Raw genomic sequence first — 144,179 nt, 5'->3', positions numbered from 1 at the left:
CATGTTGCCTTAAAGTGGTGGTGAAGATCTGCTTGAGTTGGTTCTGTTGTTTTTGATGTTGTGATCCTCACTGAATAGGACTGCAGTGGCAGACGTTTCACAGTGCCCTCTGAGGGATCATGGAGGTTATTTTTTGCTATGTCATGCTTCTTAAATATTAGAGAAAGTGACATTACAAAAGCTATGCTGCATGTGTATGCAGCTGTACTTTTTTTAACCCTTGTGTGATGTTGTTTTTTTATTTTTTTTTTTTTTGAAAAATCAATATTGTTTTTCACATCAGTGAGTCCTCCTTTAGCAGCTATAGCCAGTCAGCAGCCTGTCTACACACACACAGAGAGAGAGAGAGAGAGAGAGAGAGAGAGAGAGAGAGAACCTCCTACAAGTTGAAGTCACTCAAAATGTATTTTCTTCACAGAAAATGAGTAAAGGCCAAGGAATCTGAGGTTAAATTATTAATAAATCACAGTTTTTCTTTTGGTAATAATTGAAAATGGGTCCCACAGACCCCAACACCACACAAGGGTTAAACTTGGCTATTCAAGTATTCAAATGTTCTGATTCATCCCAACTTTTAAACCATCTTGTATCAAGATCAACAATATCACAAAATGCCTTCTGCATTACCCTCAAAAAGCTGTTTTTCTCAGTGTGGAAAGTGCAGAAATGGTGAAGGAGCAATGTATAAGGACATCTTACTTGGTAGTCTAGGTACTGTTATGGAGGGAGTTTAGTTCCTCACTTCTTAGAAACTTTGTAGTTAGTAGTTTCTAACTACTTCTCCTCTAATGAAATGTAACTTGATGTTAGGGAGCACACAGAAGCAGCCTGGTTATCTCACATGTAGAGCCAGAAAGCATGTTTACCATCATCAAACATGCATATGTTGTCAGCGAAAAACGTCTGTCTACATTGAAACACAGAAAACTAACTTTGTTAAACCCTGAATAGCATTTTCAAAAAGCTCAGCTTTCACACAGAGAAAGAAAATATGCTTTCAAAAAATATCCATGTCCTTGTGGACGAGCAGGTCTGTAGCAGCTGTAACAACTAGGAGCTAATAAGTATCATTTAGCTGTGCAGTTTAGATAAAAAGGCAGTTAATTGCAGAGATGTTTATTCTGCTAAACTAAAGCAGTGTTCGCTGAAAATCAGAAAATAACATTTCTGTTTTTAAATTTTACTGCACCTTTATGCTGGTTAACACTGTGCTGAGCTTTTTCCATTTTTTGCTGCAAATGTGTTTCTCTAGATCCTCATGCATGGCAGTTCCATTATAGTCAAAGCTCAGTTGTTGCACATCTTAAAGGAAATTGTCTTTTTTGGATGTTGAAGTGAAACGTTGCTATGTTTTTTTTTTTTTTTGTTGTTTTTTTTTTCTTGACATTTTTTTAGCCATGTATAACCCTGTTCTGTGGTCTCTGCCGTTCGTATTTCCCCTGTTTTATTCAAGTGATGTAAATTGGGGCACAGGCATCATCATGACAACAAATCTATGACAACATTACTTAAGATTTTTTTAAATATCTGTGTTATCGATAATGTTGATTCATTGTTGTAACCATACAGTTTTCATGCTTTTATGGTAAAGTACATTAAAGATAAGTCAGAAAATGCCAGTGTACATATTTTGTAAACAGTGAAAAATCCAGTGTGTTTTTAGGTCACTTGCTAATTTATGATGAGTGCCCCCTGGTGTATTTAGGAGGTGTAACATTTGAATTGAAGCTGGTGTTAACTGCAGTTCTGTATTTTATTACTCGTTTTCTTTGCAAAATAACATGCTGTTTTGGCAAAATAAGAAACAAAGAGAAAGCTAAAATTTCTGATCCCATCTCAGAATCAGAATCTTTACTGCTCAAGTATGAGATTTAAAAGGAATTTCTATTGGTGCATAAGTCAATATAAAATTAAATTAAATAACACAAATATAGAAAAAGATGTGCTACATATTCATATAAAACAGATAGTACAGAAACAATCTGCAAGTAATATAAAGGGTGAGCAATGAGAGAAGTACAGATACCATCAGTTACTGAAGAACTGAACAGCGGATATAAATGTATTCTCACAGCTTTAATGACAGTAATGACACATTGCTTTCGCTACATAGATGGTTATGGTTAACAAAATTCAGTTAAATGTTTGTACATATTTTCTATTTGTGAGCAGCCGATCACATTCCATGGAACTTTTTATGCCAGTGCATGAAAAGACTAGCCACTCCCATCTCTGTAAATCAAACTGAGATTTTCATGCCATGCAAATGTCATAAACATCACAGATGTCCTATGGTTAAATTGCATTACCTTTCATTTAAGACTAATCCATTCAGACATAAAAGTTTGGAATGTGACCACATGTGGGAATTGAGGCTGGTCGTCTGCTGTGTTTTCTGCTCCTCTTGCTGCTCCCTTCGTGACTTCACACTGTTGAAGTCAGAAGTTTAGTCATTTCTTCCGGGATAGCTCCATCATATTTTGATGTGCCTCGCTTCAATTATAGGGTGCAAGACGGCCCAAACTACAAGCACAGCCCATTTCAGAATAATTCTGTTTCATCTACCAAACATGATTTGCCTTGATGTTGTCAGCTGCATTAAATCATACCAGATGGCATTGGTTTACTTGTATTTGGTGACACCTGGCCCAGCACTGTGTGGTGCTATGGCTTTATGGCATAATATCACTGGAATTCTTTACCCTCCTTCTTGAGGCGAGCGAGTTCTTTTTGGGAATAGAGCCATCTTGTCATGTGACGTTCCAGGAAGTTTTTGGAATGGTAGGGTGGAGTGCTCGGAAAGCTGCTCTCCTTCTCAGAACATTTAAGTGGGTATGAGAACAAACTCTGCTACAAGACTGCTTGCGGATTTTGCTCCTACTTTCAGATCTCTCTTGTTTTATGATTTCGTTCATCAGGCTGAAACGTCAGTTTTTCCTTTGTGGAGCTACAATCAAAGATGTGATGTGGATTAAATAAGATTACAGTGAATTCTGGGACTGGCTAAAGTAGATTTCAGAGTTTGCAATCAGTGAAGCTGCATTTGCGCACCACCACTGGTAAAGCAACGATTTCATTAAATCTGTGCCGACGCTTGTGAAAGTGTGAGTGTGCCTCTGAGGATGTGACTGTGTGACACAGAAGTATAGCATTAAGTAGTAGTGTATAGAGATTTTCTAAGTGAAAATAAGTTAACATGTTCTATACAGAGAACACACCCCCAACCCATATGTGTAAAGTTCAGTAAATAAACGTTAATTGTGCAAACGTGTAGAAGAGTGTTCTCTGTCTTAACTCATTTTCACTTCGAAAATCATCAAAACACATTATTTGACCAAGGGTACCCAAACTTCTGCATAGGACTGTATATCTGAGCACAGAAAGATTCAGTTTGATTATGGTTCCCAGATTTCACCACATCCATCCATCCATCCAGTTTCTAAGCCGCTTCTCCCTCAGGGTCACGGGGGGGGGGGGGGCGGGGGGGTTTGCTGGAGCCTATCCCAGCGGTCATCGGGCAGAAGGCAGGATTTCACCACAGTTTACTTTTATTATAATTATTTTTGTCCAATTTTTATTTATTTCTAAAAATAATTGAGTGTATTGAGCAGAGAGAGTTTTTTATACAAAAGTAGGACTGCAAATGGTTTAGTTTTCTTTTAAATATTATCTTCAGTAAACACTCGAGACATTTCACTTTCTATAACTGATTTCTTTTTTTTGTTGTTGCTAGTAGTAGTAGTAGTAGTAGTAGTAGTAGTAGTAGTAGTAGTAGTAGTAGTGGGTGCCTAAGACTTTTGCACAGTACTGTATGTATGTGTATATATGACATGCACACTGACAATACTCACCATACAGCGCCTGTGCATCTAATATAAGGCATTAAGGGAGGGACAAAGATGAGTGAATATGTGGAGAGTCTTTCAGTGAGAGCTGAAAGGGAGGATTGAATAGGTTAGAATTGGGCCTTCAGTCATCTTCCAGTGGGCAGCAAGAGTACCTTTGGAAGATGAAGGGATGGAAGGCAGCCAAAGGGCTTTGATCAGCAGAGAGGGTGGACATTATGGGGTGTGTGTTTATATGTGTGTTTTCATCCCTTCTCTGTTCTCTTTCCCTTTTGCAATATATTGACTGATCCATCTCTCTCTCTCTCTCTCTCTCTCTCTCTCTCTCTGTCTCTGTCTCTGTCTCTCTGTCTCTGTGTGTGTGTAGGCAGGCGTGCGTGCATGTCACGGTATGGAGTGGTGCTGGCTACAGACCGGATGACATTGCTGACCAGCCTTAATCCCTCATACTGACTATCCTGTTATCGTTACGACCCCAAACGTTGCTGCGGACACCAGTGGGATTCCGTCCTTTTGATGTTTTTGCCTCTCCTTCTCTCCAGCACACCTGTAGACTCTATCTCTTTGGTTCTTTACTTCTGTCATTCGTTTTCCTTCCCCTCTTTCCCCTCTCTTCTCCTCCTCCTCCTCCTCCTCCTCCTCCTCCTCCTCCTCCTCCTCCTTCTCCCCCTTCTCCTCCTTTCTTTCCCTTCTTTCCTTTCTCTCATCCTCCCTCTTTCCTTAGGTAGCTCCACGTTGTGACCTTTGGCCCCAGCTAAGCTAAAGATGAGTTGGTTAAGTCGTATTACACCCAGGGGTGCTGGCCAAAGGACCGATCGTAACGCAGCCCCTTCCAGCCTTTGTACTGCTGACCCTGAGACCTGCTTGATGGTTTTTGAGAATCATTGGAGACAGGTGAGAACATACACGTGCACACGCACACAGTCACATGCACTGGCTGCTGTGCTGACTGCTAAATAGCTTGCAAAGGATCGGCCAGTAGAAAGCAAAATCAATACTTGCTCACGCAAGATTTGAACAGCTACAGATAAATGTGTGTATGTTTGTAGGGGGGGCAGGCTGGAGATCGAATTGCAGCCGGTTTCTGTACAGTATATTAGTAAATTGATCAGAATTGGATTGTCCCAGAGTGAATAAGGAGTATCTTTAGCATAAAAAAATGCACAGATCTCTCATTAGTTAGAGCTAGCAGCTTAAATACCAGGTTGCTAGACTTAATGTAACATTGTACAGGGCAGACTTTTTTTTCACTGGCAGCTTTTAATATTTACAGTATTACATGTGAGAAGTTGACACTCTGAGATTCTTATATCAGCTTTTAACTATTTTCATTACATCGGTGTTAGCATGATAATTGTAGTGCCATTTCAATCAGCATAACAGTAATCTAATAACAAAACCTTTTTTTTTTCGTAAGCCGCATTTTGGCTGATGGTTGAATCAGAAGGAAAATTGCCCCAATATCATTTCTGTCTTGTTGAACAGTGTTATAGTTCCAAAGCAGGGCTTCTGTCACATAATACTACTTGGACTCATGCAGGATAAAGTATCTGAGTAATTTCCCAAATAGTCCATCAGCTACATTAGTGACCCTCCTATGGTGAAACCTAACCTAGCTTGATTAGGGATTAAGTGTACTTTGTAAGTGTACCTTACATTTTTTTTTCGACTGTAACGGAACATAAATGTTGTAAATAATTGCATTGTCAGTTTGGGCTTCAGTTTTAGACGTGTCATATAGCTCTTAGTTTGCTAACTAGTTACTTTAGCATTACAACCTTTTAGTTAATGGTTCTTTAAAAAATGTCAAAAAGTGACATTGAAAAAAGCCACATGATAAAGGTTCTTTACCAATTAAAGATCTTTAATGTTATGTCCCTGTCCATTTAGGAAGCTTTATTTTTCATAATCTTAAGACAAATCGAATTACACATGCACATTTGATTAGTATGGACGGAGATGCCCCAAAATCACATTGTGCACAAGTAAGACTTTTGTGCAGTAACTTGAGTATTATTATTATTATTATTATTATTATTATTATTATTCTCTTAGAAGCACTAAACATAAGGTTTAACCCATTTTGTTTTTTTTTTTCTTTCTTTCAATTTCAGCATGATGAATGTCACATTGTTTTCATTCATCTCTCTTCAGAGCATGCTGAATTAATTCATGCTAAAAAATATTTAGCCATTTATTTGATTAATAAAATAATTCGAAAAGGTTTATATTGATTAAAAAAAGTTCTAAAATGTCTAGGCTGTAAGGACTTGCCCAATCAAGTAAACATTGTGTTCATCCAGAATGTCCATTTCAGCTGAGCTTGAGCCCAGAGAAGGCTGCGTGTGGCTTCTGCTATGCATAGTAGTCCTAACTTGCATTTGTGGCTGCAGCAACAAATAGTGTTTGGCAACTGTTTGTCAAAGTATTCCTGAGCTCATGTGGTGACATTCATTGCAGAAACATGCCAAATGCAGTACAATCTGTGAAATCTCAGGTGATGGGCATGGAGGTGTGACTCCAGATTTCTTTAGATTCCCTAAATCATTTGATGATACTTTAAATACACACTATATTGTCCAAAGGTATTCGCTTGTCTGCCCTCACGCGCATATGAACTTGATTGACATCCCATTTGATGCCTGCCCACGCTTTGCAGCTTTAACAGCTTCAACTCTTCTAGGAAGGCTTTCCACAAGGGTTAGGAGTGTGTTTATGGGAATTTTTGACCGTTCTTCCAGAAGCACATTTGTGAGGTCAGACACTGATGTTGGACGAGAAGGCCTGGCTCACAGTCTCCACTCTAATTCATCCCAAAGATGTTCTATCAGGTTGAGGTCAGGACACTTTATGGACCTTACTTTGTGCACTGGTGTGCAGTCATGTTGGAACAGGAAGGGTTCTGTTCCCACAAAGCATGAAATTGTCTAAAATATCTTGGTCTGCTGAAGCGTTAAGAGTTCCTTTCACTAGAACTAAGGGGCTGAGCCCAACTCTTGAAAAACAACCCCACACCATAATCCCCCCTCCACCAAACTTTACACTTGGGACAATGCAGTCAGACAAGTACCGTTCTCCTGGCAACCGCCATACCCAGACTCGTCCATTGGATTGCCAGAAGCAGTATGTAGAACTGTAGAAGCAGTCTGCATACCTAGGTGCTAGGCCTTTCTTGGATGCTCCTTGTATACACAAACATGACTACATTACATGTTTAATATGTTTTCTGAACATTTTGCAGTGTTTCCAGCCTTAAATTGCTACTGTTCCAACTTTTAATGTTGGAGTTAAAACAGTGTCTTGTGTTTCTGCTGCTTTTGTTTAAATATAGGTCAGAGTGGATTTACAGATCACTGCCTTCTCTTTTTACTTGCATTTCCCATGATGTTGCAGGTGTTTTTTTTTTTTTTTTTTTTTTTTTTTTGAGAATTGAGGTTTGTAAACTTGATGTTGATCAGTTTAAATGGATTTTATATAAGGAACAATTACAATTAAAGCAAAGATTTTGAGATTTTCTACATAGAAGTATTTTGGTATTTATGGTTTACACTGTTAAATAGTTTTGTCTGTCCGGTTTTTTTGAGTATTGTTGAATTGCACTCATTTCTGCTGCTGAAGTCTATATTTAGATGGGCTCGAACCCTCTCCATATTGTTTATATAACAATAACCTCACTTGAACTAAGACAATAATATAATGAGGAAATGACTAGAGTGAGTTGGTAAGGGCAATTGCCCTTGGTTGGTAAAAACATTACTGAAACAGAACATACCACTTGACCCTTCATCCATGTGTGCACAGACCCCAAGCTTTTCTGTGTGTGTGCGTAAATGAGTTTCCTACTGGTATACTGGCATCAACATGTGCAATGTTCATATGCACTTATATGCATATTGTTTTTCTCTCTTTTAATCTCTCTTTCGCACTCACTCACAAATAGGTGTCATGGGTGTTGGAGCAGAGAGACTCTGGGTCCGGAGGAGCAGATGATCTGACTGCAGTGAGGAATCACACTGATCAGATGCTGTGTCTCCTGGCAGAGGAGAGACCAGCAGGGGGCGACAGTGATCCACCAGGTTCTCTCATGCCACTAGCACTCTCTTTCAGCAAGTTGCCTAATGCAGGCTTCTCCTTACAGTGACATACTGAGCCCACTGGATCCTCTTAATCCATATTAGTGGCGCTTTCACCAGTAATCCCTTTCGGCATGTTTAAATGGTAACATTATGATAAACTAGTAACTTTTGATTTTGCTGTGGTTTGGTAGTTTTTACCATAGGTTTAACAAATCACCTTTTCTGCCTATAAATCACTTCTTGTTAACATAATAAACAGCTATAGCTTAACCATGTGAAGGCTGCTGCCATTGTAGCATTTACTTGGTTTTTAAGAACTGATGTGGTCATAATGTAAATCTTTTAAGCCCCTGTTCATGTTTTATTAGCCTTGCATATGTGTAAGGTTGCTGCATGGCTGTATCAGTTCAACCAGCATGAAAACTGGTAGGAAAATAAAGATGGGCTTTGCACTGCCACCAGACAACATATCAGGGCTGATTCAGATGGTGGACTAACATTATATATTAAAAGAAAATTGATCGTGAAATGAATATAATTTCTTTGTGGATCCTAAAGCAACAGACTGAATGTTTTCTGACATTAGTCATCCATTATTGACAGAAACTGTCAGCATAAGCCTAATTGAAAGCAGATTTTTTTTTTTTTTTCTTTTCGCTGTAAAACTTTGTAGGAAGTCTGCTAATTTCTAAAATGTTGAATATTTTTCCTTTAGCAATGGGCCCCATTCTGATGTTAGTGGCATCTGAAAACATCCTGGAGCGGCTGGTGCAGTGGCATGTGCGGCGAGGTCTGGACCCCGAGAGTCAGATGGCGCTGCTGAAGCTGTTTGAGATGCTGATCGGCCAATCCCCTCAGCCTTTGCTCCAGCACAGCGCCGTGCTTCAGCCGCTGCTCAGCCTGCTGGGAGCCTGTGTGGACCCCCAGCTCGGCTGCCCCCCAAGCCTGGAGGCAAGCCTTGTACTGCTGCTTAACCAGGTGTGTGTGTGTGTGTGTGCGTGTATGTGTGTCTGTGTCTGCAGTTTAAGGTTAGTAAAATGCCAAAAGAACAAAACATTCTAGGCGTTTGTTCAGTAAAGTGCAGTTGTTGGGGTTTTTTTCCCTAAGCTTAATCAAATTGTGTGGGGTTGTTTTAGATGGCTTATATAAATCAAAAACACATTTAAATTGAAAAAAAGTATTTAAAAAAAAAAAGGCTTGATGTTCTTGTAATGCACTTTTCAGCCCAGACTGCTCTGCTGAATGAAGCACTATACAGGGCAGCCAATCAGAACAGTTACTTTTACATGTATTATAAAAAGCAGATTTTTAAAAAATCGATGTTATAAAATGGTGTTTTAAACAAAACAGTTGTGTGTGTTTTAGGTACAAGTTCACATATATCTTTGTGTATGTATGTGTCTTTAGGTGTGTGTGTCCATGGCAAGGCAACCTGCAGTGCTGGAGCTCTTGTTCAGGTGTGGGGCAGTGCAGCAGGGTCCCACTAACCTGCTGATCTTCTCTCTGCTGGTGCCGTTTATCCATCGAGACGGAGCTCTGGGTCAGCAGGCCCGTGATGCCCTGCTGCTCGTCATGGCTACCTCTGCCAGCAATCATGCCGTGGCCCGCTACATCGCTGAGAACTCTTACTTCTGCCCGGTAAGAATGTGTCCGAGTGGAGAGTACGGCTGGTCTTCAGTAGGATTTTGTTAATACTACTATTCTTGTCAATACTGCTTATTGATTCCATTTTTTTGCCAAAAACCCACAAGTAGGCAGCTATCTTGATAGTCATTTAAGCTGTTATTATTGCATACAGTCTAACTTTGTGTTCTGAATATGGTTTAAATAGCAGTACTGTGCTGGTGGTTATGCATGTACAATAGGATTGGATTGAGCTTGAGAACCCCTGCCATAGAGAGTAGTGTGATGTTTATGAAGAGCTTTACTGACGTTTTCTTCTTTTTAGTGCTTTATAGATATTTGGATACATTCTTAGCTATGTCAGTAGGATAACATTATTTTTCACTGATTTCCTCTGATGGCATTTCTGTATTGTTTAGGGCTAAACTAAAAGCATTGTACATTCATTAATAGAAATGTATATTTAAAGGTTGTAACACATTCAGGTATCGTTTATTTGTTGCAGTTTTTTATATATATGTATCAGTCTCCTATCTTTGTTGTTAACTAAAGCAAGATTCTTGTTTAGGATGATGTTTAGTATGCTTCAGGTAGTTTTACTTCATATAAACGCAATTTGTGACTGTAACAGTGCATGTGTTCTACATTTATTCCTCCTCAAAGCTGGGTTGGCTGAGAATTTTCACCTCTTTGACAGTGAAAAAATGACAGTGAAACCACCTTTAGCAAAGAGTGTGATTGGTTGTACTCCAGCGTTAAAAGAACTAAAGTAAATTAGGCGGGGTGGTTAGAGGGGCATATTGGCTAGACTTCTCTCCAATCTAGTAACAAAATGTTGTCTTCATGCGTGTACTCCTATTTACAAGAGCACATCTGGCTTGTGAGACTATTTAGAACCAAAGCAGTTCTCTAGGAGGAGAGTTGATGGCCTCTGAATTGATGGGCTGAAACACTGAAAGTGTTTCACATGTACTGCCTACTTCTCGCTCCATACAATCCATACAAGCTGCAGAAACAACCCGTGTTGAATGTAATCTTTCTGTGATGTAATGAAAACCATAACCTTAAATGCACATTCAGTCTATTCATTCTGCAGCATGCTAAAGTCATAAGGAGTGTTTCAGCTCAAACTGCTTTGAGGCATAAATGAGGGCAGCCAATCAGGTCAGATGTCATTTACAAATAATCTTATAGTCTTAATGGCACAATAACACAAGTAGCCTGTTCTAGGGAATAAGTAGAGTTTGGAAAATAGTCATGTTTAAAAAAATATATTGTAACTACACAAAACCATAACGACCTTAAGAGTAAATAAATAAATAAATAAATCCAAGAAAAACTTAGGATATTGGCCTTTTAACATGTTAGAGTCATTACTTATATATGGATTATAGTGTGTACTTGTTTTGAAATGTATGGTGCACGTCTGTTTCTCAGTGAATATCGTCTGTTCGTATTGTGCTGTGCTGTGATGTAATGCTGTGCTGTCTGTGCAGCAGGGGGCTCCAAAGCTGCAGCCGTTTCTCTTTGAGTTGTGTAAATACTGTTGTTTGCTGTTTTTATGTGGTGATGCACAAAAAGTATGTGGTTTTGTACACTGGAGGTTAAAATTATGGAATATCCAAGAGGAGTCAGTTTTGTTTTAATCCTCAAGAATAATTTTAATTATAATGAATAATTTTAATAATTTTTATCTAGTAGAATAGAATTAGCTTTCATCTGACCTGCTTAACAGCAACACATGTTGCCGTTTCCATCCCTCTACTTTGTGTCTCTCTGTTTAAGCTGAAGATATTTGTGCATTTACTTGTTCAGATATTTGTATTAATTTTTTTATTTACTAATTTCTAGCTACTTAGGGCTAGGTTAGTTTAAGGATGGCCATTATGGCAAAAAATGCTGAAATACTTAAAGCCATCTTCATGATGCAAAATTAAAATTTAGAGAAATTGTATTTTTTACGAATCACACACTAGGTGTTCTAGCCAAACTGACGATGCTAGCGTGCTTTGGAAAGCATGTCATAGAGTGATACATCGCAATAACAGTGTATTACTTATGCCCCCTCAGTAACTACTGGAAAATTTTGTCATTTTACATTTTGGCCAATAAAAAATGCAGACCCTCTGATCCGAGTAGTCACATGACCCCTCCCCTTTTAACAAACCACCAGACCACCAAATATCCACTATACAAGTAGATGGGTCAGAGAGATCAAATGATAAAGTCTTCAATCTGGCTGACTGTGTTGCGAAAAAACAAGGATCCCCTCACATCATTTCCTGGTTTGACTGGTGTAATGGAAAATAATGGATGCAAAAAAAGCGTGTTTCAGCCCTGAAAAATGCTTGTTAAATGCAAATATAACATATATGCACCATTCTACAGAATCCCACAGTAAAAAATAAATAAATAAATTCAGTAAAATGTCCCCAGTTGAGCTATTAATAAACTAAATACATCAAAATCATCACTTATAGGATTTCTTTTGGGAGGTGATTGTTTCAAAGCCTAACCCCTAAATTATAACTTGTGAAAATAATACTTAAATATTGTCATTTGTGAGTAATGAGTTTTGTTCATAGGCAGAGTCTTATTATAGCCACACCCCTGCATGTTAGAGCAGGAAGTGAGATTGCATCAGATCATATTGTTTTGAAGGAAATTTGTCCCAATATCTGAAAATTAATTATTAAATTGTTTACAAGACTACAGTATTTAGATGTGTTTTTTTCACTTCTATCGTCACTCTACGTCCCCATATTTGCTAAGTCGGCAGCAGTGCTGAGTTAGATGCACCGCAACACTGTAACTAGAACTTATTTCCAAATGGCAAAGCTCAGTGGTTCTGCTGCTACCCTCAGCATACCAGTATCATGTTACTCTGTGATGTGATTGTCGATGATATCACGTGACATACTTTGCTGCGTTTGCGGCACTACTAGCATCTCTGTGCTATTTTTAGGTTAGATTGGTGAAAGCATTGGATCAGATTCATTTTTATTTCTGCCACTGGTACAACCCCAATTCTAATGAAGTTGGGACATTGTATAAAACATGAATAAAAACCGAATACAATGATTTGCAAATCCTTTTCAACCTATATTCAATTAAATACACTACAAAGACAAGATATTTAATGTTCAAACAGATAAACTTTATTGTTTTTTGCCAATATTCACTCATTTTGAATTTGATGCTTGCAACACGTTCCAAAGAAGTTGTTGATATATGGCTTTCACTTTGCGTGGCAGAGTTTTAACTTGGACTTGTAGATGGAGCGACGAACTGTGTTCACTGACAAAGGTTTTCTGAAGTGTTCCTGAGCCCATGTGGTAATATCCATTACAGAATGATGTCGGTTTTTAATGCAGTGCCGCCTGAGGGATTGAAGGTCACGGGCTTTCAATGTTGGTTTTCTGCCTTGCCGCTTACTTGCAGAGATTTCTCCTGATTCTCTGAATCATTTGATGATATTATGGACTGTAGATGATGAAATCCCCAAATTCCTTGCTATTGCACGTTGAGAAACGTTGTTCTTAAACTGTTGGGCTATTTGCTCACACAGTTGTTCACAAAGTGGTGAACCTCACCCCATCCTTGCTTGTGAACGACTGAGCCTTTCAGGGATGCTGCCTTTATACCCAATCATGACACTCACCATTTCCAATGAATCTGTTCACCTGTGGAATGTTCCAAACAGGTGTTTTTTGAGCATTCCTCAACTTTCCCAGTCTTTTGTTGCCCCTGTCCCAACTTCTTTGGAACGTGTTGCAGGCATCAAACTGAAAATGAGTGAATATTTGCAAAAAACAATAAAGTTTATCTGTTTGAACATTAAATATCTTGTTTTTGTAGTGTATTCAATTGAATATAGGTTGAAAAGGATTTGCAAGTCATCGTATTCTGTTTTTATTTATGTTTTACACAATGTCCCAACTTCATTGGAATAGGGGTTGTATTTAATCCAGCATATTCTGCATACCAGATATAGGATCAGTGAAGTCTCTACATGTAAAGTAAATATGCAATTCTAGCTACAACTGTTTTTAAACCCTTCTACTCCTCGATATGATCCACAGTTTCCAAGGGGCTTTTTTCTTTGCTCCACAGGATTTTAGACATGGTTGTAATGCAGATGGAGGTTTATATTCCAAAAAGGACTGTATTTCAGACCTTGATGTGTGAAGCAAGCATTTTAATATCTTTACCCTCAGGTACTGGCGACAGGGCTGAGTGCACTCTACTCATCTCTGCCACGGAAAATCGAGGTGCGGGGTGATGATTGGCACGCTCTGCGCAGGGAAGATTGGATGGGGGTGCCGTCCCTGGTGCTCTTCATGAACAGTCTGGAGTTTTGTAATGCTGTGGTGCAGGTGGCCCACCCGCTGGTCCGCTGCCAGCTTCTCGACTACCTCCACAATGGCTTCCTGGTGCCTGTAATGGGGCCCGCCTTGCACAAGGTGAGACCGTCGGAAGATGCCTCAAGCCCCAATTCTGCATCTGGCTGAGTCTGTGCTGGTTGGTTCTAATCTACAGATTTTTGAGTCAGTCGTAGTTGACAGTTGGAGAGAGATTAGTGTGCGTGGGGTGCAGACCAACTTTTTTGGCCTCTCAATCACATTTCAGACCAGTCGGAGTCTATCAGATGTTTGATTTTATTCGACTGGACTCTGTGTGTAATTTAGTAGTGTATATTGATCAGCGACTCCTGCAACAGCCAGTGAAAACTCAGAGTGCGAAAGAAGAAAATACATCAAGTAAATAAAGAGAAATGGCGAAAGGTCACTCACTTGTTGAGTAAAGCTTTTTAATGAGTTTAAGGCATGAGCACAATTTAAAACTCACAACACACTTCTTCACAACATTTCTTTATTTAGGTCTCCTAGTGACAAGAGAATGTGTGAGTTAGTTTGAGTTTAGTGAGTTCCATTCAGTTCATCAACAGCTCAAAAGTTGAGTAGTGTGATCCCAAATATTTCAGTCATCCAAAAAAAATCAGCAAAAACCAGTCAGATAGTGTGAGATACCCAGTCTTTTTATAAAAGACTTGTGGTGTACACAAAGCATTTTAGGCATTTAAAGGCTGTCGCACACTGAGACAGAAATAAAATTGCCACACATATAAAATATTTGGACACAAAGCAAAAAAAAAAAAAAAAAGACTTAAGAGTTAATCAATTCATGGAGGTTTCAGATGTCTGTAACCTAGTTTGACGTGTATACATTGTGTCTGAAAGTATATGTGTGCTTGTGTGCAAGGTATGAATTCTCAAAAATCTATAATATAGTAGTACACAATTTCAGATTTCAGGAGGGAATGTAATGTAAACAAAGCAGTTTTAATATTTTTTAAGGTCAGTTTTTGTCTTGAAATGGCTGATAATTTTTCAGGATGATTCTGGAGCCTTGTTTGTGTCGCAAAATAGAAGTGGACCATTGGTGAATATGCTTCTGCTAGTTTTCTAATTTAATGCAAGGTTTTTCATTACAAATTAAATAATCAGCTAAACAATTAAATGAAAAGTAGATTGTTTTTAAGTTTAAGCATGAAATTTACAATTCCTTAGTGTTTTTCCCGCTTTTGCTTTAATGGCAGTGTGCACACCAGCTGGCACAGCTCTGATCAGTAGCAGTGACAAAAGCCTCTGATGAGCAGACCATAAGTGCCTGAGAGTCCTCTGAATTTGGGCTTCAGTGGAAGAAATAAGACTGACCCTTTTGTACAAAGTGCTTAAATTTGAATTATGGCCTAGAAATAGTGCAGAATCTGTGCAGAATGTCTTTGTTCTTTTGCTTGTCATAACTTTTCTTTGTTCTAAATTTTTCATAATTCAAAAACTTTCCATTGTTTATTTGCAGGATTTAAATGCAAACAATCCTAGACTCACTGTAGCTTACAGAAAGCAGCAAAAGATAGATTGATAGATTCAAAAAATTGAGAACATCATGTGCTCATGACTGAGCTTGCTGCACAGGGCTGATATAAAAGGCTGCAATAATAACACAGAAGATATTTGTGGGCAACAACAGTGCAGAAGTAGTGGTTACCTCTTGTGATCTTAAATGCACTTTGTTAAGCTGTGCTCTCCTGGAAAAACAAACAAAAAAATGCACTTATCCGGCTTTCCCGGGACCCACTCATCCACACACTTTTAAAAACCACTGCTGTAGAGTGTGTAATATTAACTCTCTTTGAATTCTGTGCTCTTTCAATCACTCCCTTCCCTGCATGCCTTCTACCCTCTACTTAAACCCTGTTTTGCTCTCTGTCTGGCTTCACTGCACTTTCCTCCTTCTTTCCAGTCGTCTGTGGATGAGATGATTGCGAGCACAGCCTATCTGGACTTGTTTCTGCGCAGTGTCACAGAGACGTCCCTCTTGAAGACCTTCCTCCGTTTCATCCTGCTGCATCGGCACGACAACGACACAATCCTTGACACACTGCTCACACGCATCAGCAGCAACTCACGGGTCAGTCTAAAAAACACCACTGTGCAGTTTACTTTTCTTATAGAGAGGGATTCTGTAGTGATTAGATGCCTTAGTATCTTTTGCTTGTATAGCCATTTATTTAGTTGTAGAAACTACAGTGCTGTCATGTAGGGCTGTCACAATCACTTGATTAAACTTAATTACTCAGTTTATGTTGAATCAGTGGTGTTTAGTTGAGAGTTTAGCTGGTGATAATGCATGTTTTAGATAATTATACTGGTCTCTTACAGTAAGAAACCGACAGAGGCTCACGCATTCATATGGAATGTTTACGATTTCTTTTACTATTTACTATTATTTCTTTAGTGTGTCCACCCTTTGCCTTTATTACAGCTTCCATTCTCTTCAGGAAGCTTGCTTTCAGTTTTTCAAAGAAACCTGCAGGGAAATTTTTCCACACCTCCAACGTTCAGTCTTAAAATTTGGTTACATTTTGTGTTTCTCACAATTCAAGTAATCCAAACACATTCAGTGATGCTGAGGTCTGGACTCTTTGATTTGCAGATGATTTTTTTGTCTTTGTTTCTTTTTCTCTGTAACATCCTGACAGCTACACGTCTTTTTAGATTCATAGTGTTTAGTTGTCTTCTGACATTGGAAGGTTGGTCAGAAACAGATCCAAAGCAATATTGAATCTCAGTTTTCTCTCAAAGATGAAATCTTTAAGCGCTGTTTATCTGATGGTGACAGTTTTGGTGGTCTACTAGCTCTTGCACATTTTTTAACTCAAGTTTTGTAAACTTGAGTTTTTTTGCACAGTGTATAGGCAGTGCAGTTCCTTTTAAAGGCTCCCCTGCTGTCTTTTTCCAATAAAGTATCTATTTATGGTTTATTATTGTTCATTTTGGTTGGTCTTTAAAAAAAAAAAAAATCACTGGTTATTTAATAGTCATAATAGCAAAGTGATTGCTCAAGTACTGATTAAATCGTTAGTGACAGCTCTACTGTTATGTAGTTTTGAGACAGGGTGAGTGAGTATGTGTAGTAACTTTCTTCGCTTGTATCGCTCTGTAGCTGTGCATGGTCTCTCTCAGTCTCTTCAAGACTTTGCTCTCCCTCAACTGTGAAGACCTCATGCTCCAGCTCGTTCTCAGGTGTGTGTTTGCGTGAGATAAACGTAATTATCCACGTTCCTCTTGGACTCTGAATGTGCTTCGTTATGCAGTCTGTGCTTTAAGTTGCTTTTTAATGTGCAGGTATCTGCTGCCCTGTACACACGTGATGCTGAGTCAGCGGCGTGCAGTCAGAGAGACTGACCTCTACGGCAAATCAGCCGATAAGTTTCTGTCTCTTATCCCAGAGTGCTGCCGAATCACCACAGCGTCCTCTAGTGAGAGGGAGGAGGAACCTGCCTTCTGGGGCAAGGGTGAGTGCCATCAGTCATGAGCTTATTTGTTTGTTTGTTTGTTTGTTTCCTGCCAATGTACATTCAGGCAAGGTGATGCAGCGGTTTACCTGCACAAATCCCAGGATGCGCTACTGGGATATTTGGGTTATTCTACAAACATGATTAATACTGGGGCCCAACTTGAAATATTTAAATTGACTTCTTTTTAGCAACAATTTCCAATTTATGTGAAGAGGTTTTCAATACTGGAACAGTAAGATTTGAAGATATATCTGTAAATGAGACATTTTTTTGTGTATACTGTTGGCAAACTATTTAAAAGTTAACAAGAATATAAAACAAAATTAAAATACAGGTTTTGCATAATGTAGTGTTTTACAATTTTTTCTCATTACTACAAAACATTGGCAGGTTTTACTTGCCACCAAACTTATTGCTGTTCCGTTTACCATCGTCACATTTTGAAAGGAAAGCATTTAAGGGGTATGTAAAAAAAATAAAAAGTAAAGGTAAAAAGTAATCCAAAAATATTGTCAATAGAAGTTCATATGCCTGTATGCCCACATATGCTTTATGCTTTTGCCGTACCACTTTTATACTTCAATATTTCGTTTAGATTCATGAGTGAATTTTGTTCATGAGTCCAGAGATAAGCAGGAAAGTTTCTACCCTGCATCCATGTATAGCTGCTAGGGTGAAAAAAAACGTCACAACAGAAAATCTTTTTTAGAAATGAATGAGATTTCGTCCTTTAGATATTGCAATCTGTGGTGAGAGTAGAGAGCAGGTAGAAGAGAATCTGGAGAGGTGGAGGTTTGCACTGGAGAGGAGAGGAATGAAGGTCAGTAGAGACAAGACGGAATACATGTGTGTGAATGAGAGGGAGGCAGGTCGAAAGGTGAAGATGCAAGGAGTAGAGGTCGTAAAAGTGGATGACTTCAAATATCTTGGGTCAACCATCCAGAGCAATGGACAGTGTAGAAAAGAGGTGAAGAAGAGGGTGCAGGCAGGATGGAGTGGGTGGAGACGGGTGTCAGGGCTGATGTGTGACAGAAGGATAGCAGCAAGAGTGAAAGGGAAGGTTTACAAGACAGTAGTGCATCCTGCTATGATGTATGGTTTGGAGACTGTGGCTCTGTCTAAAAGACAGGAGGCTGAGCTGGAGGTGGCGGACATGAAGATGCTGAGATTTTCGTTGGGAGTGACAAGGCTGGACAAGATTAGAAATGAGCAGATCAGATGGACAGTGAAGGTGGAGCAGTTTGGAGATAAAGCCAGGGAGGCCAAGTTGAGATGGTTTGGACATGTGTTGAGGAGGGACAGTGGATATATTGGGCAAAGAATGTTGGAGATGGAGCTGTCAGGGTAGAAGGAGAAGAGGTAGACCTCAGAGAAGGTTTATGGATGTAGTGAAGGTGGACATGGAGATGGTTAGTGTGAAAGTAGAGGAGGCAATGGATAGGGCAAGATGGAGGCAGATGATCCGCTGTGGCGACCCCTAAAGGGAACAGCCAAAAAAAGAAGAAGAAGAAGAATGAGATTTTGTCCTTTAATGCTGACAGCATGAAATCTTCTTTTCTGGGACTTTGAGGGTAAAATACCATTTAAGACAATGGTGTCGATCTCCGTTTAGGTAAGAGGACACAAAAATCAGTTCAGTAGGCAGATAACACATCAGTAAGCCACAATGTGTTTTATCGTTTATTTGTAATATACATTCTGAAAAAATTGACTGAATAAATATCACCTACAAAACATTGACGTTAAAATATTTCTTAAAAGTCAAATTGAAATTAAAATATTTATTTGGCTGTTAGCAGTCTGTGCAGCTAATCATAAAAAAATTTGCTTATCATTGAGCTTTCATTGTCTCGGGTTTAATCCAAAGCCTTTTCAGCTTCAGGAATAAAATAAAAATAGCACAGCCCTGAGGACTGAGTACATTTGCTGGAATTTTTCATTCAAATTAATGAAGTAGTAGTTCTTAGAGATGGTTGCTAAGCAGTGACTGGTTAAGCAGTGTGTCAGTCGTTTTGTAAACGGTCACTTGTGGTCTACAAGATTATTTTAATCTAGAACATAGATTCTAACTTCATTTGATGAGAACCATGATTTAGCCTGACTTGGTGAGGGCTGTATGTTTGTCTCTCTTGGTTTAGGGGCTGCATGTGTGAATGATGAGATGCCTGTAAAAGTACTTTTACCATCAAAGTATCCTGGTAATGTCCAAGGTTTTGAATGTGAAAGAGTCTTTGTGATTAGCATCATTGGTGACTCTTTGACCTCCTTTACACCTGGCCAGTTTATGTGACTAGTATCTGGATTTTGTCCTGATAAGATTTTAGCCACATGTATTTATGTTTGGTAGATAAATGTCTCAACTGAAATCCAGCCATCTGGGACAGAATATGGAAATCTGTTCATTACGTAGAAGCTGATCTCTGAGAGCTGTTTAGATATGTGTTTGAATATTACACAGTTCCTGTAAGTCATCTGCAGAAAGTTGCTATTGCAGATTATTGCAGACTGCATTTACTTTTGTCTGGTCTTCAACCATGTGCGTTCTCCATCTTTCTCACAGACACAGATCAGGTGCCCAGTGATGTACTGCATGTTGTTGTACTGGGAGGAGTTTTAGTTGTTAAATGTGCTTTGGAGAGATGTGTTTACACTGCTGTAACATGGCTTAAATGTGTCTCAGATCACCTTCTGATGTGGTTTGAGCATTCATATTTGTATGTTTTAAATGCGTTTTGGGTGTGTTTACACTTGCATTTTTATATGGCTTAGCTTTGTTGAGATACTCGGGACACATGAAGTGACCAGGAGTAAATGGGGTCTTTCTTGCAGCCTGATTTAAAGCATATAAAGTTCACAGTGCCAGCATGACATTGCAGTCATTTTAAGAATGTCTGCAGCCACTAGTTTTATATTATTGTGAATTTGGAGTCTGCAGCATTTGAACGGTAGTATATTATTTCAAGGCATGACATGCTTCATGGCCTCTGATATGATCTTTTTGTTTTTACTTTAGTTTTGGGTAGCCCCACTTCAGAGTCTCCAGTCCACCCCAAACCCAGCACTCCATCTCGCCTGGCTCTTTTCATCCGCCAGCAAAGCTCTGGCGGTTCAAGCAACCCATCCTCCACCTCCAGTCTAGACAACACTCCCTCCTCGCCCCATGGAAGTGTTCCCTCTCCCAACAGCCCAATGCACCAGCCGCTTGATGCTTCAGAAGCTGAGTCTGGCTACCTGGAGTACCTGCGAGATGCTCGCCATGGCATTGAGCTGTGCTCCTGGGCCTGTCGGAACTGGTCAGCTCCCTACGATGGAGAGAACCCGTCCCCAAACACAGCACCGCCTCCACCCCCCCCTCCCACGTCCAATCCATCTCTCAGTATGGTGCCTGAGCACTTTTCCATGCAGCGTGGTGGACATACAGATGCCGCCCAGCAGAGGGCAGCGGTGGTGGCAGCAGCGCGAGCGGAGTGGAGCAGCTCAGACCGAAACAGTGGAGAGTGGGATGTCACTATCACCAAAAACTGCATCAGCCTCACCCCCCGCAGCAAGAAACGCAGCCTCCTGCCCAGCGCCATCCCTCTGCAGCCTTCATCATCATCAGCCACAGCTTCACTTTCAGGGCCGGCAGAACCTGTAGGTCCGCACCCACACGTGGTTCCTCATCGAGCACTTTATAACGGCACTGGACAGGTAGATGAGTGTGTGGACAGTTCGGATAGTGGAATGGAGGTGAAGAAGGTAAAGAGAGATGCAGATGTTACAGATGGAGAATCAGGCTTGAATGGAAGAGTTGGTCCGGCCTCTATTGAATCCAGTCTTGCCTTACAGGGAGGCTACAGTGATTTCAACACTGGTACCACAGTGAAAAAACCAGCTTCATCTCAGGTGCAATCCAGTGCGCTTCCACAACTCCAACCAAATCCACCTACCCTACAGCCCTCATCCCAGGAATGTAACTCCAGTGAAGGCCAAAGATCTGCTCCAGCACCAAGCTTGGTCGAAACTTCCCTCACAACCTGCACCACCCACAGCCTGGAGTCCGTTGAGAGCCTTATTGAGGAGCTGCTGGAGCAGGCACCATCTGAACCACTAGCTGGAGACTCCAATGGTCAGGGAATCAGTATTGAAGCTTTCCACCAGGAGTTGAGGGAACTAGAGGAGCGAGTGAAAGCAAGGAAAGTTCACACACGAAGCTTTGAAGAGTACAGCCAGGAGCCCCAGTCTGCGTCTCCTGGTCTAAACCGGACAGATGAGGAGTGTCCTCCGCTGTATTCCGAGCAGGGAGCTGTTGGTGACTCGAAGCCTGATGGTTCCGGTACAGGAATGTTTAGCCCAGCAAGACCCCTTGGGCAACCTCTTGTACAACCATACATAGGTAATGATCAGTCAAAAAAATTAAATAAAATAAATAAAAATGTAGCTGGCCAGAGATTCAGTGGAACTATGTTTACATTTATCCCATTCCTTTATCTAACAGGGATAGTACACAATCTAATCACAGTTGTGTTATGATGTTAATGCGTCATATTTAGGCAAATAGCAAAATCTTCATCTACTGTCCCTATGCAGGTAGATGAACAATACTTCCACACTTTTCCACACTAGATGAAACAGACATTTTAAACTTCTTAAAGACAGTCCATGTCTTACTTAAAACTTGTGACAGACATATTAGCCTACATTTTCCCTTGTAGCAGGCTGCCACTCTTCTTCACAATCAGTGATGTATCTGTATCTTTGTCTTCCAGAAGACCAAAAGTGATCTTATTTTTTTCCTCATGAAATTGCAGTACAGGCTGGATATATAGACTAGCAGATAATACGAACATGGTACAGTACAGGTTGAATATATAGAATATCAGATGATGGGGAAAAGCAGGCAGTAGAAGCATAGAAACTGTAAAGAAGAGAAGTAAAAGCCTGAAAAAATCAAACTGATAATTCTGCTGCATTCGCTCTGTCTGCAGGTCCTTTCATGACGGTGCTGTTTTCAAAGCTGGAGAACATGATGCAGAATTCTTTGTATGTGAACATTCTGCTGACGGGCATTGTCTTTCAGCTGGCCTGCTACCCTCAGCCTCTCCTCCGCTCCTTTCTGCTCAACACAAACATGGTGTTCCAGCCCAGCGTCAAGTCCCTGATACAGGTAAGATTTCACACCACATTAGAGCCGCTGTAAGGAAAAGAGTTGATCCAGTCAAGAGTTGACGCATTAAGCTTAAACTCGCATGTCCAGACATTTGAGCATTGTGCAGTGTACATACGTCTAAACTTGCATAAAAGTTGACACTCGTCTGTATAGTTCTGTTGCTGTTTTTAGGGTGGTGAGGAAGACGTTATTCTGTTGAGAGTTGAGGCAGCTGACATGCAACCAAAAAGACTTGAAAATGAGAAAAAATGTAAAATAGAAAATTCAAGATATTAAATTAAGAAAGTAAGTTCTTTAAGCACTGATTATTTATATCAGTTCTTCGTGGTGTGGATTCCAAAAGATCTTGAAAACATTTCTTTGAGATTCTTTTTCATGATCATATCATGCAGTTCCTTCAGAATTTTCAAGTGTACCTTCATGTTATGAATCTCTTTTTCTATCACATCTCAAGTGTTCCATTTGATTTAGATCTGGTGACTGGGAAATAACTGAAGAACACTTATTGTCATGTTCATGAAACCAGTTTAAGGTGAATTTTGCTTTGTTTTTTGTCTGATGATCCACACAAACTGTGAAATAGCTCCACATATCCTACTTTTTTTCCATTGTTAATCTGATGAAAACAAACTGCGTCCTGTTTTAATTATTATTATTGTGCTCTTAGATTTCTTTTTGTCTTTCAGGTTTTTTTTTTAGTTTTTTTTTTTTTCGTTCAAAATGAAGTTTCATGAATTACCAGGTTCAGCCTCTTTCTGCAACACAAATGAGACCCATGACAGAAAGATGGCTTTAGAATAACCAGCAGGTTGCTCGTGCTGTATCTAGAAATATTGGTAATAACAGTTTGGGGAATATGGTGAAATTCAAAGAGCCTGTATAAACAAAAAATAATATACATCTTACAGTGTTTTTCTAACAGGATATTAAAAAACAGGTTTTGTTTAGTTTATACTGTGTATTTTGTCAGGGACCATGCAGAAGATTTTTGTACATTAATAATAAAATCTCAAATGAAAAAGCATGCTGTACACCAGAGTTAGTTAATGAGTTCGTTTCCATCTATGAAATGTTTTTGTGAGAGTTAAGTTCAAATTGTACAGCACAATAAAAGTGTTTAGTGTTTCTGATTAAAGACAGCCCCCAATAATACTGATTGTGTTTGAGTCAGAGGTGCCATTTCTCGAATTAACAGCGATAGTGACATTTATTATTGTGATTTTTGAAGAGAGGTCTTTAATGGTAGTTTCTCTGCAGTTGTACGATGGACCTCTGTGCTTTTTGGTTTTGGTGTTGATAGTGGACTGTCATTGTTACTGTATTTGTTGCCATCTTGTGGATTCTGCATTAGATTTGTGGATACCTCATAACTTCTTCACTTCCCTCACTCATGTTTAGCTTGGGTTAGTTGATAGATGAGAAATATATACTGCTCTAAGAAAGTTATTAAAATATTGTGGAAACACATCAATATTATAACCTTCATTTGTAAGCGAATAAAATACTTCTCGTCTTCCCACATACACATCCAAAACATCTGCGTCTGATTTCTTTTTCTTTTTAAGTGTTTCTGATGTGACAGCTTGCTTGTTTTTGGTAGGTAAAATCCCATGTTTTGACAAACATTTTGTGTTCCTTGTTTCTTTTGTCTGAATTCCTCTGCCGTTCTGTCTTTCTGTTCTTTCATCACTGCATTTTGACAGAAGGCCTTTTGAACATTTTGTGTTCATTAGAAAGCAAGAGGCTTTGTCTTATTCTGCTTGAATCTCCCCAGGGACTTTTTTTTATCTTTTTTTTTTATTTAAAACCTCAGATCTGAATGACATTTCAGCCTTTATTGTGCAGTGAACTGAACGCTGTGTTTTGACTGATTTAGTTTGATTTGTCACCTTCCCCTCTCTTACTCATTCTCAGGTGCTTGGATCTGTAAAGAATCGTATTGAATCATTTGCTGCAGTGCACGAGGATTTTCCAGCCATGCTGAGGAAGGCTCGGCGCTTCCTTCTGGCGCGAGGCAAACTGGACTGGACAGACTCGCCCACAGCAGTGCCTCCTCTGCGCCGATCGGACTCGCTGGGTTAGTGACCGAGAAGATGAAAGGGTTTTGTCGTGTGTGTGTGTGTGTGTGTGTGTGTGTGTGTGTGTCTCTTTATCTGTATCTGTGTAAAGGTCAATTGAGGGGAATGTGTGCTTCATAATCATTTTTACATCATTTATTGATTTATTTCTTGCAAACCATAGGAAGACACTAGTAATCCCACACTATATTAATACTATGTTTATTGTACCTAGTAAAGATGAGGTTGTTTTATGCACACAGGCAGTACATGCTATTTTAGAAGACTGCAGGTGCAATGACTTAAAAGAAGGCATCTGGACATTGACTAATATTTTAGACCAATATTTGGTGTATTTATTGCAATCCCAGAAGAGTGTAATGTTTAGGCACACAAGGCCCCTATATTAAAATATACAATCTTTTTTGTCTCTGCAATAATTGAGGTAGTTGCATATTTTTGAATGTTTATGCACCATTATCTGTAGATAGGTACATGAAAAATATTGAATGGTAGCATCCCATATCATTACATATAAACACATCTCTCCGATAATGCTAGTTTCCCTGTGGGATAGATTAAACACATTCTAGATTAAATATGGCTTTTCGAAGCCCCTAAAAAACATTTCTATTTTTCTTTTATTTTATTTATTTTGTCTGTGACAGACAAATTTGCATGTTTTAGCTTGTAGCATTTTTACAGTGACTTTTTCAGTAGAGAGGCCTGATACAGAGCTGCTGCTGCTGTTTTTTACACTGCCGCTCATGTTCACAGTCATTGATGTATCTAGGATTTCCAGAAGGCCTTGGGTGATGTGTTTTTCTTCCTGACATTGGTGCCACCTATTGAAAATCAAAACATGTTTGGTTGATTCCTCTGTAGCCTTCTCTTTTATGCTGATGATGACCTGAAACATTTTCTTCAGTCTTCTCTTGAAGTCCTAGCCAATGGGAGAGCTCGCTTAGCTATATCTACCTAGATACCACAGAGAAAAACAATTACTGACTGACCAATGTTCCTCTTTGAATTAATTTATTTTTCCATCAGTAAAACAAGAGTAGTACTGTAATTTGTACTGTTTAATTTACATTACATTTAATGTACATGCATTTAAATTTATATTAAAATTACTGAAATAAAAACATTTGAGTTTCTGATAAGTGATCATACCTGGGCAAAGTATTGTGTCTTAGCATATCTGTCTTTTTCACAGTGAAGAGCCGAAAACCATCTCTGGGCGATTTGATCTTGAGGCATACTAACAGTCCGACACGGGCACGGCACGCGGCTCAGGCTGCACTGGCTCACGTGAGGGACGGCGGTCAGTCTCTGCATAGTGCCCTCTTCAGGGGCGTTGTGGCCGGGATGGGGTCATCTGGGCTGGAAAAGCAGGCAGAGGCACTACGGGTGAAAAACACGGTTTACTGTGCGATAATATTCTCAGAGTTCCTCAAAGAACTGGCCGCTCTGGCGCAGGAACACGCTGTGGCCATGCCATTCCCACCGAGCCAGGACACTGAGGAGTGAGGGCCGCTGTCCAGGGGTGCCTGTTGTGTTCATCCCACCCACTGTTCCAGGCACACAGCTGTAGAAAATAAACACAATATAACTTTCACACCTGTTTTTTTTTTTTCTTAGGAATCTTTGACTCATTTGTGGACAAAGTGATGACTTTAAGAAGAAAAGGAAAGCATGAGGAGAGACAGGTGTAATCCCATGTTTTTAATCAGTTTTTTTATCTGTATAGGATATGTAAGCGGATCATTGGTAAAGCTTTAGGAAATTGTGCATATAAATCTTGTAAATAGTCAATATAAAATATATGTGTATAATGTTTTTACACAATACTCTCAGAGCAACCTGCATCCTTTAATGTGGAGGTTTGGCGGAAAGCAGGCACTCCATAAAGGAAAGGTTCTGCTTTATTTAACTACATATCGATTTTCATGTTATGCTGCTGCGCACCCAGACCTTTTTTTATTATTATTGACGCTGTATTTAGTCTTTTTTGCAGTGAATCTGACAAGTGAGAAGAAATTTGATATTTGCCTGCAGATTTATACAGATGATTTTCAGAATCTTATATTATTTTTAATATAAGTTTGATTGGGCCTTAATAACTGTAAAAGGAGCCTCCTCTGAACACCCCATATAAAAAAAAAAAAATTAAATAAAAAAACAATTTTAACAAGTGCAGTCCTAGTCACTGAAATGAAGCATCATGGGTAACTGATAACATGCCAATAATGTGAATAGTCGATATTTAGTTTATGAGGCAGCACCTGTCCTTTGAGTGTGTCTTAAACCATTTTAGAGTCTTGCCCAAGTAGAAACACTTTTAAAATCAGAACTGGTATGCGCAAGATGAAATGCAATCTGCTTTTCTTTTTTAGAAACATTCTCATTTTGTATAGAAACATCTGTCCTATTGACCACAGTTACAAAGTGAAAACCAATTAGCTTTTGTCAATCACAGAGTGGTTCTCATCAATATCTTGGGTGCATTTGTTGTGTACCCTGCCACATTTTGAGTTTACATAAACATTGAGGTTGAGTCTTTCGAATCCAGTGCACAGACAGCCTGAAGAAATAGTTAAAGACAGAAATGTTGGCCTTCTGTTCTGAACTGGTTTTGGTGGTTCATGTGGCATGTTTTAAGTGCAGGATCTCCCCTATGTGGACCCCAATTATGTCCTTTGTTTTTGAAAACCTTCAGAGAACAGAGACAAAATCTCACCACCTGATCTCAAAGGCAAAGTTGAAGGGTTAAAAAAGAGGTGGCACCGAAGCTTGTGCTCCCATTCGGAGAGGCTATCTAAGGGGTTTTGCACTCTCGTATTTTTAAGTTCCTTTTGTTGGATTTTAAGTTATTTTTTTTGTTCTTCTTCTTCAGATGCAAAGCACCTCAAAGCTCATGTAGTTCACTCCCTCTTGTGGGGACTTGTCATTTTGTGATCACTACATCTGTTGTACACATGCCTAGTCTCCTACAGTGATGGTGCAGAGTGAGATTTTCCAGTTTAAAGGTTTAAGGTGGGAGGAACATTTGTAAAACTTTGGGGTATGTCATTTGGGGACATTGATTTTAGTTTATACAATTTAAAAAATGTTGGGACAGTGGATAAAATGCAAAGGAAAAATAGAAAACAGTGATTTACGAATCTGCTTTGACCCGTGTTAAAATATTTGATTAATGTCAAATTTTATACACTTATAGTGAGTAGGTACATTTTGAAATATTTAGAAAACATCTTAAACAGGTGACGCAATTATGCTTGTGTAAAACAAGTATCTGGTAAAGAGTCCATTGTAACCAACGATGAGTTGAGGCCCACCACTTTGTCACTCTGCCTCTTTGCCACTTTGATTTTAGGTATTTTATCCGCTGCATTGCGTATCATCATCGAAGATTCAGGGCATTTAGAGAAATCTCTGTGCATGAAGGACAATGCTGAAAACTATGAATGACCTTTGACCCCTCAGAGAGCATTGCATTAAAAAATGTGCTTGTTTCTATGATGGATATCACCACATGGGCTCAGGTGTACATTGAAAAAACATCGTCAGAATTACCGTCCGTAGCTGCATCCACAAATGCAAGTTAAGACTGTACTATGCACAATGGAAATCATACACTAAGTTGCCAAAGGTATTCACTTGCCCATCCAAATCAGTGCGTTCAGGTGTTCCAATCACTTCCATGGCCACAGGTGTGAAAAACCAAGCACCTAGGCCTGCAGACTGCTTCTACAAACATTTGTGAAAGAATGGGAGTGATGTCCACCTTCCACGTTGTTTATGGAAATAATGGTACATTGTGTTCACTGGTATAAAGAAGAAAGAACCGTCCAGATTGCAACCAGTGTGGAGTTCAAAAGCCAGCGTCTGTCATGGTATGGGAGTTATTAGTGGATAACTTGTACATCTTTGAAGGCACCATTAACACTGAACTACGCATGCTTGTTTTAGATGCTGTCTTTTTCCGGAGTACCCATGCTTCTTTTAACAAGACAAAGCCAAACCACGTTCTGCACCTGTTACGACAGCATGGTTGTGTAATCAGAGAGTGCAGGTGCTTGCAGTCCAGAACTGTCTCCTATTTAAAATGTCTGTCTTATTAAGCTCAACATATAACAACAAAAATTCTTGTGCAATTGCACAGCTGAAGACTTGTAAAACAGAACAATGGCAAGAAATCCAGTCTTCCAAACTGGATTAGTTGGTGTCTTCAGTCCCCAGAGATTCATTAAGTGTTGTTAAATTAAAAGGAAAGGTGATGTAACAGAGTTGTAAACATGCTCCAGGCCCAGCTTTTTTGGAAAGTGTTGCAGGCATCAGTTTTACACATATCTACAAAAAAAAACAGTGAAGCTCATAATGTAAAGTATCGAATATTGTTTTTATACTGTTTTCAATTTAATACAGGTCAAACGTTTACTCACTGCTTTCTGCTTTTATTAGCATTTCACATGGTTTCTCAACTTTTTGAAATTGGGAAATTCTCAAGTGTCACGTGTCACTGGTAGCAAAACCATTTATTGCTGAAATGATGACTTTATAGAAGACAAAAAAAGGTTATAGAATATGAGGGGGTGCTTTGCATCTATGACACTTTTTTTTTTATAATTCATTTTATTCTATTTTATGATTTTATTTTATTTTTTTTTTGGGAGCGTGTGAAACATCAACAAAAACATGTTAAGCAAGTGACTCTCTCAAAAGGACTGTCGATGTCAACCTGTGCTGTTGGAAAGGCAGTGATACTTCACTGGTGTTTTGTGGTGCTCCACCTCAGGCTCAGAATAAGTGCTCCGTTTAGCTTTCCATGTGGCTCGTGGCAGGTTTCAAAAAACTATGCTCCTCTTGGGGAATGTGCCAAGTTTAAATAAGCAGAAGCCATCTCAGTGTTGCAGGAGGCGGTACGTGATGTTGCATGAGATTAGTATGCTTGAAAAATGGGTTGAAAAACAGCTGCGACTGCACAGTGGTTAGTTAAATTTCTTTTGTTTATTGCCAAGACACTTCTGACACTTTAGCATCCATTGTGGAAGTACTGCATGTTCAAGTGTTTGTGTGAGTTAGAATTTTCTTTTAAATGTGTGTACTGCATTTTGATTTTTGAATTTTCTAGTTTGTGAATCCATTCACAAGCCATAGGGACAATACCTCATGTTTGTTTGTTTTTTTTTATTTAATTTTTAAACAATTATTCTAGTGCAAATTACTTCCTACAGCCAAATCCTCTCATGACATAATGGTTCTCCTGAATGAAAAAGGTTGTCATTTAAATTGAAGGGGAATTGGAATTAAAATTGTTTGATCCTATTTCATTTACACATCTACTCTTTAAATCAGTGTAACATAATGAAAGGAGATAGCAATGTTGGTTTAATTGCTATAGTTTATATAGAACGACTGTAGTGTTTCATCAATCCATCCATTCTCCCCAGCCACCCATCCGCCCTACTTCTGTCCATTATGTGCAGGCTATTCAGAATGTTAGTGTGTCAGGTTTGTGGTTTTTTGGGGGCTGGGGGGCTGGACTGTTCTTTTTTTGAGAGCATGTTTGACAGAGAGTATGTTCATGTATACTGTGTGCCATGTCAGATTTGGAGGTTTTTTTTTTTTGATGTTCTTTTTACAGGAAATCTGTAATGCATTTACTTTAACTGCAAAATGTCTCATTTTGTTGTGTAGAGTATTTCATTTGTATTGAATGTGTGTAACATAAATCCATGTTAAAATGTTTTGTTAACACAAAGCTCGATTTGAACCACCCTAATGTTTTTGTTCAGTTTCTTTAGCCAGGTTACTGGAAAGTGTTGATTAGTGTTATGCACTCAGTAGGTAATTACTTCAATGGCACAGGGTAGAATCTAAAGGTGTTTTGTGCTTTTACAGTGATATTTTTTTTTGCTTTAATTAATCATCCTGTTTGAAAAACGCTTTGGGGGACACACGATCATTGAATAGCAGAAATTTCAACTGTCTGTCTTTGAGTGCTGTCATTTTGTAGTTTTCCATTTGCATCTAGTAGAGCCTTGGGTCGACACTTTTTTCTCTTAACTACAAGGAAAAATAGTGTTTCAGAAACCATCAAGCTCTGTGATTAATGAGGTTCAAAGCAAATATGTTTTGTCCTATGTACATTTTCCCTCAACTGTAACTGTGCTAAGGTGAACCTGTACTCAAAATGGACCTCCCACCACCCCCAACTAGCATGAAGCAAAAAATTCTCAGCTAGCTCAGAGAGCATCTGTAATGCATGCTTTTCAAATGTCACGATATAAAGGTTCACATTGAGTTTAAGGCTGCTGTATATAACATTTTTTGGTAAAAGTGAAAGTGGCATTATTGAGAGAGAGAGAGAGAGAGAGAGAGAGAGAGAGAGAGAGAGAGAGAGAGAGAGAGAGAGAGAGAGAGAGAGAGAGAGAGAGAGAGAGAGAGAGAGAGAGAGAGAGAGAGAGAGAGAGAGAGAGAGAGAGAGAGAGAGAGAGAGAGAGAGAGAGAGAGAGAGAGAGAGAGAGAGAGAGAGAGAGAGAGAGAGAGAGAGAGAGAGAGAGAGAGAGAGAGAGAGAGAGAGAGAGAGAGAGAGAGAGAGAGAGAGAGAGAGAGAGAGAGAGAGAGAGAGAGAGAGAGAGAGAGAGAGAGAGAGAGAGAGAGAGAGATTAAAATAAGGTGTCATGTCGCCCTGTAAAGCCTGAGGAGGTACATAATACACATCACAGACACAGGCTCCAAAAAGAAGGTCCCGCTTGGTAGATCAACATTTATACTGATAAAGATAGAATGACAATAATAGATCATTCCCGTACATTCTCAGATGACACATTCTTCACCGACTCTTTCAGTTTGCACATGATTATTGGACCATCCTCTCAGGGAAAAGCATCAGAAAGCACAACCGACGTTCCAAGCAGTTACACGTTTCTTCAAGAGAAGTCTCAGTCTTGCGTAGTGTTGCTTTAAGTTTCCCCATCTTGAATTGACATTTTACAAATGGCAACTTTACTGTAATACCTCCCACAAATCAGAACACTTTGTCCTGGTGTACCTGGTGCCGTGATATAGTAGGGTTGATTTCAGTTTGACTTTGGCATGAAGCTGATAATTGGTAAAAATTATTTAAAAAAATGGTGTTGGGGAAATGCACAGGGGTGTTAACTTGCTTCTGAGACCTATGTAGCGATAGTCCTACTTTCACAACTTAACGATTTTGTAATTAAGTGTAAAAATGTACAGAGGACAAAATATATCGGCTTTGAAACATGTATGTTTACCACAGAACTTGCCACACAATTTACTAATTGATTTTTCCCATAGACAATACATACACATACACTTGTTCTTTATTTAAACATGACACAGAGTTTAAAATGACCCACATCCTCAGAGATCTATTGGCATTAAGCAGTTTTCCAGCCACAACCATTTTATACAGTATTCCTACTGGTAGTTTAATTTAAACATTATAACTACAGCACTTTCTCTTTTATGTCAGCTTGGAGCGCAGTTCGTTTTTGGCAGTGCTGGTGTCTCGTTCTCAGAGACAGTAGTGCATATGGACTTAGGAAAGAGTGGAGTTGTCAGTGTAATATGCTGTCGATATTCTCAAACTGACCTTTGATATTTGAGTCATGAAGCTTTGGATGGAGTTTAGGAAATGATCTGCTTGTTGATCATTTGCTTATTACAGGAAATTTGGGAAATTTGTGTGCATGTGCACAAGCGTGCAAATCCATACAAACTTGTAAAGGATTTACAAGTATTTGGTTTTTGTTGAATTATTGTTGATTTTCATTTTTTGTTAGTTTGTTTGTCTGTTTTCTTTTCTTTGCTTAAATGGAGAGTTGATGTTGATATGTTTGTGGTGCGTTATCTATGCAAATCTATCCCACTGCTTAGTTCAGCTTGTGTATACAGCCAGTACCATTGAAACCCATCCCACTGTTTCTCTTCAGTAATCTATGGGACTGTATGAAAACACATGCAAAAAGATGAATGTTGCCAGAAATATTTTTCTATATTTACAATCCTGAGGGGGTACAGCTGATTTTAATTTTTGCAGGAGAAGAAAATCAGTGGTTAGATCCTTGTAAAACACTAAAAGGGAATGTTTTTATTAATTTATAAATGTTTTACCTAGCAATACTTACCATGTCTTTGGTCTTCATTTAAGCATGTTTATTTTTCGGTTGTGTTTGCTGTTGTTGCTGATGTTTTTTTTTGGACACTCCTACATTGTATGGCCCGATGTACTGAAAGTGTCAAACACCTTTACAACTTGAAATATAGACAAATCAATCAAGAAATTAGTGCCTGATGTTGTAGACCATAATTCTGTGGGATACAGCACACTAACTCTTTTCATTCATGTAATGAATGCAGCTGCTGTCTCATCTCCCATTCTGTCTCCCATGTGTCTCCTCACATTCTCTGTATGATTTTCCTCATTTGCTCTTTATTCACTCTCACTTGTTTCCTCGTCCCTCCCTCCTTCCATCTTCACTCAGCTGTCCTCTTCATCCAGTGGCAGCAGGGCCTGTTCTGAGTAGTCTCGTTCATGTTTGTACTCTGCAGTGCATTGAGCTTTCTCCTGTTCCTCTTTCTGAGCTCTGGAAAAGCCTACAGCTGGGCCAGGCTGAGACAGAATGGAGGGGTGAGAGATGGAGAATGCTGCCAAAGAGAGAGAGAACAGTGAGGAAAATGGACAAAGGTATCAAACTTAAGTCCAGCACTATAATCTTGCCTTAGCACTTTTCCCTCAAACAGCCGGTGTGGTATAGTCTGTGTAAATAGCAGCTCTTTGTTGGAACTGTAGATTAAAAGGAGAAATATGGTATTTGCCTATTATATGAGAGCTGATCGTGAATTGAATTCCATTGTTCTTTAGTATGCCATGTACATTCTGAAGTTGCTGTGATAGAAGGTCATAAAGAAATGAGTGTTTCCTCAAAATAATTTTAGAAGCAAAGACTGATCCGGCAGGCCCTACCTGGTTCTTCTGGTTTTATTGGGAAAGTCAGTCAGAGTATGAGGCAGTTTCAGGCTTGTTTTTTTTTGGAGGCAAGGGTGAAATGTAGTTGAATGTTAGCAATACAAGGGGGGAGCCTGGATATTTTGCTATAAAGACGTGGTCTGAAAATTGTGCCAAGTTCACCTCAGGCCCTGACTCTGCCATTACTGATGTCCAGTACTGTGCAAAACTCAAAATTTAACAAACCTTCATTTATAAAAAAGCATTTCTAAGGTCAGGCACTGTTGTTGGACAAGAAGACCTGGCTCGCACTTTCCAGTTAATCTCAGATGTGTTCAGTGGGGTTGAGGCCAGAAGTTGCTTTGCACCAGACTCATCAAACCATGTCTTTATGGAAAGTCTTTTGTACACAGGGGCACAGTCATGCCGAATAGTCTTCACTGGAACTAAGAAGTCAAGCCCAAGCACTGAAAAACAGCTCCAGATTATTACCCCTCCTCCACCAAACTTTTGTATAGTACCAACAACTGTTGGTACTATACATATTGCAGGGGAAAAAAGCTTTATACAGATATAAAGTTTAATTTATTTGCAAATGTTCTTGTCCTTTTTTTTTTTCCTCTTCAGCATTGGGTTCTTGACAGCTACATATCCTTTCAGACCCAACGTGCGGTCTTCTCACGGTGGAAGATGGACAGAAACACCTGTTGACTTTTTCAGTGCTGAAACAAAAGTGCATCTAGATTTTCTCCCATCTCTCAAATATAAACGTACTGTTCATCTGACAGCTCTTGCATGGTGGTTAGGAGTACCCAGGAGTCTACATATTTAAATAATTTTTGAACGCTAGTTATTTTTTCTTGACTTTCCTGTTCCTTATGCAAGTGGACATTTAATCTCTTTAGAAATACTTCTTTGGAAAAATTAATAATTTATTTACCTTTGTGACTAGAAATAAATAAATGAAAGACAGTCTAAGTCAGAGACTTGCCCTGACATTAGTTGCTAGTACTTAAAATATCACTAATGGCAATAAAGCAACATGATATGCACTGCTGCCTGCCATAGTGAGAGGAAGAGTTCTGTCTTAGCACTTTTCCTCAGACTGGTGGAAATAGCAGCTCTTTGAACTGAATATAGAAGTATAAGTATGGTACTTCTGGTTCTTCTATTTAAGTGTAGAGGAAACCACAATTGTCTAGTTCCAGTCCTGCTCAAACGCATCAAGTGAACCTGGCAACTCACTGATGTGTTTGAGGAAATCATTGAGCACCACTGTTACTATGCATAAGCTATTGGGCTAGCAGTTGCACTAATTCCTGATATGTCGTTTTTATAAAAACGCTATAGTCATTTGTCTCTATCGGTGATGTAAAAGGGCATTAGTGCATTTTTCTGCAGGTGACAATTCAGATACATTGGTTTAGAATGTAAATATAGGTTACTACAAGCTTGCTCTAATTTCCTGGTCAAAATCAATTTCTCAGGTTTTTTTTTTTTTTTACATAAAAATCCAAATGTGGTTTGTATTTGTATTTTCAAGAAGAATTATTCTATTGTCCATAGTGTACTCCTATATAAACAGTTCCTTTAGTCATGTATAGTATATTCAGCATATAAAAGATAATGAATTAGGCATATCGGTATGGATGTGTATGGGTATCACAACAACATCAGAAGTAAATGCTGGATCTTATATTTTTATATATTTGTATATTTTTTTCTTTATATATTTTCTTATATCAATAGAATAAAGATTGAATCTGATCTTTTACCAAATGTAGCTTTAAATAGCGCACACACACACACTGGCCCTTATTCATCACAGTGGTGTAAAAAGCACAGATCTGAGAGTCTCTATAAGTGATACTTTTTTTGATTCCACAACCAGGGAAATTCCACCTCCGCATTTAACCCATACACACTAGTGAACACACACACACATACTAGGGGGCAGTGAGCACACTTGCCCGGCGCGGTGGGCAGCCCTATCCACGGTGCCCGGGGAGCAGTTGGGGGTTAGGTGTCTTGCTCAAGGACACCTCAGTCATGGACTGTCGGCCCTGGGGATCGAACCAGCAACCTTCCGGTCACAGGGCCAGATCCCTAACCTCCAGCCCATGACTGCCCCACAACTACTCTGCATCTGATTCTTGAAGCTTTCATACAACTTGGAAATGAGCAGAGACTGATGAATCTGCCTTAGCGAGTGAAAACAATGTGTAATATGTTTTAAAATGGAACATTTTATGTGCATCCAATAGTACAGCAACGGTGAAACAAAATTTCACAAATTTTGTTGCGCCTGTTTTATGTTCAGATTTGACTGTACACAGCTTAGATGAATAAAGGTCTCTATGCATCATGTTAGCTGTGTAGTTCCTCCTGTGGATTAGTGGAGTGTTGGAGTAATTTGAACATAAACAATTTTTAGTTGATGAGCCCATGCTCAAGCTTTCAATATCAGAATTAGGAAAAAAAAAAGTATTGCAGTGCCAGATCTAAAAATAAATAAAATCATTTTAAAAATTTGATCAGATGAAATCATGGTAAAATGTAATATTTTATGATGTGAGGAATCATTTCCCAGTCGGAACGCTGTCAGGCTGTGTACTTATACTCCTACTCTGTATTGCTCACCAAAGTGCGAGAGCAGGTGCTTGACTTTAAACTCGGATGGAACGCCTTCCAGCAGCTGGTTGTAATCTGTTGACCCATAGTGCACCCAGCGAGCGCAGGGATGCAGGTGTCTACCTTCCCTTTTGCAGTTCAGCTCCACCTGGCCAGAGGGTGACACAGAGAGCCTCAGACAGGCAAACGCCAGTGGGGTGTTGGCTTCTAAGTGCAGCTTCACCTTCCTCTCCCCTTCCAGCAGCCACAGTCTGCAGGTGGAGGAGCGTAAGACACTGGTGAGCAGGTACAGCCTCTGAACGGAGTCTAGCCACGGCAGACTGTCCTTAAGAGCTAGCACCTGTGGTGGTGTCATAGGCAATGCCTGAGACTCCTTATAGAAGTCTTGCACCTGAAGGGAGCACAGGAGATATGTTACACAGTATCCAAGTGTATCTAGTATCTGCTGCAGTTCAGTTAAATTTTGCTTAAAGTTGGCTTGAAGAAGCATCGTACATAATCTTAACATGCACTCTGTAGTCAGGACACTCTTCTTACATCACCATTACAAAAGTATGGTAGCAACACCTTAGCAACCAACTGGGCAAATGACAAACAGCATAGCAATGGCCTAGGATACCATAGCTGTCAACACATTGGTAACCACCTGGGATACAACAACAACAGTCTAGCAATACTTAAGCAACCACCTGGTATATCATAGTAGTGACTTAGCAACACTTTAGTGACCACCTGCGATAGCAGTGTTTTGCAGCTGCTTGAAGGGATTTACTTGGCTTTGGCAAGTCAACTTTTAAGCTTGTTCACAAATTATTTCAGACTCTTCATTAAATTTAATGCAAGACAAGACACCCTTTGATTCAACACAAAATACAGCTTTTAAATGATCATTTCATTTATTGAAGTGAAAAACCAACTAGCCCTGTGTGGGGAAAAGTAATTGCCCCCTTAGTTTTTCGGTTTCAGTTCAAATTTAGCGTGCTGTTTTCTCACCTGCACTAGTACTCGCCCCACCCCTTTCAGAAACTCCTCATGAATGAAGTCACAGTGCACTGCTTCCTCTCTCTGCAGGCTGTCACTGACAGCACTGGTCATAGCAGGGTCACTGGGGTCATCCATGAGGTTACAGAGCGGCCCTAGAGGGAAGAGAGTGCGGACCTTTCCAGTGAACAGAGAACGCTCCACTCGTTCACCGATTACACACAGCGGTTGGAACAAATGAGCATCTTGCAGGAATGAGACAGCAGACACACTGGGGCCAAAGAGTCTGAGGACCACCTGTAGAGAAAGAGGAAAAAACAAACTCAAAATGGATCATATTTTTTTTTTGTAGCTGATGGAGTTGCTACTGTGAGTTTTGGCTGTCAAAGCATTGGTCATTGGAGAAACTAGAGTACAGGCATTATGTCTGTGTGACAGAATGAACACAGTGCCCTCAAAAAGTGGACCTTTTTGCAACTTGTTTATTTGGAAAAGTATTTTTCTTTAAAAAGCAGCTGATGTGTTTGAGTTGTCAGTTAGGGAATTGCATCAGGTTTGCATCCAGAATGCCTTTGTACATCTCTGAGTTCATGATCCCATCAATGACACAAGCTCATCAACAACACTGAACTTAAAAAATAAATAAATAAAAAATCAACTGCACTTTTTCACCTGTGATCAACAGAAGGGATTTTCAGCTCTTGCCCTAGGGGCAAAATGGTCGGCACAGATTGATAATTGCCCAAAAATATGTGCTAAACCTGGCAATTAACACTTGAGCTGAATCAGGTATGTGTGCAGGAATAGCTCCAAACACCAAAACAAATATGAAGCTTCTAAGGGGCCATGGTTTAAAAAAAAAAACAGCCACTTAAGTTCTCCTCTAAGTTTAATGCTGTGACTTTTGTATTCCTAAATTGGTTAAAACAAAGTGCCAGTTTGATTTTCATTTAGTCTGTCAAGTTGTTATTCACCATTTCACTAAAATACACTACATTTTAATGCACATGGTTCTTGACCAGTCCTTAACGCAGGCTGTGAACAGTCTAAACTGTTATCATCTTGTAAATATTGATGTAAACTCTGTTAAGAAGTGAGTGACACCATGAAAAACAAAAAACAGTTGAGGTGGGAACATTTTTAGTAGAACAGGAAAAACAAATCAACATTTTCAGATTTCAGTCTAATTAGAAATGCATTTGTTTACCAAATGTAAATGCATATGGTTAAAACCGTATCCACATATTACTTCCATGGAATGACCGGGTGTAAACGGGGTGAAAAAGTCTACTCTCAGTTTAATAGTGTGCTAAAAATGTTTTTATCAGAAGTACAGACCATTTTGGGAAGTGTTTTATGAAGTGATCCAATAAACTAGTTCAACAGCTTAAGTGTACAAATGATTTTTGGAGACATTTTTGGAGTCATTGCACTCATTACTTTTTGCTTGTTTTACATGACATGAAAATGGCAGTTGCTTTTCAAATGAATTTTTCATGTTTGAACCGCAAAGTTTAAGAACATTTTTATCTTCTATGCTAAATCTTCTATGTTACCATTTGTGAGGGGTTTTGTCACAGCAGCTTGGAGGATATGCAGAGCGACTCTCACCTTGCTCCTAACATGCCGCCAAATCTCCTCAGCTTTTTCCAGTTTTAGGCTGTTTGAGTTGGCAGCGTTTGTGCTAGTCATGCCTAACGGCAGCTCTGTCTGGCACTGCACTCCATCAGCAGGGAAAGTCTGACCATGTTCAGTGGGTGGGAGTCTCTCGCTGCACTGTGGGAAACAGAACCACAGATGTTAGAGTGCTGATGATGTCATAGAGGGCATTTCATGCTGTTGTATTCCGCTGAACATGATCTTGAATTAAAATTAGAAACTGCAGCCAGACACAGTTTACCAATATGATCATATGAAACCTCACAGCTATGACTGCCTGTTCACCTTTAACTATTTGTGTGCTTTTTTTATATTTGAAAGCAGCTTTGGAGTCACTTGTTATCATCTGTAGAACTTATGCTAACAGACTAAAAAGTACCTTCAGTAAAAACAGCCAAACAGCTCGATGGTTATATCACAAGGGGCGAAAGCGTCTCTTAGCAAACTAGCCTGAAAAAAGAAAACGTTTTTGTGCCAATGTGTCATTGAGCCAAATGATGTTTTTGTCAGATTTTACCAGTGAAGACAAATTTGCTATTAAAACAGTAATTTGACCTTCCGTGTTGAGTATTTTGGTCTCTCTATTCAAATACATAGTCTTGTATGGCTGGAAATAACTGCCTGGCAACGTTGCAGCAACGGCTGTCAAGTGAACAGCTAAACCAAGAGCTTAGTTTGGCTGATCTTACAGCAAGCATAAGTCTGCCTTACCATAATTGGAGTGCAGTTTAGCCCTTGTAACTTGAAAATGAAGAGTCATCTTTTGCAGATTATTACAAATGTTTCGCAAGAGTTATGTATGCAGCTAACAGGGTTGAGTGAACTTCACTCTAGCTGTTTTAAAACATCCTTTACATTTACTTTACATACATATTTGTAAATGTATTATTGGTGGGACATGAGCACCCCAATCATGCAATCACTCTTTTGATATTGAGCTTGGTGTCCACATTGATGTCACATAGATTAATCCAAAATGTAGGCATTTTTCTAGATGGAATTTCTGCTTCTAATAGTAAAAATGACCACCCACAGAAGAGCATAGCATGTGTCTGCATTAACCTTCCTCAGCAGCACCTTTCAACTATCTCTTAACCTAATAATTCTGGCTAATTTACTGCCACCACTGTTCTTACTGCAGAGAATACTTCACAGAAGAAATATTACTTACAGACGATTGCTAAACGGTGATCAATTGGGTGGCGAATCGATAATTATTTTGCATTGCTCCACCTACTAACATGTTCTTTCATAGCAATTGTTGCCAGGTTGGTCAAGCTTTATAAAACGCTGGCAACAGTCCCATTTTTCCCTTATGAGACAGTGTAGCAAAAAAATTGAGTACGCTGATATTGTCAAGTTCTATTTATTTTAGATGCGTTGAAAGCTCACACTGTCAGGATAGATCAGATGTAGTCATGCTATCAAGCAAACATTAGCATGGTGGTGGTGCAGTATTTTAAATGGAATCTCCGAAGTTATGTAGCAGCTAAAACAAAGAATGCTACCGTCTCTCTTTGAGTCAAATGGGACAGTGTTCTGAGAAGCCATTTTTTGGGGGTGGATTTAAAAATAATAATAATAAATAAATAAACAAACAAACAAACAATAATACCTCCCCACACACAAGTCTTGTCTTTTCCTCTCATTTTCTCTTTGCTTCTGTTCACTTGTCCCTGCCATTGTTGAACAGAGGGGTGTTGAACATGCTTGCTTCTGACTGAATCCTCCTGAAATGTTCTCTATTAACAAACTTGGTTTCCAAAATTTATTTTTTATTTAAATTTTCTTATATTTACATTTTGTCAGTTCTCATATGCCACTGTTGGCGGAAGAAAACCTTGCATCTCCATTCATGTTTTTTTAGTTTTTGACATAATTTTAAAATGCCTGTTGCCATCTATATTGGGTGTAAATTTTATGATAAATGGACAAAAGAAACCGCCCAAAATGATGTTTAAAAAATTCAGGTTCCATTGATTTTATTGACATTAAAAGAAATGTAGTTTCTTTTTCCTTTTTCTGTTATTTTGTAGATTTTCTCCCAACAACAGAGATATCCATGTTTATACTGAGCTTCTTATTATTTAAAAGCCAGTTTATTTTGTAAATGAAAGTGTTTAAGTTGTTCGTAATTGTGTGCTTCTAAAATGCCTTTTGTGCTGCTGAACCTTTGTTTGTTAGCACAAGAGCTGAAAAGATGGATATAACTTTACCAACTGAGGAAGCTGGGATCATTATGTAACAACATGGAATAATTAATTATATTTATGACAAATGAAAATAATTATTATTACTTGTTACAACAAATTAGAATAGGCTATTTAACAACAATACACATCTAATTTGCATTTTCATGGTGTACTCGGCAGCTGCATACTTTTACCTAGTGCAAAGATTGTCTCTGTTTACATTGATATCTCCTGAATGGCTGGACAGACATCTCAGTTCACAATCATGTTTAATTCTCCAACTGCTGTTTCAAGGATACATTCACCTCCTTGACTTGTGAGGATTGGAACTAGGCTGGCTAACTGGAGCTGGCTTTACTGTATCCTAGTAACAGCAGGAAGCCCACAAAGCTGTAGAAGACGAGAATGTCATGAGAGAGGAAGAAGGTTAAGGGAACTGCTTCACAGCAGGTGTTTGATGCAAGGGTCCTGCAAGCACAGGTAAGGCTCTCTCTCATTAAATTAACAGAATGATGCACATAATACTGTAAAATTAAAAAGCACTGAAAACTTCTGAAGTTGAAATTAAAGGTTTAAATTGAAAAGGATTTGTGTGTAACGACAAAAGCAGGATGAGTAGACTTACGTGTTGTGTTTAAGTTTACTGATGTTGATGCTGTAGCAAAGTAGTTTATTGAAGGAGTATGTTATTCTGCATTAACTAACTATGAAATACTGTTGCTAAATTATTTGCTACTGGCATACATAGAGAAATATGTTGTTATATATTGCTGCTGTCGGAACAAAACCTTGTAAGTCCATTTTTTTCAGTTTTTGACATAATTTGAAAATATCCATTGTCCTATATATTGTGTGTAAATTCCATGATGATTGGACCAAAAGAAATGACCTAAAATTACTTGGAATAAAAGTCTGGTTCCGTTGATTTACATTATAAGTAGAACATGTTTTTAACCTGTCCTGTAAAATTACAATTTTGGAGATACAAGGTTTTGATCCGACAAGAGTCTATTTTGGGTTTGGTTTGGGTGATTCTTTTTAAAAACAAATTAACATATATGAATTTTCAACCCTGGAAAGCTTGTAGAGACCAGTTGACATATGTAGAAACACTACACCCTCATATATAATGCAGAATGTAAAGTGAGAGGATATCTAATCTCCTGACAGAAGACTAAACACACACCCCAGTGATGTATATCAATTGGCCTGGAATGAGGGCTCAGAAATACTCCCAGCAAGAAACAATATTTTAATGTTTCTGTTCTCGAGTTCCCAACATAACATTCTTAAACATATTAGAACAACATTAAAATACAGTTCATTCCATTCACTTTAAATAGGCTGACTGTAGAACAACAGTTGAATAATGGAAAGCTATTAGAACGCTCTTAAGACATTTTCTTTCATTCCCACAGGCTATGGAGTTTCACTGAATCAGTCATTTTTATATAGCTATGAAATAGCCCAATTTACAGGAGGTTGTTCTGAACAGTCCAAACACAATGTTACATATCATACATAGAGTAAGTAAATAACCTGGTGAAACAATGCCTGTACACCTAAAACTGAGCATGAATGAAATCACACAAGACTTGATGTTGATCCAAAAACAAAGACGTAAAGGTAAATGGGGCACAATATGGAACCGCCAATTAGAACAGAAGTTATGGTGAGAGCCATATCAATAACCTTGCTAAGTGTATTCTATATCATGGCTGTCCCAAAATAAAAACGTGTCTCCAAAATGATCTCTTTACAGGAACAGGTAAAAATATTCTCAACTTAATAGAATTCAATGTAAGGAAATTGTAAACCAAGTAATTTTGGAGCATTCATCATAAAATTTTCACATAAGGCAAAGTGCAGCTGCTGTACTTAAATGATGTAGAATATGTGTGTGTGTGTGTGTGTGTGTGTGTGTGTGTGTGTGTGTGTGTGTGTGTGTGTGTGTATATGTGTTTGTTTGTTTTGCTTTAGTTTTTTTATTTATTTGAAAAGTAATAAGTGGTTTTCAAACCAAGTCTTCTTAAACTACATACTTAAGAAAAAAAACACTTTTAAGAAACATGCCTCATAACTGTTCTCTTGGGATTAAAAGGTCTTAAATATTTTCTTTATATTACAACAGTCTCACTTGTCTTACATTGCAGGGGTTCAGAAGATAAGCCTCTTAAACTGTAACCTCTAATGAGTTTCACAAAATAGAATTGTTACAGCAGACCAAGTTACAGTCTTTTCCTCTTGGCTGATTCTTCCACCATTTTTTTTTCTTTTCTTGAATGGTTGGTTTGATTTTGTTTTACTTTAAGTTTTGCTGTCATCAGGTGCTGTTCTGATTAAACTGAACTACCAGTAAATATGGTATCACTTTGGTAATCTGTAACTTGATATTGGTCTGATGGTCATGACAAATACCCTACAGCCTACATAAGAAAACAATTAAGACTGTCTTAAAATAATACTTGAGCACTTCTTATGCATTAGTAATGAGAACTGTACATTCTTAGGAGCTTCTTAGGTCCTCTGTAAGATTTTTTTTGGGAAAGCTTTTGTAAATTCAGGCCCTGGTCTTGGAGAACCACTGTCCTGGACGTTTTAGAGTTTCCCCAATTCCCAGCACCTGATCCAAGTGATGACCTCATTAACAAACTCTTTCTGAGGTGGACTGAGGGTGTTGGAACAGGGAAACAACAGGATGCTGGACAGTTGTACTCCAGGACCAGGACTGAGAACTGCTGGTACATGGTATATTCTGAAGATATAACTTCCTCGTGTCTCCTTCCCTCTTGCCATCACTCATTTTTCACTCAGCTACTTTGTACATCACCATGAATTAAATATTAGATCTCCATGCTGATGGGTAACGTCACACTCAAGTGATAGGAGAGAACTGAGATGGGGAAAAGTGTGTGTGTGTGTGTGTGTGTGTGTGTGTGTGTGTGTGTATGTGTGCGTGTGAAAGAGAGAGTTTTGCAATGACATTCCTTCCTTTTAAGGCCGACTTTTCCTCCCACACGCGCATACTTAGTCTCTCTCCTTCCCCTCTGCCTGGCTCTCTGCATTTGAAATGCTAATAAAGTCCTCAGTGCCAGAAATACTGTAGGCTCCTCTCCATCTCATATTTGTCTCCGTCAACTCTTCAGTCTCAGTCTTTGTTTGTCCTCTGTTCCATTCGCTTCCATTTTTTCCATCTTTCTCCTTAGCCCTCACATAGCCTTCATGTTGAAGCTCATCACTTCATTACTCCACATCCTCCACAGTTTGTGTCCTCTGTCTCTCACCTAGTCATCTGTCATTCCTTCATCTCTTTGGCCTCTCAGTGGGGTGCAGTAACTAGCATATGTTCTCAGCTGTATCAGATTCCAAGTTTCCCTTTCTTGGTTAGTGTAGTGTGTAGCAACAAGCAACGATGCAGTTAGATGTGTTCCTATGCTGTGTTTGTATCTCCTGGCAACTTACCACATGCACGAATATAGAATGGAGATATGCACCAAGCATCAGTTACTTGTCATCTCTGGAGAGCGCTAGTTTGAATAAACTAGAAATAGCTTGCAATAGACAGCATTTCCAAGAGACAGTGATGTGAATTGAAGTGAACTTTCCCCAGTCTATAATAAAACATATTAATTGTATTTATTTGAAGAAGCAGCTTAGAAAGTGTGTGTGTGTGTGTGTGTGTGTGTGTGTGTGTGTGTGTGTGTGTGTGTGTGTGAGACCATATGTCCTTTTTTCTAGTACATGTCCTCTTTTTGAATCCTAAGAAAATGCATCCAGCCGGTATTTCTAAATGGTCTAAAATGTCTGTGATTTGGCTTTGCTTTCATGTTGACATTTTCTGTCTTCAGTCTGCCTTGTACCACCCTCCTGCCCCCTAGTGTCCTCAAAATAATCAACAGCCATATGATCAAAAGGAACACTGAATATCATAGCAATGTTTATAGTCAGTGCTATAAAGACAAAGACAGAATCTTGATCATTCTCCTCAGCAAATTAATTCCCCGCTGAAGTGGAGCATAGTTGGATTTAAAGCTCTCTGGTAGGATAAGGCCCCCTCAACAATATACACAATGAGCACTGAAATAGGAATTTGGCCCAAACAGCTATTTAAATGCCTGCACAGGCACTACAAACCCTCCCTTCATTACAACAAGAAAAATTGTTGACTTGAAAATTCCACTGATTGTTCATAAAATCCGCATAATTCAGTCTTTGAGATGTAAGTAAAACTAAGAGTGGTTTGATGTGAAATGGTCCATTGTAGAGAAACTTACTGACACAGACTATTTATTTATTTATTTTATTTTATTTTATTTTTTAAAATACAGTGGTGGAACCGGTGGTCACAATTTCTACACCACCAATATAGCCCTTTGTTTACTATCCAAAACCTAAACATGTCCTCTTTCTATATGTAATGTTGATGATGGTGAAATTATTTTGGTAAAATAATGGGACAATTGAAATAAGAACATTTCTTTGAGAGGTATTTTGTCATAGAACACCCATGTAATGTGCATCAGGTGTCAAGGTCACCACTGTTGGGACTCTAGAACAGAACATTTCACAGTATACCACTTAGAATGACTTTATTTATATTTTAACAATTTAATTGTGCAGATTTGAACTTGCATGCATATTGACAAATGGCCTCTTTTCTTTATTACTGTATGCTTTAAGATGAAAGAAAGCAGTTTATCTTATATGCTCTCTGCATGTCTTGCCACTGAGAATTTGTACATTTGGTGTGAACAGAATGTGGCAGTGGCATGTTTTGGCTGTAAAACACTAATGCATGTGACAGCCATAGTCCGACTTACTCTAAACCTGCACATAGGATCATCTCAGCTGTGTCCTCTTATGAATGTTGAAAGCCAGGTAGCTTGCATATGTCTTATAAAGTGCCTCCAAGTAGTATTCAACCCCCTGCAGATTTTGCAGGTTTACACATTTGGAGTTAACTTAGCATTATGAAATTTGGACTGTGGATGGACCTGGACATGTGAAATGCACTGCAGCAAAAAAGAATGTTATTTCTCTGTTTATTACATTTTTTAAGTTTTGTAAAGTTTACCAGAGGGTCATTTATTATTCAACCCCTCACACCACCAAATGTAATTGAGGTATTAAGCCCCTCCCCAATCAAGTGAACAGCATTCATACAAGGAGCATTCCAAGGCAATCAGAGACAGAATCATGGAGGGTCACAAGGCTGGCAAGGAGTACAAAACCCTTTCCAAGGAGTTGGGCCTACTTGTCTCCACCGTTGGGACCATCATACAGAAGTGGAAGGCTTATGGAACTACTGTTAACCTTCCACGGCCTTGACTGCCTTTCAAAGTTTCCTCCCGTGCTGAGGCCAGGCTTGTCCGAACAGTCAAGGCTTACTCAAGGACAACAAGGAGGGAGCTCTGGGAAGATCTCATGGCGGTGGGGACATTGGTTTCAATAAATATCATAAGTAACGTACTCCACTGCAATGGTCTCCATTCCAGGCAAGGCTGTAAGGTACCTTTACTTTCAAAGCATCATGTCAAGGCCCATCTAAAGTTTGCTCATGATCGCTTGGAGGACTCTGAGGCAGACTGGTTCGAGGTTCTCTGGTCTCATGAGAGCAACATTGAGGTCTTTGATGCCAACCACACCTGGGGTATTTGTTGAGAGGATGGCACTGCATACGACCCCAAGAATACCATCCCTACAGTCAAGCATGGTGGTGACAGCATCATGCTGTGGGGCTGCTTCTCAGCCAAGGGGCCTGGTCATCTGGTCCGCATCCATGGGAACATAGATAGCACAGCCTACCTGGAGATTTTGGCCAAAAACCTCCACTCTTCCATCAAGGATTCTAAAATGGGTCGTTATGTCATCTTCCAACAGGACAACTACATCAAGCACACAGCAAAGAAATCCAAGGCCTGGTTTAAGAGGGAAAAGATGAAGGTGTTGCAGGGCTCTAGTCAGTCTCCTGACCTTAACCCAATTGAAAACTTGTGTAAGTCCACAAGAGATACCCAAAGAACCTAGAAAACTTGGAGAAGATCTGCATGGAGGAGTGGGCCAAGATTACTCCAGAGACCTGTGCCGGCCTGATCAGGTCTTATAAAAAATGATTAATAGCTGTAATTGCAAACAAGAGTTATTCCACAAAATATTAAGCCTAGGGGTTGAATAATAATTGATCCTAATTTTTATGTTTAAAATGTATTATAATTTAATTGAGCAACTTATAGTTTTTGTTTGTAATATTTAGGCATCTGTTAATAAATGCTACTCTTAATAAATGCTCTAGCTTATTTGTAACTTGTTGAATTTGCAAAATCTGCAGGGGGTTGAATACCTTGGAGGCAATGTAATTCTTAATAAGCGTAACACGCTTGTATTACCTGTCACTGTCTATAAGACTGAACTTAGTATGATAAAATTGTAGTGTGTTAAGGAAGAGTCTTGACTGATCTTGTGATCTATTTTGAAAAGTCTTCATAATATACCAATTTTTTTAGTCATACCTAGATGCAAGTGTTAATGCACAAATTAGAAAACAAATTATTCAATGTGCCATTTTCTGAAATTAATATCTTGAAAATTAGACTTTTTATTTCAAACCATTTGATTTCTAAAGACCCTATTTGTGACTCATTCCCTTTATTTTTCTTCTACACAGGTCCCTAGCAACAGGAGACTTCATCATTAGGAGCTGTCACGACCTGTATCAGTCTCGCAGCCCTCCTGTCCCTTCCAGACTTCTTAATCCAAAGCAATGATGTTTCCTGGGTCTCCAGTGAGCAGCAAGGCTTCTTCTCCACTGCCTTTGCTCAGCCCCCTGGTACAGTCAGACACTGATGGTACTGAGGAGCAAAAACAGTCTCCAATAATTCTCTCCCTTCCATTGCCTTGTTGGGCCACACAGGCACTGTGTGACTTGGCACGCAGTGAGACGGAGCTCAAACGGTTACAAGAGCGGCAAGCAGCTGAAGCTGAGGAGGTGGGCAGAGGTGTAGAACGTGCTCTGCTGGGAGCACAAAGAGAGGAACGCCGCCTGCTGGAGAGAGTGGAGCAGGATCACCGTGACCTACAGCAGAGACTAGAGCAAGTGCAGAGGGACAATGCAGCAGCCTTCAGAGTTGGACAAACACTGGTAGATCAGCAGCTGCACAAAATCTCTCAGTTGCGAAAACAATTAAATAAAATAAATGAAAGACATTGTGATAGACATGAAGTGGACCAGAAGCGTGATCTGCTTCTTAAGGCTGTGGCTGAGCTGCTTCAGCCATGGGAAATCTCACTTGCCTTCAAGCGTGTCGCTTTCAAGCCTAGTGCCCAACCCAAAGCGATCAACTTTGGTGTTGTTAAGGTGCAGGATCACAGTATTAATTTCCCTGTTGGTGGCTGTGGGCCACAGGGTCAGCTCTGTTCCCTCCATGCTAAAGGGGAGCAGTGTGAGACTCGGGCAGAACCAGGAAGAGAAGGTAGGAGCACCCCAGATGGGGCAGGGGCAGGACAAGGCCAGGTGCTTAGCTTGTCAAATAGTTATAGGAGCCAGAGAATTGTCAGAAAGATCAAGCTTTCTGCCCGAAGTGATGAGGAATCTGGAGAAGAGGTGAAACCATTGTCACCAGTAACGCAGCGCTGGCCTCCGAAGAAAGTCCCGAGTGAGCGTGATTCATCACAGGATGAAGAATGTGAATCACCTACTTCTGACTCCAAAGGAGATGAGCTTTTTCTGGCTGTTCCAGCATTGCTTAGCAACGGCGAATCAGAAGGAGAAGATTTTGTGTACCGGCAAATTGGTCCAATTCGACCACTTGCCTCACATAGAGCAAGGAAGCAGCGGGAGCTTTCTCCATCTCCAGAACGAGGCTACCAGGAACAGAGGGGCCTATACTCCAGCAGTTTTGACTATGAAGATCTGAAGACAGACTTGGGTCAGCCCCAACAAAACTCCTTCAGAGGAACATCCCGTTTTAGGTATGGCACACTGCCATCTCCCCGGAGCCTTAGGGATCCTTTCTCTAGCCGCAGCTGTCAAGACCTTCTGTCACGTGACCGTCCTCTTTCTCGCCTAAGCACTTCCTCAGATGACCATGCATACAATCGTGCTCCATCTCCTGCTGACAGTGTAGATTCTGGGTACACATTCATTGTCAGCTCTCCGAGAAACTACCCGTCCCCAAATCCTCGTCTCTCCAAGTCCAGTGCTGACATTTCTCACCTCAGTCGACCCCTCATCGGTATCAGAGAGCAGTCAAGCACGTGGAGGGTCACCAGAAATCAGTCTTCACTCTCAAGTTCTTCCAGTCCAAGAAATCGTGCAGCATCACGGACTACATCCTGCCCCAGCACTGAAAATCATTGTCCAAAACAGCATGTAAGACATTCTTGGGGAGTATCTCGCTCACTATCTATGTCTGTTATAGATGGGTCATTTCAAGATCGGTTAAATCACCATACAAGTAGTGGGCAAAAGCCCCAGGATGGAGTTAGAATTCGGGGGGATAAAAGTGAATCAGTCCTACCAGAACTGGAAGAGGTTGCTGAGCCATTGGCTCCAGAGGAAGTGTATCTTGTCCGACAATTTGGTAAGCAGGGCTCAGGACGTGCAGAATTTACACTACCAAGTGGTGTGCATGTTACACCTCAGGGTCAACTCTTCCTGGTGGATTGTGGGAATGCCCGAGTCCAGATCACTGATCAGTATGGCAATGTTCTTCAGCAAGTGACTTCCCCAAGTAAAGATGCAGGGGACTCGTCAAGGCGCTGCCGCAATTACTTTGATGTGGCAGTCAATGCTAAAGGTCTCATTGCCCTGAGCTGTGCAGCTGAACGAGCCGTCCTAATTTTTAGTCGACATGGACGACTCCTCCAAACCTTCGGAGGGGGACCCTATATTGCAGGGGTGCCACGAGATGAACTGGAAGCACCCAGAGGAGTGACTGTAACACAAAAAGATGAGTTCCTAGTTGCAGATATACGTAAGGGCACCCTAACTGCAATGAGGCTTGAGCCTAAAACTGGATCACGGCTGGAGCGGACAGTAGTAACTGGGTTTCACAGACCTTACCTAGTAGCAGCCTGTCTGCATTCTGGTCTTGTCGCAGTGTCTGAGCGGGGAAGTGATACAGGTCGAGAGCCCTGTGTGAAGGTTCTAGGGCCAGGCTGGAATACCCTCCGTATCCTGGGGGTTTGCTCTGGCTTGGGGCCTGTCCTTAACAGCCCCTGGGGTCTATGCATTGACCAGAACGGAGCAGTGCTGGTAGCAGATTGGGCAGAGCAGCACAGGGTAGTGCTGTACTTGCCTGAAGGGACAGGTCGTGTGATAGTTACTGAAGGATTAAGCAGCCCTCGGGGGCTTGCTCTGCTACCCAGTGGGTTATTAGTGGTGTCAGACAGCATGCACCACTGCATCAAGATTTACCAGTACAAATAGTATATTACCAGACAAGTGATGGCAGCTCCTCACATTTTGAATAGATCAACCATTACCATTTTAACATGCGTGTGCAAACCAAATCATTATTTTAAAGGTTATGCAGTACTACAGTATCTATCATTATTATGGTAAATTAAATTACAGAATAAAATAATATTAACTCTGCTCAAGAGGCATATTAGAAATGTATTTCTAAGTCCTTCATAATGCCTCTGATAATTTTCATAATGAGCTTCACCTTCTATTTTTTTTTTGTTTGTTTTTGGGTACAGCTATATTTTAAGTACATCTTGAAACATTGCCTACAGAGGGCAAAAGTGATAAAGTAAACAGTCTGTTTTCATTTCAGTTTTTTTTTTTTTTTTTTTAAACGCTTGCTCCTGGTTTTTTGACGTGGCCTTTTGAAATGGTAAATAGATACAACAGCTCAAAGACCAGTGAGACAAACAATTCTCCACCTCAAAACACAGGAGCATGGTTTGCAAGGGTGTATCAGCACTTTGAGCTTCAGCTTCTTACCAGCTGTAAATGTTTTAGGGTCTCTACGGTCAGGTTTGAAGAACGGCAGGAATGTAGTTGGTAACAAACAAATCTTTATAATCTGTGACATAAGCTTAGAATGACTGTGGAATCTCGAGAAGGGCCTCTAAAACTTTAGGCATCTTTAGAACAGCTCTGGAATTTTTCCCTGGTAGCTGTAGAATATTAAGAGTCAGGGTTCAGTAATGACTGAAAGTCTCCCACTGTGGGCAGTGGATGAAAACTAACCAACACATATACATGCACACACACAGAGCTGCTTCTGTGGGGCTTTCCTTTAGACTCAACACAGTGTCTTGCTGGTTCCCAGAAAAATTTTATGGATAGGCTTTAATCAAAATGACATTTTTGCTCCTTTGTAGGTATATATACACCCATACACAGAATTACTACCATTGACAGACCAGTCAGAACTATTTGCCTGTGACCTACAGTATTCAGAGTAATTGCTTAGCCTTAAAATTAGCCCCTGCATGATGGAAAACCTCTTTTATTATCTGTTCATTTTTTCTTGTACAGTTTAAAAGCACGTTCAGTGTTTATTTTGCCCATTTATACAAGAGTGTGTTGTGTCAATTTTGTTAAGAAAGAGACCCCCATCTCTTACGTCTGGGTCTCTGAGTGCGCCACAAGCCACATTTAATCCGACCAATGTGTCCACCACTAAGATAACCCACACATCCTTTCCTGCATGTGTGCTGACCTTTAACAGAACAGTGGTTTCACACACAGTCACCTTTTCCAACAGATGGCAGGTTCAGTTTTCAGACCGTGTCAGAGCAGGGTGTAAAAGTGTGAGAAAATATGGGCAGATGAACTTTTCACAGATTGTTGTCAGCTGGCAGGCAAAGACCTGTTCCACCTGTTCTACCTTTGAGCTGTTTTGGGAAGTCAAATAATGAATAATAAATAATGGTACATTAACATGGAATTAGCTGTTTAGATTGTTTTTCCAACCACCCATTCAGTTTGATATGAATCTATGGCTTAAAGGATCTGTCATGTATAACAACTTGATTTTTTTTTGGTCATGAATTAAGCCTAGTCCTAGACTAGAAGGAAATCTTAAGAGTGTTACCTTCAATTCAGTCTTAGATTAGTTCCCATTAAATTGCATATTGTTATACAAGGTCTCTTTTGTTGGGTTCTTATGGTGGTCACTTATCTGGGCTGCATTTCATTTATTGAAACTTCTCACAGTCAACCATTTAGGCCTCAACCTCCCCCAAAACAACTACCACTGCTCAGTCATTCCCAGGCCTAGAGTAGAGAGGGAGTGCCAGTAAGCCCCTGAAGCTATAAACCAATTAATTACCTCCATAGTGCAGTGGGAATGGTGTCGTTCAGTCAAACTACAGATTCATGATCACACACAAACCTGCTGGCACAGAGGAAAACGGCAAGAGATGAGATGCATTCAGCTAAACAAGAGAAAACTCTAAGCAAAACTTAGAACTAAAAGGTTTCATTAAAAAGAGGCAAGAACAGAAAAACTGGGCGCAAACCGAATCCAAATAGAACTTAACAGAAAATATTTATTTCACATTTATAGGAATAGTTTGGCAAAAGCTCTAATTTACCCAATTTTCACACACAGACACACACACACAGACAGACAAAAGCTGTGTATATGTGTGTATTTTATATATGTGTGTGTGTATATGTATGTATATATATATATATATATATATATATATATAAAACTGAAAAGTAAACTATTTCTGTTTCTTTGTATGCACATCTTGAAAGATTTTGTTCAGAAACAGAATCAACAGAAATTCCAAGCATAATCTAGCATCCACATGTCAGTTTGAAGTATATTTTTAGTGATTGTGAGTGACTAAAATAAAAGAAACAAAATATGGACACCAGACAAGCCTTGGTTGATTGACTACATCTGCAGTAAGTGGAAAATTGTGATTCGTTCCTTTAAAACCCTTATGCCAGTAACTACACAGCAGAACAGCACTGTAAGTAGACCCCACTGAGCAAACTTCACCACTTGAATATTACTATTTACATAGAATCTTGAAACGATTCTGGGAGTGTTACCTTCCCTAACAATCATAAAAAAAACAAGAGTCTAGAACAGGAATCCATAGGAATGCTTATAACCATCACGGTAGATTTCTTCAGTTCTAAACCACCTCAGCCAATTAAAAATGACCGTACATGCCCCAGGATACAGTCCTTGAATGAAAGTTATTTCCATGATAGGGAACAACAATCCTTTTCATAATAAACACACACACACACACACATCCATTATCTAAACTGCTTATCTTTCTGGGTCACAGTGGGGTGCTGAAGAATGTCCCAGCTGTTATTGGGCGGAAGGCAGGATAGACACTGGACAGGTCGCCAGTCCCTCGCAGGACAGCCTTTTCATATTTGAATCCTAATAAAATAATTAATTTTGTTATCATAATTTAAGTGTTTGAAATGCAGGGTAGGCTCTAAGATGAGAGTCAAAATATTACACGTTACAGCACTGCTTTTTATAACTGTAGCAGTTTGCCCCAGTTTGTTCTAATGGTCTCCTGTGGGTAATCCTCAGTATGCGGTTACATATTTATTTCAGAATTTTGCTGCTCTTTCCCTCTGCATGGTACTTAAGAAAATGAGATTATGAATGAGTAAGGATTATTAATGGAGAGCTTTTTCTCCCCCGAGGACACAGGTTTGGCACGCAACATGAAATGGCGGGTGTTTTCTATGTGTGCTTGGTTGGTGTGTTATTGTAAAAGCTTTGAGTTATGCACTGTACACACGGCAAGTGTCTTTGTTTTACTGTAGATGTGTATTTTAAAACACTGTTTTGACTATCTGCACATGGGTGGATGATGTGGGTGTGTTGTGGTGCATTTAATGGTTATAATGTGTGCTGTTTAAAGGGTTTGTACAATGCATATATTTGTGGACATCTGTTTCTGTGTGCAAATCTTTGTGTGTATGTATGTAGGTGGCTGCTAGGCTCTGTTTGCTTTAGGGGATTTATGGAAGTAGCAAGCAAGCAATAAAAATGACAGAGAGAGAGACAGAGAGAGAGACAGAGAGAGAGACAGAGAGAGAGACAGACTGTCTACAAAGAATGACTCATGAAAAAATATTCGACATTTTGTCACATAGTTAGAAAGAGAAAGACAAGGAAATGGTGAGGAAGGACTAAAAAATCTAACAGTCAAAACTTTAATAACTAAAGTTTATAGGTCCTTTAAACTTAAAACCACTGTAAAACATTAACAACCACTGTTTCAGTACCAGTTTTAACATGCCCTCGGCCACTTGGCCTCACTATTTCCCCTCGGGGGAATCCCCAGCACCATCTAAAGGGCTGGTCATTACTGTATTAGCTCAAGTAAAACATGTTAGATGAGCCTTTGGAGGGGTGAGGGATTGAGTGAACAGAAGAGTCGACAGCAGAGCTTGCATAAAAATCATTGTGTCCTTATGTCTTTCTTTTTCCAAACTCAAAAATAAAAGATAAAGCTATTTATAAGCCATAGCAATAAACTACAATGCTTAATAGTTAGCATTTGATTTGTTGACTACTCCATCTTTTAAGCATGACTGCTGAGACAACTTCAATACATCACTCTGTCTTGCTAGTTAACATGCAAGCTATGCATCTAACAATGACAAAGCGGAAGACAATACAGTACCCCAAAGTTTGTAGCCAAAGAAAACAATCATTCACAATTTTTATATACATGCTAAAAAAAATAAAAATCTTACACTGCAAATTTGCAAGGCTAAACGATTAGTGCACTTCAACTAATCAGCTGAGTGTTCCACGTCTGTTTGTCCTGTCCTTTCCTTGTGCTGCGAGTACAATCATAGGTGTAATGCACGTCAAAGTAGCAATTTTTAGTTATTAGGATGTTTTAAAAAGTACTGATAGAAGACCCCAGTACAAAGTATCCAGACATTACTTCTAATTAGTACATTCAGTTCATTAAATTTGGACCTATTGCTGACACAGCTGTTTAATCAAACACGCATAGCTTGTATAATCGCTATAGAAAAGCACTGGCAATACAATATCTTGCTCTAGGGCACCGTTTCTCAACCCTGGTCCTGGAGGCCCACTGCCCTGCACTTTTTAGTGTTTTCCCTGCTCCCAACATGCCTGATCCAACTAACCAGCTAATTAACAGTCAATAATTGAGTTAAAATAGCTGTGTTAAGGCAGAGAAAGAACTAAAATGTCCAGGACAGTGGGCCTCTAGGACAAGAGTTGAGAAACACTGCTCTAGAGAGGGTGCTCATGAGTCTAAAATCACCATGTCCAATGCTAAGCATTAGCTAGGGGGCTATAAAGCCCCTAGCATTTAGTCGTTTACCAGTGGAACTGCTTTCCCTGGAGTGATGGAGCAACTAATATTCAGTACTTGACCTCACTAAGGCTCTCATGGCTGTATGTAATCAAATCCTCACAGTATTGCATCTACTGCAATACCTTCTTAGTAGGCTGTAACTTCAGCAAAAGGAGCAAAACCCCCTTATTAATATCGAGACGAAACATTGGATAATCAGGTGTGTACAAATGTCTGAACATACAGTGTACATTCAACTTTTTTTCTTTTTTTTTTGAGAAAACATGTTCATAGCAAAATGACCAGCTTAAATTACTCTGTGTGAGTAAGAAAGAGAGAAACATGGTAGGATTGTCTCCTGAGCTCCAGGCAGATTTTCCACAGGTGAAGTTTTGTTTCTTTCAGTGTTCCCTTCTGTTACGGTCAAAAGCCTGTACCGCTGTGCCAGTAAAAAGGTAATCATTTATGAAAAATTATGAACATTCTTATTTACCAATCACAAGTAGAGTTAAAGATGTACTTTAATTAAAGAAATCCCATTAAACTGTGACAGACAAAACACTATAAACAATGTAAATTACATCTGGCAGAATTTTAAATTCTTTTTTTTGTGGACGCTCTCTCAGGTGTTTATGACCCTGTCTATTATCCTTCAAATGCATTCTTTAAATGTCAAGACCTATCCGACTTCTTTGTTGCCTTTTCTCCAACTGCAATCTCTCTTTTCATTACTTTGTCTTTTTTTCCCCATGTAATAAAGCCTCAGTTTTTAGTAGTGCAGTGTAATTAGAACCAGGTGTGCTGATTCAGTGTTTAGGGGAGAGAGAATGTGAATCACAATGAGTAAATAACTGAAAACATAAATACACGCTGATGAAAAATACAGCATGGAAACATCAATGTTGGCAAAAAGTCAAGTCAAAACAGAAAAAGCCAACATCCATCCTTAAAAATAGTCATCACTGATGACCAAAACAATTTCTAAAAGGAGTACAAAATCCTCTGAGGGACAGTTAAGAATGCTATGTTTTTGGTGATGTATTGATGCATGAGCCCTTTTTGGCAGCAGTCCTTCCAGCTCTGGGCACCACAATGCTGGGGTGCATTCCAGAGAGAGTGAATGAATGAGTGAGTGGTCCAAGATTAGAAGAAACAGTGTTACTGTCGCATACATTGTCTCTCTGTGCCTGTCAATTTCCTCCAGAACTAGAAGACATCTCAAAAGTTTCATCAAACACACTATGTGTGAACCAGCTAGAACAAATTTTGAAAACCTCTGCAAGACTCCCTGCTGTATGTGTGCTTGCAAACTCCTTTACGACATATTTTAGTTCATTTTATTGTGTTCTGTAATTACCTACGCTGTATAACATTTTCCTGTGTGTCACTGCAATCCATCTGTGTGTTCCCGTGTAAGAATATTTTCCTGTGATTGTGTGTATATGTATGTGAGAGAAACTGTTCCCCATGTTGACAGGACGTAAAAGAAAATGTACGGAATGTACACAGCATTAATCTTTGAAGTCCTTTGGTTCCTCTTTGTTACTTTTGCTTCGCTGGTCTTGCAGGAGGTCAGAGTGTGGTGGGATCTCATCTACCATATCCCTCCAACCTGAGTGATTCACACACTGCAATTATCCACACCACCCTCCCCTCCTTGAGCTCCAAATCACCAAGGGTTGCCTACAAGAAACAAAGTTGTCATTAGCATTCCAGACATTCTCTCCCAGTAAACTGCAGAGTAGACACCCATGAACAAAGTATTTCTTACTTTTCATTTAGTAATTATTTTTAACATGTTGAATGTCGCACTGAATAAATAGCCTTCTTATATGTCTAAGCATAATCTATTACCTTAGAGCGGTGTTTCTCTCTTGTAAAGTGCGGCACTGGTTGGTCCCTCAAACTGCAACTTGATTGCCTGTTTTAGGTTGAGCTGGGGGTCTGTGGTTGTGATGTTGAACACTGACTCTTCAAGTAAGGCACTATGTGGGGACATGGCTGTGTGGTCAAAAGCTGGGGAAAAGGATGTTTTTTGAAGACCTGTCCAGTTATCTCTTTGTGAATGGGGCTGGAGATGAAGAGGAGGATACCCTAAAGGTGGAGTTTCTCTACTTTTTGGCTGCCTAATGGCCCCCTCTTGGTTTGGTGTCAACCCCAAGGACACCATTACTGAGTTCCATTTGTCTACTCCACTTCCAACTTGCTGAGGGCTCTTTACAAACTCATCTTCAATAAATTGGGGAGTTTTGGATTTCAAGAGGTAGTCACCAGCTTCTGGAGACCCAAGCCCTTTAAGAGGTACATCTGATTCATGTAGACCAAGAAAGGTGCATTGTGCATGGGGAGGGTTAATTTTGGGGACAAGCTTCTGCTTGTTCCTGGCAGCACTTCCTTGAAGGCTGGCAGCATTTGAACCTGGCAGAGGCAGGGTGGATGGCCGGCTGCGACAACGGGGAAGTGAGTGTTGCTGGATCTGCTGAGTAAAGCTCAGGGTGTCAGCAGGGACAGTCTGCACAGTAGCCAGAGAGTGGCAGGTAGAAGAAGAAGTCTGAGAGCCAGGCACTGAATGGAATCTCTCAGCTGTGGAGGCTGGGGAGCAAGAGGCTGACAAAGAAGCTGATGACGTGGAAGAAGTGGTTGGGGCTCCATTGGCACATACCTCTCCAGAACTGACAGAGGTTTGTGTCTTGACTGTGGATGAATGAGAGGAGGAGCCTGGAGTCCCACATGGTGAGGGTGGTATGAGTCCAGGGAATGGCTTTGCACCATAGCTCTCCAGGAGACGCACAATATTGAAAAGACCTCGCTTTCCTGCAACTTTTACTGGGCTACGCCCATAATGATCCACATGGTCTGGATTTGCACCTTTTTCCAGAAGCATGGCCACAATTTCAGCATGTCCCTCCTGAGAGGCGATGCTAAGTGCTGTGGCACCTTGCTTTTTGCAGGCTAGAGCAACATTAACCTCCCTGGCTCTGAGGAGCAGTCTGCCTGCAGCTGTATGACCCCTCCATGCCACAGAGTGCAGTGGAGGTCGACCCTCGGAGTCTAGTGCATTTGGATCTGCACCATGTCTCAGCAAAAGGCTGATACCTTCAAGGTCACCTTGCCAAGCTGCTACATGCAGTGCTGTTCGCCCATCAACATCTCTTGATTCCAGTGGGACACCCCCTTTCTCTATGAGCACAGTAGCAATATCCAAACGACCTTCTAGAACCAGCAGATAAAGAAGAGGTCTTCCTTCTGCATCTCGGACATCAGTGTCAGCTCCCCTTCTCAGCAACAGCTCTACTACTTCGGTATGCCCCTGCAAGGCAGCAGTGCTGAGAGCAGAGTGTCCATCATACCCTCGATGATCGATGGGTGATTTGCGGTCTAGCAGGAGTCTTACTGTACTGCAGTGGCCCTCCTGTGCTGATAGAATGAGGGCAGTCCGGCCTTCCACATCCAGCTCACTCACCCTTGCCATGCTGCCTTGCTCGGTTAAAACAACACAAACACTCTTGTGGCCCTCACAGGCAGCTGCATGCAGTGGCGTCCAGCCAAGATCATCTTTGTGATTCTCATCTAGCCCTCGGTCCAGCAGAGCTCTCACAACCTCAGTGCTGCCTTTAGCTGCAGCCAAGCAAAGCGCTGTGCGACCTTCTCCATCAATGCCATCTACTGCTGCCCCCCAGAATAGCAAGCGATTCACTGTGCCTGCATGCCCCATGGCTGCTGCTGCAAGGAGGGGTGTTACAGCAGAAGGGTAGACTCCAGCACTCTCGTCGACATCTGCCCCAGCTTCTAGGAGGAGTTCTACTACTTCCTCATGGCCCTCATAGGAGGCCAACAGTAAAGGGGTCATCTCATCTCTATCCTTATGCTCTGGATCAGCACCCCTTTCCAACAGCAGACTTACGACCTCTCCATGTCCTCTTCCGCCTGTTGCTGATGGCACACATAGAGCAGACACTGAGAGAGCAGTGCGCCCATCCCCATCTGCCAGGTCCACTTCTGCACCTGCATCAAGCAGAATCTCTACTGCTTCTTTATGGCCCATGTAGGCTGCAGCAATGAGTGGAGTGCGCCCTTCATGGTCCATGCGATCCACTTTAGCACCATGGTTTAGAAGGGTCATCAGGACCTCCTCATGACCCCCCCAAGCAGCAGCTCGCAAAGCTGTGCGACCATCTGGATCACAACCATCCACTTCTGCTCCTGCCTCAAGAAGCATCTTTACAGCTTCTTTATGGCCACCCCATGCAGCTGAACGCAGGGCAGTCCATCCTTCGCTGTCGACATGCTCCAGTAGGGCTCGAACAGCTGGAGTGTCACACCCCTGGTCCTGAGCCCACTCCAGCAGAATTTGAAGCACACTAACGTAGCCCTGCCTGGCAGCAAGGGTTAGGGCCGTCTGACCATGGAGGTCACTCAGAGAAGGGTCTGCCCCATGACACAGCAGCAGTGCAGTGACATCCACAAGCCCTGCATGAGCCGCAGTAGACAGCAGTGTCCGTCCATCTGATGGGTCTATACGGTTTACGCTGACCCCACTGTCCAAAAGTGCTCGCACAGAGTCTTCTCTCTGCAGCGCCCGCCGTACTATTCCTCTTCCTCCACCCACACACTGCACACCTACACTAGCACAATTGTCTGGGGAACAGGTGGGAGGATACACTCCACTCTTCATCAAAAGCTGTAGCACATCCTGTTGGACCAACACTGGGGTGTTCAGGGGCTGAGAGATGTCAGTAGAACCAGTTCTGAGAGTGGGAACACCATTCCATATCATCCACAAAGCAAGAAGAGATGTCTCCCCAGCATGGATTCCACTGCTGAGTAGATGGTGGCCCAGCTGGCATACCTCTTCTGTGCCAAGGCTTTGGGCTCTGAGTGACAGGTACATGGCAAGTGAAAGGTGACCATCCTTCACACTGCACAGAAATTTCTGTGTGCAGTACTTCACATCGGTTAACCACTCTGCAAAGCTGCCATGAAATAGAAGTTTACTGTCCTCAGGCCCATCCACAATCAGTGGTGCCAAAGCACGCATTAGTGACTTGAAGTCCTCACGTCCTAGACAGTTGTCCCTGGTATGTGCAGCGATGTAGAGCTTCTCAGAATCGAGAGGTCGTGGGGAGGCCAGTATAATGTTGAGTAATGGTCTAACATGGACAAACAGTCTGCGAGGAAAGAGCCGCTGACAGAGCCACAGGTACAGACCATTCAATGTGCCTGGAATGTCCCGGATCTCTCTCAGTCCTACCAGACCACATGCTACACCATCTAGCACTTGCTCCAGGAAAAGGAAGCAGCCGCCACTCTTAATGTGCAGCAGGTTAAGCATATCAGCTGTCTCTGGCGTGAGCTGCCGGCGCAGTGCCCCCTCCTGATCCAGCCTCCGCAGAATGTAATGCTGAACATCCCGTACTGCTGCAGGTTTCCTCAAGTCATCTAGACACAGCTTCCGAAACCCTGCAGAACAAAGACAGAGATGAAATTGGAGCGTGAAGGACAAAAAAATTTAAAGAATACCAGAGGGGAAGTATGGACAAAGGAATGATGAAAGAGAAAGCTGGGCAACATGCTGAGCTTCCTCCAAGTTCTTTCTTTTCCTGGCAGACTGACTACAAATGGGAAGGGTTTAAATCTCCACCCATCCCTTTGAGGCAACTGCAAACTTTAAGTGAAGAATCTAAGACAGCTGCAGGCTGAAAGGATGTTTAGGACTACTTTGTAATAGCCTTAAAACACAGTCTTTACATATCTTTAACATATTAAGAACATACAGAGCTCATATGTCTTCTTGTTCTATCTTTTTGATAGGGAAGTCTAATGAGTGTGTTGGTCTCATCTGTTAAAACCAGATCAACTCATCTGAAGGATTATGAGCAGATGAGAACAAAGGAGCAAAAGATATATGTACAGGGAATGCACTGAAAATGGCATTAAAAAAAACAAAACAAAACAAAAGACTGCACTTTATATTATATTATTGCTGTGGCTGGATTTGCAAACAAGTCCCTGTGATCCATGTGTGTATCTTCAGTAAAGATACTTGACAGCCTATGGCCAATTAGCTTTGATGATTGTGGACTTACTTTCCTGAGTGCAACATCAAATGGCATTAAAAATTTCCAATACCACTAATTAAGACAAAACTCTCTGCCCCTCTGAAAACTGAAACACTGCTTCAGGGATTCCAACATTCTTGTTTTAAACATGGAACCGTGTTCATTACAGACAACTTTGCATCAATGTTGTGTCTTATGCCAAAAGCTTGTCAAAGCTTTGTTTTTTTGAACGTAGAAAAGAACAGAGCTGATGGAATGATCAGAGAGATATTACACTTTACACATGATATTTTGCTTGCAGTGAGTTTGAAGCAAGTGGGTGTAATGAACCTGGCTTGAACTCACATAGTTCCCCAGGACTGGATATAATAAACCTGGTTTGAACATGCATAGTTTCCAGGACTATATATGTGTACCTGAGAACATTTTGCAGACAGCTTTGTTCTGTCTGCGTGCAGAGCAGACCAGGAGAATCCAGGGAGGGAATAGCTGGAGGTGCCTGAGGAGAAGATCTGCTATTGAAGTACTCTGAATGGCCATGGCTCCAGTTGTCAGCCCCTCACTAGCCCCAACATATCCACCGTAACCAGCGTCCAAAGAGTCCACCACTATGTACATGCTCTGAGCTGGAGAGGGTAAGGAGAGCAAGGGCTCGAGGATTGCTCTAAAGGAAGATAAGAGAGAGAGAGAAGTTTTTTTTTTAAACAAAGCTGTTATTCACTCTTAATAACGACTATCAAAAAGTGTTTGGCATTCAGTTTTGGAGTCTGCTTTGCCAAAGGAAGCACACAACATCAAAGGTCCATGGATAAATAATTCCTGGATAACCAAGAACCAAGGTCACAACTAAGTAATTTCTGTTTGAAATAAATGTCCATACTCTACAGAGAACACTTCCAACACCAAGTTAGCTGCTGAAAATTGTACTATATTCTTATCAGACATCCTTTTATGCACAGTTATGGTCTTTAGTCAATTCAGGAATCGGGATTGATACAATGTAACTTTATGCTACATAACATTTTAATTTGATGAAGAAGGGGGGGGTGCAATAACAAATGAGACAATTGAAAGAAGGAAGGGGAGAGAGGAAGAGGGGGGCTAACAAAAGAAACATTAGGAAGTGTAAGCGACAGGGAAGTAGGGGAGAGGAGGGAGATGACAGAGAGGGAAATAAATCAGGGGAGGGGGGAGTGTTTTAAATGATTACAGGAAGCAGAAAAAAGATGAGATGCCACCGTGCAGGAATGAAATTCATGTCAGAACAAGGCAAATCAGAAATTCATTCATTTTGAAATTTAGAATGAAACCAGCCCTCCTTTTTCTTCAACAGCATTTATCACCCCTCCAACGCCTCCTTCCTTCACGCTCGCAATCTCTTCCCACTTGTCTCATCCTCCTCCTTCTGGCCTGAGGTGTGGCTGATGTGGCATGGTGAGTCAGTGCTATGGAAGCTCAGAGATTTCCTGTGCCTTCATGCACGCTGGGAGACAGCTAGATGTTGGCACAGCACCAATGAGCATGCTGCTCCCTTATCAGACTCACACTGCAAAAAGTACCAAAGATAAGAACACTCAGATCAAAGCTTGGCATCCTTAAATACAGCGGCCCTCTCGACTACTCACTTCAACATGTCACGCTGAAACTATGGAATTACTGCACCTCAGTCACACTGCCTATCCTCAACTTATCCTTAGCCAAATCATCACTATTTACTTGACGACAACACTTTACAACTATGCTCCAGAAGCACAGTAATTAGCATCCATCTAGTCACTGCAATTATAGATGAATCATGTTGGATTTGATCTACTCCAGTCAAACTTTGCCTTTCATCTCCACAAAACATTTGTTACTCATGATGAGCAGTCAGTGTTAAATGAGGTCAGCAGGGCCCAGGCAGCTTAGCCGCAAGTACATTTTACAATGAACAGCATTTATATAAGTAAACTCTTAAAAACAAAGGTGGCAAAAAGGGTTTTGTACGATGCTGTAGAGCAACCACTTTAGGTCCTTTAAAAATCTTTCAATGCATAGTCCTTTAGAAAACCATTTTTGTTACGAAGATGTCTGACTGTGCAAACCTTTTAAAATGTAAAAAACACCAGCTAATATAGAGCCTTTGAAAGTATACAACATTCTACACAATCACAAATCTCTTTCAAACATCAATCAAGAATTAAAAAGGTGGTTCTTCTGTGGCATCCATCAAAGAACCCTTTGTGGCACCTTGTTTGTACAGTTTACCATATCATCTGCTTTTCCTGGTTCTCTCTTTGTGCTTTTCTCCTGGGGAGTATTTCACAAAGCAGGTAAACCAACTTAAGCTCAAGGTTTTGGACTGTACAATAGAAATGTCCCTCAGTTCTTTTCCTATTGGACAGGTTTTTCCTTAGGCAAAAGTTTTTTTTTGTTTAAATTAAATTATCCTCTAGACTCTGAAGAAGCAACCATGATCATAATCATTACAACAGTTTGGCAGCCCCTTATCTCTAAAATGTGTGCATTCATAATTTGATAAGAATGACACATGGCGCACAGCCAGGCTAACAAACCCATTAATCTACTTCCTGTGCCGCTCTCTCCAAATGGCAGAGGGCAAAGGACTGTGGGTGAACCTTGGCCTCTGTAAAGACTAGGTGCACTGCTTAAGTGCATGACCTTTTGGTTTACTACTGGGGAGAGGGAGGCCTGAGCATGCTGTGGTTCAAAGGGACAGTCAGAGTGGATGACCTTACATATTCCAGCTGGACAGTGGAGCAGATGAGGCGATTGGAGAGCTTGAACATTCAATTGTAAATTACAGTTCTTGTCACCCAAAGCACAGAGGGACTTGTTTTTATGGGTCTTCACTGCCAAACCTCTCCACCAGAACCTTAAACTTTGACTGCTTTCAAAATGGCAAAGTTTCATATGACTAGGTAAAAGAGTTTATGACAAACACATACAAATACTTAAACACAGTCCTAGCAAAATTCATGAAACTTGGCTTGCAGTATCATTAACAGCAGCGTTTCTATCCAAAGCATTTTTTTAGAAAAATGTTTTGATGCTTCATTAAGTTTGCTGGTGTAGGCTATGGAAATTTTGTGTAATATTTTATGAACGTTAACAAGACTCTGGTCAGTTTTAATTTTAACAGAAAAAAAATGTTTGCTTTTCAGGAAAACAATGACATTTACCTTTTTTTTATTAAATTGAGATGCAAATATGTAAAGCACTACATTGCTAAATTCAGTTTAAAAAGGCACTTTGCAGCAAAAACTGCAAGCATTACACAGCATTTTCATTTTAGTGCTTGTACTTTGCAGAGAAAGTTGATTGAAATGTAGCTATTCGTGTATTTAACACTCCAAAACATTGTGATGCCACAGACAAACTACTCTTGGTTCCTTGAACAACAATTCAACTAAGAGAAAAGAAAGAAATAGTTTAATTTTAATGTTTATTACTGTGCAAAAAACAGACCACCCAGAATTATTTTCCAGACTTTTTATGCAATTGTTTATCTAACCTTCTTAGACATCTCCTGAAAAACTTGTACACAATGGCTGTTTTTACTGGGAATTCAATAAATTACAGGCACTATCAAACTTTTGCAAAGTATTGCGCATGTTTTTGAGTCATTTCTACAAAACAAAGGTTTGGATATGACAGCGATCCATCTAATACCCTGACCTTGTTCTTTTTCTATAAACTCAGGGCTATTCCTAGTTGAATGAGCGGTACCGTTTTGACAATAGCACACTCGAGCTTGTAAATCAAAAACAAAATGTCCTCACAATTCAAACTCTGTTTATAGCTGAAACAAACTCAACCTGGTCACATATCTGTACATATACTAGGATTCTAAATAAGCAATGAATGTGTAGTAATAACGAGCTGTTTACATCTGACAGTTTGTTTTTAAAACACAGCAGAAGCCTAGAAACACAAATAAAATGCAGTGGAGGTTCTCTCGATTCCTTGTTACACATTTACACACGTTTTCTTGCTTGTGCTAAACAGAAAACATCCTAGCATTTTGTCAGTTTGTGTGTGAAGTGTGTGTGGAATGTGGGGCTGTACCTCAGCTCTGTGATCAGCAAACAGGGAAAGCTAATGTTAGCAACAAGCAAAGGCTCGCTAGAGAGAGAGAGAGAGAGAGAAAGAAAACAGCAACAGACTTGTCAGATTGGCGACCTCACCAACTGGACCCAACCTAACACAGAAGGGGCACATTTTTTCGGTCTTTGCTCCCCCTCCCCACTAAAAAGGGTCATAAATAGTGTCTGCCATTCATGCCATTCAAAGCCTATTGTGATAGCTGTGAATAGGCTGCATTATTGGGTCGAGGGAGATAAATAAATAAATACAAGTGCCAGGGAACTCGAACAATCAGCCCTTTCCTGTCTTTGACATAGAGAACGTCTTTCAGGGGGTACCAGACGACAGCTTGGTGTCAGAGAGGAGAGGAGGATAAAAGTGAATACAAACAGGGTTTAGCCCAGATGCACTGACAAAATTGCCACAAGAGAGGTTGGTGCTTCAGTACACTTAAGCGCAGACAAAACATTTCAGCTTTTGACATTCTGATGATGCACACCACATAAGCTTTTATTTCCCTATATGTGGATCCCTGATGTAAAAACACAAGAACACTACAGTGAGATATAGTAGCTCTGATTAAAATCACCAAGCACCTCAGCTGGCACAGATTATCTAATACCAAACTCACTGTCACTTTTTTAATACAGTGTTTAAGAAAAACATGATCTTAATGGCAATAATAACTGTAGTATATTAAGATGTGTTTGGGTTGTTTAGTTGACAAGGCAACATTAGGGAGATCTTTAAAGTGTAGTTTTACATGCGGAGCTAAAGGGAATTGCAAAGGGAGAGTGTTAGCTGGAGCTGGAGCTGTGAAACATCAGGGTTTCTCACAGGAAAACAGACCAAATATGAAATGCTGAGAGACCTTTCAAAGGCAGACAGCAAAGAGTCTAGCAGGGATTTAGTGTGCTAACAACAGAAGCGCAGTATGAAAGAGATTTCGGAACAGCTTGAAAATTGAGAAAAAAAAAATCATTGATATGAAATAATTAGTGAGTGCCGGGGGGGGGGGGGGGGGGGGGGGCAAAGGGTCAGTACATGTACTGATTTCTTTGCAAGGCATAAAACACCCATAATAACAGGAGACATTATCCAGGACGACTTACACAACTGTTTGTCAAAAGATTTATCCTTCAAGTGGTGCAAACAGGCCAGAGTCTAATGAAAAACCCATGTTAAGCTAAAACAGCTTCAGAAACAGGACCAATGAAAACATGGGCACACAATACAAAAAGAGTAAGGTTATCATTGAGTGTATAATTAATGTTAATTTACTTCTTAAACAGATACTCCGTACAACGGAAAATGTAACCATCGCTACATCTGTTGCAAACATGCTCATCAGCATCCCACAGCTGTGCTGCTGTAGTCTCCAGAGTGAGATCTGATTCAAAAGCTATGAAAACTATTTTGATGATGTGTCTTGAAGTTGAGAGGAACTGTTGAAAAACTACAGCTGCTTTTATTTTATGTCTTTGAGGCTAGGCTTTTTTTTTGCTGGTGAACGCAAAAGGAAGCCGGATAACTAGCATCACTGCTATGAAGCTAAATACCTTATGGCAGCTGTATAACTGTAGAAGTCATCAAACCATCCCTATAATAGAGAGAATGGACAATTTAAATTACAAATTACTCATCAGATGAGTAGGGCAACAAGTTAAAAGCTAACATTAGCTGGGTAGCTACATGGCTATGTAAATACTTCGATTCAGTTTGGCCTCGTTTCTATTGTAGCAAGGGTGAGGAATTTCTCTTCTGCCTCAGTTTTGTGTGTGTGTGTGTGTGTGTGTGTGTGTGTGTGTGAGAGAGAGAGAATGCTAATGCTAACCAATAATGGTTGACATATCAAGAATTTTCATTGGTTTGATGTAGTTGCAAAATGCATGCTGAATACTGTATTACGAGGACTTTGATGAACAGAAACAAACTTTAAACCATTGTGAATTCTATCAAACTATTGCGTCTAATTGAGCTACAAAAAAGTGCATTAAAAAAAGTGCATGACTTTAAATCTGAATTCACTTTAAAGAATTTAATTCTTAAGCAATGTCATTGAACATCCTAAAAACTTTTTAAATCTTGTATTTAATTTACCTAAACTTAAGTATTGTGCTCAAATTGGCCTTGTGGACCTTGCTGCCAGTCAATCAAAAACTTGAATGTAATAAATTAGAGAGAAAACAGAGCAAAATGTAGCAGGAAGGAAATGTAAACCAGAGATAAAAAATGCAGGCTGAAGTCCATTAAAGGTGGAATATGGGCTGCGAGAAACCTGATCTTGAAATCTGAACCCGGCCACCATTTGAGAATAGATGTCTGAGTAAAGTCTCGACAGGTTAGGGCAAACATTTCAAGCTTTAATCTGAAGAACTCACCTTTTAAAAGTGTCATCTGGGTCTCGCTGGCAGTGAACTGGCTCCAGGCTGGCAGCAACAGAGGTGCTGCTTAACATGTGGCTGTAGCTGGGTGCCAGCAGTGGACTGTCCCGTAGCTGCTCCACAAGCCCGAGAACAAACCTCCAAACCGCTGTACTGCCTGCATCCTCCTGCTGACAATAGTGCCAGGCCAGGCACCGTGATGCCAATCCTGCTGCTCTGCCTGCTTCTGACTGAGGCCACACCAGCTCTGTGCAGAAGGCCGTCTTACCCGTGCCTTGACCTCCAGTCACCAGAACCCCGGGCGGGCAGTGGGTCGAGTCCTGCACCCCTCTGGTGGCGTCCCGCGCCTCCAGGCATCTCTTCAGCTTCTCCAGGGCCCATTCCCGACAGTGGAACCGCCGACCCCGCAGCAAGCTGGGGCTGGAGCCCCTCATCTGGACTGGAGATATGGAGTGATGATGGCCCTCGCGAATGATGGACCTTGCTCCATGCTACAAGAACAGCAGCACAATTGATACTGCTAAGAGTTAACAGTTCATTTTGGAATCATCGAACCATCCATTGGTTCAGTCTTTTTGCATAGAAAATCATACAGTGCTGAGCAGTTGTGCTGAACTGAAAAGGTAAATTTTTCCCAGCTGTGAAGGATCCGAGAGTGTCCTCAGATGGTTCCTGGTTACAGGTGCATTTTGGCTCTGCTTTCATTAGGATTATGGCTCATCATGTTGCCTGTTGAAAGGACACACCACACATAAACCTAAAAGTCCCAAAGCAGAGCAGCTAGCTTGCTGTTCCAGCTGACACTGTACACTTACTACTGCTACACTTAAACTTACTACACTACACGGTGCCTGTGTGTGTGAAGTTGAATGACATGAATGAATGAAAGTGCCTTCACTTTCTATAGATGAGTCCTGTCCCAGAACATACACTGACTCAGAGTGAGCGAAGGAGTTACTGTTCCTATTATTCATCAACATTTACAAAAACATGAAATTACCTGTGCTTTGGCAATATTGTACTTAACACAGTCATGCAAATAAAACTGCCTGAACTGAGAGACAGAGAGAGAGATAGAGAGAAAATGAAACAAAAAAAAAGCACAAGCTCTTACTTTATCTCAGATACTGATCTCTTTGTCTCTTTTCCCTCCTTCCTTAACATGCTCCCAGTGGTCTTCAATTCCAATGTTTCTCTTACTGCTTTCCTTCATGTCTGGGAGTCCGTCTGCGTCCTTCTGTCCTCCCAGCAGGTCTCACGGGTTAGGCTGACAGGATTGGAATCTCCTCCTTCTTTCACACACACATACACACTCTGGCTCTCACAGCTGCTCACCGGTTTTTCTTGTTCTCCTTTATCTCCTCCCCTCCTGTTTCCTGACATGTCAGGACATGAAGCAATGAAGCAGAGAGGAAGAATGAGAGAGAGAGAGAGAGAGAGAGAGAGAGAGAGAGAGAGAGAGAGAGAGAGAGAGAGAGAGAGAGAGAGAGAGAGAGAGAAACATGAGTTTGAGTGAGTTATGGGAGCTTGAGGTTTGTTTTGGGGTCAAAGTTTGTCCATAGACGGGCATGCTGCAACTTAGCGGCTGCCGGTCTTCCTCTTTCTCTCCCAAATCCCCCAGGAAGAGAGAAGGAGCAAAATTTTCTTTTTTGCTCTAAATATACACATCACATGCTCACAATTCACTGTAGGCCATAAAACAGAAGAGTGCCTCCACTGTACCACCGAGTGCCTCATTCATTCCAGCCAGGGACAGACTGCTGAAAACCTCCCTCACACAGGCATGTGCATGTGTGCATTTCAAATTATGCACGCTATGCAATGCTCAGTTAAGAAAATAAGCCAGTTACTGCAGACCAGATCTGTATGTAATGCCTCACTTTAGTCCACTCTAGATGTTTTGTCTTATATCTATTCAGTGCAACTCTACTATTGAGACAACTGTAACACAAACAAACACAAAACACACACACACACACACACACACATCATCTAAACCACTTATCCTTCTGGGTCACGGTGGGGTGCTGGAGCCTATCCCAGCTGTCATCAGGCGGAAGGCAGGGTACACCCTGGACAGGTCACCAGTCCATCGCAGGGCAGACACAGACATACACATTCACTCAACTGTAACAGATTCTATTCATTCTAACCCTAATCCTAACCTTCATTTCAACCAAAAACTAAATCTAATCCTAACCCTAGCACGGCTGATGATCAGATGACTTTCACTAGTTTACCATTTATGATTTTCTGTAGATAATCTGAAGGGGACTGTCTTAATAAAGTGTGATCACAATCTATTCACAGGAAGCCACACCTGTAACATACAAACCCGTTTATCAAATCCCAGCAAAGCTTAAGTACAGCTTACCTGGACTCAGACACGCCTATGGGCAACTCAGTACACACCACGTGTAATGTGACCACGCCCGTCGTTTTAACTGTCACCCTCCTACCATGGACGCATTTTTTACATTCTTTCTTTTATACTTGCTTTTTATGGGAATGCCCTGCAAAAAATGTCACGCCAAGATACAAATGGGTCATCCACAACATTAACACCACATACACACATACAGACCAAACAACTAACAGACTAATGAAATGTGAACGCGAGCTTCAGGCCTGACGTAATATATCGACTACACGGTGTAGTGCAGTTACGGGCTGCGTTAACTAGAGAAAGCGAAAGAGAGACATTCAAAGCGAAAAGAGACACAGGCTCTCCTCCTCCTTTCCACCGCTGGCTGATCCGTCCTCTCTCCGTCTCCGTCCGTTTCCAGTCGCGGTAAAATGCGGGCTAAAATGACTGGAAGTTGACTCCTCCAGGCAGGCTACAGGTGCCCCAGCTAGCACAAACACTAACAACCACCACCATCCACCGGAGGTCTCAGTCCGACAAACGGTTGTGTAAATTCACTCAAACACTCACACACTGCCCAGCTTCGTGTACGGATATCGTACCTGCTATCTCTCCCCTGCTTTTGCTCTTCCTTCACAGCTCATGTCGACTCGGTCCTCGCAGAGCTCTTCTACCGTCTCCGGAGGCTTTTACCGGTGTTGTGGTGGTTGTTGTTGTTAGCCTACTCGAGGCGTGGTGTCATTTTAGCTTCATTAGCTTCTACCTTAACTCCAGCAAGCAGTGTAGCGGTTCGGTCGATGCTCACTGCAGCACACCTCTGAAGAAGATGCGAGTCGGTTCTTCGAAGTTAATTTTTTTCAAATTCCTCTGCCGTCGACATGCCTGCATCGGTCCTGTGGTTCGCCAGCTCCAACAGTTACTCACTTAAAGCCTCCAGCGAGTTTCAACGCCAGCACGCAGCCTCTCTTAATAATCTCTACACCAAGTCCAGCTGTGCCCACAGTTTTCGATTACAGTGTTTCAGTAGTTTCACTTAAATCTCGCTATTATCAAAAATGTTTTGACATTTTATTTTTGTGTAAAATAACGCGAAACTACACTGATCATACTTCTGTATTTCAACAGTTTATTGCATGACTTTTCTAAGAATTAAAAAAGAAATTCCTTTCTCTGTCTTTGTGTGACAGGGTAGGCATGTTATACTTGACGCATACTTGTATTAATGTGGAAACAGATATAAATTTGGGCGTAGATGTTAATGCAGTTTTATTTGATAATATATACATAAATCTCAAATGACAGTATATATATATATATATATATATATATATATATATATATATATATACACACACACACACATATATATACATAACAATAGAACAAATGCAACCCCATTTCCAAAAAAAGTTAGGAGGCTTTGCAATGTAAATAAACATAGAATGCAATGATATGCAAATCATGTAAACCGTATTTAAAAAAAATACTACAAAGACATATTAAATGTTGAAACTGATGAATTTTATTGGTTTTTGAAATATATTTGCCCATTTTGAATTTGATGCCAACGAAATGTTCTAAAAAAGTCAGGATGCTGGCTGAATGGCAGCATATGTTGCCAAAACAGTATATATTGTTCAGCATTAATGCTGCCTTCATCGCTGTGCATGTCACCCATGCCATGTGCACTAATGCCTTCCTATACCATCATGAATACTGGTTTTTGAACTGAGCACTGATAAACTAAACAGCCCAGAGGACACAGTGTCCATGATTTCCAAAAATAATATCAAATGTTGATTTGTTGGAGCACAGGACACTTTTCCACTTTTTCCCTCAGTCGATTTTAAATGAGCTCAGGCTCAGAGAAGGTGGCAGCATATCTGGGTCCTGTTTATATATGGTTTCTTGCATTTGCGGATGCAGCGACGAACTGTTTTCAAAGACAATGTTTTTTTAAAGTGTTTCTGAGCCCATGCAGTGCTTTCCACTGCAGAAGCACGTCTGTTTTTAATACAGTGCCACCTGAGGGCCCAAAGATCATAGCAGAAACAGAAAATACTGTTTTTTGGCATTGTCCTTTATAAACAGAGATTTCCCCAGATCCTCTGAATCTTTTAATGTTATTTTGTACCATAAATGAAGAAAAGCAAATAGCAAGTTCTTTGCTATTGTATGTTTAGAATATATTCTTGAATTGTACTATTTGATTGTGCAGTCTTTCACAGAGTGGTGAACCTCTCTCCATCTCTGCTTCTGAAAGACTCTCTGGGACGCTTTTTTATATTCATATCATGTTTCTAACTTGTTGCCAATCAACCACCAGGAGTTTTTTTTAGCTTTACCAATTTTTGTTGCCCCCATCCAAACTTTTTTGGAACGTGTTGGTATCAAATTCTAAATGGGCATTTTTCAAAAACAATAACATTTCTCAGTTTTGACATTGCATGTTGTCTTTGTGCCATTTTCAATTAAATATAGGGTTTAAATGATTGGCACATCATTGCATTTTGTTTTTATTTACATTTTGCCCAGCGTCACAACTTTTTTGGAAATGGGGTTGTAAATAAATCATAAAATATGGCCTAGGTAAAAGTTTTCAAAGAGATTCTGGACCAAGATAAAACATTAATGAGTGAGTTATGGCAATGGCAATGGCCCGACTTTGGCAGCCACAATTAAAATGTTTCATGGTATTCAGACTCTAGGCCACATGTGGCCCACATGCAACCTAACATATCAAATGTTTGTACCCATTTCCAGTGTGGGCCAAAAGTGTTTTATATCATAGTTTCGGTGAAGAAGGAGACGTGGGAAACATTGCGATTCGAAGACAATTGCTTTTTAATTGAACAGCAAATGATAACTGCTGCTCAGCATTAACCAAGCAGCCGGGATAGCAAGCATCCCGCTTCTAACCATGCAACTGTCCTTCATGGTAGACAGTTAACCTACCTAACTACTCCACAACTCAGCACAGAATAGTACAACCAACACTCCTGCACATGTAAAGCTAACAGCAACAACTTATTTACAATAAATGTCTCTCCTACTATGAGTCCCACCCTCCTACAACACTGTGAAAAATGGTGGGATGCCACATAGGCCCCCTTCAAAGGTTAGCTGGCCTGATGATCCCTCAAAGTCTGAGCATAGTCCCTGGGGGGATTCTGTAGGGCAGCCACTCCCCCGTTCCCCACCTACTGTAGCCTCTCCGCAGCAGGGTTTTGAAGTGTCCATCCTCCCATTAAACACAAATACCACATGCACCCCTAGTCCTCTCTCTGGACTCCATTGGTGCACCTCAGCGGAGAGATTGAATGCTGCATCCTCCTCCCTAAGCACTGTGAAACTCCTTGCATGCTGCTTGTGTGAATCCCAACTGACATATATTGTGCCATCTCAGCTATTCCAGTGGCAGGAATTGCCCCAGCATTAACTCCTTCTGTGCCTGAACACTGATTATACCTGTCGGATCATTACACTAGGCTCTGCCGCCAGCGTGCCTACCTCCTCTTCAGGAACTATACCATGGGCGCCTGCCGAAGCATTACTGGAGGGCTTGTGGTCAATGCTGCCAAGCTGCCACACTGTTCAGCCAGCAGGTCTTTCCGGCCAGACTTTGTCCTCCTTGTCCATGCCTTTTTTGAAGTCCTCCAGCCAGGCTCTGCTCCTGGGTCTCACAGCATTGCTTTTGCAGTCTTCACTGCCAGTCCTTACAACACTGCTTCTTCTTTTGTGGACTTCTGCTGGGCCTGGCCTTCTCAGCTGTTCACCTCTAACTTTGTTGATGTCAGAAGTGGGATGGCACCCCCCAGCAGTTCCAAGAGGAATAGCGCTTTAGCAAACCCAGAGGTGCATGAAAGATTGCACTTTAAAGTTGAATGCTCTTTTACTGCCAGGCTCCTACGGCAATGAAAGAGCATTTCTTTTACAATTTCTTTACAATATGTTAAACTCAACAAATATACAGAAATTGTGCACTACAATTTTCAGAAAATACCAAATTTGTGTTTTCTGTCAAGCAGGAGTGTCCAAAGTCCTGCCCGTGGACCACTGACAGATTGGCCACTTCACAGTGTCTTCCAGGTTTGTCAAATGCTAGAGAGCACTCCTGAACGGGTCCAAAATGAATGGGTTAATATGGAACATTTGAGCAAAATCATAGTTTGTAAATGCTTTTTTACATAGAAGAATGCATTAATTATCTAAACACAGAACAGCATAGAACATTTTAACAATGCTGTTATATTTTTGAATGCTTTTGAGCTCCAGTTGTAGGAGTTTATAACAGCACTTCATGTATGTTCGTGCCATCAGTGAGTGCAAACTGCTTCACTCAGCCAATGAGCTGATCAGCTCACCAATCAATCAGCACTCAGTGGTAGTAATGCCAGCCAGTCAGATTATGGCTGAAACAGGTTTACCATTTATATTTTCCTTAGAATTGGATGCTGTCCTCACTAGTACATTGAGCAGGCAGCAGAAAGCTAACCAGGTATCTGACTAAAAAATAAAAGATATTTTTATATTCAAGCCTTTATGTAAAGTGTTACTTAAAAATTGAGACGTAATTATGAAGACTGTTATTCACACGCCTCATACAAGCAAAAAAATTGTCTATATTTAAACTACTGCTGAGATTAAAAACCTATATAGCACCAAGCTAACCTACTGTGGTGAACCAATGAGAAGCATTATCGAAGCACTTGTTTAAAAACAGATTTTTACATTAGAAACTGCCTTATCAGATTCTCAAAGTAAACACAATTAAAAAGTTGAAATAAAATGAGCATTTGAGTACTTTGTTTGTAGGCTTTAAAATCTTTCCTGTAGATGGTCTGGCAGACCTGCAATGCAGTTTAAATTCTTACTTGTTTTTTGGGCCTCAGTTTGTCTTCATTAGGGTTCAGTTTTGGACCCTGAATTTTCCAGTAAAGAACATTCTCAATGAGTTTCATAGTTTCTTTAGAAGTATGTTTTGGGTCATTTGACATCATTCCCCAATCTCTTTCTAAGCTTTTCTTAATTTTTTTTATGAAAAAGGTTCTAAGAAAAAATTTGCTTTATATTCCCAAATAAGAAAACAGTGATGAATGTCAGAAACTTTGTGAGAACTGCATGAGAAGAAATTTTTTCTTAATAACATTTGGTGAATGAAGCCCTTTGTCCTGTTGCGAGATGAGCTTTGAAATATTCACTTGGATCTCAGCTGGAATTTTTCTTCATGACTGAACTTCATTCAAACTGTTCATTTTAACAGATCTAATGTTCTGGTTGTGTCACTTTTCTTATTTATTTATACAGATTTTTCTTCTTCATGAGGCACCTCTTCACTTCACTTCTTTGGTCCTCATGTTGAAAGATAACAGCAAAAGACACTAGATGAAAATGCCACATCTAGAATCAACTTAACTTTTTATGCTAATACAATCACTTAAATCACTTTTTAAAAAAAGAGCTAAGCCAAGCAACGCTGCTATAAGTACAGATACAGTACTTTTTTTCAGCCTAAACTAAAGGCCTAACAACAGTTTTGTCCTGTTTTGGAGAGAAATCCTTTGTATCTGTTCATCTGCAAGGCTTGAAATAGGAATTGTTAATAGGCCAGTCATGTTCCCATTTCCTTACAATCTCTGCTGAATTAATATTAGGTCTATATATCATATTGTACAACAGTTAGTGCTGACTGTATAATCTGTTTGGTTGAAAAGTGTTCCATTTGTGATAACAGCAATTTTTTAATTATGATAACTGTATCATTCTGCTACACACTGGTTGCTAAGTAACAACTCACTACATGTCACAGTTACATTTCTTGTCATCTGGATGGTACCCTCAAGGGTACATTTTCCGTACCTTTAGTTGAGCAACATAACTGTAGCATGTTTCACTGCAATTATAATATTTATGGTGCATTGATTCCACTCTGCCTTGTTTCCAGCATTTTTATTTTATTATGTTTTAAAACAGGCTATGAAATGTTTTAAAACAAGTAAAAATACATACCTTTGCACTGGGAAAAATTTATTAAAGGTATAAAGTCGGTCCTTTACAACGATTGTTGTACCTTTGAAGGTACTCTTACATTGTTTATACTGTGCTGATCAAAACATGTGCTCAGTACCTGTTATGACAGTGTGTGACAGCAGAACTACAAATTCCATATAATGAATTCTGACCAGGCACATGCACAGATGCCTGCCCTTGGCCTTTTGACCTGCAAGTGCCCTCTTGGTTGGTGTGTAAAATAACTGTATTGTAACGTCCTGCTTCTAGCTTGCACTACCAAACTAGCTTATGGGAGGGGCGCTCTCCCAAGAAAAAGTGTGATTAATGTTGTTTTATGGGCAGAAGTTTGCATCTACTGTAGAGTCAAGAGCTATGGCTAGTAGTGACTTTGCCTGCTGTCTCTGGCCGTGTTATGTGCCTTTTGCTGGTGTTTTAATAAACAAGTACTACTCGCAGCAGAATTATGGCCTTCTCTGTGTCTTACTCTAAGCAAACACCACAGTGATGTCAGAAGTTGGATAGGTCTATCTCAATGCCACAGTATTTTATATTGCCTCCAACATTCTTCAAGCTCATTTTCAGTGAGATGAGGCTCAGCATTGGCCCAAGAATAGAATTGTTCTTCAAGATTCATTGTTCTTGGGTGCCCCATCTGGTGCAGTAACGACTGCCTGTGGGTCTCATCAGTAATGTTGATGTTTCACGCATCAGAACAGTGCTAGAAAACTAAAATCTACTGATAAGCTCTTTAATAAAATATCATATCATATTTCACAATATGGTCACTTTTAAAAAAAGCAATTAGGGGTTTTGTCAAGTCTATGTCAAGTCTTTCATTATTCTGTAAAACATTCATACAAGACTCTGGAACTCTTCAATAGAGCTATGACCAAATACTACTGAGTGATTAAACAGTGCGGTGCACTAGGAGTGGGGTTTCAAACCTCTACTTATATAGTAATATCTTCTCTTTTGGCTGAATTAATCTGAAAAATTTGTAACCTATCTCTCTTGATATAAGTAATTACAATATACAATTATTTATGTTGCTTTTCTGCTTTCAGTTCTTTGCTGTTGTGATGTAGCACTGATTTGTCCAATGAGTATTGCATAAACTTATTTACCCTGACCATATACATTCATGGTACCATATTTAAAGATCTGTTTTTGAGGTCAAGCCTCAAAAGGGAGGAAAACGTTTTATATGGGCATAGACAGCAGTTGGTTTCAGCTTGTCTAGTAAATTTGCACAGAATTTACATATTTTTATCAGTTAATGATTCCGCTGCTGCTGTGGTTAACTATTTACCAACGGTCTGTATCATCAATAATAAGGCTCTATCCGTCTCTCTCTTTTTCCCACACTCAGGCGTTTTTGCTCTTAGTAACTCTGCATATCTTTATATAGCTTAAAGCCCCCATGCAAACCCATAGAAGAGAGTTAAAGTGCATAGTGGAGAGGTCAGAGAGAGTGCATCTCTCTTCTGCAACGGTTTCCCTGCAGAGCACAAGGCCATGTAAATACAGAAAAGACAAAGTTTGCAGATGTCAAATATAAAAGGGATTGTGTGCTAGAGAGGCCATGATGAGAGCTGTTGTGATTCACTGCAGAAAGGCTCACTAACTCGTCGCTCTCCACTCCACTGTCCATCTCCCCTTCAAACTCTACTAGCAGATTGTCCAGTTCAATAGCAAATCCAGCAATGACTTGTTCTGTGAATTTGTATTGTACTGAGGCTAGAAATGTGCAAATCTGCTCGAAAAGCCACAAGTCACCAACACCTGGACACTGCTTTACAGCAGCAATGCTGAATCATACAAGAAAAAGAAGAAAGAAGCAAAAATGAAGAAGAAAAAAACGTGATCACAAAGCACACTGCATGAACTGGAGTCTCACTGATTTAAACTTCTAACCCTGATGTTTTTTTCATTTGCCTTCTCTGTTGGCTCACCTAAAGGTAGAACAGGAGCAAAAGAGGCATTAGTTGGACAATCTCTGATCACCATAGAGATTGTGTGGGTGTTTTATTATGTTCATCTCCTCAGGCCTACAAGTCCTTCCTAATCATAAAGCCAAGTAAGGACACCGATATTAAAATTGTTTTCATATGAATCACCTGAAGAGGACCTCAGACATAATTGTGGCTGTAGTCCCTGGCTCTCTACATGAGCACTCTCTCTCTTTCTCTCTACCTTTTGTTGGGGGGGGGTTATTTGAAGTTTGCTGACCTTGTGACCTCCCATTGGTTCAGCATGTGCTCAGTGAAAATATAAACATCCATTTCACCTTTCATGTTCTGTGCACTGAACATTTAGAGCCATATGCAAACGTTTGGATGCCCCTGGTCAAATGTCATGTTCTTTTTAAATGTGTCCTCTTCTATAGTGAACACAGTTCTGCACAGTGCACTGCCAGTATGTATATATTGCGGGTATATATCCAAAATAGTAACTTTACAGGAGAAGGAAAAAAATCTACTTTACTTATAATGTAAGTCAATGGAACAAGACTTTTTTTTCAAGTCATTTTAGGTCATTTCTTCCAGTCCAATCATCATGAAATTTACAAACAATATAAAGAACAACAGGTATTTTCAAAGTATGTAACAAACTAAAAGCTGTTGTAGGACATTTTTGCTGTTTTTAAATCTAGAAAAAGCACTTAGATCAGGATTCCCATACGTTTGTCCAGGTGCTGTTTAGATATTTTTTGTTTGCCTCAAAATTAGGTTTGCGTGACCTTTTTAGGTCATTTAGTCAGTGTCGCCATATAGACATAGAAATACGTGGCATACATTTTTAGAGAAAAAATGACATGAATGACTGATAAACAACTGTGTTTATTTAAATATATTTTCATTTAAAATGTATAGAGTGTCGTTTCTATTGAAAAGATGTAATTCAGTAATGTCCTTTATGTCAGTGTGGATCATGAATGACACTAGAATGTTGACCTTATGCTTCATCAGTTGTAGAATTTCCTTATTTAGCTGTAGTTTTGTATGTAAAATGTGTTGATACTAATATTTCTGTGCGAAAAAATGTCAGCATATGAACATATATTCAAACATTTCGGCTGCCAGGACCTAAAATTATACAAAGACAGTACTGTGCAACAGTCATGAATTTTTCAAAAAGATGGCTCTTCAGGATTTCTTTAGTACAGGAAATAGTTCTATTGATAACCCTGAGTTCTATGTACCTCTTTCTCTTTTTGAAAATGGTTCTATATAGCACCAAAAATGTGTAACAATGGAATAACCCTTTTATGTGCTATAGAACCATTTTCAAAAAGGACAAACACATTTGCCATCAATCTGAAGAACCATTTCAGCATGGAAATGGTTCTTTTAGTGTTTATGGTTCTACATAGAACTATTGTCTTTACTAAAAACTCTTGAAAAAACATTATTTATAAGAGTGTAGCGTGCACAGAAGCTTAGAGTGGACAAATTCAGTACTGATAGATTTGACATTATACTTAGTGTTAGTGCCTTTTGTGTAATTTTCTGGTAAATATATGTGTTCTGTTTTTTTCTGAGACTGAAAAACAATTGCTCAAACAGAAAAGCCGCTTTCATCTGTTCTTGTCTATGTAGTGTTTGTATTGACTTAACCTGTATCAACTACACTGAAAAGCCCTCTAAGCTCTCCTGCTGTGCTGCATGTGTACACACATGCATGTGCTTCCCACCATGTGTGTGTCCATGCTCAAGTGTGTCTGGGGGGGGTGGGGGGTGGGGGTGGTGCCTGTCCCCTGTTGCCTCTACACACTCACATGTAAATGTGTGTATAAATGCTCCTTCCAGTTGAGCTCTCCCTCCTAGCCGGACCTGAGGACCCTCCTAACCATGAGGCTGCTCGCCCAAACCCTCAGCGTTTGCCTGGCCCTCTCTCTCAGCCTGGCAGCTCCGTCACTGTATGTATTTCACTACAGTATGCACACATTTGCAGAACACACATATGCAACAATGTAAAGGTTTTTTAAATGTTAAAAGTTTCTTAAAACCTGTATCTAATTTACAAACACCCCTTTTGGCACCTTTACTGTAAAAAGTGTATTTATGAACCCATATCTGTTTTGACTGAACAAATGCAGCTGTGAACATTTTGCATTTTGGCTCTGTCCCTTTCCCTTTTTGTAGCTCAGTGCTGCTTTGTTTCCCACATTTCTGACTACAGACACCACCAGCCTTTCTTACTGTCTCTCAATTATCTTCACATTTTACATCTTTTTCATCCTCCTTTTTCTGCTCTTGATCATTCTCAAATCCACGCCTCCTCACTAAACTAATCCTTTCTCTGTAAACTGGTCCGTTTCAGCTTCACTTAGCAACAAATATAACGCTCGCCTACTAATTCTGAATAAGGCAGTGTGAGTGTAATGTTGGGAATAATGCTCTTTCCAGAGGCAAATCTTCAGCAGAGGATGATGAGAGCTATTTTGTGACAGCCTAAGGTTTATTTGTCTGTTTTGAACATGTGGATAGCTCTGAATACTAACATGCAGCGCCCCCTTTCGGTGAATTCGCTGAAGTGGTGGCTATTCTTGGATTAAAGGTTTCAGTGAGTTTTAGTTCAGAACCAAAAGAGGCGCCATTTTGGACGTGACTAAAGACAAGGTTTATTTTTCATAAAATAAATGTATGTCGTGCATTTTGGAGCATGATCATTTTCTCTCTGTTGCCTAGAAACTCAAGGTGTACTGTTTCAGGAGTATGACAGTAAAATGACCAAGAGGTAAATAACAAACCCCCCTCTCCCCCCCCTCCCCCTCTCTCTCTAGATTTGATGGTCCTAAACCAGCAGGTGAGACGCTCTTCGCCTTCCTGTGCTCTAAACTTAAGGAATTGTAAATGTCTCACAAAATGTCACGAAACAAAGAATTTCTCGCGAGGAGAAGTGGCAGTCTAAAATAAATGCGTTTAATTCATTTGGGTTCATTTCGTGTAAACAGTTCATCCTTTTTCTACAGTCAAATGCTCGTGTGCTGCGTTTTCTAGCAACACTGCTGTCCCGCTTTACCTCAGCCCTCGGCAGCAGTAATGCTAGCAAACTACCTCCCAACACGTTTGCCGTACAAATATACCGGAAGGTTTCATTGATTTTGTAATGCAATCAATTTTCTACTTTCCGAAGTTAAAGGAGATTCATGCTTAAAAAATAGAAAAATAGTTAAAGAATATGTGGATATTTTTAGCAATTTACCCCGTTCGCGGGCGCCGTCATTATATTGGTAATTTGGGGGGCGGGGGTAGAAAATGACGAGGCTTCGCGTACACTGAATCTGACAGCGTGACACATTTCTGCAAATTATTTTGTTGAATAAACGAAAAAATTCCTTGTCATTTTAGTGTTGTTTCACCCGAAACCAATAGAGGGCAGTAAGTTCATTAGTATCTACGTAGTAGTTTGACCAGAGACATTTTAAGGGGTTCCCATAACAGTTCCCATATCGTCTCAGGCCTTTCCCCTTCTTATGTCTCCCAATATCAAAATCATGACTACAGAACGCCAGAGGTTCTGGATTAAAGGGGATGATGGATCTAAACGGCTAAAAATGAAAAGTCAAAATAATTCCTAATTTGTGTCTGGAAAGTGGAAGGATGCATTCATTTTTAAAAATCCAACAAAACTTACAAGTATCTCTTGTTTCCTGCATGAGATCCATTAACCAGAGAATTTGCAATGGGAGAATTGCCACTTTGTCAGACACATTAGGGTGCTCCCCTCCAAAATGAATGAACTGGGAAGCTTGTATGTAAATTCATAGGGCCTCGTTCACCAACTGTTCTTAAGAAGAAATTCTAAAAACACATTTGTGCGGTTTTCTTGAAGATTCTGACATTCACCACTGTTTTCTCATTTGGGATTCGTTCTTAGGTAAGAACACACACTCAAGAGCACAAAGGTGCGAACATTTCTGCGGTTTAAGAACACGTCATGAATTTGATGTTGACCTTTTCTTAGGACCAACAAATTTAAGAAAAAACTTAGGAAGATATTGGTGAATGAGGCTCAATGACCCAAAACATACTTCTAAAGCAACAATAAAGCAAATTCAGCCTCTAAAACAGAACCCCACTGAAGACAAACTGAAGATAAGGCCATGAACAAATTTGAGAAAACACGTAGAAAGATATTGGTAAATGAGGCCCAGTTATTATACCAGAATAACAGTTAGTGTAATCCTCCTTCTAGATCACCATGTTATGGAGAAACACCATGATGCCAAAATAGACCGCTGTCAGGGTGTTGAGTTTGATGCCATTGTTCCTGATGAGCACGGAGTCACCTTCTTCTTTAAAGGTGAGAAAGACACATAGACCTATAGTTTCAAGGCCTGCTGTAGTTTTAGGTTTATGTTCCCTAGTGGCTGGGTTCAGGGTTACTTTGGCTACCTGTTTTGTGGTTATAAGCTATTATGTAGCTAGGTGGCTAACTTAATTTGAATTATTATTAACTGTGTTTGTAAACAATGATGAAAATCACTGCTCTTAAAAATAAACGACTGAAGTTAGAATTACTCATGTGTCACACTTTCTCAAGTACAGGTTGTCTTGTCTGGACAGCAAGTTATAGGCTTATTTTCCTAGCAACTTATCTAGTGCTTGCATTTACATTTTGTGTCATCTTTGATTTTGTGTCAGGTGACCACATGTGGACTGGATTTCATGGAGACGCTGCGCTGTTAAACCACACATATAAGGAGCTGAGCCACACAAACGCAGCGTTCCGCATGCACCACCCAGATAGCGCTGACCATGACCATGTCTTCTTCTTCCAGGTAAACACACAGAAACCAGTTACTTTTTCACACATTCTGTCTGTGCTCTATCTGGCATCATCCATTCACTGGCAATGGAAGGCATTGAGTACAGCATTACAGACAATACTAGTTTTCACTCCATCCTTTCATCTTGTATCTTTCCAAGGGTGATAAAGTGTTTAGTTATTATCAGCACAAGTTAGAAGAGGGCTATCCCAAAAATATTCCTGAGGTTTTCCCTGGCATCCCCAATCACCTGGACGCAGCAGTGGAATGCCCCAAGGGAGAGTGTGTGGCTGATTCTGTTCTATTCTTCAAGGGTATGGACGTGTGTAAATGCATTTGTGTGTGTATGTGTCTGTTTGTTTTTATGATTGCACTGATACTGGAACCATGTATCCTATCTCAATACTATTTGCAAGTGTGGGCTGGCAGAATGACAATATTTTATCTTTATCATGATAACTTTTGTTATCATGATACACAATATGTTTTTGCAGATATTATTAATAATTAAACTGCAACTGCATATTTCATTACAAAAACAGAATAATTAATCCTATTAAATTTTATTTAATATAGTATGTAAAAATATATTTAATATAGTATGTGAAATGAATAACTGAATAATAATCACTGTAATAATAGTTTTTTAAATGTGACACAGCTAAGGTATTTGTCTGTGCATTAGAATGTTGTGATACATATTGTATATTATGAGAAATGTTTATAATTATCATAATATATCGCTTTTTCCGTGTCGCCCAGGCCTGATAATAATACATCTATTACTGACCTGAAGAGTGTAGATTGTTTCTTGTTTTAGAGCCACATCACTACACACTTTACAAGAGAGGTATTAAGGTATATTGTTATCTGAGAAATGGACAAAAGTGTCTACAAACAGCAGCTACCTATAAGTGCAGTAATGGTGCAGTAATTTTGAAAAATCTGGGAAATTTCCTTTTTAAACTCACATAGCAACTCTGGCTGCATGAACCAAATTTTCATTTGTAGAAATCAAAGGCCTGATGGACTTACAGAGTCCTCTATGACAATTTAGTTCTGCTAAACTAGTGGCTATAAACTACCATTTCCTTGTAGCTGCTTTAGACTTGTAGAACCAGGGCAAAACTAAAAAAAGCTAAATTTTGGGTTGTTGATTATTTTTAGGTTCATTATAATATTGCTAACATTAAATAATATGTATGCATGTGCTTATCTTGTGCCTAAGATAACAAGGTGTACCAGTTTGACACCAGGAATAAGGAGGTGATGTTGAGGCAGTGGTCTCACCTGCCTAACTGCACGGCAGCCATGCGCTGGCTGGAGCACTACTATTGCTTCCACGGACACAACTTCACCCGCTTTCACCCAGTGACCGGCGCTATAGTGGGCAACTACCCCAAAGACACCCGGAACTACTTTATGCGCTGTGCCAAATTTGGTGAGGAAAAGAAGTATGAGTAGTGTATGATTTGGCACTATTCAGAAGCTTGGAATCCCTTGGTATATTAATTGTCATTTTATTTACTCATTACTTTATTCACAAATGACTATAGTACAGTTAAAAATGTAATGAACTGCAATTGAAAATAAAATGTACACATATTGAGATTTTTTTGTATCAGTATTTATAATATTTGGGAACAGCAAGTTATTATACAATAAATACTACACTAAAACATTTAAGCATTACATTTAAAATAATGTATTGTAATCTTTATATATAGTCATTTGCAGTTATCTGCCTTGAGATCTGATCACAAATTTTGAAATTATTTCTTAATTATTATGAATCCACCTCTGTTTATCATTCTGGATACATCTAAGATTTCTTAATTCTTACAGCCTCTTGCAAATAGTTTGAAACATGAAAAGAATCATACAGAATCACTTTACATATTTATCTGCATCACCGTTAAATTTGTGTTGGTGAAACCAGTGATTCCACACTTGATGGTCATGAATATTTAGTGCAAATATTTTTGCATTTTATTTGATTTGTACATGTTGTATGGACTATGAATATTGTCGCTGTCCAAAAAACCCTCCATTTTTGAACCAGGCAAGAATTTGATAATGAATGGGGCAATAGAAATGCTCCAAAATGACTTGGAATAAAACTACTTACATTAAATATTAAGGCCATTCTCTTGTAAAGTCACCATTTTGAAGATATATATTTTTCTTTGGACAGCGACAATATGGCAGCCACATATCGAAGTACTGAGAGTGTGATTTTTTGTGCGGATGAAGGCCATGGCAGTAATGACACAGAGAGGGAACGCTGCAGCCATGTGCACTTGGATGCCATCACCTCTGATGACCTTGGAAAAGCCTATGCTTTTAGAGGTGTGTATATATAATTGATTGCTACTGCTGTATTCTGTGTTATACTGAAGATTCTGTCTTGAATAAAACACTGTTATCCTTGTTATTTAGGAAACTTCTACCTGCGATTGAGTGATCGTCAGACTGATGGCTGGCATGCCTTTCCAATAAGCAGCACCTGGAAGGAAATTGAGGGTGATGTGGATGCAGCGTTCTCATATGATGGCAAGCTTTACATCATCAAGGTTAGACAATATAGAATCAATGTACTACACTTGATCACTGACTGTGTGGAAACTTTTAAAGACATAGAATCTCTAAACTGTCTGCTAAATAAACTCTTTTCTTAACTGTAACTTTCATAAATAAACTATTTTCACTAACATTTGAAGGTTTGGCAAATGACAAATATAATATAGAATTAATAATATAAATGATTCTAATATGATCGTAGTACTACACAGGTTTCAAAGCTGTAAAGATTTCAGAAATGTTATATGCATCTATGATGAAAAATGCCATAGCTAATAAAATGAATATCCAGCCCTCATATTTCCAAAGTGGTGATGGAATCTCCATCAGATAACTATAAATGACTAGAAATATTAGAGTATATTAAAGCGTCTAACCCTCTAATAACATTTATCAATATACTGAATGAATCCAGGCATTTGAACACTGTATATTGCCATTGTGCTTATACAGTGAACTGCTCATTTTGGACTGTCCTCTTTAGGGAGAGCAGTTATTCATCTATAAGTCTGGAGCAGACTATGCCCTTATTGAAGGCAACCCCAAACCTCTCAAGGATGAGCTAGGTATCGAGGGCCCTATAGATGCTGCATTTGTTTGCGGAGACCATGATGTTGTACATGTTATCAAAGGTAAGAAGTTTAGGGTGGGTTAACAAGGATTACACTTAAACTTGGATTAAATCAAGGTTTATCTATTAATCATGTGGCGCCAAACTTTAAACCTAGTTTTAAAATAATCAGGATTACATTTAAATCATAATTTTAAACCTGGATTACATTTACAGTAAATCTAGATCTAAAGTTACTTTGTGGTAACTCACTAACTGATGGTTAATGATTCTTCCCACAAGGGGGAGTAATTAGCATGCATGTAGCTTTTGCAGCTTCTTGAAATAGAAGAAAATAAATCTCACTATCATATGTACATTGTACTACAGGGTGGGCCATTTATATGGATGCACCCAAATAAAATGGGAATGGTTGGTGATATTAACTTCCTGTTTGTGGCACATTAGTTTATGGGAGGGGGAAAACTTTTCAAGATGGGTGGTGACCATGGTGGTCATTTTAAAGTTGGCCATTTTGGATCCAACTTTAGTTTTTTCAATGGGAAAAGGGAAAAGATGTGCATGGGAGACCTGATTCCTCCAAGTTTGGTTTTTTTGTGTTACTGTGTCACTTTCTACTTCCACACATAGTCCTCATCAGAGGTAGGATATAAATGGTCCATACATATGTCTGCTGTGGCGATATGTATGCTGTTTAGAATGCTTGATGGTTTAAGCTTTAATTTTGCTGCTAGTTTTGTTATTACATCTCAAAAGCCCAATTTTATGTTACAAATGTTAAAGTTAATCATACACTTAGAGAAACTGATTTTAGTTTTGTATGATTAGACTATACAAATAAACAGCTGTATAATCACAATATGATATTTTGTGCTGCTGTACCTCAAATTGAATGTGTCCAATACTCTGCCTTGGTCTCTTAGGTCGGAAAATGTATGACATTAACCTCAATGCCACACCGCGAACTGTGCAGAAGGATGCCCTACTGCCCTTCCCTAGGGTGGATGCGGGGATGTGCGGCCCAGACGGGGTGAAAGTGTTTGTGGGGGCTCATTACTTTCGGTACAAAAGCCCCATGCTTCTATCACACAGCCGAATACGTCCACATCCACAAAGAATCTCTCTGGAGCTGCTAGGCTGTGACCACTAGAGGGACAGAAATATTAAGAAACTGGTAGTGGTAGAGGTGCAGGTGGAACAGATTTATTACTGACAGAAGATGATGACTAATAAAGATGATAAGGGATTCCATGATGTGTAGCATGTGTGATTGTGGCTATAAATTCAACTGTATTAAAAGATACATATGCATAGCCATTTGATTACATAGAGTACTATCACTGTCCTCGTTCACTGCTACTCTGTACTGAATTTTTAACAACACCGTCAGCACTCAGTTTTTCCACCCATCTAACCACCAGCACTGCCCATATCACCTTTCTTATTTCATGCTTCAGATTCATACTTTTTATTGTTCATTTCTTGGCATAAATCTTGCCATTTTGAGCATTTCTGCCTGCATTTCTTTTTGAGTCTAGCCTGACATTTTCTGATTTTTATGAGTTCCTACATCTATTATACATGCTATGTGTTATTAAAGATGCTATAGGCTTCCTCCTTTTCAACCGGCTGAAGAAAGACACCCCTATACCCACATATATAAAGTCAAAATTCCACTGAGCTCACCTCTAATGTTTCTTCCAGTATTGTATTTTGCACTGTCAGCAATGGTTTGTTCCATAAAACAAAAACAAGCTCCTGAAACATTTAACTTATCCAGAGCAACTTACACATGTGCTCTGCTGTCCACTCAGAGAATCTATCCTAGCCAGAAAGAAAGATACAGTCATAAAACATAGCGCAAGTGCAATACAATTCTTTCCAATAAGTGCTTCACGAAGAGTTGGGTCACCTATCTACTGTTCACAGTCAAGTTTTTTCCACTACCTGGTCTTCAAAGATTTTACTCTTTGAAGTTTTAATGAATTCAGACAATCCTATTCATTATCACTCATACCTGATATGGTTCTTAATTCTGTGATACAATAATGTTAGTTCAGCAGCTTTGATGTGGAATTTCAACAGACAATTACTGATTTGATGAGAATCAGAACTTTGATGGACTGACAGAAATGCTGTCATGTTTAACAATGCATTTTGCAGATGCGTCATTGTTTGGATTCCTGGAAATCCATGTTTTTAGCTCATCATTTTGAAGTCATTGGACAATTATTGGAAAGAGCAGGCCATTTTCTGCACTTCTTCATTTCAGACACATTCTGTTACTAGTAGTAGCTCTTGTTATGACTGGCCATTGAGTTATTATGTTAATTACGCTAAATGACACAGCTAAACAAAAATATCATAATGGAAGTGACAACTGAAAGGACTAAAATGTTGTTTCTTGGTTTTTTTTCCCACACCATATTGCAAAAACTGGACAAATGATAGTCAAAACCTTCACCCAGACACACAGTCTTAAAACCTAAAAGGTGACAATGTAAAGAGCCCAGATGTGAGAAATTGAACAGTTTACCAAATGATCCTTTAGCTTTGTTTGGTCTCCTCAGCTTCTGAATCTAAAAATGTCAAATCATTTGCTGGCTTTACATCACAGCTCCAAACAGAATAACCTTGCATTTGAATTTTCTAGTAGTTACATTATTTGCTTCTGTTTACTGTTATCCACACAGAAGTTTCTTGAGGCCTTTGTTTACAAACATTTGAATTAACTCTGTACTTTAGCTTTATCTGATAAAGACTCTGTAAAAGCCTAATGCACAGTCTAGTGTGCATTTCTGAACAATTCTCTGAACTATTTTTTTTTTTGACACCTTTATCTGGTCTGTTTTTTTATTCTATTTTCCTGGTTTTGGTAATCTGACATGTCCTGCAAGTTACTTGTTTTTTCCCCTAGTGAGGTACGCTTACAGCTTCAAGTGTGGTTTTATGTACCAAAAAGCACAAAATTCATTTTACATGCCCTTGCCAACCTGTCTTTCTCCCTTAGAATTAAACAGGCTCTTTTTTTGTTATACCTTTAGAACTGATATATGCAAATGAGATCTGTTCTTATTGGCTGCCCTGTATTGTGCCTCATTAAAAAAGAACTGCAAGTTGAAAAACTTATGACCGCGTGAACAGGCTGAGCTAAACTAATGAACCTAATTAATTAATTAAATTACTAATGACAGAAAAGTTGTTTTTTTACCTATAACTATACTTTTTTAACTATAGTATAGTATAGTCTCTTTATTGTTTGCATAGTTTGAAGGAGAAATCCCCTGTTTTTTCAAAGTTTTTATATGATTAAAGGGTTCAGATGTAAGCAAAGTCATCTGGAGTGGTTTGATGCAAAATGCTTTGTTCTAGAGCAACTTACTGTGTCAGAATTGAATACATTGGTAGTGTTGGGAACTGGAAGTTTGAAGCCTTTAATGACTCTGAAAGCTAGCCCTCTAGTTATAACACAACACTGCCCAATGCCTTAAAAATTGCTTTATTATTTTTTAGGAAAAAAGATTTTTAAAATAAGTGCAAGGTGCTATAAAGCAAAATAGCTCCCAAAGACAACTTTTTTATCATTATAAACATTGCATAAAAAACTCAGTGGTCAGTTTAGTTTATACAAAAACACTGGCATTATTTGTGTTGTAGATATCGTGACCCCTGGTTTCTATCACCACCACTGTAAAGTAATGTTTTCCCTAAGTTTCTCCATAATGAATCATTTCACCTTAAACCATTCTGAATGACTTAATTTACATCTCCACCATTGAATTATGCAGAGATTTGGAAATGTCAGTGGAATTCCCCTTTAAGTAATGCATTTTACACAGAGAATATACTTTAATGGAATTGACATTACTGTGTATATGACGTGATGGTAAAAAAGATTAAAAGAAAATACATAAGAAAAAATAACTATGTATTATTAATGTTTTTTTTGTTGTAACACTGTGGACAGTGAATTGCCTTCACTTTGTGCCACTTTATTATCATCTTTAGTCAAGGTATGTGCAGTTCTAGTGCTATACTGTACTGTAAACAAGCTGCTTTCCATCATAATAAATATACAGTGGACAACGCCAATGTTGAATTAATTCATACAGTGTCTTCAATGGACACCAGTGAAGTAAGAATTACACTTGAAAAAAAGTCATGTATTGAATTGATTTGAGTGAACTGCACATCACTTTCACATGAATAAAACATATCACATCAAAGTAAACTGTGTTGATGCTACATATTAATTCATGTGGAAATGAAGTGGACCTACACATTATCAAGTAGATTGAATGTATTTCATGCATTTTCAGTGTATCTGCTATTTTATGGTATTTTATCTGTAAAATCTGATTGAGTTTATCAGGTTCTTTTGCATGTCCTCTCTAGGGTAGGCAGGTTTGTTAAATAGTGAGATTAGCAGCAGGCTGCGGGGGGACCAACCATTGCAGACGTGCTGCAGAGAGAGCAGGGTTCAAGGGGCAATAGATCTGGCAGGGAGCCCTCAGTGCTAAGCTCCAGTGGCCTTGGCTCCACCTCAGGAGGGATCGCTGGTGGCAGGGGTCCGCACGGTCACTGACTCAAGCAACGTGACTTCATCTCACACTCATGTATCTCACACAAACCTACAAACAGTGAAGAAGATTCACTTCTCAGAGAACATAAAACTGCAGATAGCTGGACTGGTACTAATGTAAGAACTAATGTAAAAAGTGCAACTAAAATATTAGATGCACTTACATCATAAGCACCATAAGCCACATATAAGCACCTTTAGTTGCATATAATAATCATCTTGGTCATATTCATACTGTATGTTCATTTGTTTAATTTTGCAGAGCGTCAGTCGAACAACATCATGAAGTACGCAAGACCTTCCTTGTCACTGTTCAGTTTTTTTCTCCAGCTTGAAAGGCACTGTGACAATTTCCATTTAAAGGCAAGGTTTCTAGTTACAAGGTCAGTTCAGTGTAAGCTGAGCATAAGCAAACATGTTAATGCACAGAACGAAATGGCTTTGCATTAATCAAGACTGTCTATTGCAGAAGTGTCTAAATCCACTGCCCTGCAGGTTTCAGTAAAGTTTATACACTAGTGAAAACTTGGATGAAGTGGATTAGGTTAGGTTTGAGTTCTGCAGAGAACAATGAGAGGGGAAATTAGGTTTTGTCTGTTTTGCATGTTTTACCCTGAATAGTGGAAAATACTTGAGTTATTATACTTCTTTCCTATACCACAGTATTATTTTGGAAGGCTTGTACTTCTCAAAGTACTTACATTTTCATTTTAGTCTGATAGTGATGTTTGTGTGGTTTCATTTTATGGTGACATGTATAAAAAAAAAATCTCCAAAAAATGTATGGGAAAAAAATGTCAAAAATTCTACTGGTAAAGTAAAAACAATCTAAACTTTTAATGGAATAAATGCAATACACTTTTTTCCAAGTAAGTTTGGATCGATTATATTGGATTTATAATGGGATTTTCTTCTGTGGATATTTAAAAAATTTAAAAACACCAAACACGGTGATATAAAGCTTTGTCTGGCAGGGAGTGATGAGAGTTAGAGTCACAGAGTTAATGCTAACATCCCTGAACTTTAGAGTCACGGCACGTCCTCTTGTTATCAGTTGATTACATTCATTAAAGATAGATAATATAGATAAAGGTCAAGAAAATATGTACTGCTCAGTGATTCATCAAAAGATCAAAGATAAAAAATGTAATACATATATTTTCAAATAAATAAATAAATAAATGGTATGAGCAAACCAAAATCAGATGCCAGAAAAAAAGCCTAAAAATAACAATAATAAAAAATAATAAACTAAAATGATATTGATTCCTGATCAAATGCAGAAGATGGAGGGAGCATGCTGCAGTACAAGTACCTTCATCTGAGTTGTAAGCAGCCAATTACTGTTAATATCATATTAACATGTTAACAAGCTGCCACAGTTCCACAGTATTGTTATCATCTGAAGAGCCATTGTGCAATATTAAATAAATATAAAGTGTCTTTAATCTCGTTCTTGCATGATTCATTCGTCTGTGCCCCATCAAGTATGTCCCGTAGATGTAGCTGTAGTTTTTCAGGGTAATACTGTAAATAATTTGCATTACAGTAAGTACTGTAATGCTTTTTCATATCTGTTACTGAATGACTTATACTTTAACACTGAAATTATACTGTTGACATCAACAATTAAAAAAAAGCAAAAACATATAGGGCTGAATTGTTGTAATGTTCAAAAGTTGTATATTTACCCATTATCAATTCCCCATGTTCCACAGCGTGCAACGCAGCAAAGTAGTTTTCCGAAAATAATATACCTTTGGCAAAGCATGGTGCAGTTCCTGATTTCTGATGAAGGTATGGTCAAATAAAAGGAATTAAAACAGTAAAAAGGTGATGAATTTGAATAGAAATGAACAGATTTGCTCATTCATCTTTGATGCAAAATGATGAGGACCAAGGGGAAAAAAGTCAACACATAACGTCATAATCTGTATAATAATTCTAGCTGTGGATGCCTAAGAGTCAGCATTTGTTTACTGTGTGGGTGTTGCTTAAATGTGGATTAGAAATGCATGGACATGGAGTATTTGTGTGCATTGTATGTGTATGTTATTTACAGTAATATGAAGTCTGTGTTCATGCATGTAAGAGCACTAAACACTTTTAGCATAACAGTCTTTAATATAAAACATTTAAGTCTTTTTTCTTGTTTAGGAATATTGGTGTCCAACTAAGGATTCAGACTCCATAGGATAAGCTAAGGATGTGTTGTATAATCTGCTAATATCTTGTATTACTGCTATAATGACCTCATAAGTGTAAATATTATTTATTGCACTCTATAAGGCCAGAATTTTTCTCTGACAGGAATATCTCTAGGAATGTTACTGTTTTTTAATATGCATTATGGTCTGAGAACCTATATTTTACAAATGACCAGTTAGAATAACTGTTCTGTGGTATGTGAAAGCAAAAGAGAGACCAAGAACATGAGGAGTTTTGTCTGTTAATGTTTAGTCCATATCAAAGTGAAGCGCAGTGGTCAGAGGTTTTTATTTATTTTACTACATGAACAGTGTTACTACAGACCTTTACAGGTCTGTAGAAGAGACTGAACCCTGATAAGTGCCCTGGGCATTCTGGAACATTCCTTGCAGAGTCTGGATGAATGGATAGTCCCAGAGATTCATTAATCCCCCAGGAACATTATGCTGCAAAATGAACAAAATCTCATTTTGAAACTCATATAAGAATTTTAGAAGATTATTCAACAAGATTATTCAACAAGATTATTGTATGCAAAAATTTTGAGCTTGAAAGTCGATGAACGATGAACGATGAAAAAATAACCCAAAATGTGCCCTGTGCAAAAGTTATGGGACATTTTATTTTTCATTTTTCTGTTTTATTTTTTTCCAATATGTTGAAATTGTGCACTAAAATGTACAAAAAAGTGGCACATTTATGTTTGCTCCCTGTAGAGTACATGTTAAACTGTTGACCACAGGTGTTCAAACTTTTGCATATGACTGTCCTAGAGAATTTTTCGCATTCTATCACCAGATAATTTTATTTTCTTCAAGACAAAATGTTCATAATTGGAAATGTATGAACACACTTAAATAAGTTAGTGCAGAAGTTCTCAATTCAAGAGTTCATCAAATAAATTCATCAATAAAAATATAACTTTTGCCCAGACCACAGCTTACATTAAATTTATTTCCACCATGCTCATTTGAGCAAATAATGAGTAATTGTGCATTACAATGTGCAGAAGTGTGTTCCCTGTATATGTATAACTTATTTGTTCTACAGATAAGTTGAACAGAACATGTAATTTGACCATGTAATTTGCTGGGTTTCCTGATATTTGCATATGACTGTAGGCATTAAATCAACAAATCTATCCCATTTTAGAAAAATGATGTAGTGCTAGCATGAGGTCTTAGGATGAAGCCAATATTCTAACTAAAAATGACCAATATAGATTATTGTAGTGTCATTAGGACAACAAAAAAAAGAATGGATATAACCTTTACCACACGTACAGTAACTTATTTAGGTGGTTAGCTAAGCAGAAAATGAACAAAAAGTCAAAGGCTTTGAACCTAAACAACTCCTATTCTTAGAAAGACTAGTTCCTAATATATTCCATTACTATCCCAAAAAAATCTCCAAAATTTGTGACACACCTTTGTAATAAATTCATCAGTGCATTAAGATACACTCAGTGCTGACACAGGAATTCAAATGCACACACAGCTTGTATAATCTCCAGAAAAGCATTGACAATAGAACAGGATGCTCTGGAGCAGCTACACATGAGTCTAAGGTCACCATGTCCAATGCCAAGCATAGGCTAGAGGAGTATGAAGCCCCCCAGCAGAGGAGCTATGTTCTCAATAGTGTTGGAGCACAAAGCAGTACCATTGGGATGAGTTGGAGTTGTTGTTTGTAGCCCAAAACTAATCATCCAACATCCATACCTGACCTCCCTGTTGAATGCAATTGTATGTGTATGCATATCATTTTTTTGCTTAAGTCCTCTACAGAGAACATACTTCTGCACATTTTAATACACAGTTACTATTTAGTTGTTTGTTGAATACTTTTTTATTGGAAAAAATAAGCCCTGAGCAACAATTTTGTGTTTTTTCTGCGGTATGTTACACAATAGCAAAACAAAATTAGAAATTGTACACTAAAATATGCAGATAAATGACATATCTAATCATATATAAGTTTATCCCCTATAGAGATGATATTAACTTCTTGTCACAAAAACCTTTTCTGATATGTCTCAGAGATCACCAGGCTGATTAATCTGATCTTTACATTACATAGTTCATGATGTTTCCACCAACTTGATGCACTTTGTTGCCTTGACACAGCCATATGCACCTTGACCAGCTTAGAATGTGGGGTGCGTGTCATGTGTGCTTACGTGCATGAGTTTGACCGTTCAAACCATGGGTGTTTGGGGAACACTGATTGGTGCCAACAGCCACTTGCACTGGGCGTCAGCCCTCTCTCACGGCTGCTATAAATGCTGCAGGGACGCAGGTTGTCTGGCACCTTCTCCAGCTGAGCTCTCCCTCCAGCAGGACCAGAGGACCCTCTTGATCATGAGGCTGCTCGCACAAACCCTCACCGTCTGCCTGGCTTTCTCTCTCTGCCGCTCGTAAGTGCTCCTCTTTTATTTTTTTGTTTCTTATATTTAGTTCATATCTGTATCTTCAGAGCTCATTTCTGTCTTATTTGAAACATCTACATATTCTATGCCCTGCATAGAAATACACAAGATTTTTAAAAAAAGAAATAAAAAATAATACATTTTACACAATAATATAAAATGTTTTAAAGTTCTGTTCATGATGTAAATTCTTCTTCTCATTTTTGGTGTTCAGGGACCACCATGGGGGGCAACATGCAACTATAAGTAAGTGAGAGCAATTCAACAAGGCAAACTTCCTCAAAAGTATCTCTTTTTAGAAAGCTCCCATGTTCTTTTCTGCCATGCTACAGAACATACAAAGGATTCTAGAGCTTAAATACAGCAGTCAAACTAAGGCAGTGTGTCTCCAGGAGGTGGGTTGTTGACCACTGCACTTGGACTGCACAAAGGATTTCCTGGTTAAAATGCATATCATTATTTTACCCATGTTTAAGTAAGAATCTTGCATTTGTTCCAGCCCTGCCACCTGACCACCATTCCTTTCACCATGGTGCTGTGGTTGACCGCTGCAAGGGAATTGAGTTTGATGCCGTTGCTGTAAATGAGCTGGGAGTTCCCTACTTCTTCAAGGGTAAGTGAGAAAAAATATAATCCACCAGGATAGGCTGAATGGACATTTGTAAGAAAATATGCCTTATTTCTGAACATTTCTGAGAAGACGAAACACTTCTTATGGCTAACCCTTGGTCCCTTGCTATTTGGATTAGGTGACCATCTGTTCAAGGGTTTCCACGGTGAAGCTGAGCTTTCAAACGCGACTTTTGCTGAGCTGGATGACCATCACCACCTGGGGCATGTGGACGCAGCTTTCCGCATGCACTCTGAGGACAGCCCTGAGCACCATGACCACCAGTTCTTCTTCTTGGTACCATACATTTATGTCTATTTCTCTCTCTCTATGCTTGTGGTCTGCTAATCCTTATTTTAAAGTCTTGGCTATTTAAATTGAATGTTTTGCCTTATATAGGATGACAAGGTCTTCAGCTACTACAAGCACAAGCTGGAGGATGGCTATCCCAAAGAGATCTCTGACATGTTCCCTGGCATCCCTGACCACTTGGATGCTGCTGTGGAGTGCCCCAAGCCAGACTGCCCCAATGACACTGTTATATTCTTCAAAGGTATGGCAAACAAAATGCTTCACAAAATGATAAGCCTTAGTATGTCTTAAGCCTAAATCCATCTCTATTCCATAATGCACTGCAAACATTCCTTCTGTATGTCGCAGATGATGATATCTACCACTTCGACATCAAGACCAAGAAGGTAGATGAGAAAGAGTTCAAGGGCATGCCCAACTGCACTGGTGCCTTCCGCTACATGGGACACTACTACTGCCTCCATGGACACCAGTTCTCTAAGTTTGACCCCATCACTGGAGATGTCCATGGAAGATACCCCAAGGAGATTCGTGATTACTTCATGAGATGCTCCCACTTTGGTTAGTGAGAGAAAGTAAAAATAAATGGCTTTGTAAAATTCTTAATTTCAGTACTTTGATGGCATGTTACTCTTGTGTCTTAGGCAAAAAGTCTGTTGAGGAGCACATTGAGAGAGAGAAGTGCAGCCGTGTGCACCTGGATGCCATCACTCAGGAGGATGATGGTGATATCTATGCTTTCAGAGGTTAGTTCTTCTTATAAGTTTCAAGTCCAGCCAACATGTTTCAGACAAACTTCGGAACACTGTTAATGTTGGAACTGACCGCTTGCAACATCCCTGGCAAGTCCCACCTCTCTTAGTTACAATTTCTATGCTCTTATGCTAACAGACTAAAAACGTCTAAAATATTTGGTAAATGACCATATGAAATCATGCCAGTTTAAAACCAAAAAAGGATTCTGGACACCATGTTCACATTAACCAAACTGGGGATATTTTTCAGCCACTGTCTAAAAATTAGAAGGTTTGAGTGAAAAAAGCTACCCCTTCAAATGAGCTAGTGTTAACATTAATGCTAAAGCTAACACTGGGGATAGCCAGTACAATGTTATACGCTGTGGAAGATTCATCATCTTGTATATGAGAACTTTCAGCAAAGTTTAATGAAACAGTGCAAATGATGGTGTACTTACACGTGCATTAATGTGTATCTTTACACAGAATGTTGTAGTAGCAAATAATAATAATAATAATTTTTTATTTTTATATAGCGCTTTATCAAGGACCCAAAGACGCTTACAATTCAAAGTACATAGATAACACACTTAAAACAGATAACAAGAGCACAATAATACAAACAAAAGGACAAGGCAGTATATGGGAGGTCATATGAAAGAGCATAGCAGACTGAGGGCAGGTTATGAGTTTGGTGAGGCAGACCAGTTTATATAAGAAATGCTGGATAATGACAGGGTCAGACATTGAAGGCATGAGGGAGTTTATACGCAAGTGCGAAAAGATGAGATTTCAGGTTAGACTTGAATATGGAGAGTGAGTTGGATTGTCTGACCAAATGCAAGCAGTGCACAGTCCTGTTGTTTCTAACCACATACTGGCATTCAATAACTAAGAAAAGCTAACTTAACTCATTTTTACATTGTTTTGCAGCATTATTCATTGTTAGACATTAGATTATATGAACTAATACTAAAACCAATGCTAAATATAACACAGCAGCATTGTTCAATGTTAGATTTTGAGAAGAACCCATCTATCTTGTATCAAACCTTAATGAAACAATAAAATGATGGCCTTCATACAATTGCATTAATATTTACCTTTGCACAGATTATTTTAATAGCAAATGTAAGCAATATACAGACCAGTTTAATCTTGTTTATCAAGCTAACTGTCAAGAGCTAAGGTAAGAATAGCTAACCTGGCTAAGTACCTGCTCTTAACATTGCTCTGTAAGTTATTAGTTCACTACCAGTGCCATTCTTACTGCAGGTTCGCTATGAGGAGTTTTTTTCTGAGTTTTTCCCTTCACTTGATGGAGGAATCAGTGCTTAAAGACAGTTGTGAATAGCCGAGATGCGTGTCAGTCGGTATTTAAAAAGCAGTCAATTGGACTCAGACACATATTGCTGGCAATTTAAAGCCCTGGTTTCAACTTCTCTCTGCTAACTTTCTCCTCTCTTCACAGGTCACCACTTCCTCAGTGTCTCTGGTGATAAGTTTCATTCTGACACTATTGAGAGTGCCTTCAAAGAGCTGCACAGTGAGGTGGACGCTGTCTTCTCTTATGAAGGTCACCTTTACATGATCAAGGTTAGTGTTTGTGTGCACAGCCAGTTTTTCAAAATTGAGACTTAGAGAGAGCTTGTTGGGTTGTTTACCATTTTTGTTGTTTGTTTGTAGGACAGTGAGGTGTTCGTCTACAAAGTGGGCGAGCCACACACTCACTTGGAGGGCTACCCCAAACCTCTGAAGGAGGTGCTGGGCATTGAAGGACCACTTGATGCTGCCTTTGTTTGTGCCGACCATCACATTGTTCATATCATCAAGGGTATGAAAGAATGAAATATTAGCATCAGATGTGATGACACTTTTGACATAACATCGGCTGCTTGTTTGTTTACTATTCTAATGGCATCCCTTGATCTGTAGGTCAGACAATCTATGATGTGGACCTGAAGGCCACCCCACGTGTCGCAGGGAACGAGCGACCCCTCACCAAATTTAAGAAGGTTGACACTGCCATGTGTGGGCCCAAGGGTGTGACCATTGTGATTGGAAGCCATTACTACCAATTCCAGAGCCCCATGGAAATGATTGCTTCCAAGGCCATCCCTGAACAACACAATGTAGCCCAGGAGCTGTTTGGCTGTGACCACTAAACCCATCATGCAAAGTGAAATAGGGAGAGAGGAGGTGCAACAAAACAACTAAAAGTGGACTGACCTTTGGGGTCTTACTGCACACCCTCCATTAGCCATGGAATCGTGTAACACCAGGCAGTTGCATCTAGTGGTGTGTTTGTTTTCCTCTCACTCGTGTCTCTCTGGCTTCAAATTTTCCTACCTCTGCTGCTCTTTTCAACTTAGCTTTACCTTCAGCTCACAAACACATAAACGCACGTGCCGTAGCACAAGCTACTGGGTTTGTCTGCCACTGTGCTATGCGCTGTCTGTTTACTACAAGCTAGTATGTCCCTGTCAGTGCTATCTGTGAAACATCTATGCATTTTGTGGTTGATGAATAAACTAAAGTAAAATCATTCCAAGCTCTTTGTCTTTCTGTTGCACTACGTATGGCGTGTAGCATGTCTTTAGTTTTGTTTCACTCTTGGAATTCAGGATAAAAGGGTGTACAAGAAAACTCTAGCATTATCTTTGTGAAGTACCACATACTGGAAAAACATGAAATAATAAATAAAAGTAAAGTTTTGTGTGAAATGCAATGCACACATGGCATTACTTTTCTGTACTGATATACAGAATATGTGCTAAAATAAAAAACAAACCCCATTTTAGACTGTTTTCACATCACTTTACTGCTTTACTGAAAAACCATGCAGGAGGATTTTAAAAATGATATGCTGAATTTATGTCAGAATTGAATGCAATCCACTTTAAAAATGCAATGAATGCATGGCTATATTGGTTTCCAACATGCAGTAACTACTGTGACTTAAAAAGAAATGTAATTTAAAGTGTGAACATGCGAAGCAAATAACCAAAGCAATTCAAAGAACACGGAAAAACAACACCAACTGAATATGATTCCAGATTGTTTCTCTGTGCAATAGCAAGGTTAGATCAATACTAATGTTATAATATTCTTTGGTTCAGCAGTTTAGCCAAATTTTCAGTCTCGAGGTTTAAAATTCAGAACCTCCACAGCAATCTGGGGGCAACAGTTTGAAAACCAAAATGCCCCTTGTATTGAGGAGACGAAGGGAACGAGGAATGAGGCAATGCTATCTTTCTGAAAATCACAGGCAACTCTTTCAAAGAGTTTCTGGTTTTCTGTTTTCTGCGAGGGAGCAGGAATTAAAAGACAGCCAGTTGACTTTGGCTTTAGATGTGTGACGTAATCAGCAACTACTGCTGTGTGCTTCTACACACACGACGAAAGCCAAACTGTTATTTTCTAGAAAGTGAAACTAGAAAGTCAAGGCGATGGAAAACGAGAGTGATCGAGTCAGCTGTGAAGAAAACGAAACCTTTTAATACGCCCGGTCTCCTTCACAGCTCACACATCACTGAGGCCGAGTCTGGATACGAGGTGGATGAAGCGACCTTCTGGTTCGGCGTAAACCTTATATACACGTAAGGTGTTGGGCGTTTTTATATTCTGTATACACTTAATACCTGACATTAACTTTAATTCGGCATGGAGTGTCAAAGCTTCGTATCAAGTGAATGAGATCTGCTTAGAGCGGCTTTAGCTTCTCTGTAATGGCGAGCATTGTTTCCAGGTTTGACTACGAACTGAAACGGAGGCAAATTGAAGATGATTCTATTTATTCTATAGTTATATTGCTGGATTTGCATGCAACCTTTGGTCTGTTGTGGCGTCTGCAATAGATGAGTTTAGGGAGCATCTTGTCCGTCTGCACGGTAAAATTAGGCACCGTCTAAAAATGACAGCTATACCTTTTTAGATGAAGTAGCCAAAGTGCACAATACTGAACCATTAATGTAGTCCCTGTTTCTTAATCCTGCTGCACACACACGCACATTCAAAGACGCTTCGGGTGCCTAGGAACACCCTTCCCTGTGATAAAGTCACAGCAACGCACTCCCCTCATGGCTTATTGCCCTATTTTACTTGCTTTATGTTACTACAATAGGTTTTACAGTAGAGTAGATTTGCGTTATTTAAAGGGACATTCTCTTTCTTTCTCTCTCTCTCTCTCTCTCTCTCTCTCTCTCTCTCTCTCTCTCTTTCTCTCTCTCTCTCTCTCTGAGGAGTGGGTGAATGTGACCCTAAAGGAAACCATGGATGATGAGAATGATGTGTAATCGAGTTGGAGTGAAACATGTGAATTGTTATAATTTTAAGGTTCATGGCTGGTTTAATGGAGAGGTTGTTCTCTCTGCCTCTAGAAACCACCTACAATACCATAGCAACTCATCTAGCAGCACCCAACCACCTGGAACACCATAGCAACCACATAGCAACCACCTGAAATACCATACCAACACCCTATCAACACTGCTAGGATGTTGCTAATGGATCCTAAATGGTTGCTAGGGTGTTGCTAGGCGGTTACTCTGGTATCCTAAGTGGCTGCTAAGGCGGTGGTTGGACAGTGTAGTGGTTAACACCTCTACCTTCTACACTGTAGACTGGGGTTCAATCCCCTACCAGGGCAAGCACCCTACACTATACCAATAAGAGTCCTTGGGCAAGACTCCTAACACCACCTTGGCCTCCCTGTGTAAAATGATCAAATTGTAAGTTGCTCTGGATAAGAGCATCAGCCAAATGCTGTAAATGTGTTGCTATTTCATCCCAGGTGGTTGCTAGGGTAGGGCACAGCTAAATTGTTTTTACTCTCTAAAGTGCTATTTATAAAATATGAAAGCTGTAGTTTTAGTATAATTTAACTAAATAGAAATAAATAATAATGTATGTACTTAGGTGTTACTGCATCTGCTGTTGCCATCATAAAATAAGATATCCAGAAATGAGGGGCTTTCATGGAATACATCAGCTAAAAAAGCTAATTTGGTAGATTTGTAATTTTCTACTACAAATGCTCTAGGAAGGCTCAAAATTAATTAAGTGCCAACTAAGTTGTTATTCTACCGAGGCTATTGCAGTACCTTACTGTATTAACAATACACTCTTGGTTCTTTGGTAAAGATAATGGTTCTATTTAGAACCTTGCTTAAATGGTTCTTTGCATGGTGAAATAGTTCCTCAGATTGATGTAGAATGTATTGTAGATGCTCTACATAGAACCTTTTTGAAAAAAAAAAAAGATTTTATATAGCACCAAAAAGGATTCTGCTATTGTTAGGTTGTTAAGCTTGTAACAGTAGTAGAAAGCATAGAACCGTAAACAAAACATTCTCCATCAATCTGAAGAATTATTTCACAATGCAAAGAACCATTTAAGCATGAAATGGGTTCTGTATAGAACTACATCTGCTCACTTAGATGTAGTTGATCAGCCAAGACATGTTTGGCATCAAAATGTAGCTTTTTTTAGTTTAAAACTGGAGCTTCAGGACAAAAATTGCTAATAAGTACTAAATGTCAATAGTCCCAAATTTTTATTTTTTTAATTACATCCCCAAAACGTCTCTCGACCTGCTCAGACCACATTAAGGTCTTGTAGAGTAGGTTTGGGTGATATGAAAATAATTAGCGTAATATTTTCAAGTTGTAAAATCACAATTATTCATTGTATTGCTTCACAATAACCCCCTGTTTTAACAGTAAAGCTGAATAATTATGTGTACATATTGTTTAATATGGCTTAGGCAAAATTTTTTCCCCAACATGGTGGTTATCATCTTTGAAGCATTGCCAGTGGGTTAATTGTCAATCACTGACAAAATTCATTTACATCATCCTATCAGTCAGACCTAGTGCAGAGTTGGTGATGTGGTTTAGGACAAAGTATGGCTTACTGCAAGCTATAAAATGCTGTCTAAACGTGTATTAGCTGAAATGACTGTCCAAGGCATTCAACTACACAGTGAAGTTTGTTCATTTTCATAGTTCATCATACATCACATGGTGTCCTAAACCACATCAACAAATTTGTGAAACCTTAATGAAGGCTTGGATGCAGTTTAAACAGGAGACTGGTGATTTTTACAGAAAAAAATATTTGGATGACTGTTGATTTCACGTGTTTGTTACCAACATTAGCCTTGCAGCTCCACTAAAGTAAAGAAGTAAGGTCTGGACACCATCCAAGGCTCAACTACATTTGGGGTAACTGGAAGATTGTGTACATTTGATTTTGTTCTTTCTTGCTGAACTATTCCTTTAACACTGTATGCTATAATTTGTTCTGTTCTGCAGAAGTATCTTACATCTGCAATGTCACCAAGGAATTCCAAGACAGTGGAAGAACTTGCTAACAGCCTAAACTTACACTATGAGGACAAGGTGCGCCCCTGCATCGATCTTGTGGACTCCCTCAGGTTGCTAGGAGTGGAGAAGGACCTGCACTTGCCAGCTATTGCTGTCATTGGTGATCAGAGCTCAGGAAAAAGCTCTGTGTTGGAAGCACTTTCAGGGGTTGCATTACCTAGAGGCACAGGTAAGATACATACACACAAAAACACAAATGCACCCAAGTACTTTGTAGACTGGGAAAACTGCTTCAGAAAATCTGCCTAATAATATCCCTTAATTGTGGTAAAATGACCGTGCCATACATCCTTAAGTGGCTTATTGCTTTCATAAATACTGTATGAAAATTCAAATTTCTGGGAGTAAACTTGCCCCACAAGTAGATGAAAACACTCTATTTACAGTGATTTTCAGCCACATTTAACAGGCATCATAGCCTCAGTACATTGCCAGGCATGCTCAGAAATGATCACTTTTTTCCCCCAGAAAGAAATTACAGACAGTTGGACACTTCTACTCACCTTTTCCAAAAACTTCCAGGAATATTTGTGCAAACTGCATCATCAAACTGCATAAAAAGCTGTCCTACACTTCATATGCACTACTTTACAATACAATTCTGGTTGACCACTAAAGCCATAATACAAGGTGGGCCATTTATATGGATACACCCAAATAAAATGGGAATGGTTGGTGATATTGACTTCCTGTTTGTGGCACATTAGTATATGGGAGGGAGAAAACTTTTCAAGATGGGTGGTGACCATGGCGGACATTTTGAAGTCGGCCATTTTGGATCCAACTTTAGTTTTTTCAATGGGAAGAGGGTCATGTGACATCAAACTTATTGAGAATTTCACAAGAAAAACAATGGTGTCCTTGCTTTTAACGTCACTTTATTCTTTCATGAGTTATTTACAAGTTTCTGACCACTTATAAAATGTGTTCAAAGTGCTGCCCATTGTGTTGGATTGTCAATGCAACCCTCTTCTCCCACTCTTCACACACTGATAGCAACACCACAGAAGAAATGCTAGCACAGGCTTCCAGTATCCGTAGTTTCAGGTGCTGCACATCTCGTATCTTCACAGCATAGACAATTGCCTTCAGATGACCCCAAAGATAAAAGTCTAATGGGGTCAGATCGGGAGACCTTGGGGCCATTCAACTGGCCCACGACGACCAATCCACTTTGGAAGCTGGCACGTTCTCTCAGTTTTTCCAGCAAGATGGTGCACCACCACATTATGGGTGTCAGGTCTGAGCATTCCTAGATGAACAGTTTCCTGGAAAGTGGATTGGTCGTCGTGGGCCAGTTGAATGGCCCCCAAGGTCTCCTGATCTGAACCCCTTAGACTTTTATCTTTGGGGTCATCAGCAAACCAGGACTGTACCACGTAAACTGGGGGCTGCTGATTTGATTTACTACTCATATACACTTGGATGTAACATTTATATATAGTTTTCTTGAGTGCTATTTTGCTTATATGTGTGACTTAATAAATTAGCTCAAAGTAACTGGCCAATAACACTACTGGCCCACGGGGAATTCTTCTGACTCCCCCACTTTCCCACTCTGGCTTTGGTAGTCGTTATAAGTGTTTTGAATGCAGTGGTGGACAACGTATGAAAATCTTGTACTTGAGTGGAAATAGAGACACTTTTAGTCTACATTTACATGGGTAAATCTTTTATTTGTGTTTCTGGCTTAAAGTACAACAGTATCAGCTTGTGAATGCACCTATCAAAGTATATAAACATAAAAGTCCTGCTACTGGAAACTCCTTGTTGATGATCATTTAAAATGTCTGTGGTGTCTGGTTGGATTTCCAAGTATTTTTTTGACCACATCATACGTCTTTATATGTTAATGTCACATGCACAGGCTCGAAAAGTAGCTCTGACTTGTTGTTTAGATCTCAAATACAAAATCACCATTGTACTGATGAAGATATGATGACAATAGTAGGTAATTCACTTACAACCTCAAAAGATGTCGTTAACCAAGTTTTGAGTTCCCTTTGAATACTTTTTCCACCAAATCCCCAAATCTAACATTTGCCTTTAGTATATTTTCAAGCAAGTACTTGCTTTAATTCAAGTAGAAATGTTACTCTGTGCTTTTTAATTAAGCAAAAGTAGAACAATGCTTTACTTTTTTTCTTGATTGTCACTCATAGGTATTGTGACTCGCTGCCCTTTGGTGCTGAAACTAAAGAGAGTTGAACGAGGTGTCTCATGGTCTGGACGACTGGCCTACCAGAACAAAGTACAGAACCTTCTCAAACCAGATGATGTGGGACATGCTGTAGCAAATGGTCTGTTCTTCTCAGCAGCTTTTTTTTTTATTTCGAATTATATGTTTGTCATATTTGGGCCTGGCCATAATGTGGTGCTGTGCTGTTCTGTATAGCTCAAAATTCCTTGGCTGGAAATGGAAAGGGAATCAGCCATGAGATGATAACCTTAGACATTGAATCCAGCAAAGTTCCTGACCTCACCCTTATCGATCTACCAGGCATTGCTAGGGTAGCTACAGGTGATCAACCATTAGACATTGAGAAACAGGTAAGAGCAGATTTCAATTAAAATAATTAAATGATCCTGAAAGAAAGTAATTTATTGACTTGTTTAAAGATGAATGTAGGCATATTGGCAGATCGCTTCCTTGTCCTTCGAGAAGCATAGGCATTTTTGATCTAATCTACTTTACTCTGATGAATTACAGTCTTTTCGGATTTGGCAAATTCACTGTTCTTGTCTCCTATAATTAATGTCTTCACTAGCTTCTCTGGAAAGACCCAATAACTGTCTGTATTTGCTTGCTGTGTGTGCCTCAAGTGAAATATGCCCATATAATTGCCAAATGACTGAACAGCATTTATATTTCTTTACTGATCCTTGTGTGCCATGAGGAAAGTTTTATATGTGAGGTCAGTGTCTATTTGTCTTGTACTGCACAAGGAAGGTAAGCATTAAGATCCTTAAGGAAAATCTCTGGACCCTCTCTTTATTATCTGTTAACTGTTAAACAGATCAAAGATCTTATTGAGAAGTTCATTAAGAGACAAGAAACTATTAGCTTGGTGGTTGTGCCAGCCAACATCGACATTGCCACTACTGAGGCACTGAAGATGGCAAATAAAGTGGATCCATTTGGGGAAAGGACACTAGGTAATGTAGCAGCATAATTTGGACAATGCAAATCAGATATTGAGTGTAAATGACATGTTGCTGAAATAAAATGTCTTGGAAAAATCCTGTTATTCTTTCACATAGGTATTCTGACCAAGCCTGATTTGGTGGACAAAGGTGCAGAGGAGACAGTAGTGAGCACAGTTTGCAACCAGGTCATCCCGCTGAAGAAGGGCTACATGATAGTAAAGTGTCGTGGCCAGCAAGACATAAACTCCAATCTGAGTCTGGCTAAAGCCATTCAGAACGAGAGGGACTTCTTTGAGGACAATTCACATTTTAAGTAAGAAATATTTACACTGTAAAAGTGGAGAAATAGGAAAAAGTTAAGTGAATATTTTGGGCCTCTTCCTGAGACTTACAGTAGTTCAAGTGTAGTTGTGTAGTAAAGTAAAGACCAGTGGGGATTTGCCATTAAAGATGCTTTTGTACTCTGTACCTTGGCTCTACAAGATGAGTTTTGGACACATTTTTAAGTTAGGAAAATACAAATACTATATTTGTGTTTGGGCTGGGCAATATAACTGTAATAAGATACATCAATTTTTTGTAATAAATCATGACAATATTTCAAAATATGAAGTCAAATTTCTTTTTGGTCTGAATAGCCAAATAATCAGTTTCAACCCTTTTATATTTTAGAGGGTCTCACTGATTGGTGGTGTGGGAAAATTGGAGCCAGGAAAAAAACCCAAGCATTATAATAGTTTAGAGACAGCTAACATTAAGCACACCACAGAGCATGTTTGGTCTCGGCTTTTCTCTCTAACGCCTGTGCTATGTGGGAAGTTTGACATGCTAAGATATTGTCATCTTAGCCAAAGCCCTACTGTCCCATACACAACAGATGTAATGTCAGTTTTCTGTCCCACCAACACCAGCATTAACTTTTTCTCTCTTAGACATTAGTTTTTTTGTACTTTTGTTTGAGAAACTAAATGTGTAGTGTGGTGTGTGACACTGTCTGGGTCTGTTAGCATGCTTGCTAAGCTAATGTTAAATTATCCAGGGTACAGATCCAGACACCACGGGTCAGGTTTAATTTTGCCTTTCCGTCCCTTTGATCACATTTGAATTATCATCATCTAAACTTTTGTCAGTGGTTTAGTTAGCCATTATCAAATATGCTCCCTTATGATCAGAGCTGTGATCATACTAGTGAAGCTAATGCTAACCATCTCACCTCTCCTAACTTGCAGTTTAACATGAACATAATGGTTAAACACACAACCACGCATCACTAAACCGCTTAACCTTATGGGTCACAATGTGGTGCTGGAGCCTATCCCAGCTGTTGTAATTGTTAAACAGTTTGACATTAATTGAATGGTGGCTTGAAAATCTTACACTGCTTTTCAATTGTGAAATACCACCCCATCTCCAATTGCTAATACTGTATACATCAGTATTATTCATGGTATGAAACATGTGGATACTGCCCAACCCATATCTCTGTGACATTCCCATCTCTTTTTCAGGCCTCTCTTGGAAGATGGAAAAGCCACAGTACCTCTCCTAGCAGAGAGACTAACAAAAGAACTGGTGGAACACATTGGAGTAAGAGAAGAGTTTTTTTTTTAGCCAAAATAAGTAAAAAAGCATCCCTTCAAATTTCTGAGATTTTCTCCAGCAAAAAAGAAATAGATTACATCTAATTTTGAAAAAGGCTTTATGCTTATTTCTATTTTCAGAGGTCACTCCCACAGTTGCAAAAACAGATTGAGCAAAAATTGGAGAAGACAGCTAAGGAGCTGAGAAAACTTGGAGATGGAGTTCCTCTAGAGGAACATGAGAAGAACAACTTCCTCATTAAGGTAAAGGCCTATAAGGATGTAATCTGCTTTCTTCTTTATAAGAATAAGATGTAATCTGCTTTCTTCTTTATAAGAATAAGATGTAATCTGCTTTCTTCTTTATAAGAATAAGATGTAATCTGCTTTCTTCTTTATTTTGCCTCCTTTAACACTCATGTTCCACATTTTGTTATTTACACAGAAAATTCATGAATTCAACCAGATCCTTTCAGATGTAATGAGGGCAGAGGAAGACCTCAAAAACTCAGACGCCAAAGTTTTCACCAAAATCAGGACTGAGTTTAAGACATGGAAATCCCACTTGGATAAGAAATCTAGCACACGTGAGTCCGAACCATACGACAGCCATGAGCTGATTAGATTTTTTTCTGTTTTTGTGCACCATGCATGAAATGAGAAAACAGTCTGTCACACCTTTAATGTCTCTGTGCTTCTAAACTTAAAATTATGTGTCAATGCATATAGATGGCCTAGTGCAGGCATGTCAAACTGGGGAACTTCTGGGCCAAAGTCCTGCAGAGATTTAACGTTTTATCTCATCCAACTCTCTGAATTCAGTTCAAGGAGCCATTGCAAATTAGCTGATGGGCTGAATCAGGTCTGTTTAATGAGGCAGTGTGCTGCAGTCACTGTTTTGGCCTGTGAGGACTGGAGCCTCACATAAGTGTGTGAGTTGGTTAGTGAATTGGTTAGATCAAAGTTTTCACCAAGTCCAATTCCAGTTCTAAAAGAAGAACTCTTTTTTACTGAGGCTCTGTTTTCAAGGTACCATGACTTCGATTGATCTTAAAAGTGTCTGCCAACAGGGAGAATTTAAAGACATGTTATGAGCTTTGATTTATCATTATTTCTTCTATGACCTATTGTCTTTTTCTCCTTTCATTCTTATTTCCTAGTGGAGGAAAACCTCCGTGATGAGGTTGAAGAGTACACAAAGACCCAGAGGGGAAAGGAGCTTCCTGGATTTGTCAATTACAGAACATTTGAGAACATTGTCAAGAAACATGTAGTGGAGCTGGAGGAACCTGCCACACAATTACTGACAGATATCACTGGTGAATACCAACAATTTTAGCAGATTGTGTTAGTTGTCACCTAATATATACTCAAAGTGGGGATGAAACATAATATTTGAATACACTTTTTACATTTTTAGGAGGATTTATATATATATATATATATATATATATATATATATATATATATATATATATATATATATATATATATAAATAATTTAGTGGGCAAGTATATATATATATATATATATATATATATGGGGGGTACCATCTTCAAAACAAACACCATCAATACTTGTTTATTAACTATTTTAGTATCATCAAAGGCATGTTATAAACATGCTTGTTAGTTGAATTCTATTAGTAGTAGATATTTGTGAGTGCTAAGTTTTGCTTTAGTGTTAATTGTAAATTGTAAAGTCACTCATGCTCCGGGGATTGTGGGAGCTGCAGTGAACTGAAGCAGGTGATGAAAAAGAAAAGAAGTTGAGAATTTTCATAGCTTCATTTAAAATTCTAAGAATATTAACAGTAACAGAACAATTACGTGAGGAAACCATTAACAGCGAATAACAATGTGAATTAAGTAAAATAGTTCTCATGTGCCTTACCAAGATGTATTGTAAATGTATTCTGAATATGTCATTTTTTCTGTAATAGAATATATTACTTAATCAATTAGGACAGTGTATTCAGTATTCAGCCATCCCTTCTTTTTGAAAGTGTTTTGCCCAATCCTTTATTTACTCATTTAAATGTAAAAACAGCTTAGTTATTAGCAGCTGTATGTTCTTAACTGGCCATGTTATTTTATTCCATTTCAAAAAGATATTGTCCACACCTGCTTGAAAGACATCGCGAGCGATCATTTTGAAGCCTTTCCCAACCTGCTGAAAGCAGCTAAAGAGCCCATTGAGGATCTACGTGAGCAGGAGTATGAAAAAGCTAAAGAGAAAGTGAAAGCTCAGTTTAAGATGGAGAAGATTGTGTATTGTCAGGATGGTATCTATAGCTGGAAACTACAGTCCGTCAAACAGAAGCCAGAACCAATCAGATTTCTGAACAGGCCTATCAATGCTGACATCAGGGAGATGGCTCAGCACCTGAATACCTACTTCACGGTATGCTGTTGTTACAGTGATCAGTCTGAATGTCTATATGAACACTATATCTAATTATCTTTATGTACTCATTTAAATGAACATGGCTCCTTCAAATGAGTACATAAATCATCGGTCTGCATGACAAGGTTTGAGTTGATTAGACTTTTTTTATAACAGTACCCATAGGGATAAAGTCATATTGATACTGTTTCCTGAATTTTTACAATTATATTATTAAATGAAATAATACTAATTGAAATTATTTTAAATTACAGACTGGGCGTGGGTGTGGTTTAACCCAGAAATTAGAGTGAAATGCTGGAAGTGGATATATTTACTGAGCACAGCAGAGTGTGGACTAGTCAAGAAGCCCTGACTTTAATAACATGCATGAGGAATGAGGAATGACATTTAGGCAGCTAATCAGCATTCTAGATTTTGAAATGTATTCCTATTAGCTCAGATGTCTGCAACACATGGCTCTGGAGCTGCATGCAGCTCTTTTACTGTCCTGTTGTGGCTCTACAAAAAAATAGCTTTTAATTTAAAAATAAAATAATCCTCCTCTGCTATAAAATAAAGCTCTGCTGATCATTTGTTCCCCGCGACCCTGACGGAGAAGCGGCTTAGAAAATGGATGGATGGATGATCATTTGTTATAATTCACGCTTCAACACTGAAAGTTGGCGTGCAGACTGATGGTCACCATAGCAACACAGACAAAAATCTTACCTAGTTAGCTAGTAGCTATTGAAAGGATGATGGTGCTTTAGGGCCATTGTTAATAAAAATAGTAGATTTCGAGAATCAAGTCATAGAATTATGCTGAGCCCTGCTGGTGACATCAATATAATGTGTGATTGATGAATGAGATGATTAAGTCGTGGCCATAATTTAATAAGGCGTGGGAATGAGATCACAGCTTACTAAGTCGTGGCCTCACATTAGGATCTCGTTCCCATGCTTTACTAAGTTGTGGCCCTGACTTAATCATTCTCATTCCCATGCCTTACTAAGTCATGGTCACATATTATTTTTATTTATGCAGCTTGTCACCACCGGGCCTCTGTAGAATTACGATATTAAAGTGGCTATAATACTAGGAAAGGCGCACTATTGTGGCCAAAGACCTCCCCGTGTTAAATGAGGGGCGTTGAGGAGTTGGTGGAGCTATACTTTCATATAACTTTATAACTTTATAAGCTATAACTGTATATATATATATTTTACAAGGTTTTTACATTCATTTTTGGTGTTCTCACAGATCACCTCTGAGCGTCTGGCTAACCAGGTGCCTCTGATAGTTCAGTATCACATGCTACACCAGTACATCTCTAAGCTCCAGACGGCCATGATGGCCATGATTGGAGGAAAGAATGCAGAGAAGCTCATCCGAGAGGATTCTGATGTAGCCCGCCGCAGGAAGCTCTTGAAGGACCGCTTGGAGCGCCTGAAAAAAGCACGGCTGGTGCTGGCCAAGTTTGTGCAATCTGCCTCATAACTGCCTTTGGGGAAACTGGAGACTGGATCTGATTTGCTGTATCTGCTCATATTAATGCCCTTTTAAGCATTTCTGGTCTTGCACTGTATTTACAAAAATCGTTCCTGTTATTCTTATTTTGTTAACTATAAAATAGTTTTGCTAAGGATTAGTGACATTAATGTAGCAAATGTTAGAAGATGTTTGAGTTTGCTGTGACGTAAATTTGATGTACACATTCTAGTTCTGATAAAGTGATATAGAGTTTAGTATGCCAAAACTTTTCTGACTGTGTTGAAATAGTTTTGACTTTTGTTATGTCCATCTTATGCACTTAAGCTATCTTGCATTAAACCTTTTCTGTGTGGATATTATCGTGCGTCTGTTTGCGTGTGTGGTTGCTGTCCTGCTGCAAGCCTCTTTTTTGTTTATGTTTTGAAAGGAAGAATCTAAAATTGTACTGAGTTGGTGGACTGGTCCTTTTGTTTTAATGTAGCCATGGATGATATGAATGCATCTTTTACATCAAATACATAAAGCCCAGTTTCCCAGACTCAGATTAAAAGTGAATTCCACAGATTTTCTAAAAGTATAGTTAATGTTTTAAGATTAACACAGTGATTCAGGGTGGTTTGATCTGAAATTTGTGGTGATAGGAACCAGATGTCTGAAGGGTTTAACGCCTCTAGGAGCTTCCTCACAGAAAGTTACCACAGGAAATGGTTACAGATATGCAGCCTGATGGCTAAGACATTATTTTATGATAGGTTTGATATTATGTTTTGGCATAAGGTAAATATTTAAAGCACATTCATGGCAGAGAGGCATTTTGATGCAAAATATTACTTTCAGGATATTTCCCTGAGTAATATTTATGTAGTATGTTCTGACAGATATGCCATACTGGATTTTTATCAAATACAATAACCTTTTTATATTTTATAAGCGACAATGATACATTTATTAATAACTTTTATTGTTCCCTCAAAATACTGAATTTAACATTTAAAAATCCCTGATTGTGTCTAGTTATACTATTTCAATCTTTATTATTTAAATTAACGATTTATTGAACATAATATAGCAAACATTAATATTAAAGTGAATACAGACGTTTAAACTGTAGTGTATGAATAGTAATGTGATACCAGATGATCTCATAACGGCACACGATCAGAGAGGCTCACTGACGTCACGCTGTACTAAAACCACCGAGTGGCGCTACAGTACTAATTTACAGATATGAAAGCCCACAGAGCAAGACTTTACCGTAATATTCCTACACTGTGAGCAGTCGGTTCTTCACTACACTTAAAGGATAAATGCTTTCGTTTTTGCTCCGTGTTTTACATTAATAAACGTCTAATTTTGAAACAGACACCATTCACGCTGAAGTGCTGGCGCTACGGCGCTGAAGTAGACGAAGAGTTTGACGCAGTCCAGAATCTGAACGAAGATTAACGTTGTTCTTCCAAACTGCCGCAAGTTTATCGCTTTCAGAGATCGAGCGGTCGCACGTTTGACCCTAAACGCCCCAACGCTGCACTTGACTGTCCAGAGTTTCCTCGCAGCGCCTCGCTCTTAGACGATGTTAGCGGTGCGATCGTTGATTTCTAAGCCATGCCCCTTCTTGGTGAAGTCTCAGATCGCCAGTCTGATCCACACAAGCGCCAACAGCCATAGCAGCGCCAAAGTCGCTGTGGTGAGTAAACGCGCAGCCCTGCGCTTCCGTTTCATGTGCACTTTTACTCTCGGCCTGTTTTCAGTCGACATGGTAAAATGCATCAAACAACTTTTTGGTCGGGCCTTGCACAACACCCGGAGCGTAATGCCGCGCAGAAAGGCCAGACACTGTCTGTCTGTGCAGGTTTAGTTAAGCCTGTGGTTTACGGCGAAGCCGCACACGGGCCAGACAGGAAAACGGTTAATATCACTGGAAACAAACACACTAAAGAAAAAAGAAATAAAGGGCACCCGGCTTTAGCGCGCACGGATCTAGCGTTGCACTTCTCAGCCTCACAGAATTCGCAATTTTATATCTTTCACTTTTTTACATGGTATTTCACTACAGTACCCAGCATGCATTACGCGGACACTTAACAACCCTGACTGGTAGCTGCTGGTCAAGAGGCTTATGAGTACGTCTGTGGCGCCAGCTAGCGTTAGAGATATAACACTAACCTCCGTTGATCTCTGAGTTTTTACCGTTGTTAATGGAAAAATTCATCCCGCCCTCAAGTATGCAAAATAAAGCACGCGAAGTCTTTCAAAATTAAGTTCTACCCTCAGGATACACGATCTGTTTCCCAGTCTTTAAACCAGGACATCTCGCTTTAGGGACGACTGTGCCCCCCTGTTAGAGGCAGTGAGTATATTTACAACAGATGTAGCTTAGCCATGGTGATATTTCACAATTTGGCCACGAATCTTTTACACTGATGTGTTTTTCTGTACATCGCGTGTTTTTCCTTTGGTTTTCGACCTTTAAAAAGGCCTCTCAATCAGTGCGTTTACACAGTAATCCCATCATAATCAGTTGTCTGATTGTTAAATGGTCATGTAAACAGCATACTCCAATTTCTTAGATTGGAACAAGGTCTATAAATTCGATTAAGAAACCTGATAAATAGAGCTGCGTTTTAGCTTAGTGGGTTTCTCAGTGCGTGTAAACTCTTACTCGGATTTCTTTCGGATCCGTCTGCGCATGTGCGAAAACAGACCGAGGTACTGGGAGAAGGCAAGCAGTGCCTTTCTGTGTGTGGGGGGAGGAGGTGCCTTTGCCGCTGAAACTATATGCTTGACGAAATTTAAGGATTTAAGTATTATTAATCTAATAGATTTATGTTCATATTTTCACAAAGTGGGTCGATGTTTGTTTATATAAAAAAAAACTGCAACATGAATTTAGAATTTTTATATTACATTTACGTCACATCTTCTGTGAGTTTATTGGTTGGTTGCCAAGCAGAAATCTGATTACTGCCTGACTTGTAGACCTGGAGTTTTTCCATTATCAAGAACCAATTTTTTTTTTTATTGACAAAATCTGTTTTTCTGCAGTTGTCAGATTATTTAGTGCATGTGACCGGAGTAAATTGTTTAGTGAAATAATGTTCTACTCACAAAGTCAGAACATTTGCAGAAATTAAAATATAGCTAAATGTAGACATTTTCATATATGCAGTCTGCATCACAATGTTTTTTTGTTTCTCCTGAGGTTTGATGTGTTGAAACAGGCAAAATAGAACCAGTAGTTCCACATACTGTCAAAAATGACAGTGTAAAATAATTTTTATTCAGTTTTATTCACACCACACTGCATGTAGTTGGTGAGTGTTTTTTTAAGTACTGACAATATCCTTGAAACACAAATCTTTAACAGTTATGATAAATATCATATTCATGTCGAAAATATTTAAAGGAGGCAGGTTTACTGATACTTTAGATTCTGTTTGTTTCCGTTTCTAGCAGAGTGTCTTCTAGAGTGTCCAGCCATCATACCGTATCACTTACACCCTCAATGTATGGACTTTCTTTGTGAACAGGTCCTGTCTGGATGTGGAGTGTATGATGGCACAGAGATCCATGAGGCATCAGCGTGAGTTTCTCTCTCTGTACATTGCATGGATTCATCCACATTCTTTTGCCTTGAAGTTACATTACTGTCAAACCTAAGAACTGTTTTTCATTTTTATTTATTTAAACGTCATTTAAATAAAGTTAATTTAACCTTTTTAATCCTACTTCAAAATACCAGCAGGATTTTATATTGTTTGGGTTTTTCATAAAGAATGGACCAAAAAGGCTTGTGGCATTAAAGTTAAGAAGATGTATGTGTAAAGCAGTAATACATGAGTTTTTGAATCTGAAATGTGTGTATTTCTTTGTATTTTGTGTGTATGTAGAATTCTGGTGCACCTGAGTCGGGAAGGTGCAGAGGTGCAGATGTTTGCTCCTGATGTGACTCAGATGCATGTGATAGATCATGGCAAAGGACAGCCTGCAGAAAAAGAATCAAGGTAATTCAGTAACACTGTAAATGTTACTTTCTTATACACTGTCTATTTACACTGTAAATTTCTCTATAACTTTCTTATACACTGTTCGTTCATAACATTTAAAGCAGTATCCTTGTATGTACACTCATTGTCCATTTTACCAGCTCCACATATAGTTGCGCTTTGTACTAGATTGTAGTCTATTTGTTTCTCTACATACTTTGTTCGGCCCCTTTCACCCTGTTCTTCAGTGTTCTGGATCCCCAGTGCACCACCACTAGAGCAGGTATTATTTGGGTGGTGGATTATTTTCAGCACTACAGTTACACTGATGAGCTGGTGGTGTGTTAGTGTGTGTTGCGTTGGTGTGCTGGTTTTTAAACACGGTGTCCACTATATTAGACACACCTACCTTGTTGGTCCACCTTATAGATATACAGCATGGTCCAGCAGTGGCACTGAGGTGTTTAAAAACTCCATCAGCCCTGCTGTGCCTGATGCACTCATACCAGTACATCACATCAACATACCACCATCACGTCAGCGTCACTGCAGAGCTGAGAATGACCCAACACCCAAATAATACCTTCTCTGTGGTGGTCTTGACCTTTGAAGAACAGGGTAAAAGGGGGCTAACGAAGTATGCAGAGAAACAGATAGACTACAGACTATAATTGCAGAACTACCTATGTGGTACATGAAGCTGTTATAATGGTCAGTGAGTGTAGAAACAAGAAGGGGGGTTTAATATTATTGTGTGTGTGTGTGTGTGGTCCAGAAACGTGTTAGCTGAGTCGGCTCGCATTGCTCGAGGCAACATCACTGACCTGGCTAAGCTGAATGCCAGTAACCATGATGCAGTCATTTTCCCTGGAGGCTTTGGAGCGGCCAAAAACCTGTAAGGATTGTCTCTTACTGTTGGAGTAAAAGTAATGACAAGCTAAATTCTCCACTAGTCTTTCAAATGCTGTAAATATATTACGTCTTCTTAAGGTCATTTCACTCTGACCGAGCGTTCCCCAGCTAACTCCTGCATTCTGGTGTTGGCAGTTGTCTTTATACTCTTCTAGAGTAGAAACTGACAACTCAAATGAACCAGTGAGAACAAAGAAAAACATTGTAGAACACAGTCGAAGAGAACAGTATGAATGAGGGAGAATTTCTAGAACAATGTGAATGGAGAACAGTATTGAAGTGGGAGAACACTCTAGAGTTGTGTTACTAGAGGAGACCAGTAAATTACTGTGAGTAGAGAAAAACGCTCTGGAACAGCATGAGTGCAGGACCAAACTCTAGAACAGTATAAAATGAAGAAAACATTCTAGACCAATCTAACTGCTGGAGAACATGGTATAACTAAAGTATTCTAGAACTTTGAGTACAGGAAAATGCTCTAGAGCATTTTGGAGTGGAGGAGAACATTCTCGAGACTCTCAGCAATCACACACAGGTATGACGATCAGTCGATTGTTCAGGTTTGTTGGAGAATGTTGGCTTTTTGTGGCACCACAAACAGTACATCTTTCAAACAGTACCCTTTATGTGCTCCCAAGCAAATTTTTCCATGACTGTCTTTGTATATCAGGTCAACCTTTGCTGTTGATGGAAAAGACTGTAGTGTGAATAAGGAGGTGGAGCGCATCCTAAAGGACTTTCATAAAGCACGGAAGCCTATTGGGTGAGTTCGCTGTGTGTTAGGGGGTTAAACACGGATGGCTTTCAAGGCTCTTTGGTTTCCAGGTTTGCTTTACTTCCGTAACAGTGAATATTCAGGTTCAAAATTTTATCACATTGATATAATTACATATATTTAGATATAATTACAGTATTTGATCTAAACAAACTTTTTTTTTTCCTTTCTGATTTGTGTTCACAGTTTTCCTTGTAGATTAGTAGATCAGTTCCTTTAGTTTCAGTTTCAGTTTCATACTTTACTACAACAATAACTTGGTTACAACTGTAAGCTAATTTTTAAAAAATGCACTAAATGCCTAAATGTGACATAAGAAACTATTTAAATAATATAAAACTATTCACAATAAAAACAGTATGCCAAGCCTTCTTCTTCTTCTTCTTCTTCTTATTATTATTATTATTATTGATACTAATATTCTCAAATTAATTTAGTTACATTGCCATCTTCAGATTGATCCCATTCATATTTTAATCAGAATCTTTGTTTGCCCAGTACTAAATGTACAAGTAATTTGTCTTAGTGAAAATGTCCTCCTTCTATATCATCTCTGCCCGATTGATGTTCATTTGTTGTGGTTGCCAGATTGTGCTGCATCTCTCCAGTGCTGGCGGCGAAGGTGCTTCCTGGTGTGGAGGTTACTGTGGGGCATGAGGAAGAACAGGGGGGGAAATGGCCATATGCCGGTACCGCACACGCCATCACTGCCCTCGGTGCCAAACATAAGATCAAGGGGGTTACTATATCCTGCTCAGTGCTCATGAAGTGGTGTTGATTCATTTTCTAACGCCTTAACGCTTCTCTTTTCAATAGTTCTAGAAAATCTTTTCATATCTTAAATGTAGCTGCAATTTGCTGAGATATTTTATCACTTGTCTGATTTGATCCTTAACTTTTGACCCTTACGAAGCCCACGTTGATCCGAAGAACAAGGTAGTAACCTCTCCTGCGTTCATGTGCGATACGAAGCTACACCACATATTTGATGGGATTGGCGCCATGGTCCGAGACGTCCTGAAGCTCACCGGGAAATGAGGGCAAGTGGCACGCAAATACTTCAACAGCTTTTACGCGTCCTGCTCTTAGACACGTGTTCATATTTGACAAATTCAACATGTATCTGACCTTTTCTTTTGTCTGTGTGGTCTAAACCTTTCAGTTCTACAATTACATTGAAAGCACATTTGGATCATATTCAGCAAATAAACATAAGACTGAAAAATGCCAGTTTAGTAAAGCAAAACTTATTATAAACAAATCCTAGCACCCATGTTGTGAATGTAAAGTACAATTTGCCAGATATATAGTTCTAGTGGATCAGAAGGAAATGCAGCACTCAGAAAGCAAAGCTGACTCTTTTATAAGTGAGTGTTAAGTAGAGAAGCAAACGTTCTTTTCTTATCTTACATATTAGATACATAGATGGATCAGCAAAAGAGTTCCAAGTTTTCTTCAAGTGGACAGTCATTATAAATCAAAAGCCTATCTGTGAAGACGTTCTCAGCTGCATTTCTAATCACTTTCCAGCAGAGTGTGCTCTCGAAACTGAGACAGTGTGAACTTGTGATGTAGTGCACGAAAGCAGTATTTTTAAGATTAAAAGAAAACTTTGAGATGCGTCTGTGATAAATGTGCTTGATATGTATACCCTTTCAAGATATGAGTTGTCTGTAAATGAATTAAAGTATGATTGAAGAATGGTGTTTTTCTTCCTTTTGAAGTATGCCAGTATATTATTTATGACATATGAGAAGAAAAAGAGAAGTTCCTGTTTTTCTGTGTACATGATATGAATATGGTTTTGCAAATGGTGTTACCGCAGGGTTTTCATAGGAAAAAAAAATGTGGGATCTCAAAAACAATTGACAATTTCTCACAATATAAGGAAATTCAAAAACAGCTCTTTGTGAAATGTTAAAGGAAGAAGAATTTAAGAATATGTTTTTTCTACATTCAGATAAAGCACTTCATTTTCCTCAGATGTTTCCAGATTGACTGGTAGATGCTGAGTGGTAGGGGTAGGTGAGGAAGAAGCTCCCCTTAAAATCAGTCCTCATTTAAAGGTAAACCATGCAGTCCTATGCAGAGGTTTCAACACACCCAGTCAAATTAAATGCTGTTGTTGATTTTCTAAATGAAAATAAATAAATAATTCTTCTGCAGTAAGTTATATTAATTAATTTTTTATGTTAAATTTAGCAAAGGATTGTGTTCTCTGTAGAGATATTTCAGCATATTTTACTGGGAAAATCACTGTTGGGTAAAGATGTCCTTGTACCTATATTAAGAAGCGTTCCTAAGGAACTGTTGCATAAATTATTATCTGATTTTTACAGACTGAATAAGTTCTCAAATCCTTTCTTAAAGACTCACACTATATGGGGTAAATGAACACAAACACATTCCCATTTTCCTTTTGGTTAAAACTTGTAATATAAACAACATTATTTGCTTGTTTATGGGACAAACTGGGACAAAAACACAAAATCGGAAATAGGAGGCGACTGGCTGCTTAGCACAATAAGTCATGCAGAATTATGCTACAACATTTTGGTACAGGTGTAGCAGCAGCTTTCATATACAGCGCAAGTGCACTTGCCTAATGTTAGTTTCATCAACACAAATCTGCCAAAATAAAAACAATGAATTGGCAGATTGCTGATTTTGTGTTTTGAATGTTATGAAATTGGATTAAGAATATTTTAACCCATGGCTTACCATCATTTTTCATGAATATCATCACTGACTAGAGAAAAAAAGCGTCTGCTATGTTATAATTTTATAGCAGAGTGGAAAAACTTTTAGCAGCTTTTAATACAAGTGATTTTGGAAGATTTCTATTGATGCATTCATCACGAAATATTTACCCAATGTAAATTACAGCTGCCGTGTTAAAATGATGTAAGAAATTAAAAATCTACAAAAAAATGAAGATTCAGGTTTCTGATGGTTTGTAAAACCAGTGATTAGCACTATGCATGACAATCTGTATCATCCCAAACGCTCACACCTATGAGCCTGAAGTACTGAAGTACTGCGGCTTGCATCTAATTATTCTGTTGACCTTGGGCATTTATAACCTGATATTTTTGTAGCCTTTCTTGCTTTAGACCAACTAGAGGACCAAGTTTTTCATGTCAGACTATTACTAAGTCCATGGAAATCAAATAGTCATGGTTTGATTCCAGTTCACTGTTGTCAGAAGAAAACCTCGCATCTCCATTTTTTTCAGTTTTTAATAATTTTGAAAATGTTACCCTGTTACCCTTTATATTTTGTGTAACTTTTATGATGAATGGATAAAAAGAAATTACCTGAAATTACTTGGACAAAAGTTCCATTGACTTGTATTAAAAGTAAAGTAGGTTTTTTCCTCCTCCTGTAAAGTTACTATGTTGGAAACAAGGTTTGCTTCTGACCAAATTACTGCTTGTGTGACACTGTAGAGTCACTGTAGTGGGAAAAGGTGTGGACGAGGTTTTCTTCTGTGTTGAAAGCCTTTGGGACGTCTGTACCAAGACTCTAGAATCAATACTGCACACATTTCCAGTATCATTGGATAATAATGTATATTATCCTATCATTTGCAAATGTTTGCCTGTCCCTTTATTTAACAGCACTAAAAACATGACCCAGCCTTTCATTGTACCAAGAGGAAGTGAGATGGGGGAGGTATAAAAAGAAAAGATCTGCTTCAGAGCTAAGTTGTGGGTGTGTTTGGCGTAACAGGATTAGTTCTAAAGCTAGCCACCAGCACCGGTTATCATATGGCACCGTGCAAGGGGCCACATGGCCCAAAGTGATGTGGGATCCACCCACCCACACTCTCATTTCCTGATTACCCATCCACATCTTATTAGAGCACGCTTGGCAGAAACACGGCTCAGTGCCCCTCCCCCACAACTCCCCCTTTTCACATTTATGATGCTATAAGGTTAACGTTCTAACTGTTTAGGATTATAAAATTGCTTACTGTATTATAGACTGTGCTTTATCACTGATACATGTAGCAGTGATTTAACTACACTCAACCGCACTTAACTGATAAGTGCAAGTTTAAAGGATGCCACTTTCTCTATAATTGCTAAGAAAAAGATATTCAAATTTGTTTGATATGAAATGCTCAGTTCTAGAGAAAGATACCAAGTCAGATTTGTTCATAGTGGTGGTGGTAGGAACCAGACATCCAAAGAGATAAATGCCTCTTACAGCTCCCTCGCAGAATGTTATTACATGAAATGGTTACAAAATGTTGCCTGATGCCCGAGACATTGATTCACGGTAGGGCAGAGATCTGGTTTTGGCCTAAAGTAACTTTTCAAACTCATCCAGGGCATTGTGAGGATTATTTTTTTCCTATTTTGCCAACATTATCAACAGTATATATAAACGCTGAGAAGACACTTGTAGGGACAAAGGTAATTTTGGATAGTAAATAAAATCCCTATATTTGCATTGTTGACATTTCAACTACTGGTTCCTATTACCACCACTGTGAAAACTCCCAAATCAGAAAGTTTCTCAACAAGAAACAACTTCACATTAAACCACTCTGAATGACTGTTTACATCTCAATGGTTAAATTATACAGAAATTTTGAATTTTTAAAAATTCTTTAATACATTACAGGGAAATGACTGCCTCTGGTACATGTTCTGTGGAAGAAAGAGGCAGAGATTTTTTCAGATTTTCTTCATAGTTAAAAGGTGTAAGCTCATTCACAGTAGTTTGATGTGAAATGCCCAATTCTGGAGACTCTTCGAATCAGAATTTTGTACAATGGTGGTGATAGAAATTTGACGTGCAAATTGTTTAATGCCACTTAGGGATGCAGCAATATGGAAATTGTATGCCAGTGCTAACATCCAGTATTTTTCATGTACATATCTGCATGATACTGATAAACAAGAATGTATCAAGGTAGAAAGTAGGACTATATCCAGCTGTATTAGCATCACAGAGAAATATTACACTTATATAAAGACAATTACAAATGCAGTAAATATAAACAAAATACAGGTTTTAGAGCAGTAACTCAACTTCACCCAACCTATAATTCAAGAGTACAATAAACACAGCATCAAATATCAGTTTGAAATATGACCAATACCTCACTACTCTAAAAACTCACAGAAAGTTGTTACATGAAATGAATAAGAATGTGCTGAAAGAAGCAAAATGGTTTTGGCCTGAAACATATTTCAAATCTATTAAATCCATTCTTCTTGGAGAGATACATGCATGGCAAAATAGTCCCTAAAGGAAGCTTTATTTTTTCTCATTTACCTCTATTTTACCAGAATCAGTTTTACATATATAAGTCAGAACACACATGTAAGTTCTCTGGTTCCTATCACCACCACTGTAAAGAAATTGGAGATGTTAGGTTTCTCTAGAATTATCCATTTCACATCAAACTAGAGTTATAGTACTCAAATTAGGTCTTTGGTTTGTAGTGGTCTCTGTCTCAACATCATTTTGACTGTCTTGTCTCAGACTTATCTTTTGACGCAATCTCGCCTCAGTCTCACCACCATTTTGACTGTCTTGTTTCAGTCTCAACATCATTTTGACTGTCTTGTCTCACTCTCAACATCATTTTGACTCAGTCTTGTCTCGATCTCAACATCATTTTGACTCAGTCTTGTCTCAGTCTCAACATCATTTTGACTGTCTTGTCTCGATCTCAACATCATTTTGACTCAGTCTTGTCTCGATCTCAACATCGTTTTGACTGTCTTGTCTCGATCTCAACATCATTTTGACTCAGTCTTGTCTCGATCTCAACATCGTTTTGACTGTCTTGTCTCGATCTCAACATCATTTTGACTCAATCTTGTCTCAGTCTCAACATAATTTTGACTGTCTTGTCTCGATCTCAACATCATTTTGACTCAGTCTTGTTTCAGTCTCAACATCATTTTGACTGTCTTGTCTCAACATCATTTTGACTGTCTTGTCTCGGTCTCAACATCATTTTGACTGTCTTGTCTCGGTCTCAACATCATTTTGACTGTCTTGTCTCGGTTTCAACATCATTTTGACTGCCTTGTCTCAACATCATTTTGACTGTCTTGTCTGAGTAGCACCATCATTTTGTCTGTCTTCTCCTAATCTCAACACCATTTTGACTGTCTTGTCCGAGTAGCACCATCATTTTGACTGTCTTATCTTAATCTCAAAGTAATTTTAATTGTCTTGTCGCAATCTCAACATCATTCTGACTCTCCTGTCTCAGTCTCAACATCATTTTAACAGTCATTTCTGAGTCTCAACATCATTTTGACTCAGTCTTGCCTTGGTCTCTGGCTAAGGTGGGCTCAGAAATTGTTCTTGTTGAGTGTAATGTCATCGTCTGAGGTAACTTCAAGCTGAACTGTTTTCTATTGTTATTGGATGTCAACAAACCCTTCAAAAAATAAAACAGGGCTTTCTGTACATGTTTAAATAAATTCTGCTCTCCAAGAATATAATTGTTCTTTTTCTTGATGGTATAACTGGGTATTTGTTGATGTTGATTGATTCTAAATTGCAGACATCCCATGAGAGCAGATCGGCATGTTATTACTATGTTTTAATGTAATATTAAAAATGAATGTGTGTTGTTTCGTTTATGTTTAAGTTGACTTCAGGTGGTGATTCTACACAACAAGAAAGAATTACCTCACAGTGATCTGCTTCCTAAAGTGACAATACAAAGACAATAATAATAAATAATAAATAAAAGATAATAATTCTTAACCTGGTCCCTGTCTTGGTCTTGAACCACTCCTGGTCTCATTGTTGAGTCACTCCTTATTCAACTACTACAAAGTATAGTCTTGGTCTTGACACAGTCTGTCCTCGTGTCCTTCTGGACTTGGACTGACCTCTAGTGGTCTAGATGCACTACATCAAACCGCTCAATACTTTTGTTAATATTTCAAAGAAATTATACTTTTGAATTATACTTTTTTTCATTTTTTTAATGTAGACAACCTGTGCATTAGCAATATTGGTGACCTTTGATAAGAATGCTGCTGTGGGTAAAAACTTTACCCATGAACTAAATCTACACTGATATCTCCTTTCTGATTCATCGCTCCATCATTTTATTCATCATCTCTCCTTCAGGGAGATCTCACCTCCCAGAGAGCACTTTCTTTTCTCTTTCTCTTTCTGTAGAAAGGTCAGGCAGATGCTGTGTCTTCATGCTGGTTGCTTGAGCCCTAACACACTGTGATGGAGGCCTGTTCACTGGCCAGGCTGTTTATTTCCCCACGTTCCCAGGCAAGACTGTGCTTTGATGGGCAGTTTTCCACTCTGCTTTCCTCCAGTGCCTCCACCTCCTTCACATAGCCATCCAGCCGGGGGGCCGGGGCGAACAAGTCCCAGCTTCTGCCCAATTTGTTCAGACAAAACGAGGGATTTAGGGCCTACCGCCGCTCTCACAGGGACAAGCGCTAAGTATTTGTGTGCCAAGCTGAGTCTTCAGCACACACACACACACCTCTGCCCTCCCCACTCGACGGGCAGCCACCCGCTTTCTTTCGGCCAGGTCACGCCGCCTGCCCTTTGACGGCCTTTAGACACAGACACCTGCTTCTTGCTTTGGCTTCTTCTTATCCCCCTGTCCCCTTCTGTTCTAAAGCACTGCTTTGAGCTATGTTGTCAGTAGTTTGTTTGTGAGTTGTTGGATCATGTCAGCAGTTTGTGTGAATGGTTTGGAGTAAATTTGGTGTTGGCTGAGACTGTGTGTGTGTGTGTGTGTGTTAGTGGAAGGGTGGGGTGGGGGTGGCTGGGTGTGAATAGGCTAAAGCCTCCGTGCATTAGTGTGAGTGGGCCAGTCAATCAGGGGCCAGCCTTGGGCCTCAAACCACGAAAGCCTCCTGGCATCCTGATCAGAGGATTAGTCAGCGCTGGGTCAAGAGCAAGCCAGCCGCACTCTCCCTCTTCTTTCTTTCTTACTCTCTCTCTCTCTCTCTCTCTCTCTCTCTCTCACTTTCTCATTGTTTCTGTCTCCATCTCTCTCTTTCTGTGCTACTTTTTTATTTGCACTTTCTGTCTTTCACTTACTCTCTCTCTTTCTCTTGCTGTCTCTTTTTACTTCTCTTGTTCTCTCTACCTCATTTTATTCTTTCTCCTTTCTCTCTTTCTCTTGCTTTCTTACTGTCATTTGTGCGATATCCCTCTCTTTATTCTTCTCTCTCATTTGCACTTTCTTTCTTTCTTGCTTTCTTTTTCTTTCATTTGCATTTTCTGTCATCTTTTTCTTTTTTGTCTTCCTCTCTGCCTCTCACATTTGTTGCTGTTTCGTATTTTCACTTTCTTTATTTATTTATTTATTTTCACTTCTCTTTCTCTTTTTCTTTCGTACTTTCTCTCATTTTGAACTGTCTATCTATCTCTCTTCCCTTTACATTCATTTATTTGCTCGCTTTCTTGCTCTCTCTCTCTCTCTCTCTCTCTCTCTCTCTCTCTCTCTCTCTCTCTCACTTCAGCAGAAGAGGTTTGTGCTGTGCTGGGTTGTGGATTAAGGCCCTGTGTGAAAGCTTACGCTTCTCATTCTTATTCTGATTGGTTTACGGCGCTGAGGGTCTCCCACTACAGTGGGGCTGTTCACAGGGAGAGATCTATTTTTCTCATGACGTCATGTTCTTTGGGTTCCCAATTTCAAGAGCTTTTCGGTTGTCTTATTTTCATAAGCAGTAAACGTTGTGTTACTGAAGCCAGAAGTAATAGTTTACTATAGTTTTTGTGATGTAGTAAATTCAGGTTGGCTGTCTGTGGTTGCTGATCAACAAAAAACAAAAGTCAATTTTAATGTAAGTTAAAGTAGCAAGATTTTATTCCAGTTATGTTGGACCATTTCTTTGGTTCATTTGTTATGAATTTTTAACTCTGTGTTAAGGACAACTGGCATTTTTTAATCGTATAAAAATAAACAATATGGACATTATATGTTATATGCATTATATGTTAATATGTATATGTGATTTGTTAGTAAATACATAATGCTATTTAACTTCTTACCAAAAAATAAAATTGGCCAGAAATAAATCTTTAAAAGTAGTACTTAATGAGATGTTCTATCCAATATTTCAAGGATTTTTAGTTATTATGTAGTAGACAGTAATTATATAATTGTGAATATAATATATACATACAGTATGCTTTGATTACCACTTGTGAAATAAGTCAATATGGGTGTTAACTTTCTTATAACTTAATTCTGGATGCTGTACTTTCTCAGTACTTATGAAATATTCAACAGCTGCATTCATCATTCTGAAAGCATTTTAGATGCATAGATTTTTATAGCTTCCTACTAAATAATCAGCAGATATAAAATTGTATGTTTTTATATTACTGAAAACATTCATGGTAAACTTTTGAACAGTGGTGTATAATATGTGCATGTAACACAGAAGAAGAATCCACAACTATTGCTGACTCTCTATTACTTTACAATGCAGATAACTGTGGTTCACCTGTTCTGGCCAGCCCTGTGCAGTCCTCAGATGGCAGCTGGTCAGAGGGTTTGTCAGGACCATTCGAACCCTGAACTGGTTGAGGAGGTGTATGTGTGTGTGAGTGTGTGTGTGTGTGTGTGTGTGCATGCATGTCCAGGGAAGTGTGTCCTGTCTGTTAGTGTATCCCTCCCCTGACCCCTGGTCACCCCTCCTCCCGGCCTCAATTGTGGGCCGTCTTGTTGGCCCCAGCATGAGGTCCCGGCGTCCTCGGCTTGTGATGGTGGGGGGCGCACAGTGAGGGGCCTTTGGAGTGAAGAAAGCAGTAGAGGGGGGAATTAGCAGCTAAAATAGATGCTCCAATCTCCATATGCATACTGCTGACAAGTGTTATACAGAGGAACCCGCGGCCAATACGTGCGCAAGGTGGCCCAATGCAGCGAGGCACTGAGGGGGGTTTGGGCAGCAGGGCCGTTTTGGGGAGAAGTGTTGGGGGCGGGGGGGTTAGCAATATTGTACTAATTCACGCAAGAGACTCTCTATCAAAGAGAAAGACACACGATAATTAGCCAGGGGTGAGAGGGAAAGAAGGGGGAAAAAAGAAAGAAAGAGGGAAGGAGGGTGGAAAAGAGAAAGAGAGGAATGGCCTTGGGTGAATTTGACGTGTAAATGGTGTGTTGATGCGGTGATTAGCATATGGTTGTTTGGCCGTGGAGCTTATTCACAACTGGAGCTGAATGCGGCCACTGTGTGGATGTGACTTTTTTCTTTTCGCCACCACCTTTTCAGTCCCACGCATCCCCCCTGCCCCATACACGCTCCTTCCTTCAGTTTTCATTTCTTTTCTGCTTCGAGTCTGTCGCTGTTGTTGCCTTTTCCTGCCCTGCGTTTGAATGTTGGGAATGTACAATATCACTGTTGGATAAAGTACAGAAATCTTGTACTTTAATAAAAATAGGGATGTTTGGTAAAATGTTACCCCCAAATAAACCTAGCCCTTTTTGCTACAGTTCACTTCAGTTAAAGCATACTTGCTTTTAAGTGTACATAAGCATCAATGGTAAAGTACTGTAAGTTAATATTGGTGTTCCACTTGGCTATTGGCTCTATTGGTTCACTTACAGCATTACAGTGTTTTGACATACCATAAAAGGTCATAAATAGTTTTGATATGACCGTTTCCCAACCTCTCTGAACTTTTGTTTTACTATGCCTTATACATATATATGCAAATGTATTGTTCTTGTGACATCACAGAAACAGGTCATTCAAAACAGGCTGTTTTTGCAGCTTAGTTTCCAGATATGGACCATATGGGTTGGGTATTGAATGGTACAACTTTTACAGTTTATATATTACTTAAAATTGGGAAAGTTGTTTCTCCTTGAGATGAGCGCTTTAAATACAGTCTTGGTATAATAGGGAATAACAAGACTATGAAGCAGTTTCTGATGCATGCACTTTCTACTGAGAGATGCTTGAGTGAATGAGCTCCAGTTGAAAATATGCTCCATGGCATCTGTGCTGCTTTCAATTTTCTTACACTTACAAGTCAGGTTATCATTAAAATACACTTGTGTACCTAATGTGCGTGTTGCTTCACCATCAGCTGACCACTCTCATTGCCTTGCAATGATGAGAAGAGTGGAGGTTGGCTGCCGACATTCTGGGAAAGGAGGTAATAATGGGTATAATATGTCCCATCAATGTTATTGAAGACAAAATCATAACAGAAACTGAGAATGGAAACAGATGTGGAAGCAGCAAGTCATCATTTATAAAAGTGTTTTTACGAAAAGGTGAAAAAGTGTTTAAGAAAGGTGTTTAAGAACACGGACCACCTGCATGTTTCATCATACAGATCATTATTACTGCTGTTGTGTTGTGTTATATAGAAAAATCATTGTATTTACAGTTTATTGGTTTTTGAAAATGTCTGTTGTTGTTTTTTATCCATTCAAACTTATCAAACCTCAGAAAAACTCAATGTTATGATGCAAGTTGTGTATCAAGAAAGTGTTTTGCTATTGTATTTTTGCATATCATCCATCTCCAATACTTTAAAATGGTAATATATATTTTTTTTATTTCCAGAATGTTTTAGTTTAAATATTGAGAAAGGAACTGGCAACTCATGCAGTTTTTGTAAATAGCTGTGACATTTTAACATGCAGTCCATAACATGTGAAAGAAACATCTTAATCAGCAAAGTAAATTACCAGTCTAATAAAGTAATAAAGTACATTCCAGTTTTGAAGAAGTGATTCACTGATGCAGCCAGTTGCATACATCAAATGAAAACAAATAGGTTGCCTTGGAATACTGGCATGAATATTCACTGTAAGGTTTTTGCATTGCTTTGCTGTCAAAATCCATATCATATTATAAATAATAAATGTTTATAAATGCGCAATAAATGTTTGACTGGGTTTAGAACTAGTCACCTAGACTGTGTTCCTGGGTACCTTGTGCTTATCATCACTTTTATAAACCTCATACCTGTTTCATGTATGTTAATGTTAATGTGAAGATTTTGGACAGTTCCTATTGGTCTGTGTGTAATGTAATGCTCATATAATTGAAATTGTAGGCTATTTCGAATGATGGAATGATCCTGAATTTTGATGATGAATTGTAAAACCTGTAAAAATGCAGTTACTGGGTTTTGATATGACAAGTACCTTATGTTTCTCTGAAATTCTTTATTCTTCATTCACCACGTTGTTTGTCCTGTCCCAAGCCACACATGTCTCCCTCTTCGCTTCTTCATTTGGGACTGGAAAAGAGCAGGGCGGTGGGCCCAGTGTGGTGCCTCAACTCTTTTGTGCACTGGTTTACTCATGCCAGCTTTCTGCTGTCACATTAGCGCATGTCAACCCAGAAGGCACACATACACACACATACTGTCCGACAGGCTGCTCAGTTTAACCAGCGTGAACCTCTAATAACTGAGAAGAAGCAGATTTGGTTAGCTGGGTCATTTCTCTCCTATGGGGTCTTGCTTTTTACTGTTGATGAATTGATAGATGAAGATTGGCTTGGGAGAAAGACTGGGACTAAGATGCACTGTTTGATCTGCATTTTGTTTTAAAGCAGCAAGTTTTCTCTGTAAAACAGACCAGAGTTTGCTGTGTTTGAAACAAACACAAAATACAATATGACAAAATACACCAATGCCTATCTGCTTTTTAGCCTTCACAACTTTAAACTACAGAAATGATTCACACATCACAACACTCAACAGACCTCGCCCTGCTAACCAGCATGATTTTATCCAGCTTCACCCAGAAATCAAGAACATGTTTTAATGTTGTTTGTGCTTTAGACTCCTTCCTCAAGTAGATGAATCTGATAAATGTGAGCACACTGAAAGAATATTCAAAGAGTACTCAGTCAAAACTTGCTCTACTGTTGTTCACAAGAGACCATGAGCTACATTGATTTTATCACAGGTAAGGGTGTTTTTAGGCGTGATGCGAAGCAAACCAATACCCTCTTACCTGTGATAAAATCACTGTAACAATGCCTATATAAATTACACTACAGAAAATATGATAAATTCACCATCTTTTCAATAATAATGAAAACAAAGAATTCTTCCTGCCAAACAATGTACTGCCAACCATGTAAGGGGTTAAGCCCTTCAGTTTAAACAGAGTTGGTTTCTTACATCATCAGTACACTCAGTAGTCCATGCGAGCAGTATTCCAGTCAAAGACTATTCCATTCCAACAGCACAAGAATATTTTGTGACTTAGAGCAGTAATGCAGAATTCAAGTTATGTAAGCTGGGCATGTACATGCCTTTGAACAGCCAGTCAGATTTTTGCACCAGAACTCTGTTTTGTAATGTTGGGTTTTCATTTGAGACCTAAACATCAAGCCTGACCTTCTTTTTGAGCCTGTGTGTGTGATTTTAATGTAAAGACATGTATCTTTCAATTTAGCCAAACAGTCTTACAGCTGTGTACAGTGCAGCTTTAATTTGTCATTAATATCAGCAGCAAACACGTTCTTCTCACAAAGCAATAGAATTTGTTGAAGCAGGCTATTGCTGAGCACAGTTGTCATGTACTGTGTGTTCAAAAGTCTGTAGACACCTGCTCATACCATGTTTGTTCAATGTTGTCAATATAGTGTATATTGTCTCCTTTGCTGCAGTATCTTTGCTGTGAGGATTTGGTTACAGCCCCAAGAGCTCTAGTGAGGTCATATACTGATGTTGTCATGTAGTTCTGGTATTCGACAGAGTTCCACTCCAGAGCAGGCAGTTCCCCTGCTCCGCTGTCCATTGCTGGGTGGCTTTACACCCCTCTAGCAGATGCTTAGTATTGGGCATGGTGTCTTTAGGCTTATATGCAGCAGTTCCAAAATGTTACATTCTATTGGCAATGCTTTCCTGTGAAGATTTTACAAGCTAAGTAAATGCAGTTGAAAGTATGTGTCAGCACTGGGTGAGCATTAAAATAAGAGGGAGAAGACAGTTAACTTTTTGAAAAGAAAGCGCTCCCTTGTTGTACAAAAAAGGAAAAAAGGGGAATTATTTGAACTGAACAATTTGGTCAGATTTTAACAGTGATTTTGAATTTGCTAGAATTCTTATATATATTTTTTGGCTTTTAGTTGCAAATGTATAGGTTCCTCCCCATTCAAAGATAGAGGACTCTGGTCTTATATGAGTGTCCTGGGGATGTTGCCAAGATTAAAAGAAAACTGTCTATATTCAATAATGGGTTCTTATGTTTTCCTTGTGCTTCTCTACATGCCTCTTGAACTATTGTGTTGGCAGGTCATATATTAGTATTTTGTGTGTTTGTCCTCCTGGAGTGGTCTGTCTGGCCATCAGACTGAATGGTCAGGCTGTTTGAGGTCAGAGTTCATTGCCATATTGGCTGCAAAAGGACAGCTCTCCATCTGGCAGGGACTAGACCAGTGAGATAAAAGTCAAGGTTCAAAGGTCAAAATGGGTAATGTAGCATTGCTGAGGGTTTGAATATGAACACAGGTGTGTGTGCATATGTGTGTATGTTTCTGTGTTTGAATTAGAGAGATTTCTAATCTAATAATGCTACGTTTTCCTCATAGGGGAACAGTAACTGAACCACAGTACCCCATTGCCTCTCTGTAGCACTTCCTTTAATTCCTCCATTTATCGCTTTATCACTTTCTAACTGTTTTAGTCCAGTATTTTTGGTTTCAGACCAATTGTGCAGAGCTGAATACTCCAATCATACTTAAACAATACCTGTCAAGCCATTTTACTATGCACAACTGCACTTCTCTTTCTGGCAGGTAGGTCCTGCAGCTGTAAAACTGCTGAATGAAAGCTCAAAAGCACTTCAGCAAAGCTATGCTGTCGCCCAATGGAGAGGTGAAAGAAATCTGTTATTTTCACCCACAGAGATTCCTGTTGCTGTGCCGAATGCGCTGGTGGCCAATTAACTTTAGTACAGTGATCAGCTGATTCACACTAAGAGGCGTCATTATTTGTTTGGATGCAAAAAAACATAATAATGAAGTTGGCGTGTTTTAATAAGAAGACAAACTTTTTTTCTTGCTTTCTTTGTCTTGTTTCTCACACTTTCTCCTTTTCTCTTTTTTTCTCCCTGTCTTTCTCTTTCTTTTTCTCAGTCTCTATTTCTCTTTCTTTTATCTTGCTTTTTTCCCTCCCTCTGTCCTTCAACTACTCCATCCTTACCTCTCCCTCTGTTTCTCAATCTGTGTCTTTTGCCTTATCCATCTTTCTCTATTCTCTAACTTTCTCTCTGGCTTTCTCTTTCCTTTCCTCTTTTCTCTCTTTCTTTTTCACTCTTTCTTTTTACTCACTATCTTTTTTGCTTTTTCTATCTCTCTGTCAGTATCGTTTTTTCTCTATCTGTCTCTTTCTTTCATCTTGCTTCTATCCTCCCTTTTTCCTTTAAATGCTCTCCCTTCCCTCTTTTCTTTCTCTATCCCTTCTCTCTCTTTCTCTCACTTCTCTTTCTATTTCTCTCTTTCTCGCCCTCTTCCTCTTCTCTCTTCTTTTCCTTGTCTTCTCTCTCTCTTTCTCTCTCTCTCTCTGTCTCTTTCTCCATCTCTCTTCTTTCCTTGCCTTTTCTCTCTCTCCTTCTCCTTTCCCTGTCTTCTCTCTCCTCTCTCTCTCTATCTCTCTCCTTCACTCTTCTTTCCCCGTCTTCCTTATCCTCTCTCTCTCTCTGGCTCTCTCTCTCTGTCTCTCTTTCTCTCTCTCTGCCTGTCACAGCAGCACAATGTCGATGCATTAGTATGCTAATGAGGCGGAGGGTGACAGGTGGCCCGCTAGACGGCTCAATTAAGCTGCTTGTTAAAGGCCAAGCTAACGAAGCGGCCTGCACTGCAGCCCAACAAACAATGTGACTGTGCAGGCTACAAATTGGTGGGGAGTGCTGGTGGATTTGTGTGTGTGTGTGTGTGTGTGTGTTTGAGCGACAGAGGTAGAGAGAGAAACTGATTCTCTGTATGTGTGTGTGTGTGTGTGTGTGTGTGTGTGTGTGTGTGCGTGTGCAGAGTGGTAAATGTTAAGAGGTTAGTGCAACTGCATGTGATGGACAAGACTAATAATGACTAATAAGGTGGGCTGCTGAGGGGAACTCTTAGAAATCCCATAAAAACTCCTCTCCCACCCCTCCATTTCCAACACATTACCTGACACTCAGATTCACTCAAGAAAAAAAACATTAAACTGCTCCTTACTTTTTGGCAGGTTCTGTCTTTTTAAAGGCCATATATCTTAATTTTTCTTGTATTTTATTATTTTGTCCAGTCCACCTTTGATGTTTTATGGTTTTATGGTTTTCCAGTCATATAATTTTACTTGACCATGTTTTTATCCCTTTAATATTAAACATGTTCTTGTTGGTATTTTTCCTTTATGACTGAAATATATAAAAGCCATCTTTTCATCTTTTCTGATTGGCTGTCTTTTTGTCCCCTTGTCTCATTCACAGAGCAGTTGGGGATAAAACACTCCTTATAACTTGAGTGGGTAGGGCTGTAATGGGCTGAACAGGCAAAGGTTAGTAGTGGGCAAGTTTTAGGCACCTGAGAAAATTAGGTTAAAAAAGGTATTTATCCAGTCAGTATTTATTTGCTCAGAAAAAGTTATATTGCAATAAATGTAAATAATATTAAAGCAACAAGTAATGATTTAATGTATATAATGGGTTTCTTTAATGATTTCCAAACCTCTCCTTGAAAACCCCAGTATTATTTATAATTATAATAAATTAAAAAACATGTTATGATTGTTTTTGTGATATTATGTTCTAAGGGATTAACAATAGAATATGCCACTATTCAAAAATGACATTATTCAAAAACCCAAAAAGGTTTAGCTCAATGGGTTCAAAACAAAGACGTTTTGCTTATACAATACAATGAAATAAACTTTCAAAGTGGACAAAGTTTATTTTGTTAAATATTTTGTAAAATGTCACTGCCACCATGTTTCTCACATGTCTCACAGAATTGATGATATTATGATATAATGGTGCTTTAACAGTAGTGAAACACTTGTTGAGCATTCTAAAAAATGCAATGCAAAATTAAAAAGGAGGAGGAGGTCAGCCAGTTCAGAATAAAGAGGTCCTGCATATGCGACACGCTGTAATGAAATAAACATGGCTTTGTCTTTCCTCTCAGTGAGTGACATCATTTTTGGTCTGGGAATGCTTGGTTAGTTGTTGTTGTTGTTTTTGTTGTTTTTTTTTTAATGGGAGGGGTGGGACTTGGACATTTTCTTACGAGCTCTCAGAGTCTCTGCGAGCTTGTGCATTGTTTATTGTGCTTGAATGAAGTTGTAACACAGACACAATAATCAGTTTGTAACCCTGCCCGGCTGAGGCTGGTAATCCCCGAGTGTGTGTGCGCTGGGGCGTGAAATGGCAGCACCGGGGTCCTTCACCCTGCTCTTCTTTCTGTCTGCCTCTCTCTCCTGCCATTTGGGGGTTGGTTGGGGGTGGGGGGGGCTGTGGTGTGGGGGGTGATCAGAGGCACTAATGGAGCCCGACAAATGGGGTTATGTACGGAGGGGGGTACAGAAAATGGCAAGGGGCTGAAAACAGCCGTCCTGTTCGCTCACTGCGAAGCTGCTGCAAAGCTGCCCACCTCATGAATATGCTAATCCTGGTTTACCCAAATATGTATGGGCATAGAGAGAGAGAGAGAGAGAGAGAGAGAGAGAGAGAGGAAAACAACAGCTCTCCTTAATTAATAAAGCACAATGTGGCTTTAATGACAGAGTTGTCACTGTGGGAGGATGTAGGATGCAAAAGAAGGGGTCAGCGACACCCAGACATGGGGACAGTGATGACTGTTTTGGAGAGACAGAGACAGAAAGAGGCTTCCTCTCCTTAGATGACAGAAAAGGTGAACACTAACAGGAAGCTAGCAGACAGACATCCTAGCTGGGCTAGGTGAACAGACAGGATAAAGGTTAAGTAAGTGATCTCTGTCCGAAGGCTGACGCTGGGCAGGCTAATTAGATCTGAAAGCCACTTCGGGTTTGATCTGTCCAGAGTAGACGCTTAACAAGACAAACTTACTTTTTGATACTTCTCTGGACTTTTCTTTTTTTAAACTTTCCCTCTCTTTCTCTCTCTCTCTCTCTCTCTCTCTCTCTCTCTCTCTCTCCACCCCCACTCTCTCTCCTCCCTCTGTGTTATGACATAGTAATCTGTGTCTCTCTTTTGGTGGCTGAATGGCTGCTTGAATGGCTGTGTTTTCTGCCTACATGAACCTTTTGGACGTGGATCAGCCATATGCCCACAAACACGCACACCAACAGGCCCTCTCTGATACAATGAGCTAAGGGCGGGATGGAGGTGGGGGGAGGGGGGGTATATCTTAACAAGCATATTCTCACACATATATTTTTGCATGCCACCCACACTGCAATGTGGTGGTCTTGATAAAAATACTGTCGAAATAGGGGGTAACCTGTGTGCATAAGGATGCAATTGATTCTACTTTTTTAACATCTGCATTTTTTTGTATAGGAATTGTATCGAATACATGGGTGATCACTATAATAATACCATGGTTATATATTTTTTGTGAAATCTGCTTTTTACATTTTGTGAACACTGAATGAAAAATGGACCAATACAGATGTTCCAAATTCCTTGTAATAAATATGCACAGTTGTTAGTTTTCACAGCCGTTACTGTTGGGCTTGTTCAGATGCAAAAGAAATTCCCTGAGACATGTCATTCCAACTTCTGGTGCTATTACACCTTTAGAGGGCAGCATTGAGTAATGTTTGTTTGTTTGAACTTAAGCTGTGTCTGTTGTCAGTTGAGAGTTAAGTTTAGACAGCTGTTGTTGCTGTTTTGACAACAGTTCAGTAATGAAGCCTTTGTCGGCTTGTATTTTAAAAGTTTCATACAATTAACAAAAACGACAATTAAATTTTTCATCACACTTATATGAAAGCTAATTGACAATTAAAATTTCAAGCTATGAATGCCTAGTAATAGCATCCAGGGGTTAACTGTGACTATAGCTAAGCCATGAATTCAGGCCATAAATGCTTAGTCAAAATTTGAGGAAAAAACCCACCTCAGGGTGGAGCTAAGCTAAAAGTAATTGTTCCATATTTTACTTTAAGCTTGTGATGGACATATCAGAAACTATTTTACCTTGTAGCAGTTTCACAGTGACTCACTCAGTCGAGATACCTGGTACAAAGCTGCTGCCACTGTTTTCTATTTCTAACACACTACTGACTAGACAGCCACTCGTGTACACAGTCAGTGACGGATATAGGACTTCCAGGAGGCCTAGAGTGATGTTTTTCTCACAGATTCAGTCCCTCCCTTTGGAAATCAATATGTGATTGGTCATTTCCTCTGTCACTTCATAATTACATGGACAGTCAATCTGATGTGTTAGGATTTCTCTTTCAGCTCTTGAAGTCCTAAGTAATAGGAGAGCTCACTTGACTACATCTACTAAGTTATTTTTCTACTCCTTTGAATTTCTTAGATATTAGGTGGTGTTGTGACAGCATTGATATGTCATTTGATGACCCTTCATTGTCTTCTATGTGGTTTAATACTTATGCTAGCTTTCTGATCTTGGGAACAGTGGATAAAGATATCAGCCCTGAGTGATATAATGAGCTTGCTGAGAGACAGAAAGAGATGGAGAGAGAGAAGAGCTATTGTTTTTGAAGGGGACCAATCTGTTGCAGTGGTGGATGGAGTCTTGTGACGGGGAGAGAGTGTGTTATGTGACATATGTGACACAGAGGGACAATAGGATTATGCTCCTTTTCTCGTTCGCCCTGCCTTTAGACAACTGAGATTATCATCTAGGGGATGAAGGTTCTGGGCTGCTAAAGCCGCCCCGCTGTGGCCCACTGCCTCGTTCCTTGCGTGGGGAGCATCAGAGGGGGGTTAAGGGGATCCCCATGGAGAGAGGGGACCACCATCAGGATTTCCATATTCATCAGAAATCACATCTCTTAAGACATAATGGCTTTATCTCTCTCACTTTCTTTCTCTCCTTCTCTCTCTCTCTCTCTCTCTCTCTCTCTCTCTCACTCTCTCACTCTGTGTCTCAAATTCACACTCTGTCACCATGCTGCCTGTCTTTCATTCACAGAGATCTGAAATTCTCTTTCACAAAAGTTCTTTTAATGTTTCATCATTTGTCTTTAAGCGTGAAAGCACCCATACATCAACAGAGGACAAAGATCTGCTTTCTTAGGCCATTTTCATTCAGTCCCAAATCTTAGACCAGTTTAATTTAGTCCTTATTCTTAGGAAAAGGTAAATCTTTAAGCTACCCAAACCCAGAAGGTAGATCAAAGAGAAGGCTTTCCAAAAATACTGCTGCAGCGCCTAGAAACTAAAAATAAAAATGTTAAAGTGCTGTGATACTTTTGGAAAGATGTGGCCAAACATTTTGTGGAATGTGGTGGAATGCATGCCAAAGACACACTATATACCCAAAATTGAGACACACCTACTAATTAGTAACATCAGCTACTTTTAAGATGCACCCATTGCTGATAAAAGTGTTCACTTGCGCACATACAGTCTGTAAAATCTGCATAGAAAAGCATTGCCAATAGCTTAAGATGCTCTGGAGCAGCCGCATGAGCCTAAGCATTGGTTGGAGGAGTATAATGCCCTCCATACAGGACTGTAAGAGCAGTGGATATGCGTTCTTTGAAGTGACCATCCTGTATCATCCAACATGCTAATGCTCTTGTGGCTGAACCCACAATCAAATCCTCACAGCAATGTTCCAATATTTAGTGTAAATCCTTCCCAGAAGAGTAAATGCTGTTTCTTTAGCAAAGAGGGGAAAACTTTCCTTTAACTCCCTTGAATTGAGAAGAAATATTAAATGAACAGGTGCCTACAAACTTTTGGACATATAGTCTAGTATACAAATCTAGCTGCAGAAGTGCCTTAGAGAGAGACAGTACCTTGTTAAACTTGCTAGTCTCATGTTTTTGCACATTGCTAGTATATGTTGGGAAACCTGGGGCATGTTTGCTTTCATTCTGTTGGTGAATGTTATGTTTTTCAAATGTTATGTTTTTCCAGTGACAGTGGTTTCCTTACATTTTGACGCATAAACTGCCTCAGTGGAAACTTTCCTCAGGTAAAAATCAGATGCTCTCTGAGGCCAAAGTTTTCCCATGGGCCCCATTTGGGCAGCTTTGCTATAGAAAGGCCAATTTATCTTCCTTTTATCTTCTCTAAAGCAGTCGCTGTGCCCAAAACCGCATACTACTATATACAAACTACACTAATGAAGGGACTTATAATGGCGGTGTACTAGGTTTGACATATTATTTAGTATGGTAGTGTGAAGTTTTGGATGAACCAGTGTTTCTCAATCGTAGTCCTGGAGTACCACCACCCTGTAAATGTTGGTGTTTAAATGCTCTAACACACCTGATTCAATTAATCAGCTAATGAATCAATTGTCAAGTAGATATTAAACAAAGCAAGGCAGGGGCCTCCAGGACTGGGCTGAGGACCACTGTCCTAAAGAAATCTTCAATAAATGGTTCTCTAAAGAACTGTTTTTGTAAATGGTGTGTTTGAGTGTGTAGAACAACCTCCATATAATGTAAAGGAAAGGTCCTATACTAATTGTCCTATCCATACTGGCCATTAATGTGTTCTCTCATAACTGCTGTAATGAGGTTCGACAGGCTTTACAGAACGTTAGTAAATATCTCAGTCAGCATAATGAGAAACTGTAGCATTAAAATACCTGCATTTACAACATGATATTCATTTGAAAGAAAATTTATTTTGTATGCATCTGAAAGGTCACTATGAGGAAATAGTGGGTGGAGTTTTTGTCCTGTAGTCTCACTGTGCTTGTAGTCTGTCCTGTAGTCTCACTGTGTTCTAACTGTGCTTTACCACAGAAGCAGGCATCTGTGATCTATACATCAAATCAAAAGTGCTGGACATACAAGGCTAGCATTGCCTGGGATGTATTTATTGAGATTGGTCTAGTGTTCATTGTTGGGCTTGTGGCTCCAGTTTACAACTAAAGAAGCAACTGGTTAGGAATCAGTGATCTAGAAGATCACAAAATAAAAATAAATCAGCTGGCTGGGTTTATACCAGTATCACAGCACAGTCCTCTGTGATGTATTATATATTCATATCTGTGCTGTCATATTGAAAATATGCAACCCCTTTTTTTTGTGTTTTTTTACACTGTTTGACAGCATGTGCAATTTTATAATGAATTGACCAAACACACACACACACACACACACACACACACACACACACACACACACACACACACACACACACATTTTCTAAGCCACTTCTCCCTCAGGGTCGCTGCAGCCTATCCCAGCGGTCATCGGGCAGAAGGCAGGATACACCCTGGACAGGTCGCCAGTCCATCGCAGGGCATGACCAAAAATAAATATTCCAAAAAATATTAATTTAAAATAAAATGAAATGTTAATTTAAAATAAGAGCTGTCACCTCACAGCAAGAAGGGGCTGGGTTTGATTCCCCGGCTGGGCAACCAGAGTCCTTTCTGTGTGGAGTTTGCGTGTTCTTGAAGTGTCTGCGTGAGTTTCCTCCAGGTGCTCCGGTTTCCTCCCACAGTCCAAAGACATGTAGTCAGACCAAATGGGCATGGTAAATTGTCCCTGTGAGTGACGTCTGTGTCTGTCTGCCCTGCGATGGTGACCTGTCCAGGGTGTAACCTGCCTTCCACCTGATGGCAACTGGGATAGGCTCCAGTACTCCCGCAACCCAGAAGGAGATGCGACTTAGAAGATGTGCGAGTAGAAGATGCGTTAATTTAAAATAAAATATTATTTAATAGCATTTTTTCTACAATTAAGTTACCATTTCTGTATATCGCTGTTGTCAGAAGAAAACCTTGTATCTCCAAAATGGTAACTTTATAGGAGAAGGAATAAACCTACTTTTCTTTTAATGTAAATCAATGGAACCAGAATTTTTCCAAGTTATTTTAGGCAATTTTTTTGTTACATTCATCATGAAATTTACACACAATGTAAAGGGCAACAGTTATTTTCAAAATATGTCAAAATTGGAGATATGAGATTTTCTTCTGACAGCAGCGACATAAAAATGTGGAATCCCTTGCCAAATTAACAATAAATATTACAAACTATTCAACAAAGGTATTTTTAGCTTAGAATGGAACATTTCAGCAATTCTGCGAGCAAAAAAATATTAAATGATAAATAGTATACTGTAATTACCAAATTACATTACTTTTTTATTGTTATCTTGATATTTGATCTTCACTTTTGAAATATGATGAAGTCTGGGTATTTTTCATTAACCTAATTCTTGATGTTCTACAGCTTTCTCTGTCTTTTTAGTATATCATGCAACTCTTTTCATCAGTCTAGACACACCTAACATCTCATTTAATCTGTGAAGTTACACAGAACTAGTGTGTTCAAATAATTTTACACACTTGTCTGAAACCATAATTGTTTATATATTATTAAAAGAATGATGTAATCACTTGCACCACCCTGAAAAAACCTCTGCATAGTCTCCAGAGTCTCTATGTAGTTTTGTGTGATCAGACTGGTAGGGCACCCACTAACTGCTCCAGCCCCCTCGCTGACGCTGTGTGTGTGATGGAACGTGGAGGGGGGGTAATGATGAACTCATGGAGGAAGTGTGAAGGGGCAAGTGAAGGTTATCAGAGTTGAAGGGGTAGAAAGTGTCAGGAAGAGAGAGCGTGTGTTGAACAATAAGAGGCACTTGTCTGGCAAAGGAGAGTACAGGCAAAGCCAGCAGAGAGAGGGAGCGACAAAAGGCGAAGAGAAAGTGATGGAGGATGCTGGAGCTGTCTGCTGTGGAGCTCATTGGTGTCTTAATTGATGAGGTCATGTGGAGGGCTTTGCCAAACTCAGGGTGTCCCTGAGAGGTCATAACCGGGTTAGCCCTGGGTCAGAGCAGGCTTGTAAGGGCAACATGATGCCACATCATGTGACCCGTGACATGTAATATGATGTCTGCGTTACTAAAATAAAATCAGAACCACCAAAAATGAAAATACGTTGATCTCCAACTAGCCTACACATAATGTAGTCCACATTACATTATAGAAATATGGACAGCTGCATTTTAAGGGTTCTCCTGTCGATAGAGCATAGCATCACTGTGGGCCTACCCCAAATGCCACCCTGATATAATATTATAGATTGTCTGATCAATTATCTAGGCATTTAGGTAAGACTGTCCTCTCAGTAGAATCTTAATGGAAGCAACAAGAGTGTTTTGCTTTAAACAAATCCACTCTATTCTGTTTAAGGTAAAACAACATGGGTCATCAATTCCAGTGTGCACCAAAACTCATCACCCCTATCTAATAGTTCTGCAAATGAAATCTGCAAGACCCCAAGTACCTCAACTAGGACAAGGCAACTCTTAGACACTCTTAGAATGTAGGGTGCACTGCACCATTTCTGTGATGCTTATCCTATAGCAAGTAACCCCACACATAGACATAATGTAACAAAAGTGCTTTAAACCTATGTGCCAGTCAGACATGCCCAATAAAGTGGAGGTGTAAAAGTGACCTCGCTAACAAAGGACAAATATATACATACACACACACACATGCAGACAAACTCGGTAATTACTGCCTATTAAAGTCTGTTGCACTTCTCCCTCACACCTCATTACTAGCCTAAACATACACACACACATACAAACTGCCCCCTCATTACCAACCACTCGCTAAACACACACACACGCACTGCAACACACAGTGTCCTCATTACCACCTGCCAGTTAAACAAGCAAACACTCAACCTTGCAAGTGTGACCACTGAGAGTTGGGTGTTAACTCGCTAAACTGTTTGCCAATGTGTGTGTGGTGGGGGGATGGGGGGATGCCAAGGGGAGAGAGAAAAGGAGAGCTCACAGGAATTTGCTGAAACATTGCCAGGGACTGTTTGTGTGTGTTGCAGGTCATCTCTACTGAACAGCATTTGTTGCGATGGGCTAGATCTGCTGCTGTCTCCTGACCTGACTTCTATAATCACCTCTAAAGAAAGTTTACTTCAAATTGGAGAATGCAGAGCCTCAGGCCTCAAGAGTCAAATCTGGGATGAGGTATGTGCTCATGCTACTGCAATGTAACAGAACTGTTTTTTCTCTTGCAAGAGGCAATATACATTTTGTTCTTGTAATGTGTCCTTTGCAGATACAACACATGTTTAATTATAGATTTGGAGGACTTTTCAGCTATGCTAACTTACATCACATTCATGGTCTAGTGAAAGGCTTGCTGACGGTTTTGACAAGCACACCCTACTTTTAGTTTTGCTTTGGCATTGGATCAGTTTTGAAATAACACTTAGTTTGTTCCCACCCTACGTCTAAACTTCCACCCACATTTAGTCCAAAGTATTATGGTTGTCTCCAGACATTCTCACTACAACACCACATCTGGCCCTGAGACTAAAGTGTGTTTGTCTTCAGTTTCTTACATTGAACAGCGTATTACTTTAGTCTGCCAAAACAGGACAAAGTTGCTTTTTTAATCACTAACTACATTTATTGACATTTATAGAATGATTACTTTGTAAAATGTTTGCTAAATTATTAGCATGTGTGCTAGTAACTGCAAAACATATTCTTCTAAGCTCAAATTTCACATGTTCTCAAGCGTCAAAATTAAGACTTACTTGACTTCATTTTTGTCTTTAGCATGCACTATATGGCCAAAACAGGCAGATACTTGGCCATCACACCTGTGATCTTATTGGACATCCCATTCCAAAACCAAGGGCATTAATATGAATTAATCCAAACAAATTAATCCCAAACAAATTCACCCTGCCTCCCCTCTTCAACAGCCTTTTGACAGATTTTGGAGTGCGTCTATCTGCATTTCTTTGCATTAAATCAAAAAGGATCATTTGTGAGGTCAGAGACTGATGTTATACGAGAAGGCTTGGCTTATAATCAGCGTCCCAAAATCTCCAAAAAACATGCTTCAGCACTCCGCAGCCCCACTCTGTGAGTTTGCTGTCTGCCACTTTGTGACAGAGCTGTTGTTGCTTGTAGATGCAGATCTAGCAGGGCAGAAATTTCACAAACCGACTTGCGAGAAAAATGCCATTTTATGACAGAGCCACATTTAAAGTAACTGAGCTCTTCAGTATGACTCATTCTGCTGCCATGTTTATCTATAGGGAGTGCATGGCTGTGTGTTTGATCTACACAGATCTACACAACACCAACTTGAACCTCTAGCCATCAATGCTTTAAAGGCCCTAGGCCTTTATTATTATTATTGCACGTTACAGTTTTTTGTGTGAAACAGTCCAGAATAGCAGGAAATGCATTTGAAAAGTCCAAAAGTTGTCTTGCCATTCTCACACCCTAGCCATTACAACTATGTGTGTTTAAAATTTAAAAGTAGAATCACAGAACACTACAGTTTAAAAGGCAGCCGACTGGTTGGAAGGGCAGGTAAAGCTTACTGACT

The 144,179-nt window shown here is 39.4% G+C and overlaps 6 protein-coding genes across 10 annotated transcripts in view; 5 read left to right on the top strand and 1 right to left on the bottom strand.

Annotated features, from left to right (window-relative positions):
• Window positions 1-30,926, top strand: part of fam160a2 (family with sequence similarity 160 member A2) — a 58,382-nt gene extending 27,456 nt beyond the window's left edge. For both annotated transcript variants that reach the window (XM_017706553.2, XM_037539280.1), the window contains exons 3-14: window positions 4,213-4,739; window positions 7,786-7,921; window positions 8,637-8,899; window positions 9,329-9,559; window positions 13,762-14,007; window positions 15,851-16,018; window positions 17,054-17,133; window positions 17,236-17,405; window positions 20,422-21,783; window positions 22,376-22,554; window positions 24,472-24,634; window positions 25,831-30,926. In XM_017706553.2, coding sequence (XP_017562042.1) covers window positions 4,611-4,739; window positions 7,786-7,921; window positions 8,637-8,899; window positions 9,329-9,559; window positions 13,762-14,007; window positions 15,851-16,018; window positions 17,054-17,133; window positions 17,236-17,405; window positions 20,422-21,783; window positions 22,376-22,554; window positions 24,472-24,634; window positions 25,831-26,144 — 3,441 coding nt within the window. In that variant the 5' untranslated portion in view covers window positions 4,213-4,610 and the 3' untranslated portion in view covers window positions 26,145-30,926. The remainder of the gene's footprint in view (window positions 1-4,212; window positions 4,740-7,785; window positions 7,922-8,636; window positions 8,900-9,328; window positions 9,560-13,761; window positions 14,008-15,850; window positions 16,019-17,053; window positions 17,134-17,235; window positions 17,406-20,421; window positions 21,784-22,375; window positions 22,555-24,471; window positions 24,635-25,830) is intronic.
• A 23,274-nt stretch (window positions 30,927-54,200) lies between these two features.
• On the bottom strand, window positions 54,201-73,991 carry ankrd50l (ankyrin repeat domain 50-like). 2 transcript variants are annotated; one of them, XM_017685230.2, is made up of 6 exons: window positions 73,748-73,991; window positions 68,987-69,248; window positions 67,870-68,601; window positions 61,819-62,066; window positions 57,198-60,803; window positions 54,201-57,026 (listed from the first exon to the last, which is right to left on the bottom strand). In XM_017685230.2, the coding sequence occupies exons 3-5, from the start codon at window positions 68,304-68,306 to the stop codon at window positions 57,199-57,201; spliced, it is 4,290 nt and encodes a 1,429-aa protein (XP_017540719.1). In that variant the 5' UTR covers window positions 68,307-68,601; window positions 68,987-69,248; window positions 73,748-73,991; the 3' UTR covers window positions 54,201-57,026; window position 57,198. The 2 variants fall into 2 exon arrangements, with proteins under 2 accessions (XP_017540719.1, XP_017540718.1); XM_017685229.2 differs by lacking the exon at window positions 73,748-73,991 and adding an exon at window positions 70,840-71,168.
• Window positions 73,992-80,082: 6,091 nt separating this feature from the next.
• On the top strand, window positions 80,083-87,368 carry LOC108412969 (hemopexin-like). Its single transcript, XM_017685227.2, has 10 exons — window positions 80,083-80,168; window positions 81,036-81,058; window positions 82,451-82,558; window positions 82,900-83,036; window positions 83,185-83,338; window positions 84,253-84,465; window positions 85,278-85,373; window positions 85,464-85,597; window positions 86,089-86,236; window positions 87,099-87,368. The coding sequence occupies exons 1-10, from the start codon at window positions 80,101-80,103 to the stop codon at window positions 87,323-87,325; spliced, it is 1,308 nt and encodes a 435-aa protein (XP_017540716.1). The 5' UTR covers window positions 80,083-80,100; the 3' UTR covers window positions 87,326-87,368.
• Window positions 87,369-95,166: 7,798 nt separating this feature from the next.
• Window positions 95,167-99,597, top strand: hpxa (hemopexin a). Its single transcript, XM_017685241.1, has 10 exons — window positions 95,167-95,381; window positions 95,608-95,639; window positions 95,893-96,006; window positions 96,143-96,300; window positions 96,403-96,556; window positions 96,664-96,876; window positions 96,960-97,061; window positions 98,524-98,648; window positions 98,739-98,886; window positions 98,988-99,597. Exons 1-10 carry the CDS (start codon window positions 95,170-95,172, stop codon window positions 99,215-99,217), a joined length of 1,488 nt encoding a protein of 495 aa, XP_017540730.1. The 5' UTR covers window positions 95,167-95,169; the 3' UTR covers window positions 99,218-99,597.
• Window positions 99,598-100,480: 883 nt separating this feature from the next.
• Window positions 100,481-112,406, top strand: mxe (myxovirus (influenza virus) resistance E). 3 transcript variants are annotated; one of them, XM_017685233.2, is made up of 13 exons: window positions 100,481-100,651; window positions 103,212-103,277; window positions 103,368-103,608; window positions 105,602-105,739; window positions 105,835-105,989; window positions 106,457-106,595; window positions 106,701-106,899; window positions 108,095-108,173; window positions 108,308-108,430; window positions 108,612-108,753; window positions 109,327-109,485; window positions 110,278-110,570; window positions 111,817-112,406. In XM_017685233.2, the coding sequence occupies exons 3-13, from the start codon at window positions 103,386-103,388 to the stop codon at window positions 112,051-112,053; spliced, it is 1,887 nt and encodes a 628-aa protein (XP_017540722.1). In that variant the 5' UTR covers window positions 100,481-100,651; window positions 103,212-103,277; window positions 103,368-103,385; the 3' UTR covers window positions 112,054-112,406. The 3 variants fall into 3 exon arrangements, with proteins under 3 accessions (XP_017540722.1, XP_017540723.1, XP_017540721.1); XM_017685234.2 differs by lacking the exon at window positions 103,212-103,277 and having other exon boundaries at window positions 100,481-100,656; XM_017685232.2 differs by lacking the exon at window positions 103,212-103,277 and having other exon boundaries at window positions 100,482-100,651.
• Window positions 112,407-113,300: 894 nt separating this feature from the next.
• On the top strand, window positions 113,301-119,421 carry gatd3a (glutamine amidotransferase like class 1 domain containing 3A). Its single transcript, XM_017685235.2, has 7 exons — window positions 113,301-113,734; window positions 115,578-115,630; window positions 115,938-116,051; window positions 116,809-116,928; window positions 117,616-117,708; window positions 118,309-118,465; window positions 118,630-119,421. Exons 1-7 carry the CDS (start codon window positions 113,621-113,623, stop codon window positions 118,756-118,758), a joined length of 780 nt encoding a protein of 259 aa, XP_017540724.1. The 5' UTR covers window positions 113,301-113,620; the 3' UTR covers window positions 118,759-119,421.
• The last annotated feature ends 24,758 nt before the right edge of the window (window positions 119,422-144,179 follow it).

This window comes from Pygocentrus nattereri, chromosome 6 (genome assembly GCF_015220715.1).
Source record: "Pygocentrus nattereri isolate fPygNat1 chromosome 6, fPygNat1.pri, whole genome shotgun sequence".
Lineage (NCBI taxonomy): Eukaryota > Metazoa > Chordata > Actinopteri > Characiformes > Serrasalmidae > Pygocentrus > Pygocentrus nattereri.
Note: the sequence above shows the minus strand (reverse complement) of the source record. Positions and strands in the feature narration are given on the sequence as shown.

Coding starts and splice junctions, on each gene's coding strand:
- ankrd50l (XM_017685230.2), bottom strand. CDS start 68,306: ATGAGGGGCTCCAGCCCCAGCTTGCTGCGGGGTCGGCGGTTCCACTGT. Junction 62,067..67,869: donor CCAGATGACACTTTTAAAAG/GTGAGTTCTTCA, acceptor ATCTTCCTTTAG/AGCAATCCTCGAGCCCTTGC. Junction 60,804..61,818: donor TGTCTGCAAAATGTTCTCAG/GTACACATATAT, acceptor TTTGTTCTGCAG/GGTTTCGGAAGCTGTGTCTA.
- hpxa (XM_017685241.1), top strand. CDS start 95,170: ATGGGTGTTTGGGGAACACTGATTGGTGCCAACAGCCACTTGCACTGG. Junction 95,382..95,607: donor GCTTTCTCTCTCTGCCGCTC/GTAAGTGCTCCT, acceptor TTTGGTGTTCAG/GGACCACCATGGGGGGCAAC. Junction 97,062..98,523: donor TGATATCTATGCTTTCAGAG/GTTAGTTCTTCT, acceptor CTCTCTTCACAG/GTCACCACTTCCTCAGTGTC.
- LOC108412969 (XM_017685227.2), top strand. CDS start 80,101: ATGAGGCTGCTCGCCCAAACCCTCAGCGTTTGCCTGGCCCTCTCTCTC. Junction 81,059..82,450: donor TGATGGTCCTAAACCAGCAG/GTGAGACGCTCT, acceptor TCCTCCTTCTAG/ATCACCATGTTATGGAGAAA. Junction 85,598..86,088: donor GCAAGCTTTACATCATCAAG/GTTAGACAATAT, acceptor TGTCCTCTTTAG/GGAGAGCAGTTATTCATCTA.
- gatd3a (XM_017685235.2), top strand. CDS start 113,621: ATGTTAGCGGTGCGATCGTTGATTTCTAAGCCATGCCCCTTCTTGGTG. Junction 113,735..115,577: donor GCAGCGCCAAAGTCGCTGTG/GTGAGTAAACGC, acceptor CTTTGTGAACAG/GTCCTGTCTGGATGTGGAGT. Junction 117,709..118,308: donor AAAGCACGGAAGCCTATTGG/GTGAGTTCGCTG, acceptor TGTGGTTGCCAG/ATTGTGCTGCATCTCTCCAG.
- mxe (XM_017685233.2), top strand. CDS start 103,386: ATGTCACCAAGGAATTCCAAGACAGTGGAAGAACTTGCTAACAGCCTA. Junction 105,740..105,834: donor GGGACATGCTGTAGCAAATG/GTCTGTTCTTCT, acceptor TGTTCTGTATAG/CTCAAAATTCCTTGGCTGGA. Junction 108,431..108,611: donor AGAACAACTTCCTCATTAAG/GTAAAGGCCTAT, acceptor TTATTTACACAG/AAAATTCATGAATTCAACCA.